The 128,925-nt window shown below is 44.6% G+C and overlaps 11 protein-coding genes, 1 long non-coding RNA gene and 1 other non-coding gene across 21 annotated transcripts; 6 read left to right on the top strand and 7 right to left on the bottom strand.

Moving 5' to 3' along the window:
- Window positions 1–3,008: 3,008 nt before the first annotated feature.
- LOC131137806 (uncharacterized) lies at window positions 3,009–20,447 on the bottom strand. 2 transcript variants are annotated; one of them, XR_013625238.1, is made up of 5 exons: window positions 18,257–20,447; window positions 18,102–18,175; window positions 5,909–6,247; window positions 4,375–4,433; window positions 3,009–4,261 (listed from the first exon to the last, which is right to left on the bottom strand). It is a non-coding gene; the product is annotated as an uncharacterized LOC131137806 (long non-coding RNA). The 2 variants fall into 2 exon arrangements; XR_009131978.2 differs by lacking the exons at window positions 3,009–4,261; window positions 4,375–4,433 and having other exon boundaries at window positions 4,954–6,247.
- Window positions 3,834–21,351, top strand: rtn4rl1a (reticulon 4 receptor-like 1a). The gene is made up of 3 exons (XM_058086124.2): window positions 3,834–4,099; window positions 18,278–18,732; window positions 18,929–21,351. The coding sequence occupies exons 1-3, from the start codon at window positions 4,087–4,089 to the stop codon at window positions 19,796–19,798; spliced, it is 1,338 nt and encodes a 445-aa protein (XP_057942107.2). The 5' UTR covers window positions 3,834–4,086; the 3' UTR covers window positions 19,799–21,351.
- An 8,153-nt stretch (window positions 21,352–29,504) lies between these two features.
- LOC131137802 (replication protein A 70 kDa DNA-binding subunit-like) lies at window positions 29,505–45,357 on the bottom strand. 3 transcript variants are annotated; one of them, XM_058086122.2, is made up of 18 exons: window positions 44,582–44,955; window positions 44,455–44,502; window positions 44,062–44,140; window positions 43,664–43,769; window positions 43,506–43,591; window positions 43,339–43,428; window positions 41,075–41,154; window positions 40,917–40,999; window positions 35,610–35,712; window positions 35,467–35,535; window positions 34,808–35,000; window positions 34,604–34,740; window positions 34,274–34,422; window positions 33,425–33,554; window positions 32,023–32,196; window positions 31,786–31,893; window positions 31,608–31,694; window positions 29,505–29,685 (listed from the first exon to the last, which is right to left on the bottom strand). In XM_058086122.2, exons 1-18 carry the CDS (start codon window positions 44,630–44,632, stop codon window positions 29,578–29,580), a joined length of 1,881 nt encoding a protein of 626 aa, XP_057942105.2. In that variant the 5' UTR covers window positions 44,633–44,955; the 3' UTR covers window positions 29,505–29,577. The 3 variants fall into 3 exon arrangements, with proteins under 3 accessions (XP_057942105.2, XP_057942104.2, XP_057942103.2); XM_058086121.2 differs by lacking the exon at window positions 44,582–44,955 and adding an exon at window positions 45,226–45,357 and having other exon boundaries at window positions 40,917–41,154; XM_058086120.2 differs by having other exon boundaries at window positions 40,917–41,154; window positions 44,582–44,951.
- Window positions 45,201–48,753, top strand: smyd4 (SET and MYND domain containing 4). The gene is made up of 10 exons (XM_058086119.2): window positions 45,201–45,610; window positions 45,789–45,933; window positions 46,011–46,100; window positions 46,263–47,133; window positions 47,212–47,421; window positions 47,492–47,670; window positions 47,944–48,085; window positions 48,157–48,273; window positions 48,364–48,487; window positions 48,547–48,753. The coding sequence occupies exons 1-10, from the start codon at window positions 45,477–45,479 to the stop codon at window positions 48,695–48,697; spliced, it is 2,163 nt and encodes a 720-aa protein (XP_057942102.2). The 5' UTR covers window positions 45,201–45,476; the 3' UTR covers window positions 48,698–48,753.
- Window positions 48,754–63,802: 15,049 nt separating this feature from the next.
- Window positions 63,803–66,391, top strand: tpbgl (trophoblast glycoprotein like). The gene has a single exon (XM_058086125.2). It carries the CDS (start codon window positions 63,981–63,983, stop codon window positions 64,998–65,000), a length of 1,020 nt encoding a protein of 339 aa, XP_057942108.2. The 5' UTR covers window positions 63,803–63,980; the 3' UTR covers window positions 65,001–66,391.
- Window positions 66,392–73,108: 6,717 nt separating this feature from the next.
- coa4 (cytochrome c oxidase assembly factor 4 homolog) lies at window positions 73,109–74,194 on the top strand. Its single transcript, XM_058086126.2, has 2 exons — window positions 73,109–73,271; window positions 73,682–74,194. The coding sequence occupies exon 2, from the start codon at window positions 73,683–73,685 to the stop codon at window positions 73,941–73,943; it is 261 nt and encodes an 86-aa protein (XP_057942109.2). The 5' UTR covers window positions 73,109–73,271; window position 73,682; the 3' UTR covers window positions 73,944–74,194.
- Window positions 74,195–74,269: 75 nt separating this feature from the next.
- On the bottom strand, window positions 74,270–75,385 carry LOC131138267 (olfactory receptor 1E16-like). Its single transcript, XM_058087062.2, has one exon. The coding sequence runs from the start codon at window positions 75,254–75,256 to the stop codon at window positions 74,270–74,272; it is 987 nt and encodes a 328-aa protein (XP_057943045.2). The 5' UTR covers window positions 75,257–75,385.
- Window positions 75,386–81,203: 5,818 nt separating this feature from the next.
- On the bottom strand, window positions 81,204–103,183 carry ubl3a (ubiquitin-like 3a). 3 transcript variants are annotated; one of them, XM_058087678.2, is made up of 6 exons: window positions 103,056–103,183; window positions 102,743–102,812; window positions 85,046–85,154; window positions 84,638–84,724; window positions 84,156–84,233; window positions 81,204–82,338 (listed from the first exon to the last, which is right to left on the bottom strand). In XM_058087678.2, the coding sequence occupies exons 2-6, from the start codon at window positions 102,746–102,748 to the stop codon at window positions 82,286–82,288; spliced, it is 333 nt and encodes a 110-aa protein (XP_057943661.2). In that variant the 5' UTR covers window positions 102,749–102,812; window positions 103,056–103,183; the 3' UTR covers window positions 81,204–82,285. The 3 variants fall into 3 exon arrangements, with proteins under 3 accessions (XP_057943661.2, XP_057943660.2, XP_057943659.2); XM_058087677.2 differs by lacking the exon at window positions 103,056–103,183 and having other exon boundaries at window positions 102,743–102,877; XM_058087676.2 differs by lacking the exons at window positions 102,743–102,812; window positions 103,056–103,183 and adding an exon at window positions 99,126–99,738.
- Window positions 103,184–104,397: 1,214 nt separating this feature from the next.
- hmgb1a (high mobility group box 1a) lies at window positions 104,398–107,770 on the bottom strand. Its single transcript, XM_058087468.2, has 5 exons — window positions 107,645–107,770; window positions 105,699–105,875; window positions 105,366–105,514; window positions 105,100–105,274; window positions 104,398–105,030 (listed from the first exon to the last, which is right to left on the bottom strand). The coding sequence occupies exons 2-5, from the start codon at window positions 105,843–105,845 to the stop codon at window positions 104,869–104,871; spliced, it is 633 nt and encodes a 210-aa protein (XP_057943451.1). The 5' UTR covers window positions 105,846–105,875; window positions 107,645–107,770; the 3' UTR covers window positions 104,398–104,868.
- Window positions 107,771–110,245: 2,475 nt separating this feature from the next.
- On the top strand, window positions 110,246–115,935 carry uspl1 (ubiquitin specific peptidase like 1). Of its 3 annotated transcripts, none has more exons than XM_078787761.1 (9): window positions 110,246–110,456; window positions 111,309–111,460; window positions 111,780–111,902; window positions 112,052–112,820; window positions 112,959–113,069; window positions 113,348–113,477; window positions 113,566–113,691; window positions 113,787–113,947; window positions 114,106–115,935. In XM_078787761.1, exons 1-9 carry the CDS (start codon window positions 110,420–110,422, stop codon window positions 115,590–115,592), a joined length of 3,096 nt encoding a protein of 1,031 aa, XP_078643887.1. In that variant the 5' UTR covers window positions 110,246–110,419; the 3' UTR covers window positions 115,593–115,935. The 3 variants fall into 3 exon arrangements, with proteins under 3 accessions (XP_078643887.1, XP_057943448.2, XP_057943447.2); XM_058087465.2 differs by having other exon boundaries at window positions 110,254–110,456; window positions 112,959–113,075; XM_058087464.2 differs by having other exon boundaries at window positions 110,295–110,456; window positions 111,283–111,460; window positions 112,959–113,075.
- A 359-nt stretch (window positions 115,936–116,294) lies between these two features.
- On the top strand, window positions 116,295–120,201 carry alox5ap (arachidonate 5-lipoxygenase-activating protein). Of its 2 annotated transcripts, none has more exons than XM_058087228.2 (6): window positions 116,295–116,527; window positions 117,590–117,673; window positions 117,743–117,824; window positions 118,815–118,885; window positions 119,807–119,888; window positions 119,951–120,201. In XM_058087228.2, the coding sequence occupies exons 2-6, from the start codon at window positions 117,604–117,606 to the stop codon at window positions 120,111–120,113; spliced, it is 468 nt and encodes a 155-aa protein (XP_057943211.2). In that variant the 5' UTR covers window positions 116,295–116,527; window positions 117,590–117,603; the 3' UTR covers window positions 120,114–120,201. The 2 variants fall into 2 exon arrangements, with proteins under 2 accessions (XP_057943211.2, XP_057943210.2); XM_058087227.2 differs by having other exon boundaries at window positions 117,574–117,673.
- On the bottom strand, window positions 116,998–117,069 carry trnae-uuc (transfer RNA glutamic acid (anticodon UUC)). Its single transcript has one exon. It is a non-coding gene; the product is annotated as a tRNA-Glu (tRNA).
- medag (mesenteric estrogen dependent adipogenesis) lies at window positions 120,153–123,616 on the bottom strand. The gene is made up of 5 exons (XM_058087226.2): window positions 123,296–123,616; window positions 123,100–123,203; window positions 121,612–121,730; window positions 121,360–121,527; window positions 120,153–120,417 (listed from the first exon to the last, which is right to left on the bottom strand). Exons 1-5 carry the CDS (start codon window positions 123,493–123,495, stop codon window positions 120,403–120,405), a joined length of 606 nt encoding a protein of 201 aa, XP_057943209.2. The 5' UTR covers window positions 123,496–123,616; the 3' UTR covers window positions 120,153–120,402.
- Between the last annotated feature and the right edge of the window lie 5,309 nt (window positions 123,617–128,925).

Genomic DNA, 128,925 nt, shown 5'->3' with positions numbered 1-128,925 from the left:
CCCACCCGTGTGAAGTGCTTTGGCTGTCTTCCACTGAAATGTGGTAAAAGTTTTACATTTACATCATAGACTACTTCTGTTTGAAGCCGAGCTAGCTTGATGACGCTTCTTGTGTGACACACACGGAAGTAAAGAACGTGAAAAAACAGAACGTTGATAAGCTGAGGCTAATGTCCAGTATGGTAAAGAGGAAATGCCACAACAAATGAGGGTCAAGTCATTAAAAAAACGGAGGGGGTAAAGAACTCTGAAAAAGTCGAGTCTATGGTGAAATGGCGTCTCCATATGTGTTTCCCCTGTCAGACACAAGGAGGCAGTAGTGCCCCTTGTTCTGATGCTTCTCCATTGTGAAGCCTGAGAGGAGTTTGACAAATGTCCTGTCTGCTCCTCATCCTCTACGGAGGTCAAACTGAACCAGAAGGTTGTGCTGATGACCCTCAAGGAAGAATCCATCAGTGGGCTTCCCGGAAGAAGATAACAGTGACCGCGTGTTTTTCCTTTTAACAAGACGCCAGTAGAGCTTTGTCAGCATTTTCTCCACAAACTTCAGCTTCAGGTCTCTCCTGGCCTGAGCCTGAACCAAGTCTCTAGATGGAGCTCTTGAACTTTGTCCACAGTTGCTGCAGTCTGCGGCAACACACACTCACAAAAGTAGTTCCAGAACGCGAGCATGAGAAGGCTTTACTTAGATGAATATTAGAAATGTTTCTTGAAATGTATTCTACAATTGAGAAGAAGGAACCCATCTTTCTTTAAGCTTTTGTGGATTAAGATAAAAAGATTCCAAAAGCCCTCACATGTATTAAATACTGGATCGTCTCCGAATGTTCTACTAACTGAATTTGCATCTTTTTATTGTCTATGCTAATAAAATAATATACTGGGGGGGAGGGGGGGCAGTCTACTAAGAAAGTTGTGTGGGCCAATGTTAACAAGAAGTTGCAGTAGTGAGCGAGGGGGGGCCTTAGTTGTCATGGTGATTTATTGTAAGTCCTTGGATTTTAATACAGGGGCGGGCCTTAAAACAAAACCTTTCCCACTGAGGAGACAGATGTTCACATGGAGTCCACTTGCATTGGGGCCAAATGGCGCAGCACGTCCTACAGGTGGCGCTGCGGTGCTGCTCAGCGTGTGTTGTGGGAAAGGTTGCGTCAGCCTGAACCCAGACGTTAACAAGCTAGCAGGGATAGGTCACTCTGGTGAATGATGGACAGGTGGTCCGGGGGCTGAGCGCCTGCGACCTCTGTAACCTTTTTAGCGACCTTTGACGACCTTCCCATTAGCGTCCACCTGCTTGGTGTTTGAGAAGGAAGCAAAACGTGTGTAGCTTGGGCAACCTTTTTGAGCGCAAAGGTCCGCTTCTCCGCCAGCAATATACAAAATGCTTGTCTGCGTCTTGCTGCTCGGGGTGGTGGGGGAGTCACATGACAAGCTTATTGAGCAACAAAACATTTCTTGTTTTATAAACACATACGTGAAGAACATCAAGCTTTTAATTTTTATTGTATGCGGTTGAAAAAGTTTTGGTACCACTTCAAACAAATGCAGCTTTTATCAGACTGGGTATTTTTAGCTCTGCAAAGTGGTCATCGCGCATTTCTGACAAGGAGCAGAAAGTCTGTCAGCTCCTTTTAAGCGATATCGTATCAACTAATGAGTGTGATGAGTTTAGAAGCTGCTAATAGCGCCGCTAATCTCTGCCCGCTTTCATCTACACACACGCACACACACACAGTTACTGTATCTAGTCGACTGAACAAGAAGTAAATATACTTTTCACCTTGTGTCAAAGTCACACAGAGGTCGCGTTGAGCGCTCACTTCCCGTCACATGACTGTACAGTGTCTCAATTTGGCGTACTTTTGCTCACATGGAGAAGTACAGTAAAAGGCAGTACACAGACATAACACTCAAAATGGTAACAGTGCAGCGGTGGACACTTACCACCTTCTGGGTTTCCGCTACACGATCAACGTCCATCACTAGGGTCACGGGGTATGCTGGAGCCTATCCCAGCTGTCTTGGGGCGAGAGGCGGGGTACACCCCGGACTGGTCGCCAGCCAATCACAAGGCACATATAGACAAACAACCACTGGCGTAAGGGGAGGGGCTAAATGGAGTTGTTGCAATTGACCATTAAAAAGAAGAAAAGAAATAGAAGAAGCGGATGAATACTGTGATGGTTATTTCTGGTAAGTGCACAGAGCGAGTATTGTAATTTGGGACAGCACAACACTGTCAGTTTTTTGTACTGCAGTACACAGTGTATGCAGTATACTCATTGAAGTGTACTGATAGTCGTATTTCATTTGAGACCAAGTCTTGGTCTTGGCTATTAATGTCAAAGTGAGACATCTGTAGCTTGTTGTGAATAGACTTCTATGAGTATGTTATGTCATGTTATACGTCTATCCATGCGGTGCACGTGTCTGTCATGGTGTCAGATGGCGAGCATAAGGAAAGAACCTCCTCAAAGGTGGCATCATCAGTCTCAGTGTGATTGACTGGTGAGGATGACGCTGATGAATACATGACACCTTCTGTCTGCACTGATCTCAGGTTCTCAGGCCTCCCCGACTCCCTGACACACTGATTTTCTCTTCCACCAAAGGAAGTAAACATTCATTTTACCTTATTACATCACTCAAGTTAGCTCAGCAGGTGTGAAAAAGATGTTTTTCTTCATTTGTGTCGCCGTTCCTGCTATGGCTCCTTCTGGAATAATAATGCTGCTGAAACATCATCAGCATCAACCCAAAACCCCAAAGATCATCATGACAAGAGGCCACGTTAGGCCCTGAAGAACAATCCAAAGTGTTTTACAAACATTTGCAGGGTTTCATTTAAATAAAAAATCTAAATTAAACCAATGAATAAATTCAAGATCATTGCAGATCATCAGACTAATTTAAATATTAGTCAATGACAACAGAACTGAACACAAAATGCAGTTTTTAAATGTTTTGCCAGAAATGATGATTCCAAGACCTTTGAGGAAATACTCTGTGGTCTGACGTGATCTGGCGAAAAAAGAAAGAGAACATCATACCAACAGTAAAATATGGTGGTGGTAGTGTGATGGTCTGGAGTTGTTTTGCTGCTTCAGGACCTGGAAGACTTGCTGTGATAAATGGAACCATGAATTCTGCCGTCTACCAAAAAATCCCGAAGGAGAATGTCTGTTGGTGACCTGAAGCTGAAACCAACTTGGGTTCTGCAGCAGGACAATGATCCAAAACACACCAGCAAGTCCACCTCTGAATGGCTGAAGAAAAACCAAATGAAGACTTTGGAGTGGCCTAGTCAAAGTCCTGACCTGAATCCTATTGAGATGCTGTGGCATGACCTTGAAAAGGTGCTTCAATGTGGCTGAATGACAACAATTCTGCAAAGATGAGTGGGACAAAATTCCTCCACAGCGCTGGAAGAGACTCATTGCAAGTTATCGCAAACGCTTGATTGCAGTTGTTGCTGCTAAGGGTGGCCCAACCGGGTATTAGCTTTAGGGGCAATCACTTTTTCACACAGGGTCATGTAAGTTTGGATTTTTTTCTCCCTTAATAATAAAAAGTTGCATTGAAAAACTGTATCGTGCGCCCAGTTGTGTTGGCATTGATGATCTGAAATATTTCAGTATGGCAAACATGCAATCAGGAAGGGGGCACACACATTTTCCCACCATTGTATCTATATGTATGTTAAGAAGGGAAACACGGTAGTTTTTACATGATGCACCTAAAGTGTCCAGTGGTTGAACATCAAAAAAGAGAGCGAGAGGAGGAGGGAGGAGTGAGCAAGAGGAGGAGGGAGGGCTGATGAAGAGAGAGAGCGTAGCAGCTGTGTGAGCTGTGTGTGTGTGAGAGTGTGTGTGTGAGTGTGTGTCGGACTCAGTAGAAGAAGACCGTTTGAGCCAAGCTGAGCGGCGACGTGACGGCATCGTGATGAAGATGAGGATGATGATCACGTGAAGTCACGCTGTCACAAAGAGTTCTACGGTGTTCCGCTTCTACTCGGGAACCACAAACATCCAATCATCACTTTTACCGGGATGCTGCTTCCGCACCGACGCTTCTAGACGGGCCAACATGTTCAGACGCGGTGAGTCCAACTCCACCGGTTCTGTTCTGTTCTCCGTGTGTGAGGGAGTTGTCATGGTTCCCTTTTTTAAAGTGAGCGATGAAATATTCATGAGCCGGTGTAAGAAAAAAAGCAAACAAAGTCTTAAAATAGGAAGCGATGCCGCATTGCTGCGGTTTGGACCTGAAGAACCACAGAGATGGAAAGGAAGGTCAAAGGTTAGCATGGTGGCCGTGTTTTACCTGTCAGCAACAGAACTAATCTAGACTGGACTCATAGGGGCTGCAGGGACCAACCAGAGAATCAGAACCGGGTCCAGTCTTTAGGTCCACACTCCAGACTTCCTTTGTTGTTCCTAAGAGGACAATCACAAAGTAGCGTAATTTTTATTATTTTTATTACTGAGATCCAATACATGAGAATTAGGCTATAGCTACTGTAAGAGAGATACATCATGATACGTATCTCTGTACATTAAGAAAGAAAAACACATTGATAGAAAAATATAATAGTTAATAGTTAGAATAGTTACAATTAATCAAAAGTTCAACTTTTAGTAAGCTGATATTATTGTGATACTGATTACGTGATGCAGCCTGCACCGGAATATGACAATATCTAAGGAAGTTAACAAGGACGTTAAACTATAGGATGTTAAAAATAGACTTTTTTCACCAGGTAAAATGCTCAACGGAAACAAAAAGCATTATTAGTCAGATTTATTATTACAAATATGTACGTATCTGTTCCTGGTTTTCAGGAAGCTCTCAAATTGACAGAAAATTCAAATATGACAATACAGTGATTCTGTGATACTGCTTGTACAGGAGTCGGGCAAAAAACATGCATGTGATGAAAGAAAAACACGAACACGAACTGAAACGGATGCTAACTGAATCAATTTTTACCGTAACAAATAATGTCCATCCAATTAACCCATTCCATAAAGCCAAGAATGTTTTTGTACTTTTACAATGATACAGTAGTTTTATATGCATAGAAATACATATAAATGATGAATGAAAGGAACGAATGAACACTTAAGGTTACTGTGGCAGCAAGATCAACACAGACACCACCTTCTTGTTTTGCCGTGAGTTCTTTCATTCAGTCGTGTTTCTCACCTCAACAGCCCAAAATGGAGCTAAAGAAAGTTGCAAGGTGGTGTCTCGCTGCCACGTGGTGTCTTTGAGGACAGTGATGTCTTCAATGGTCATTTATCCCTTTCATTCGCAATGCATATGCATCTGGAATTGTTTCTCTATGTAAAACTATAAAAACGTGTTTTGTGTGAACATTGTTTAAGAGTCAACCGCTGATGACATCGTAGATGTGCAACACAGCTGACTTTCGGTTACGGTTGCCATTTTGTTAGCAAGCTAATGAGGTCGTTTGTGCGCCATATTGTATGCTAACCGGAAAATGTATGCAAACCGAGGCAACATTTTTGACTTTAACCGAAAAAACGCTAACAAACGGCGGACACTAAGCAAGGTTCTACTGTAATTTAATACAAAATACACTTTTTTGTAGTGAAATTAAATATCAGGTATTTGTTATCCCTGTATGTTTAATGTTTAAACGTCTAAATTGGTGGAAATCTTATGTTTGACGGCATATTTACACCATTACCAGTTTCATGTTGCTTTTACTCATACTTCCTTTTTTCCAGGTTGTTAGTACTTGCGTATTAAGACAAGGTAAAACCGCTAACCAAATTCAAAAATAGGCAATAACTCATTGGTTGTTGTACTTCATGTTTGTGTATTACCACACCACCACACCACCACACCATATGTAATATGTTTGTGTATGTTTTGTCCCACTCACATGACGTTGGTACCCACTTCCTTCCCGGTAATTCCCAGTTCAGTTTCGACCCATGTAAACAAAATCAAACCACAAGTAGGAAATACTTGAAACAGTCCTTCTAGAACCGTCCAAGGTGCCGCAAAGTCCAACAACACGTCCGCACACATCGTCATCGCTTAGCTCACCCGGCGGGTCGAGTCGGGTCAAAGGCGGGCGGCACCAAATGGACCTGACAAGAAGTGATTAGTGCTGTCACTTCAGGAGGAGGAAGAAGAGGAGGAAGAGTAGTGGCCGGAGGGATCTTTCATCTTAATCCTCCTCATGGTTCTGATGCTTAGCCGCCCCGTGGTTCTGGTTCTGTTTGGACGACACAAGCAGGAGGACAAAAAGTGTTTGTTGTTGCTGGCGTCAGGCGGCTTGGCTCGGGACCAGCCGGGTTTGGACGGCTGCCTCAGTTTTGTCTTCTCGGGGTTTTATCTCGCTCAGCGCCAACACTCCTCAGCCTTTTGTGGACTTTTTCTTTGGATTTTTAAAAACCATCAGCAGCCTTCAATGCTTTGTGTCCTCACAGAAGCCAGTCCAAAGTCCGGTGTGGCCAAGAACACAACCTGAACAGAACTCAGACGACATGAGCTGACGTGAAAGCAAGTGTTAGCAGTCTTTTAATTAATCAGGTCTTAATTTAGCCGTGAACGCTGAGGCTAAAAATAGACTCTGACTCACGGCAGGAAGTGATCCAAATTATGAAAATGATGAAGTACGCCACGTTAGAGGAAGTCATGTTTGTTTGCTGTGTCTCATTGCGAAAAGGGTCTTCAAATGGTGGCACGGGGGCCATTCTGGATATTGTAAAAAATAAAATAGATGATGAATGAGATATATTATTAGATGTGACATCCCCTGTATGTTAGCATAGCATACATTGGGTTGGTGTTAGCATCTTTACAAAATGTATCATTGGAGCACACACCGTGTGTGTGTCTTACATAATCAGAACGACATCCTTTTACTGGGTCCAGTCGAGTTTTGAAGAAAATCTGCAGAAAGTTTTCAACATGAAAGGCAAAGTTAGGTAACGGGTGTTTGATATAAATCATAGCAACAAACATGGATATTATTTGAGAATGCAGCCGAGTGTGGGGAGGCTTTGGCCTAATTCTTGACGACAAGCGTTAGCGTACAGAAAGATGACATTAATCTTCTTAAAGTGTCAACACGCATCATCAACACGCGTGTACTGGAACTGGAGACGACCGCAGCTTGTGACTCAGCCAGACTTCGGCTCAGCGAGCTGCTCGTTAACAAGGTCATGTTGTGTACTTGGCTGTGTAGACGTCGTCATGGATTTAGTACGTATGTGGCAGCAACCAGCAGAGGGTGCCGTTAAAGTCCGGCCCTGCTAGTCTGCCGCCTAAAGGGGCTGCTGTAAAAATCCCAGCAAGTAAAATATGGACGTTTGGTGGTATTTGTATTACTAAATAATGCATTTGCAACACAACAGAACGGTGTCGGGTTCTCCAGGTTGGTCCAGTTAGCCCAATGTTTGCCCTTTGATGACATAACCAACAAGAGAATACTTCTCAATAAGTATACTACGTACATACGACGCAAATACTGACAGTGCAGTGCCACCCCAGCATCAGGGTACTGACGTTGCGATGTAGCGGCGAACCCAACTTTATCGGAGTTGATAATGTCGGCTTTGAACATACAGCCATATGTGTCGGATCCTGAATCCGATCCGGAAGTACAGACCGGACAGTCCCAGGTTTTTCAGGAAAAGAGGTTACTTCAAGACATCTCTTAATGCTAAGTAGTTTTAGCAATTTAGTGTTTTTTATAGCATCAGTAACGTCTAATGTGTTTTGCGGGACTACCAGTGTTTAAAAAACTGATTGGCTATTAGCAACCCCGACACGAATGAATTGTGACTCTTTCAAACGACCACATGTTGTAAAGTAGTCGGACGTCCGCAAGTTTGTGGGCTAGTCCAGCTGCACACTGGCTCATGTTCACAGTGTGAAATTCCATTTGCTGGTCGGGAATCAGGAACTCCAACCCCTTGTGCCTGATGGTGGCGTCTTTGGGAATTGTAAACAAATGTGGCTTTCCCGTACGAGCCACTACTACCAGTGTAAACACAGAAGCAGAGCTCGGGGGAGGGCAGAGACCTGGCTGCCAACCACGCCTATATAAGGACATCCGCTCCTCTGTGACATCACAAAGGGGCAGTTTTACCACGCCTCCTGAAACCGAGCGTTGTGAGCCATTCCATACTTCTTTCAGGGCTCATTTCCAAATGCGTAAACCTCATTATCTGAAACTTTGGCATCATTTAACACGAGAATACAACATTCTAACTACATTTATAGGTCAGAAAAGTAGAAAAAGCATAATAAGTCCCCTAAGATTTAATTGTGTAAAAAAACATGACTTTTTAAACAATAACAATGTTGTTAGCCAGCATGCTAACTATGTCAGAACAAGGATTTCTGTCCTAAGACGCTTTTGACTTTAATGAAGGACCTGAGGGTTGGCAAAAGTTGCATGAAAAGCTCCTTCATAGTTCAGCTAACTTGCAGTGTGAGGTCACGTGGCGTGGTGGAAGACAAAGAACGTTTTCAAAGGACATTTGTGAGGAGGAGTCGAACACCTTCGCCCACTGACACGCTGAATGATGATGTTCCAAACACATTCAACCTTCCATCCTCCTCGTCCTCCGTGAAATGCAACCCCCACCTGCCCGCCATCTTTCCATCTGCCTCCTCACGTTGTCCTCACCTCGCCCCCACCCAACTCCACACCTTCCATGGAGTCACATGTCATCCCGACGATGCAACGAGGATTGTTGAATGTGTTGTAACGTCATTATGACTTCTCATTGTACTTAATGAGACACAGAGAGCAGCCGGCACTCAACTTCCTCGCTAATTACGTCTCACATCAACATCTACTCGTCATCTACTCAACATCTCCTCAACACACAGGCTAACATCTTGTCCTGAAATGACACTGAGAGGAAAGTGCAAATCGGAAATTGAAAGTTGCAGCTTGGTTGCACATGACCGCCCGTGTTCATCACATCAAAGCTCATACACACACACACACACACACACACACACACACACACACACACACACACTATAACAGCCCGCATGCAATGTAAACACATATTTGGCTTTTGCTAACATAAACAAGTCTTGCAAGATGCTGAGCAAGCTGCCCCAATAGTTTGACCCACCCTTGTAGTTCGAAAAATAACATAATACAGGTATGTAAATTATGATAATATAAACTACAAAATACGAATAAAAATGAAATGAAAAATGAAAAAAAATGAAAAAATCCTTTCTAAGTTGCAAATTGAAAAGTGTGGAAAAAGTTGTACTTCAATGAGATTTGATCACGTTCATGATAAAATCTGCAACTTGATCAGACAAAAAGTCAAACTCTCTGCGTTCGTGGTTCTTGAACGCAGTTGGTTCGTACACATGAAAAACAGTGATTATTGCAAGCGATAAAAAGATATCTGAATACAACACAATTAAATACATGTATTTAATTACATACAGACTTGTGTCTCCGTTGGAATAGGTGTGTATGCTATGTCAGTTGGTTCTTCTGTTGCAGGCATGTGTTTGGCCAGCTATGTGGGGCGGGTTGAGCATGACCTGTGAACCAGGAAGTGCGGGAATCAATGTGTGTGTGCTGTGCTCTGGTGGTAAAAGTGTGAAAAATAAAGTTGACTGGAAGCAGCCGTTCGCCGTGTTCTTTTTTGGTATTGAAATCCTTAAGCAAAGATTGATTTAAGCTGCTCGACATTGTTGCCCACTTTTAATGCAGTTCGGCGCAGGATCGGATATATCGACAGTTCGGTTATATCGATATTTTTTCCGACTCCCGACAATATCGATATAACGAGACTTTACTGTAAATGAATGACATGAATCCAAAAGAAGCCATTTTGGATGTGTTGAAATGCACCCTATAGTGGTTTCTACTGTTGAGCTTGAGGAGAACTCATCAAAGGATTATGACTGGATGACTGCTGCTGATATGATTTAGGATTGTTGTCTACTGAGTGGCATTCTACCTTGTTGCCTGGGACACTCGCAGTGAGAAGGGTTAATGCGATGCTGCAAAATGAGAGTGCTCACACACACACACACACACACACACACACACAGAGTGGTGGTGGTGGTAGGTGTGAGTGATCCTCCAACGTGAGAAGCAAAAAAATACCCTCCAGCAGCAAGTTTTCTTGAACGTACCGCATGGTCTAGATCGACGTCTCTTTGTGAGGTAGCACGCCGGGTCGACCTTCACTCCCTCCACTTGGCCCCGCCCCATCAGCTCCCAGGTGATCCAGCTGCTAATTAGCACTACTTGGGAGCTCCTCAACACGGGACACACCTCCACTTTGTTTACATACCCATCGTGACCTCGTTCGAGGTCAACAACAACCTTTTTTGTCCACAAAGACCCGTTGAGCCAATCGGAAGAAAGTACTAAGTGGAAAACAACAATGGCGAACGAGAGGAAACCAAACATGGAGAAGACTTACCCCTCAATATGTCTCTGTGTCTAATATTCTGACCACCTCAAACACACACACGCTCACACACAGATGCTTGAATGCAGTTAGCTTAGCTTAAAGCGCTCACATCATTTGCATGTTTAAATGAAATAGAATGTGTGACTTTCAAATGAAGAGCTGGAGGCTAAAATCAATACAGTGGAGGTTGTGTGTGAGTGTGTGTGTTGCCATGGCAACTGTGCTTTGGAGGAAAGTTCCAGAAAGTCTGTGCAACAAAGTGTTCCGTGATGCGTTCGTGGGCCACATTTGAGGGTTCCACGTGAGGAGGGTGTTGTGATGAAGAAGCAGGAGCCTCCCGAGACTTGTTAGCTAACATGTTAGCTTAGCAACATGCAACGCCTCATTAGACTCGATAAAGGTACTTGGGTTTGAACCCCACGAGGAAAGATCCCGTGACTCAGCATGAGGACCTCATCGTCTCCTCCGGGAGCCGCTAGACAACCCTCACACAACCACGGAGGCCACCTCGTTGTCCATGAAGCTACAAAGTGGAGCACATGATGTTGTTATACAAGCGCTTTGTTTTGCGTCCTTGAAGAGACGCGCTCGCCAGTGCTTATTGTTTGCCGTCGCGCTGCATCTCACAATAAAGCGTCACGGAGTAAAGAAGCGTGAAATGTATTCCCCACGCAAATTGTCTGTATGATTTATAATGATATTATTGCTATTAATGTGGCTGGCTCCTGCTCAGCGCTTGAAAACGTCTGCACGTGTTGGCGTGCATCTTAGCGTCACTTACTGTCTGCTCGCTGGTGAGCGACATCAAGCGACGTGACGTTTGCTTTTTTTCTTCTTACATTCTTAAATCCCTCAGCTCGCACTCCCACATGGCCGCCACAACAAAACAAGACGCAAATGTTTCCAACCAGTAGGCCGACATTCATAGATTAGGGAACAACGGCACTGCCTGTTGTTCACTGCGTGACAGGGAATGCATCACGCAGTGTTGTTTACGCCGTCTGCAGTGTGACAATGAATGCATCATACACTGTCATTTACAGTGTTTTCTGTATGGCAGTGAAGGCTCACACAGCGTTGTTTACAGTGTGTGTAGTGTGACATTGAATGCAACACACGACAATGTTGTTTAGTATTTGTAGTATGCCATACTGTGAATCCTTCACACTCTTGTTTAGTGTTTGGTGTGTATGGTGTTGTTTACAGAGTGGCAGTGAAGGCTTCACAAAATGTCCTTTATACTGTCGGCAGTGTGACAATGAATGCGTCACACGCTGTGTGGCAGTGAAGGCATCACACAATGCTGTTTACTGTGTGTGTCGTGTGACAGTGAATGCAACACACACGACAATGTTGTTGTAGTATTTGTAGTATGACAGCGAAGGCATCACACAATATTATTTAGAATGTGTGTAGTGTGACAGCGAATGCAACACACACCAATGTTGTTTAGTATTTGTAGTATGAGTGAATGCTTCACACTGTTGTGTAGTGTTGGTGTGTGACAGTGAAGGCAACATAGTGTGTTTTTATAGTGTTGTTTACACTGTTTGCTGCGTGGCTGTGAAGGCACCACACAGTGTCATTTTCACTGTTTGCAGTGTGACAATGAATGCATCACACACTGTCATTTACAGTGTTTGCTGTGAAGGCAGTGAAGGCATCAGACAATATTGTTTACTGTGTGTGTAGTGTGATAGTGAATGCAACACACGACAATGTTGTTTAGTATTTATAATATGACAATGAATGCTTCACACTGTTGTTTACTGTTTGGTGTGTGACAGTGAAGGCAGCATGGTGTGTCTTTTACGCTGTCTGCAGTGTGACAATGAATGCATCACACACTGTCATTTGCAGTTTTTGCTGTGTGGTAGTGAAGGCATCACACAATATTGTTTACAGTGCGTGTAGTGTGACATTGAATGCAACACACGACAATGTTGTTGTAGTATTTGTTGTATGACAGAAGGGGAAGGTAGCATGGTGTGTCTTTACAGCGTTGTTTACACCGTTTGCTGTGTGGTAGTGAACGCATCACACCGTGTCGTTTACACAGTTTGCAGTGTGACAATGAATGCATCACACACTGTCATTTACAGTGTTTGCTGTGTGGTAGTGAACGCATCACACCGTGTCGTTTACACAGTTTGCAGTGTGACAATGAATGCATCACACACTGTCATTTACAGTGTTTGCTGTGTGCCAGTGAACGCATCACACCGTGTCGTTTACACCGTTTGCAGTGTGACAATGAATGCATCACACACTGTCATTTACAGTGTTTGCTGTGTGCCAGTGAACGCATCACACCGTGTCGTTTACACCGTTTGCAGTGTGACAATGAATGCATCACACACTGTCATTTACAGTGTTTGCTGTGTGGCAGTGAAGGCATCACACAATAATGTTAACAGGTTGCGGTATTGTGACAGTTAATGCAACACAGGCTGTTGTTTAAAGTGTGACAGTGAATGCATCACGCGACAGTGTTGTTTAGTATTTGTTGAATAAGTGAATACCTCACACTGTTGTTTACAGGGTTTGCTGTGTGACAGTGAAGGCAGCACAGAGTGTGACAGAAAAGGAACCCCGGTGTGTTGTTTACAGTCCAACTGTGAGTGCATCACGCAGTGTTGTTTACCGTGTGACTGTGAATGCACCACCCTGATGTTTACAGTTTTTGCAATGTGACAGCGAAGGCAACACAGTGTGTTTACCGAGTGATCATCAAGGCAGCGTTTCAGCAGCACAGTGAACGCAGCAGGTCGTTTGTTTGCTGAAAGGCTGAGACGTTTTAAAAAGGAAGTAGATTATTATGATCATTTCTAGCTATTCCAGCAACCAATGAGAGCTTGGATTCAAGGTAGTTGGCCCTCAAATGTTAATTCTTGGTCTTAGCAAGACATTTTGGACATTTGCATCCATGCTTCCACCTTTGTGAAAACACTTTGGGGTACTTTTCTGTCCCCTGTGCACAAAGCATGGTCCATAAAGGCATGCTTGGAATTTGGCGTGGAGGAACACGAGCTGTTTACATGACAGACAGTTTGTCATCACATCATCACATACGGAGTGATATTTAACTCAGTTTGGGCGGTGACGCGAGGGTCAGCGCTGCAGTGGAGACCTAATTACCTCAGCTGTCAGTCAACAAGCAGCCACACACACACACACACACACACACTTCCACTTGAGTAGCCAATGAAGGTAGCAGCAGAACAGCTGAGTGGACTTTTAATGTGCTGAGATGTTTGTGTGCTTCTAAGTTCGAAGTACGCCAGTGAACGCAGCACACACAGTGTTTGTCGTGTGTCATTGAAGGCCGCGTGGAGTGCCTGTGAGGGAGTCCAGCATTGAGCTGAGCAGGGCGGGGGGGCTCAAAGATGAGTGGCGAGCACATGAGTGCTTGACACTCTCCCGCACCACCATGAGCCCAGCAAAGCGACGCGGCGGGAGGCGTGTGCCGCAACACAGCAGGAAGTCTAAACAAGATGGCGTCGCAGCAGTGTGCATCCTGGCAGCAAAGGCGGCTTTAATGATGACGAGCGTTACTTATGAAAGAGACAACCTGGCAGCTTAACCACGACACTGTGACACTCGCGTAGACGGACTTTTTTTGCATCCAGAATGCAAAGCAGGCTCAGGCGAAGAAGACCATGGAGAAAAGAAGTTTAGTCATTAATTATTGATTTCCTGTGAGTGCTGTCTGCCTCCATCTTTACTCTCTGACTTGCACTCAGCTGTCGCTAGGCAGAAAACACACACTTGGAAAGTACACGAAGCTAGACTACATTTCATCACATTTAAATGGGTCTTTGGTTCTGTGCTCCATGTTGAGCGTATAAATAAAGTTTCATTCATTTCATTCTATTCTATTTTGACATGAGAAATTCATTTTACACCTATTTTGGTCCATCCATCCATTTTCTTCCACTTATCCGGGTTTGGGTCACGGGGGCAGCAGTTTCAGTAAGGAAGTCCAGACTTCCTGGTCTCCAACCACCCCTTCTAGGTCCACCAAGAGGACACTAAAGCGTTCCCTGGCCAGCAGTGAGCTATAATCCCTCCAGTGTGTCCTTGGTCTGCCCTGGACCCTCCTCCTGGCTGGGCATACCCGGAACACCTCGCCAGGGAGGCATCCAGCCACCTCAACCGGCTGCTCTCCATGTAGAGAACCAGTGGCTCTACTCTGAACTCCTACCGCATGATCGAGTTCCTCAGCTCTATTAGGGTGAGTCCAGCCATCCAAAACTCATTTGGGCCGCTTGTATTGGCCATCTTGTTCTTAGTTGACCAAAGCTCATGACCACAAGCCTTCTGGCTCAGCTGTCCCATACTGCGACTGCATCACCTCAGATGCTGCGTCAAACCGCCTGCCAATCTCACGCTCCAGCCTTCCCTCAGTTGTGAACCCTGAACTTCTCAACCTGGGGAAAAGACCTCACTCCCAACCAATCCACCCTTTTCCGACCGAGAACCATGGCCTCAGATTCCAAAAGATTCCAGTAAACACTGAACGTCACAATCGGAGGCCATCAGGACCACATCATCTACAATTAGGAGAGGCACTCAAACTGGAGCCCCTCAATGCCAAAATGACTGACAGACTCTGAAAGGGACACGGTCAAATGTTCTTTCTAAGTCCACCAAGCACATGTGGACGAACTGGGAAAACGTAAATGCACCCTTGCAAGTCTGTAGATCTGGTCCAGTACTGACCATGATGAAACCCATAATGCACCTCCTGAAGCTGAGGTTCAACTAATGGTCGTACCCTTCTCTCCAGCATTCCGGAATGGACTTTCCCTGTCAGGCTGAGGAGTGTGATGTCCCTGTAGTTGGAACACATCCTCTTGAAAAGGAGGACCACCACTCTGGTCTGCCAGAGCCTTGAGGTATTCAGGGCGAAACTTGTCCACCCCCACAGCTTTGCCACTGACCATTTCTTTGACTACCTCAGATACCTCAGATACCTCAGATACCTCAGATACCTCAGTTACGGTGATGGACATGTCCATCAGACTCTGTCACATGTCAGACCCTGCTTCCTCTACAGAAGGTATGTCGGAGGGATGCTGGAAACGGTATCGACCAAGCACTGCTTCCCCTTTCTGACACGTCGGATGCTTTGCCAGAACCTCTGTGAAGCTGACCAAAAATCCTGCTCATGGCCTCATCTAACTCCTCCCACAGCTGCGTTTTAGTGTCAACCACCACCTGCCAGTACCTGTCACAATCCATCCAGAAGATTGGCTTGAGCAATATGGCCGAGTTGAACACTCGATCAGGACGATCAGGAGACTCTGCCAAACATTCCCAGCACACCCTCACTATACGTTTGGGCCTGCCAGGTTGGTCTGGCATCGAACCCAAATTATCAGGTGGTGATCAGTTGACAGCTCAGCCCCTCCTCGCTCGTGTGTCCAAAACATTTATTTGTTTCTACTTTTGTTCTCGTGCTACAAGTGTGTGTGTGTGTGTGTGTGTGTGTGTGTTATAAACACTTCGTCAAATGTTTGTTTTCTTTAATCTAGCTGACTTCAAAGGACCACATGAGGAGGCTGGAGGCTTCTGGCATATGGAGACTAATTGAAGCACGCACACACATTTACACACACACACACACACACACACACACAGATTGAGGTGAATGTTGTGTTAGTGTGAGCGAGAAGGAAAAGTGGGTTGATGGAGGGTGTAAATTGGTGGAGGAGGGCCTGGCATGCACTTTACCGCTGCGCAATGACATACTTCAGCACCAAACAATAGCAAGAGTGTGTGTGTGTGTGTGTGTGTGTGTGTGTACTTGTGGACCTGCTCCAATGGTTAGCAAAGTGAAGCACAAACACACAAACATATTTATCAAGAGTTTTGGTGACAACTAAAAAAGTATGGATTGTTGGGGTGGTGAACAATGACAAACGGCACTGCTGGTTGCCTCCAAACCAGCAGGGGGCAGCATAAATAGGCGCTCCTTTATACAAACTAGTATTTGTGCAGCATTGGCGTGCACAAAGGCCTCAGGTGATGGGGGCACCGCCCCCCATGCTTCGTCTAGCTAACATTTCATGGACAACAAAGAAGACGAAGATCTTTGGATGAAAAAAAAAAATCAAGGAAAGCATCTCACCTGGAGTTTAACATCTTTGGCAGGCTTTACTACACTGGAAGCCAAGACGGCAACGTCACAGCATGTCATGGAGTCATGCCCCCTAGTGGCATCACTAGCCCCTAGCCCCTAGCCCCTAGCCCCTAGCCCCTAGCCCCTAGCCCCTAGCCCCTAGTGCTATGATCTTCCAGTGACGCTGTCATGGAGAAACCTGGAATGCTTCCCAACAATGGAAGCCCCCCCCACACCCCCACCCCAATCTCGAATCAAAAACGGTACGGTGGTGTTGTGTTACAGCTGTTGCTGTAAGCTGCATGACCAGTGTGTGTGTGTGTGTGTGTGTGTGTGTGTGTGTGTGTGTGTGTGTGTGTGTGTGTGTGTGTGTGTGTGTGAAGCTGTGTGTGTGAGTGTAATTCCAAGTAGATGAGTGTTAAGATAAGCCCCTCCCTTCAAATGACCCCATGACTGCATACACCCGAACTAGCATGCACATAGACTACCATAGCGACCAATATACTATATATACTATACTATACTATACTATACTATACTATACTATACTATACTATACTATACTATACTATACTATACTATATTTTTCTGACCCAGGAATGTCGTTACAATGTTGTATTCTCGTGTTAAATGATGCCAAAGCGTCAGATAATAATAATCCCTGATGGGATTTGGATGGCTCTGTTCGGTGGTTATGGACATTGACACAGTCCTATGTATCTGGAAGTCCTCGGGAGCGCTTGGGGAGTGTGACCAATCCCAGTGGAGTCGGCCTACCCAGAGGAAGATCGGGGATGGACTGTTTGGGTCGGAAGCAGGAAGTACATGTCTTTCTGTGCGGGTTATTGTGTGTATCTGCTCTATAGGAGTCCTGTTGTTGGTTGGAACTGCGTTGCCATGGTGACAATACTGCTGACCAGTGTGTGTGTGTTCACGCACACTTGTTTGATGATTTGGCCACGCCCCCTCACAGCCACCTCTAGCGTTGACAGTGTTTGCATATGACGGCAAAATTAGTGTCAGGCATGCTGCACACAAGCTCTAGTAATTACACACACACACACACACACACACACACACACACACACACTGTTGTTTTCTCACCCACTTCACCATTTTTCATGTTTTTAGAGCCCTCTCTTGCCTCCTCCGTGCCAGGATGACTGACAGGTGACGCTTGTCTATGTATGTGTGTATCATCCTGTTGGCATTTCAAAGTAAAATCATCATCTCAGGGCTTTTAATTTGTAATGAGATAAGAAAATCCAGCCTACTTGTAAAAATATTAAACTTGTGTTTCTGAATTAGCGTTTCGACATGTTGGTCACATGACTGACATGTACTAGCAGAGTGCACAGTAACAACACCGTGACACAACACAGCGACACATTAGAGCACACAATGTCATACCGGCGCTGTGTGACCTTTGAGAACACACAACACATTGCCTGACATCTGTGCATCACATCTGGACCGTCACATGCGATCGCCCACACACACACCCACTCACACCCACACACACCCACACTGACCTCTATTTTGTGTGTTTGTCTCATGGAGGAAGGTTAAATGTGGTCTCTTGTAAACAACATCGATTTCCCAACACCTTCAGAGGAGAAACAAAGCACTTAACATTCACTGCAATGTGTGTGTGTGTGTGTGTGTGTGTGTGATAGAAGATACTGACCAGCCTGCTGTCCTTCCTCAGGTTCTGCAGGGCTGGAGCTTCTGCTGGTGCTGTGCGGTCTGGACGTGTCACTGCCGTGCCCCCGCCACTGCATTTGCTACACGTCGCCCACCACCGTGTCCTGCCAGGCACACAACTTCCACGCCGTGCCCGAGGGCATCCCAGCCCAGAGTGAACGCGTCTTCCTGCAGAACAACAAGATCCAGCGGCTGCTCCGCGGACACTTCTCGCCCAGCACGGCCATGCTGTGGCTCTACTCCAACAACATCTCCTACATTCAGCCGTCCACCTTCCACGGATTCCGCCGTCTGGAGGAGCTGGACCTCGGAGACAACCGCCACCTGAGGGCCATCGCTGCCGACACCTTCCAGGGCCTGGGCCGCCTCCAAGCCCTGCACCTGTACCACTGCGGCCTGCTCAGCCTGCCCCCCGCCATCTTTGCAGGCCTCCACAACCTGCAGTACCTCTACCTGCAGGTACACATGCACCTCAAACACTTGCTCGCTTACTCCTTACTCCTGTCCTCCTACACCTCCTGGTGTCCTGGTAACCTTAGCTTAGGTTTGCATATTAATGGTTGGAAATCGATTTTAACCTGCCAGGTCACCATTTGTTGATATTGTAACTGACCACCTTCCCGACTGATCAGAGTCTATTTCTGGTTCCTCGCAGGACAACCAGTTGGAGTTCCTGGAGGACGACCTGTTCATCGACCTCCTGAACCTCAGCCATCTCTTCCTACACGGTAACAAACTGTGGAGCCTCCACCAGAACACCTTCCGGGGTCTGGGTGCTTTGGACCGCCTGCTCCTGCACCAAAACCGCATCCAGTGGGTGGACCAGCAGGCCTTCCATGACCTACGGCGCCTCACCACCTTGTACCTGTTCAACAACTCACTGACGGAGCTGCCTGGGGCGAGCCTGGCTCTTCTGCCGGCCCTGGAGTACCTTCGCCTTAACGACAACCCGTGGCAATGCGACTGCCGGGCCTTGTCACTTTTGGACTGGCTGCGGAGCTTCCGAGGCTCCACCTCCTCAGTGGCGTGCGTGTCACCTCCAGAAATGGTGGGTAGAGACCTGAAGTTGCTGAGGAAAGAGGAGCTTCCCGCGTGCTCGCTGGGGGAGGGTGACGCCCCTGCCGGGGAGATGGAGCACGGCGAGTCATTGAACCATCTCAATCGTCAGCGGAGTCGCCACAACCACCACCAACAACCTTACCTGCTTCACGGTGACCAACACCACCTGCCCTCGCCCTCCCCCCTGCCGCGACCACCCAAGGGTGGACGCAGGAACTGCACCCGACGGGGGCGCAAGGCCAAAGGGGGGCAGAATGAGGTGCAGGTACTTCGCGAGGGGAAGGACAAAGACTCTCTGGGGGGGAAACATGACGTGTCTACGGCCACCAGGAGGAAGAACAAGTGCATGCCAAGGACTTCAGTGGGGCCGCCCAGTGGGGTCCAGAGAGCCACTAATACTGCCGTGACTCATACTTCACGGACTCTTTTATGTTTAGCATTAGCATCACTGCTAACGCTGCACTGACATAGGGCATGGGACACTTGGACTCCAAGGTGACTGTTTGGACCTTTTATGGAGCCAAAAGGTACTGAAGTGTCAGGGGTACCATCAAAAACCTTTGAGGGACCACCCCAGCGACAAGACCTGGAAATCTAAATAAGCTGTATGACGAATATTCACGAGTACAGCTGCAATATTCCAGTCGTGGTCCAAATGTCTCAGTCTATCTTGATGATGTCCAAACCTGACATCACAGTTGAGAGCCAATGAGAAACCACTAAAGCCATGTGAGCAGAAAGATGCAACACAGCAAGAGTGCCTAACTCTTTATGAGTCTTTGGAGGGGATCTTCATCCTGTCTCCATTATCAGCATAAGAAGCTCCAAGGAGAACCTGAAGCCTGAGGACACCGGGCTCCAAACTTGAAGCAATGAAGATTTGCCAAAAGCCCAATCAAAGCACCGCTTGGTCCATAGGTCCAGGTCTACGGTCTCGGTTGTGGGCAATCGGCTGTCCACCAAAGAAGGACCTGATGAAGCATCAGCACCAACAATAGTGAAGAACCTGGATCCTGACGAGGCTGTATTAGAAGAAAGCACATCATGCAGTCTTTGTGACTCTTATCAACACGACAACAACAAACCCAACCAAGCTGCTTCACAGCCTTCCTGAACCCCCCGATCCTCCTAAAAAGAGTCCAGTCTAATCCAACATGGGCCATGCAGGGCTTTGACATTCCTCCACTGGGGGGCAGCAGAGCAGGCTAGCTTAACGAGCCAAATGCTAAGAGACGCCGCCAAAGCTAGCCTCAGCTACAGTCATGCTAACGAAAGCACAACAGACGACGACTTTGACATTTTTGTGTCCATCTTCATAAATGTTGGCGTCAAGGTCACTCTGACCTCTAGTGGTGACCTCTGAAGTGTCTAACCCGAACCCTGTCAGGAGCAAAAAAAACTAAATAGTGACTTTTGTTGTTTGCCCCGTGTTTTATGAAATGTTTATTTTCAAACAATTCTTTGGATGATTTATTACACCGGTCACATCCTTCTATCCTAGGGGTGAGCAAACTGTGGCCCGCGGGTCACATCGGGTCTACTGCAGGTACTTACTGCACCGTGTGAGAATATGAATAAAATGTCCAAGCACAACAACCATGCCAAAACTCCACCCATATTTTCCCTCCGCAAGGCATGCTGGGTAACTTGTGCAATTGATGTAAGAAATGTTGAGCAGGTGAGCCAACAATCATGTTGATGTTGCGGCTTGGCTACCCAGCATGCCCTGTGGGCACTTGTAAACATTTTAAGTTACGTGTAATGTTTAGCCCCCACATAGTAGTACTTGATTTACTGTGCATGAGTTGTTTTGTTGCACCGTGAGAAAGTATGGTTTTTCTATACCACCTATATATATAGACGCTCCTTAGGCAAACGTGGCCCGCCAGTCAAACAGTTTGCCCACCCCTGTTCTATACTTTCCTTTTTTACTTCCTGCCTCATCTCCTCTGGTGGTGTGTGTCTGCAGAACAACACACAGGTTGTTTATAAAGAACATTAAAGTGTCCTCAAATGGCTCATTGTGTCCTGCTGTGTGTGTGTGTGTGTGTGTGTGTGTGTGTACCAAATGAGACCTGAGGCGGGATGATAAGCCAAAGAGAGAAAATAACAAATAAAAAAAAAAAAAAAAAAGAAAGGAGGTACACAGGAGAAAAACACGGCCATGTTCTACCAGGAAGTATTTTGGCCTCTTTGGTGTCCTACTTTCACTTTCACATGAAATATGCAGCACAGACATAGACGTGTCACGGCGTGTTAGCGGTGAGGGAGGTGTCAGGTCAAAGAGGTAGCCTGAATGTTAGCATCCTGCGTACAGTGTGTGTGTGCATGGGAGTGTGTGTTGATGCTTGGTGACAGGGAAGTGAAGCAGAGCCAACTAGCAAACGGAGGGCATCCATGTTGGAATTAGAGCTTCATCTTCATTCATTAGGAGTTTCTTTTGGTGGAACAAAAACACCCCTAAAAAAAAACTTAACTGAGTTGACGTCCCCCCCCCCCCCCCCATCCCTCCAAGGGGAAAAATAAAGAACGCGTAGCATCTCTCCACTAATGGAGTCCAATGTATTATTTGTAAGCGCAGCGCTGCTCTGAGTGCATTAAAAGTCTCTTGCAGCTGTCATCCTTTTCGATTATTTAGTAGCTGACGCTTTGTGACCTGGCTCACCTCATCGGGACGCCATCTTGGATCCAAAGAACATCACATCCAAAACACCTGATACTTAAGCGTTATGCTTTAAATGTGTGTGAGGCATATTTATCCTTTAGCTTGTTCGATTCCATCGCCAATTAAAGAGAGAAGGTTCTGGAGCGAGGGTGGACGCGCCTCGTGCCTGAAGACAGCTGGGATAGGCTCCAGCATAACTGTAATGCTAGTGAGGCCAAGCTGTATTAGAAACTGGATAGCTGAATTGAATCGAATAACTTCCATAATAAGGGATCTTTATTGCAAATGTTTATGTGAAAATCGTAGGAAAACGTCAACGTCATGCAAGCAGGAGGAGCTGGAGGAGGAAACAGACAATTTTATGGGTGTATCAATTACTCGCAGTTGGTCTTAAATGTATCCCTGCAAAACGCCGTCTGTACTGTATCTGAGGATCTTTGGAGTATGCTCTTGTCATATCGAAGATCAGCATTTTTGCAGCAGATTCCTAAAAACTGCAGAGTGCTCGAGAACAGCAGGGGTTTAGGGCCACATAGTCCGCTTGGCCATCTCTGTGTGGAGTTTGCATGTTCTCCCCGTGCATGCGTGGGTTTTCTCCTCCACATTCCAAAAACATGCTAGGTTAATTAGCGACTCCAAATTGTCCATAGGTATGAATGTGAGTGTGAATGGTTGTTTGTCTATATGTGCCCTGTGATTGGCCGGCGACCAGTCCGCCTCTCGCCTGAAGACAGCGGGGATAAGCGTGAAGATAAGCAGCATATAAAATGGATGAATGAATGTAAAAATGACGCTTGGGATACGCCTGGCCTAGAGTCTCTATGTGGCCTGAAAAACAAATACTGCAAATGTTGATCCAAAATCGGCATATCCAAAAACCAAAAACATGTCAATGTCAATCTAACAGGTTTGGAAGAGTGAGGAGTGAGCCATCCATTAATAATAGACATTTTACCGGGTGTCTCAATTATCCCGAGATTTTCGCCATTCGCTGGTAGGCGTGGAATATAATTTTAGCAAAAAGCAGAGATTTAGTCATCGTGGTATCCTATAGAGAAAATACTGCAAAAGACAAATTGATGCAAATCTGCCTCAGCATCTCCAGGACGGTTTAGTAGTAGCGGTTAAGCATTTCCACTGCATGTATGTGATCGGTATTGGTATCGGTATTAGACACGTGAGCCACTATAGCGGGGCTGTTAAATGATGTAGCGTAAATCAAAGGGCTATTAAAAGTGTTGACCACAAGGGGTTGGGGTGAAATTGTTAGTCTTGCAGCTTCAGACAAGCTCATTCCACACAAGCAGATTCAGGACCTCATTAAAGAAACACTTTAAGAGGCAACAAGGACAGCATTCCTAATAATCACCATCTCATTTAACAGATTTGATCAGACACTCGCTGTACTTGTGTGTGTATGTGAAGGAGAAAATGGAGCAGTCCTCAGGAGGGGTGTGGAATATTCCGGTTAATGCTTTCAATTAAAGTCGTCTTGTTAATGAAAGTGATGCCGCGTGAGGCGGGAAAGCGGGCCGGAGCAAGAACAACGACTTGAGTGTGGGCATCGTGGATGACGACGCCAAGAGACGACAAAGCGTCTTTTGAAAAGCTCCTCTCATCTTTCCTGTCTGAGCACATCCCGTAGCATCCTTGCTTGACTCCATGAGGTTGATGCTGTGGTACTCAAGGACCAAGCATGGCTGCGTCTCAGCTCCTCGCTTGTGTCCTAACATCACTGTGTGACGAAATACAAGATGGAACTTTCCCCAAAGACAAGTGTTTCAAGATGGCGTCCCCTCACGAAGGATGAAAAAGTCAGGAATGATGTGCGAAGACGGCGCCTTGACAGGATGTTCATTTTTGGCCCGCCTTCTTGTCCCTCTCCATCCTTGTGTCTTACTTTAGTCTCCTTAGCAACTGTCTCCACATGTCAGCCCCTCCCTCCCTGGCTGCCACAAGCTCATCATTCACATTCTCCTCCTCATCCACAAACCTCCTCCTTCGCTAAGCATCCTTGCCACCTGCCAATCAAACTCCAGCAGGGCGCTTCCTGATGTTCCCTACACTTTCTAGTTGTTGTGTACTCCAGTGCCGTGTCCCAGCTGGTGCACTTGCGTACTGACACCATCCAATGGTGAGTGATGGACACTTAGCACGCTCAATAGTCGCCATCTTGGCCAAATAACTGAAGGGGGGGTGGGGCGGGGGCTAAAAAAAAAAGTGTTGCACCTTGAAGCTGGGCGACGCGCAAGTTTGAAAAAGTCAGAACTTTTAATCGCATCTCTGGCCATAGTTAACACCGGATTAATCACATTTAATTGCAGACGATATTATCAATAATGTGTAGGGATGTAAAGGTCTTTGTGGTAAATTATTTGATACGCAACTACGATGTAACAGGATGTCACTTTTGGAAATATGGGCCGTTATTTGATTGAAAAGATAATATACAGCTAGAAATCCCACAGTTTTTGCATGTTTAATGTGAGCGGCGCTTTGCCCCACTTTATTTGACAGTACTTGAACGCACTTTCTAACTTTGTCCCACACCACACAGTACTACTACAACCACGATACTGTATTCCAAATGCTGATACTATGTGGGAATGCACAAAGGTAAGATTTGATGACCTTATTGAGTGCTAATGTGCATATTTGTTAGGTAAACAACCTCTCTGAAAAGTAAAGTCCAGGCATGTAATGGTGGATGGTGGCTTCTAAAATGATATCCCCCAGTTTTTGAATGATAAAAAAGTGTTTTCTGAATGTAAAACTATAATGGCTATACTATAAAATATGTTAATACTAATATAACGTGTTAATATTTTGGGGGTTTTGGAACACAAGAATTTGATTTACATTATTTCTAACGGGAAAAATTGATTGCGTTTTTGTATCCTTGTTAAAACATATGGCTCATATTTAATATTTGACTTCTCCTTGTAGTCCTCTATGAACCGAAGATGAATTTGCAGCACTCCATAAGCAAACCGGACACATGGCAGTGGTGCACAAAGATTGATTGGTCTACAATCAGAATGGCCAACACAATGGGTGTGTTCTCCCTTAGCCAATCAGGACGGCTGTGGCTCTATACTCTTGTGTCCTACTGAGAGTTGAGGGGTAGTGGTGTGTGATACCGCTAGATTTGATATCGATCCGATACCAAGTAAATACGGGGCCAGTACCGCCGATATTTATACCGAAACCGATACTTTTTAAAGATTTGAATGAATTCTGACAAATTCTTTCTTCAAGTAGCATGGATTTTCATGGGCAGGAAACCAACTGAAGTCTTAAGTATCACTCTTACATCTGTATCAATCAATAGTGATACCAACATTACCATCGATATGACATCGCCCACTCTTGCATGAATGTATAAGACCCCCTAGTGGTAGTAGTAAATACAATAGCAGACAAAACAGCACTGCTATATCGCTGTAATACACCACAACGATGCAGAACACATTCATGCAGCTGTTTAGAAAGAAATATGCAAAATTGCATTTAAAAAAACATGAACCTCGATATAGCGAGGGAACACAGTATTCCATTTCAGGCACCGCAAAGGCCACCGTGCGGCCATCTTGGACAGCCTCAGAGGTCAGAACAACAATAATAAAGGCTTGTGGTTTGTTTTTCTCATCTCTGTAGCCAGCATGGGATACTGACAAAGGCTCAACTGTTCTTCAAATATACACTACACACACACACACGCCCACGTGCACATCAGCAGTGTTATGTAATGCTGCTGGGCAACACATCGCATGAAATGACTGTGACTTCAGCGCCAAAGTAGAAATGAGATAAGCGCCACTGACACTCCATAATGGATCAAACTTCCAAATCCTAACAAAGCGACAATCAGCTGCTTCCCTCTCTACTCCTTGCTCCAGCTACAGTACTGCACGATAGGAGAAAGTTGGAAATGCCAGACCTCTGACCACAACTGTTCATTCCGAACAAGGAACAAAATTGTGCGTGTGTGAGACACACATCCACGTGCACAAACAAAAACAAACCATGTCGGCCATGTTTGTTGTTTGGCAGGTTGGCCTCATAAACTCCAATTGGAACATTTCCTACTATCCAAGAGTACTTATACGGACACAACAGAGCCAGGAAGTTATAAAGACTGAAGACAGAAAACAAAAGGAGGATGGCGTGCGATAGATGACTCACAACGTGTGATCACGCGCTCTCGTATGTGCCACCGCGCCACAAAAGGCCGATGTTGGAATGATGTAACAGCTCGACGAAGGAAAAAGAACATTTTGACACTTTGTTTTTTCCATCCCTCTCCACGCTCGCACCTCCTCTCCTTCCACCTCCTTTTGAGCGGTGCTGCTGGAAGAGCGCCACCTTGCTGCCAGTGGGAGTGCGAGGTTTTGTTAAGGCTGAGTCACGTGGAAAAACAACACTTTTCTGTCTTGAAAATTCTCTAGGTGTAGCTTGTTGCTGACCTTTGACTCCAGCTCAAGTTAAGACAAAGACGAAGGCAGTTGCTGTTTGTTTAATTTTTACAAATATTCAGCTGTCCTGTAAATTTTCTCATTGTAATTATGACTTTACTCCTGTAGAATTTGGACAATATTGTCATAACATAACTTTTTCCACAACCTAATTCATTGGATGTTGTTTCTAATATGGCCGCACGACAGACGAGTGGTTAGCATGCTGGCCACACAGTCATCTCCAGTTGAGTCTGCATCTCAAAACCATGCGTGTTAGGTTAATTGGCCACTCCAAATTGTCCATAGGTATGAATGTGAGTGTGAATGGTTGTTTGTCTATATGTGCCCTGTGATTGGCTGGCCACCAGTCCAGGGTGTACACCGCCTCTCGCCCCAAAAACAGCTGGGATAGGCTCCAGCATACCCCCTTGACCCTATTGAGGATAAGCGGCTGAGAAAGTGGATGGATGATTCTATCCCAGCTAACACATAACCAAAACGTTAGTTGGTTATGTCTCTTCTCGGCTTAGTGCACAAGCCCTGCTTACTGTCTTGAGTGCACTCAGCGAGTGCACTGAGTTGGATCAGGGCGCCTGCAAGCGTCATTTTTAGTGGACAAGGAACATCTACAAAGGCGTTGGGAGGCCAAAGTCACCACCCATCCTGTGTGACGTGTTGTCATGGCAACAGGCACTTGACCGTGTGAGTGAGAGCAGGTCACGCAGGTGGAAAATCACACATATAAAAAGTCTTTTGTTGCGTTAGTTGTTTGTCTACACATGAATGCTAAGAAGCAGATTAGTACATTCACTGAACTGGACGTGTTAGTATGTGGACATGCTGTTCCAATAATCCTCCAGACCAACACATGAATGCAAAAGAAAGAATAGATATGCACATATTCTACATGCTAATGCGAGCCTCCAGTGTGCACCGCTGTGCAAACATGTAACGCTTCTAATGGTCATCAAGATAATGAGTAGTTAGCGTGTTCATTCACTGCCTTACATGACCACATGCTGATGATGTGGCATCGAGGCTCAACATTCTGTGATGCCTGATGTAATACTCCAGTGTGCACCTCGCTGGAACCCCTGAGCCCACCTGGGAAAGTTGCGAGCCAACAGCAGCATGCAACATCAACATGGACACCCGCAGGACCGCCGCTCCGACTGGGAGAGGATCTTGCAGTCCTCCGTCAAGGCTGTCGGTGCGTACACACGCGCACGCACACACGCACACACACAGAATGCTGGCCTTGGTGTTTGCACACAGAGCAGAGATAATCCCAGCATGCGCTCACGACCCGAGGCCAAATGTTCTTCTAGCCGAGGAGGAGTGAAGGCCACAGTGGAGGTTTTGTCCTCAAAATGAAAAACATCAATAACGAGCTCAGACATCACGATGTGCAGGACACGACGGTACGGTTTTGATGCATGTGATTCAAGTCCAGACTGCTAATTTATCAGTGTCCAATCACACATTGTTTTTTTTAAACACGTTTCCCCTCACCAGTGGAACCACATAAAAACATCTATTAGCATGCTGCCGTGCATGACAAAGCAACAGGTGGTGCTAACTGGGGAGACCATTTCAGCCAATCAGAGGCCTCAAGAAAGTGTAAAAGACAACAGTGTAAAAGTGTTTGACCCCTTCCTGATTTCTTACTTGTTCAAATGTTTCAGATCATCAGATAAATGCCACACAGGGCCATGTAGGTTTGGATTTTCCAAAACCTATTTAAATTAGTTTGATGATTTGAAAACAGGGATGCACGGTAAAGAGTGGTTAGAACGTAGGCCACACAGCTAGTTCGATTCCCCGTCAGGCATTCCCCCTTGCGTGCGTGGGTTTTCTCCGGGTACTCCGGTTTCCTCCCACATTCCAAAAACATCAATTCATTCATTTTCTACCGCTTTTTCCTCACGAGGGTCGCGGGGGTGCTGGAGCCTATCCCAGCTGTCTTCAGGCGAGAGGCGGGGTACAGCCAATCACAGGGCACATATAGACAAACAACCATTCACACTCACATTCATACCTATGGACAATTTGGAGTCACCAATTAACCTAGCATGTTTTTGGAATGTGGGAGGAAACCGGAGTACCCGGAGAAAACCCACATGTGCACGGGGAGAACATGCAAACTCCACACAGAGATGGCCGAGGGTGGGAATTGATCCCTGGTCTCCTAGCTGTGAGGTCTGCGCGCTAACCACTCGACTGCCGTGCCGCCCATTCCAAAAACATGCTAGGTTAATTAGCCACTCCAAATTGTCCATAGGTATGAATGTGAGTGTGAATGGTTGTTTGTCTATATGTGCCCTGTGATTGGCTGGCGACCAGTCCAGGGTGTACCCCGCCTCTCACCCGAAGACAGCTGGGATAGGCTCCAGCACGCTGGCGACATAAGCGGTAGAAAATGGATTTGAAAACATTTAAGTATGACAAAAAATAAGAGCAGGACGGGAGCATCCTTTCACACCATTGGAGTACAGTACAGTTAACCTGTACTGTAACATGAACGAGGGTCAAAGCATGTCAGTGTGGATGTGTCACCTGGATGAAGAGATCAGCTGTCAAAGCTCAGTGCAAGCAGGTGGTACTGGTGCTGGATGTCCTGTCAACATAAATTAGAGCTGTGCCTCCTCCTCGCTGGGAACACACGTGGCGTCCTTGTTCCATCATGTTAATCGACTTCATGTTCCTGTCAAAGGGGTTAGTGGAAATACAACAGCAAGCTCAAAAATAGCAACAAAAGTACACAAGTGTCTGAAGGACTGCTTTAATCCTTTTTTTCTGGTTTATATTAACACTCCTGGTTTATATTAACACTCAAAATCCCCAGCCCCCCCCCCCCCCGGACTGAGCCCTTAGAAAAGCCTCTACAAATAACATTAAAACACGCGCATATCCCACGCATACATATTCCTTCTCTTTTCAAATGAACACAGAGAAAGTGAGTCATTCCTCATCATCAAAAGCTAAATCTAAAATCTAAAAGTTTAAAGATGTCAAGAATAAAATGGTGATGTCTTGATGTTGATGTTCTGGGGGAAATATGGACCAGCCAAAATAAAAGCGTAGTGTAGTTCTGATGTGGGATGTTTGGATGGAGCGCTGTGCTCAGGTCCTCCGGGACAGCGTGCGGATGTTGGCAAGCAGCCTCCTGCTGTACTGCTTGTGGTCCACCGGATGGACCTCCAGAACCGTCACCTTCACTCGACTTTCATCCTGAAGAGTGACAGCCGAAGACAGTGAGTCCAGTCTGACACTCGGGCAGCTAGCAAAATACTAGACGCAGCTATCAGCTGGATATTCCAGCCTTTTGTCACATGAGTGTCGATGAAACACAAAGCCGTGTTCATTAAATCAGCGTTCTGCCGCAGAAAATGAGCATCTTGCATGCGTCATGTTCCCGAGGAGCCATCCCGGGGTCAGGACTCAAGCGCGCTCTCGGCCTTTCCGCTCAGACGGCGAGAATCAGCCGCTGGTAGCTAATTAGCATGCAAATAATGGGCAGGCTAATTAGGCTGAGACAGACACAAGCTAAATGCTCAATAATTAAGATTTTTGTTTTGCTATTGCACATACATGACCAGTCTGTCGTCATGACGATGCTAATTGGAATATCTTAGCATAATATGTCCCTGCAGCAGAAACCAATAGGTGATGCAGAGCACCAAGTAGGAGCACAATACAGTCATCGCTCGTTCATCACGGTCAATTGGTGCTAGACCCGACCGTGATAAGCGAAGTTCCACGAAGTAGGATTCGATATTAATACATTGAACAGTTAGGGCATAGAACACATATTTATGTATTTCTAAATACAATGTTTACAGTTATTAGATCCCTGGAGACAACAAATAACAACCCCTGTAGTCAGAGGCTCCGTGATCAGTGCAGGTACACAAGAGGCAGCCATGGCTTTGGCCATTAGCAAGCTAGCGAGCTAACTAGCCTCCAATTTATGGTATTCTAAACTTAAATGGTTTACAAAGGAGTGGGAGGAAGAACAAAGAAGCCAAAAACCTACCACTTCCACACAGAATGGGAGGATAACTTCTTTTCATTGTATCATGTCAGACTCAATTTCCAATGTTATGTCTCAATAGTGGAACATTACTGACGCCGAGTAGCCTATCAATATTTTTTGACTAATCATATGCCATGATCAATCACAAACGGAGGCAATTTATTATTTTTTTAACAACTGCAAAAAAAGAGTGATGGAGCGATAATTGAACCGTGTTATTATGAATGACGACTGTACACCATCATAGTCATAATCGCAATATTAACACAGGCTAATGTGGCGGCCATAACCCACAACAAGCTAAAACTCACCTCTGAATACCCAAAGTCACTTCCTGTCCACCGCCCACTCTGCTCTCCTACTAGCACCAAAATACATTTACTGTGACGCACATGTGACACCTTATTTTCTCTGACAAGTGTAAAAGTGAGGACTTTATAATGAATCCTGTATTTTTTTGTTGTTGCCCTGGTGGAGCCTACTTCTCTACTTTTGTGGAAAAAGACACAAGACCTCATATAGCAGATTGGTTAAGAGAGATGTTGTCAAGGATAATGTACATACTGAAAGCAGGTAAAACATGTTTTGGACATCATTTGTTGAATATGTTAAAGGGGACCTATTATGCTCATTTTTTCCACCTTTTGTATTGAGTCGTGGTCTCCTAATGAGCAGCTCCACACAATAACCCACACAGAAAACTTTAGATTTTCCAGAATCGGCAGCTGTATTTCCTTAGTCTGTTTTGTTTCATTCCACCCACGGCCCGCCTCCGGGCACACCCACTCAAAGTGCTTCCTAACTATGAACCATATAAGAAAGTCCACCCCTCTATGACATCACAAAGGGGCAGTTTTACCACGCCTTTTGAAACCGAGCGTTTTTAGCCATCCCAAACTTCTTTCAGAGCTCAATTCCAAATGCACAAACCTCATTACCTGAAACTTTGGCATGGTTTAACACAAAAATACAACATTCTAACTACATTTATAGGTCAGAAAAGTTAAAAAGCCTAATGGGTCCCCTTTTCCACCCTGTTCACGGTTGGCTGTGGAATAAATTAATGGTGATAAACGAGGGATTACCACATTGATTATGAGTGGCTGGCATGACTCACATTGTACGTCTCCAGTTTGATTCGGTTCTTAAAGACGTGTGTTGTGTGGTTGACTTTCTGGAACACTTGATTGAAAGCATCCTCATCCTAAAAACAACACAAAATATAACAGAACAGTTAAAAGGTGAATAGACTACTTTAAACACAATGTGTGTGTGTGTGTGTGTGTGTGTCTCACTGTGTCTTTCATATGTCCCAGAGCTTCAGCGCTGTGACCGACCAAGGCTTCAGCTGTCTCCTGGAAGCACGTCACCCACTGGTTTTCCCCAAAGTCTGCTAAGTTGACCTGAACACATCACATGACCGCCCTTTAACTGCAAGTTGACAATGGAACCGCACTTTGACCCTGGAACAGATTATTTCCATTCTTTTCTATGAATTGTTTCCAGCATTGTATGTTCAGCTTCGTACTCACATTGAGAATAAATCTGTATTTAAAGTTGGGGAAGTCCTGGTTACACTTCTCACAGTAGTACCGGCCGTTCTGGTCCACGACCTTCTTGTTGCAGGAGGTGGTGGGACAGGCCTGGTACAGACAGTTCTCTTTGCGCATGTACAGAACCGTGGCCACGCAGCTGAAGTAGTCCGCCTGTAGTCCAGTCAGAACACAAACTTGTTCTACAATAAAGCTCAGCGACAGAAGAAATAATGAAATAAAAATTTGGATGAAATGTTGCCAAAAAAGCGTGCCCAGCTGCTAGCAGCTAATGCTTCTCTCACATAAACACACACACACGCGATAAGCATGCAAGGTCATATGCAAACTGGAGTCTCATCTGTTAAACCTCCCTTGCGTGTGAACGCGAGTGTGCATGGTGGGCAGGGAATGTCATTAAACCTCAATTAGCGACACAACCAGTCGACCAATCAGCCCCTAACAAGTCAACAAATAATAATTCGGCAGAGGGAGACCAGTTGTCTCTTCCCACTGGTTTCCCATGAATATTAATGCCAGCCTCACACGCGGCAGATGAACTGTCTCAAGCCAGCACATGTACACGCACATGTACACACACATGTACACACACATGTACACACACATTCAGTATTTTCATTATACAGTCCCACTAAATAGTATGCAGGGGAAGTTCCTTTCACTAGAACAAGGGTGTCCAAAGTGCAGTCCGGGGGCCATTTTTGACCAACATTGGATTGCCTTCAGCAAGTACAAATGACCATCCCCACAGCCTTCAGTTTTTCTGTTTGCTGAAGAAAGGTTCCCCTGCTCTACAGTAACAAAAGCTGAATCATGAACCTGGATCAGTACCACTGTCTACAGCTAACATGGACCTCCAGCACATGTTGGCCTAAGATGGCTGCAGCTGTCTTGGTGACCTCCGCAGTTCCTGTCTGTCAAACTCTATGTGACACTTCCCCCCCGTCAGCGACCATTGAGTCACTGCCTCGTAACGAGACAAGATGCCCCCCCCCCCCACCCGCAAAACACTTAGTAAGGAACTTTTTCTTAATTAGGAGACTTTACCCGTTAGCAAGAACCCTCTGCCTCCATCAAGCAGTCCAGCGACATGTTTCCGCCTGCCTCATCACATTTTTCAGACAACTAGCACTTTAGGGGACGGGGTGGGGGGGGTGGGGTGGCTGTTACAGCTGGTGGGAGGGGGCCATATTGCAAGATGACAACTTAAAACTACAGGGTTCTTTCCTGAGAAGCATGTGAGCGGGACCACAGGTCGCTTTAAAACTATGAAAGCGTCAGGAGATACTTAATTGGCACCTTTGACACCGGATACCACAAGCATCTTGGAGCAGGTGTGTGTGTGTGTGTGTGTGTGTGTGTGTGTGTGTGTGCACCTCACCTTCTCAGTGTGCCCCAGTTGTTCCGTCTTGATGTCGCTGAGGGACTTCCAGTTGGTCCTGACATCATCACCCATGAACTTGGGGACTGTCAAGGACTGACTTTGAAGGGAGTGACCCATCTGGTTGTACCTGTGCGTGCAGAGAACACGTAGCACCTTTATTTACATCATTACAAGGGTACACCATAATGCATGTACATCGCTTTTAATAAAACTGCTTAGCTTTTGTGTAAACATTGACTCGTGATGTACTTCCACTTTCATTCTTTGATGGAGAAACAATGTGGAGAGCATCATTGCAAAGCAATCCCACAAAGCTCTGCCTCTTTACAGGAGCTACTGATGAGGTTATTAAAAATGCTGTAGTGACACACACCTAAGGAAAAGGTGTGATCCAGTGATGCTGTGTGTATGTGGACCATGGTGCCCCCAAATAAACAATGAACTATTCTGAATTCACCACATGCGTACTTGGGAGCAGCCTTGATGAAGGCGTGAGTCATACTTTCAGATCCATGCACCAGGGAGGCTAATAAGCTCCATGTAGATGTGTCCCATCTGGCTGTGCAAACACACACACACACACACACACATTCTTCCAAGCCAGCATCCACAAATATCAGCCTTCCATCCTGTTGATGATCCCACAGGGACAGAGAAGAAGGAGGAGGAGGAGGAGGAGGCATGTACGCCACCAACATTCTGACAAGTGCGCATCGGGGCTGCTGTGTGCGCGCACGTGCACGCACATGCAGATATGCACAGTGTGAGGCGGCCATCTTTGGACTATTAAACTGCATCTTCTTTGGCAAGATGATTCAAAGGATGCTGGCGTTGGTGCACGCTCACCAGGCTCTCAATTTAAAGGCCTCCGGGAGATCAGGGTTGACCATGAGTGTGGAGCTAAAGAGTGCTGAGAGCGAGCGGCCGCCAAAGTCCGTCAAGCGCGCTCCTTTGATGGCCACCACGGGGTGAGGGGACGTGTCAAAATTCTGAGCCTGAAGACAGAAGAAGAATGCAATGGAGGATAAACCACACAATTATCTGGTTTGCTGCGAGCTGTCCTTAATATTTAGACCCTTGCATGTCACTAATGATGGAAGCCGAAATTTTAACAACAGCTCCCAGAATGATATCGCACACCTGCCAACACAACTAAAGCAATATGGCGGCCATTACCTCATCTCCCCACAGTGTGAGCGCAACCATCTTTCCACTGGAGTCAGTCAGCATGAGCACCCTCTTTTGGACCTGCTTGCCGGCCTTGGTGTTGATGACGGACACGTCCCCCACCTCCTCGCACACGCCTATCACATCTACAGGCGACACACGTGTCAATAGCCAACAATTAGCACACTCGTTAGAAAACAGAGCGCTCCTCACCAACGAAGGTGTCTGTTTCGATGTCCGCCAGCTGTGAGATGGCCACAAAGTCGTAGTGCATGGTGGGCACACCCCGGCTGTCCTGGCAGGGCACGATGTGAGAGTTGGAGTTGAGTGTCAACTCGTACTTGTTGTTCAGGGAGTTGAACTGTTTGTTGGCCACCTTCAGAGTGCCCTTGGAGATCAAGAAGACCTGTGCCATTGCATTGGAAAAGTACAGTACGTTATTTGTCACATGCCACAAACCTTGGATCCACCTTTGAAGGAAAACTTCACCTTTGTTTTGCAATTTTGCCCGTCATCCACAATCCTAATGTGAGACATAAGGACCGACCTTGCCTTTCCATCAGTAAGCGCCTCCTCTCACGCAACACATCAAGACCTATCGTGTGCATGTCCCGTGGCCTTGTTTACCGCGATGGCGTGCCAGTGTCACCGAGAAGTGACACTGTCAATGTCAGTGCAGTCAACTAAGCAATTATTGTTTGGCCTGAATCAGCAGAAACTGATCATGTAGACTGGGGGGGGGCATGTTCACCCCTCATCTGCTAAGCTAAAGATGTTGTTTTGTTCATGCTCGTCAGTGAAATCACCTCCCTTAAAAAAAAGCTCAATTTGCCAGCACAAACTGTCTCCGAGGCAGCTCACAATCTGCTCACCTTGTTTTGCTCCACCAGAGAGAAAAACTTGTCCACTTCCTTGTTGAAGGCCGTAATCTTGATTTCTCCCTGCATGACATTGAAGGCAACATGTGAAGGTGTGAAAATGCGCTGTGTGGGGTGAGAGTGCGTTTTCTACTCACACTCTCATCCACAGTCTCAAAGGAGAAGACCTTCCCCTCCCCTCTGGAGTTACTCCACTGGCGGATGTTGGACTTGCTGGTGACTCTGGCTCTGATGGTCCAACTGCAACACAAACAGTGGCATCACTACAGAGCATTCTATCACCTATAAAGTACATTTAATTATAATAATAACAACAATGGGGGTGGCACGGCGGTCGAGTGGTTAGCGCGCAGACCTCACAGTGAGGAGACCCGAGTGCGATTCCACCCTCGGCCATCTCTGTGTGGAGTTTGCATGTTCTCCCCGTGCATGCGTGGGTTTTCTCCGGTTTCCTCCCACATTCCAAAAACATGCTAGGTTAATTGGCCACTCCAAATTGTCCATAAGTATGAATGTGAGTGTGAATGGTTGTTTGTCTATATGAGCCCTGTGATTGGCTGGCCACCAGTCCAGGGTGTACCCCGTCTCTCGCCCAAAGACAGCTGGGATAGGCTCCAGCACCCCTGCGACCCTTGTGAGGAAAAGCGGTAGAAAATGAATGAATGAATAATAATAATAACAATGGTATTTGTGTTGCTAGCGGTTAGCATGTTAGCAGGTTCATATCTCCGTTTGGGCATCTGGAAGTTTGCATGTTCTCCCTGTGTGTTTCTCTCTCATTCCAAGGTTTCATCTGACATTCCAAAAATATGTATTGGAGATATTTACACTTTTGGGAAATCTGAATAAATAGTGATGTGCAGTCCCACTGATATCGTTTCCGATCCAATACGGATTCAGGTTGGCATCGGTGGTAAAGATACTTTGTGTAAATTCACCGTATGTGTGGTAAATTTTAAAAAGTATTCATATCATAGCATTAGGAATATAACATTTACTAATGAAAAAAGTACCGCATATTAAGCTAGTGGGGTGATTTACAATATAACCCCGTTACATAAAAACTAAAATTTATAAAACCATTAAAATAAATGACTATTAAGAACTACTTCAAGGATGAAAACTATATTTGCAATTCAGACGAGATGTATCGATCCATATTCTGATGCATGAAGAGCTGGTATCAGAAGTATCAATGTTTCAGTATCGATCCGCACATCATACAGTCAATACAGAGCGCTACGCTGTTTGTGTACATTTCCACTTCCGATCCAATCCCTGAACTTGGATACCGCCCAATAATTATAATAATAATATGCAACCATGCCAAAAGAATATCAGCAAATGTAGCTAGAAGAATATCAGTAAACATACTGGAGTTGTCAATGCCGTACGCACAAGCGCTCAACCTGGTGTGTTCATGGTTTCCAGACAGTGGAACAAAACATAACTCTATGGGGAGCTACACTGTCTGTTGTCATGGCTAGGTAAACTTTGTTTATGTAATTAAATCAAACTTAGTAACCGCCATTAACGCACTAGTTCTAAACAGCCCTAACATGAAAATATGCATTCATGAGGATTTACACAATATGTGTAGAATGTACCAAGTGTGTCAGAGAATGGCATTCCTGTAAAAAAAGATGTTAAAAACAGGTTTGTGTCAATGTGGGGTCGTCGCTGTGTGCCAGTCGACACAATGACTTAAAGGAAGACATTCTTTTTAGCTAATGAGCACCCCGACTGCTCACATCAGTCACCAAAGTGAATCACATCTGGGTAACAGAGCAAATCCCAAGGTATCACCATGAAGGACTTTCCTGTCTGTTTAAAGTTAGGCCAAGAAGAAGAAGGAGTTTCTTTTCAAAGACTCGACGAGGTATGCTGTAAATCTGCCAAATCCGGCTTGTATCACAAATGTGCAGCTGCTTCTGTTTTTAAACAACAGCCAGACGATTGACACCCACCTCCGTGACGGCGACGATAATTGCGCTCCGACAGATATTCATGCCCCAACGTCCCACGCAATTAAATCTGCCATCAGAAAAGCAGCAGCCGGACAGGAGCCAATTATCAGCTCTGCTTGCTGGTAACTAACAAACAGCTAGTGAAGTGAGGGCGCCGTGTCTGTCAGCAAGGGTTGGAGACGATTCTGTGGTCTGTCCAGGTAACCACGACCTCTGGCACGGACCGGTGGTCCCTACCACTAGAGCGCTGAAGTGGTCATGACAGTGGTCACTACCACTAGGGTGTGCTAATGACACACAACACTGCGCTGCATTGCTGCTTCTTCAGCAAATCAATCTCCTCCATCCAACCTTGTCTTCTGCATTTGTCTCACTCACACCAACTACCCTCATGTCCTCCTTGACTGCATCCATAAACGTCCTCTTTGGTCTTCCGCTACGCCTCCTACCTGGCAGCATCCTTCTACCAATATATTCACTATCTGTCCTCTGGACATGTCCCAACCATCTCAGTGTGGCCTAAAAGACTTTATCTCCAAGGCCTCTAACATGTAATGTCCCGCTGATGGATTCGTTCTGATCCTATCCATCCTGGTCACTCCCAATCAGAACCTCAGCATCCTCATCTTTGCTACCTCAAGTTTTGCTTCCTGTCTTTTCCTCAGTGGCACTGTCTCTAGACCAAACAACATGGCTGATCTCACCGCAGTTTTGTATACCTTTCCTTTCATTTTAGCTGGAACTCTTATTTCTAGGGAAAGAATTTTGTACTGTTTGTACTTGGATGGCAGTGGGTCATGAGTGGGCGTATCGCTGTCTCCTTGGGCAAGACACTTCACCCACCTTGCCTCAAGTGCTGCCCACACTGCCCACAATGTCGGAGAGGCCATTGGCAGCCATGTTTCCATTAGACTACCCCAGGGCAGCTGTGGCTCTATATGTAGTTTACCACCACCGATGTGTGACTGAGGAGTGAATGAGCTTCATTCTGAAGCGCTATATAAAATCTAATCTATGTATTGGTGGTATTTATAAACAATACATGGCCTGTTTTCATCATGCTGGATGGGGCAGACAGACAGCGGGTGCAGGAATAGCAGGGGACAGATGTTGAAGATGTTGAAGACATGTTGGGACAGTGGGAATGGGAAAACCACCACAATGTTGTTACTTTAGAGAGTTCGCATATCCCCAATGGGTGCATCAAGTGCCATAGGGGTTACATGAATAAAATTACAAGTGCACTTGAACACCTCACAGTGCGAGGAGACCGCAGCAGGAAAGACACAGAGCGCCAAGTTGTTCCTTGCTCTGTGTGCGTCATATCAACAACTAAGTCTGAATGATTACTTTGTGCATCTTAAAGATTCAATTTCATTTCACGGAGCGGCACTTGTAAATGACACAAACACACCCACACATGCACATGCAGCCCAAAGTAGGTCGTATTTACAAAGGCAACCACTTGTTGCCACAACAACAATAAGACAATGTTACAAAATATTTTACTTCTAAAAGACATCAATGTTAAACAAACCTTTGGACAGATACTGCTTTATTGTGATTGGTCAACTTTCCCCTTCTATTTGCTAAGAAATGAATATGAAGACTTGAACCATAGCCGTCCTGAGTGGACAAAAAAGGTGAAGCTTAAATTAGGTAAATTCAGATGAAATGGATTGAAAGGGAAGAATGTCAACATCATGTGGCATAACTAATCTATTTATCAGTGCTCAAACTTTATCCCAATGTCACCATGCAAAATATACATTTTGCACCCGGAATTGCTATCAAATAAATGAATTAACATAATAAGGTTTATGTTTGTGAAGTGTGCAGGCTTGGGGGCAGATGGCTTCATGTCAAATGTCTGCAGGGGTACGTGACTGTAAAAAGTTTGGGAACCAGTGCTGTTGATTACATGTCAAACTCAGGCCCGGGGGCCAAATCCGCCCCAGATGCAAGAGTCGAATCACTTTATTGAAACAGCTAGACCAATGTATGTAATGTGTGTCATATCTCAAATATTTGACATGAATAAATGTTTATTTAGCCCTACTATGTCCAACAACTGAATGACCTCATTGCCTTAGTAAGGCCAACCCAGTGATCGGATTACAGCATCCCAAATATAGACATCATGTCAGTGTAGCAGCGGTGTGTTCCAACTTTAGTTCCAAGACATTAGTTCCAAGATGAAGATGTCGTACTGAGGGTAATGTGACAAGCTTTTAAACTTCAATGGTGTAATATTTTAACCAGTTGCAAATAAATTCAGACAATGTATTCAATTTCCATCCATCCGTTTTCTATACCGCTTATCCACATTAGGGTTGGGGGGCGGTATGCTGGAGCCTATCCCAGCTGACACTGGGCGAGAGTACACCCTGAACTGGTTGCCAGCCAAAGGCAGGGCACATATAGACAAACAACCAGAAGGAAGCTTGTCCTTGACCTCCATAATCAGTAATAATGATGATATGGTGTACTATAGAGACCAGGGATTATGATCTTTTACACTACCCATCTATCCAACAGTCCGGAAAAGAGAGAAAACACTAGACGCTTCATAGAGCACAAGGACCAGTGTCTTCAGCGGCCCTAGTGGTAGGGACCACTGATCTGTGCCATTTCCAGAGACCGTGGTCCCTGGACAGAGCACAGGATCGTCTGCAACCCCCTCCCTCATCTGTTTGACTGGCTGTGTTTCCAATGAACACCCGATGGCCACGCCCTCCACGCAGTGAGTCATCGTCACTATCCGTTCTACTGCCTATTAAGTCCACTCAAGAGCTTGTCTCTCTCTGCTGGATTTAATAGCAACAGGACCACTCGGGCCTCATCAAATGATAAGCAAATTGATGGGGAAATACAGCAGTGAAATGGACGCCTGGGGGGAGGAAGGAAGAAATGGAGTGGGCCTCATCCCCAGCGAGAAAAATAACAAAATCCAAGCTAACTGGTGGCATCTGCCTTTCATTTCCATGCAAATTTAGCACACACAAATACAAAGATAATGTACACAAAGGCATGCACAAGCACAACCCACACCCACATTGTAACTAGCAGCATATGCAAGCACATGCACGTATACAAATACATGCGGTCTTGTTATCTCAAACCTTGGTTTGCGTACGCCCCAGTTAAGAGTGTTTTTTGGTTAACATTCAAAATTTACTCGAAAAATGTACGCCTCGGGTGTCCGGACAATATGGCACGCATCTTGCAAGAATCCACCAGTACACACACAGCATCCTTCTTAGCAGCTTGATAATACGTTTGTTACCTTTACACTCATGGAAGACAAGATTGTTGACACAATACGACAGCAAAATCAACACGGACACCACATTTGTGTTTTTGACGTGATTTCCGTCTTAAATTCAATCGCATTCTTCAACAAAAAGGCTCCATTTTAGGTTATTTTGTAGCTGTGGTCAAAAGAAAAGCAGAACACTCATGCACCCTGGAACTTACTTGCTCACATAGGGGTTGAGTTTCTCTATTGGCATCACATTCATCGGACTCTGGGAGAGCTTGGAAGACTTCATCGGGGACTCCTTCAGTGGGGATGGTGTCATGGGGCTTGTCTGCATGGGGGATCCTTTTATAGGTGATATCTTTGTAGGAGAAACCTGCATGGAAGCCGCCATCTCAGATGCCTTCACGGGGGACTGCTTCATAGGTGAGTTTCTCATGAGTACTTGTCCATGAGCTTTGGGGACAGGAAAAAGGGACAGCCGTTAAAGAATAAACACTTCAAGGAAAATGTAACTTTTATGTGTGAACCCATTCTTTCTCTTTTCTGTGCGTTCGAAAGATATCAAAACAGATAAAAAAGCATCTCATTACTGCATGTAATGACATACTAATTCTGCCTATAAAGCCTTCTGAGAGAGACTCCAAAAAGCGCCAACAATGCTCCATTTACATAATGTGACACATATACAACCAAGCTACTGCGACGTTGTCATTATTATTAACACTGTACACAGATCCAACTACGATACTACACATTAGCTAGCAACTAACGACCACACACACATCAGCGCCTCAGACCACTACCGAAAATATATATAAGCTATTTATATATACATATCGAATCTGACGCCACTGCTGCTATGTTTTTATTTTGGAGTTTGGTAAAGTTAATGTTTTTTGTGGCTCATTAACTTCACAACTTGACTTTGCAAAGTGGACATGTCTTCCATCTCTTGGCAGAGCGTGGTGGTGATGTAATCAACACAATAGCCAACAACCTTCTTATGTTTGGCAGCGGCCACCGGGCCCCCCCGCTTGGCTTCCCCGCTGTGAACGCACCTTCCCTCGCTGGTTTACCACCAGCAATGACTCATAGCAGGCATGATGAGAGGGATGCAGCACCTCTATTTGGCAGAGATGAGCGGCCATATTGGATGGAAGAAACCGATCACAACAGAGTCCACACACCCCCCCAACAACCAATTACCGGCGTAATGGAAAAATAACCAAAACGGGCCTGGTACTGGTTTAGTTCATATTGGACATGCCTAACAAAGTTATGAAAGTCTGACCTCAACATGTAAACAGCGACAGGAAATAAGTAATCTTCCCAACACATGCTGTGATGCATTAGTCCATTTCACGAGCAATTTAAAAAAAAACTTCCATTTTGAGCTTTTTTTTGACCTTCAGCATTGCTTGTGTCGCCTCATGGAAGCAGCTGTTAATACGAGTACTAGAAAGCGTTTTGGAGCGGCAGTAAAACACACCAGCAGCAGGTTTCATGCTGGAGGGCCACGCTCATGAGCGTTTCATCAACGCAACAATTAATGAGAGCAGCAGGCTGGCTGCGTCGCCACGGTAACACGGATCAAAGGCTTTAAGGAGGAAAAGGCTGATGAAGTACTTAATGCGGCGTCCCGTCTTTGCTGAGTCAAATGAGTCGACGTGTTCTATCTGCGACTACACTACACGGCCTTGCAATATTCATGAAGCCGTGAAGTGGAGGAGCTGCAACACCAGTCATAACACGTGAACGCAGACACACAATATGCACCCGGCGTGCTGTTTGGATGCTGTATCCAAATGAATGGGAGTGCCTACAAACAGTATGTCTACACAAACATGGAGCTAGACAGAAGAACAGCCGGTATGTTTATGTTTGTCAGTAAAGTTGATGAGTTAAAAGACTGAAAACTGAGAAACAACATATCTGGTCTAAGGTTACATACATGAGATCAAATTGAATATTAAGCTGCGAGGATGAAAATACTGAAAAGGCAAGTCAATCATGCTGCAGTGTTTTTTCGCAACGGATCCATGGCGCCCTCTGCAGGCCAGAGCGAGAACCGTCAAACTATCAAATAGGAAAGCTTTCCACATTGTGAAATTTACCAGGGGTGTCCAAAGCATGCAGCTCGTTTTTTTTTAATTGTCCCTCAGCATAGTCTATAATTAATTTCATAGATTACTAATCAGGGCCGGCTGTGGTGTCGAGTGGTTAGCACGCAGGCCTCACAGCTAGGAGACCCGAGTTCAATTCTACCCTCGGCCGTTCAATTCTACCCTCGGCCATCTTTGTGAGGAGTTTGCATGTTCTCCCCAAAAACATGCTAGGTTAATTGGTGACTCCAAACTGATCATAGGTATGAATATGAGTGTGAATGGTTGTTTGTCTATATGTGGCCTGTGATTGGCTGGCGATCAGTCCAGGGTGTACCCCGCCTCTTGCTCAAAGAAAGCTGGGATAGGCTCCAGCATACCCATTAATCAGATACATATTTGTTATTATGCTAAATTTGCTTTGTCATCTACAATACAAAGCAAAGGTGTTTTGCTGTGATATAGTTTAGCTAGCCTGACCTACATTAGATTGCTTTTAGTATCTTTAATGCACAAAACATCCCTGGTGACTTACTTGTCTTGCTGTTTCCAGGTGGTCCAGGTGTTTCGTCAGACACGGAGGCTTCTGCAACTGAGCTACTCATGTCGGACGCTGAGGTTTTATCTGACGGTTCAAACAAACAGTGTGAATATTATTGCTTTCCCAAAATGTCCTCTTGCTCACGAGGGAGTCCTTCACACCATTTAACTGCCTGGGATTCCCAATCTTCCCTCCAGTTTCCTCAGCAGTCTGCAACACTTCCAAGTCCAACAAGATCAGCACTCGCCTACGACACAACACACTGTTCATTCATGGCAAGCTGTCAGGTCAAGAACAAGTTGGTGGAAGGTGCACACACTTGTTGGATAAATACGTCTCTGTGATCTTCTTGAGCGTACACACGCAGCCTGGGGTCAGCTTCTGAGACTCCACCAGGTGGTTTAACTGGCTGACCATCAAGAAGCCTACACACACACAAACACACACACACAGTCAGGATCCCCGCTCCCCTCACCTGTCTTTCATTCCTTTGAAACCAACTCCCTAAAGGGTTCATCCTCATGTAATCATCTTTCATTCCTTTGAAACCAACTCCCTAAAGGATCCATTCTAATGTAATCATCATTCAGTTTTTTGATGGCAGCTTCTAAACGGTCTGCTCTGATGCGGAACCATCAGCAGATTTCAGAACCGACCACAAACACAAACAACTCACTTAATGATGCTTAACATTAATGCAAACTCTAGGACACTCACTAGACAGCATGTGCACACCATCACTCAGGTTCAGACGGTACTTGGGGGGTCCTTGGGCACTTGGGTACTCACGGAGGTTCTGGCAGGGGAGACAGGGAATGATTGCATCAATAAAAATCCTAAATTACAGGCGGTCTTCGTGTTATAATAATGTTACAGCGCATTCCCATACAACAATAAATAGAAGCAGCTATGTAGGTAGGATACATACATGGAATGATACATAGTCACACACATAGTCATTAGGCTACTTCATGTGTGTTCAGTGTGAGTGACTCGGCTGTTAGGTTGCGACTTACACTTACACCACAGTCATAGGAACATAACTCGAACATAGACCGAGGACTATCTGTACCACCAAGAAAGTAATGATTCTTTTAAGGGTTTACTCACCAAAACCTGCAATACTGGATCCTTAACATGAGAATCTTTGAACAGGGCCTGAAATAAAACAAATATGAGAGTTATTTGAAAAGCGTTTTTTAAAAATGAATCAACAGTCCACTCAAACTTGAAATACCAAGAGCAGAATCGAATCCTTGTCTCCCGGTGTGGCCAAAACGCATACCATTCATCCAACGTGCGTCAGGAAAATAATGCATTAATAGTTTAAATGAAATAACACGTAAACAGCGATTTGTAGCCAAATATAAGCAAGCATGTCTCAAAGTGGAAGTTTAAAAAGGTATATTTGAATTTTAATTCTTGTAACTTCTTGTAAACAGGAACTAACGTGGGGCATGCGCATGCGTGATAGTGTTCGGCGTAGCGACAAGGCAACCAAAACAATGGAGGACCAGGGTTCACATCTGTGTACGTTTACTGTATAAAACACGTTAACTAACCTACGTCAATTTATAAAGACGTATATATAGTGAACAAGCATATTTAATAGACAGACAAGCAGCTATAGTGCTTTTTTTAACGAATTGACATCGACTGCTGGTCTGGTATAGATATATTACAATATATATTATATATTATAACCTTTTGGCAGCTTTCTTTCAAGTGTGCGCGCCCTATATCCTTTTGACAACGTTGTCTATCTTATGAAACATTCTAAGGCAATTCATAATCTTTGTTGTATAAATGCAAGCTAACAGTAACTGGTAGCAGTCGCATCGCCAAGTCAAGATATAGTTCTTTGTTCGTGCTTATTCTTACCTCAATGGCCCCTTGTGTGAGTGTGACACGCATGTCTGTTGGTTAAACGAATGTTGTAAGAACTTAAAAGCTGCCTTTTAAATGCCCTGCTCGTCTAATGCAACACGGACCGGATATGACGTATAATCTTGTCAAAATAAGACGAACGTTTTAGCTAGCAATGGCGGCTGCAAACTGCTGTGACGGCAGCAGACTGGACTGACGATAACCCTCTAAACTTTGCACCTCCAAACTAAAGTTAGTTTTTCTGAATGGATCTTCCGTGTATGCCGTGGCAAGACCACGTTGCTCGTAAATGGGCCGCACTCGAACCTGCATTTAAAGAACATTTCAAGTCCATACGTGAAATAGAAGAGATTTTTTCCAGCGCCCAAAGTGTGACAACGTGAGTTGATGTTAATGCTAAGGTGGTCAGATTATTATTATAGATTACTATAGATTACTTATTTGTATGTCTCTATAAAATCTCACGTGAGCCACGCATAAGCTTTTTTTGTAGCATTGAACAAAGATGCACTGTGCAGTTGTAACATACAAATAAAGTTTGTCGTTTGTGATTGTAGACAGGATGACGTGTGCTGCCTACAAAGCATCTCTGCAAGACACCATGGACACAAAGATACAGGGGAGGCAGCCGGATGCAGGGAGAGAGGCAACATTAGCTTCAAATGCAGGAAGTACACAGATGCAGCCCTGCATTACTCACAGGTGACTTCCAGGCACTATGGTCTGCTATTGATGAAAGTGTATCAAACATAAAGTGCGTCTCTCTCCTGCCATGACAGGGCGTATGCTTCGCCCCCCAAGGTTCAGAGCAGCTGTCTCTGTGCTATGCCAACCGCTCGGCAGCACTCTACCACCTGCGGCACTATCAGGTAAAGTGTTGTCTCCCCCCCTTTATGACAGCTGACATGTCCAGCTCCATCGCTGCAATCACCAGAGGGTGATATTAATCCAAGTTCAACTGGTTAGCTACTAAATGGGCTAGCAAAACACTGCAAATTCACTCACATTCTGCTCCACTCTCATTGTTACAGGAAGCTCTTGATGACATTGTGGAAGCAAAGAGGAACAACTACCCTTCGCATCTTTTACAAAAGCTGGAGAAGCGCCACGCACAGTGCCTCACACACCTCTCTTCCTCAGACACCCACAGAGCTCCACACATAGCAGATAGCGGAACTCTAACATTAGGGCTTTGTCCCCAAGCTGCTGTTGACTTCAGCCCGAAGAAAGGTCGCCACCTGGTGGCTACAAAGAGAATATCAGCCGGGGAGGTGATCCTAAGAGAGAGGCCTTATAGTTGTGTCCTCATTCCAAGCATAAAGGGAGCTAAGGGGGACATGCTTGGGGCCGAGTACAGGTGCTGTCATAGGTGTTTGGTGCAAACATTAAATCCGGTGCCATGTGTGGGGTGCGCTTACAGCCGCTACTGTTCTGCTGGCTGTCAGAAGCTCGCCTGGGAGGAACACCACCGCTGGGAGTGTCCACTCGGGGAATATCTGATGGCGGTGGGCGTGATGTCACAGCTCGCTCTTAGAATAGCGCTGAAAGCTGGCGTGAAGACCATCCGTGTGGTCATGGAGTCCTCCCGAGAGAACGCACATCCCTCAGAATATTCCGCTCAGTCCTACATGAGCGTGTTCCAACTGTTGCACCACTTGAACCACCAGAGTCCCAGCATGCTTTTCTTATGCGCGGTGACCATAGCGGCGCTCTGTATGAAGCTCAGCAGGACAGGACCACCGCCTTCAGCGAAGGATCTCTGTGGACCACTGACGGAACAACCAGATCAGGATGCAGACCTGGATCTGAGCCCACAGTGGCAGCTGTTGGGAAGTGTGGCGTTCAGGCACCTGCTGCAATTACGCTGCAACAGCCAGGCTGTTCTCACGCTCCAAGACCAAGGTGAGGCTTGTTAAAGAGGATCATTCAAGTCATAGTCATTTGTGACACCACACCAAGGACTTCCTTTGTCCCTGGTAGGTCCGTCAGATGCTCTAGTGCAATCCAGCCAGGAAGCACGCATGGCCACAGCCATATTCCCAACACTGAGTCTCCTCAACCACTCCTGCCGTCCCAACACCAGCCTGGTGTTCAGCATCGGAGATGCCCTGACTAACGGCAGCGGCGTGGCTGTCGCCGTAAGAGCGTCCCAAAGTGTGTCTCCTGGACAAGAGATCACACACTGCTATGGTAGGAACAAATGTTTGCCGAGAACTGGAGCAGATTTAATACATGATGGAGGTGCTATTCTGGTCCTCAGGTCCTAGCAGCAGTAGAATGACTACCGGGGAGCGCAGGCGCCTCCTGCAGGAGCAGTACTTCTTCCTGTGCGAGTGTGAGGCCTGCACGCAGATGGAGGACCAGATAGAGGACATAAAAGGTCAATGTGGAGGTGGAACATCTGGACTGCTGTGTGCTGAATGCAAGGCTTCCCTTGTGGTGAGACCACCTGTCAATCACGTGACGAATGACCATTCACTTCGAGCAGTGGGTCTCATTTATTTACTGTCAAGCCTGCCCCCTCAACTGGAGTCTTATCTGCTATCTGTCTGCTGAGCTAGGAAGTACAGACCAAACGTTGGGGCCGATTTTTCAGTATGTGGCCCTCAGTGGAAATAGTCTGGACCCCCCATGGTTCAAACCCACAACCTTCTTGCCGTGAGGCAGAGCAGTGCTAACCACGAGATAACTGTGTTGTCAAACTATCCCCAGATGCAGGACTCAGGAAGACACTTTAAATGCTCACACCCGTCTTGCAGCTATCTGATGTCATCCTCTGAGGTGAGACAGAGGTCGCAGGAGGTCCAGCAGGACTTGGAGTTGGCCGTGGACCTCATGGAGAGACAGAGACCAGGTGAGCACCCATCTGAAATCTCATTTGATTCTCTCAGGAGTATCTTCATGTTCATCTCGCCTTCCCGTCAGGTGAGGCCCTGGTCCTGCTGGAAAGAACGCGGCGCCGGTCTGACCGGACGCTAGCAGAGACACACCCTCTACAGGGGGAGGTTGCGGACGCCATGGCCAGAGCGCACGCCACAATGGGTGGGGATTTGATGACGTCTTAATGGGGTCAAGAGGAAGAAGAGCACTTTAGTCGATGAATGAAGAACCCATCTCCGCTTGTTCCTGCAGGCCAGTGGAGATGTGCAGCTTCACACATGGAGCGTAGCACCACCGCCATCGGCTCCCAGTTTGGGGAGGACAGCGTTGAAATGGCTCGACAACTCTTCAAGTTAGCTCAGCTGCACTTCAATGGGTGAGTCGGCCTCGTAGAATGTTTTTGAAAATATCGTCATCATATCATCTCACTTGCAGTGGATTCAGAAGGTCCGCACTCGCCATCATTCCCAAAGCCAGACACCTCCTCTCCCTGCACTGTGGCCCCCAGGCCCCTGAAGTCCAGGAGCTCCAAGCTATGGAGGACTGTTTACACGAGTCATCTTCTGTGTTGGATTTCAACATTTGATCAGTGACAACTGTGTGTCCTTACTTTGTGTATAAAACAGAATAAATTGTTTCAAATTCTGTTTGTGCTCTCTGACCTCTTGGCATCACACTTCATCCATCAAGAAGTCCAATTTCATGCTCAGCCAGGAGGCTCCTGCAGCTTCCTTGCACCTGTCTGCTTGCGTTAAGCCCCACGCGGCCGCTTAATCAATGTGTAAGGCCCGGTAACGGTGCTGGTCGCCGTGCCGACGCAGCAGCAGCCCTCTGACCTTTAGGTGGCAGCAGTCGTCCTCCGACTGCAACGTGCAATTTCACGCTCGGTCGGCCGAGAGCATGACGACGCTGAAGAGGTCCTCCAGGATCAGTCACGTCACGGCTACGCATTTTCATCCATTTTCAGCGTGGAAGTCGTCATACCGGATGAAGATGAGGTGAAGGAGGGGGGGAAAGATGACATTTTGTGGATGTAGAGGACTGTTATTTCACAAACCAGCATCCTGACACAGACTGCAGAAGGAGCGAACTTGGAGAAATCACCTCCTACAGGAATGGCTTAGAAACTAATCAATGCTGCATCAGTGACTGGGTTTGTGTATGCTACAAAGTCAAGGCCTTGCTATCAAGTTGTTTTAATCAAAATCTTAAGAGCAGAATTTACATTTTGCACTGCTGGATCTTAAGGATGTTCTAAGTAGAGCTTCAAATTAGAAAAAGAAGAAATGGGAGTGAAAAATGTGGATTCAATGTGATTTTATGCCAGGTATTCACACTGTTATGATCTCTTGATGGCCAAGGCCAAAGAGCTCTCTATCTGAATGTGACACTGCTGCAGTCATTTGAAACTTCTTGAAAGATCCTCAGGGTTATGGAACAAAAAAGTCATGTATCACTAGCCCTAAGCAGGAGATCCGGTTGGCTGTCTGTCAAGACACGTGATGATCCTCGGCCCAAATGAAGGTTGCTACTGATGCTGAGTGCAGTCCAATAACCATCAGACGGCATCTGCGACAGAAGGCTTTTAAAAAGGAAAAACAAAGGCCTAATCTCATTCAACACCACAAAATTGCCTGTTTTGGACTTGACATGAGAACACCAAACATGGGACATTGAAAGGTGGAAGACCTTGACCTTGAAATTGAACCATGACTGTCCTGATGGCTTCTAATGTTACTGGCATGACAAGGAGATCCCACCCGAGATGATTTCCACATGGCACATCATGATCTGGGTTGCTTTTCCTTCAATGGAGCTTCAGGTTGTGCAGGGGCGTCAAACAGCAGATGGCTATGTGGCAGGGCATCCAGTCTGTCACTGGCTACAAAGCCACACCTTCACCCTGCCAGAATGACATCAGCTTCCTCAATGAGCTAAATAACTTCTTTGGAAGGTTCGAGGCTCTAAGCAACAACCCAGCGAGGAAGGCTACCCCCCACCCCGATGAAGAGGCAGTCAAGTTGGATGCCGCTGCAGTGTGGAGAGTCCTGAGGAAGGTCGACGTGCGGAAAGCTGCAGGCCCCGACTCCATTCCAGGACGGGTGATCAAGGAATGTGCAGACCAGCTGGCCCACGTGCTCACGGACATCTTCAACACCTCACTGGCCCAGGCTGTCGTCCCCCCATGTTTCAAGTCTGCCACAATAATAAGAAATCCTCCATCACAAGTCTAAACGACTTTCGTCCATTGCACTTACATCCACCATTATGAAATGCTTTGAGAGGGTGGTTAAGGACCATATCACCTCCAAACTCCCCCCATCACAAGAACCGTTCCAATTCGCATACCAGCCAAACCGCTCCACTGAGGACGCCATCTCCACTGCTCTCCACCCGAGCCTGGAGCATCTGGAGAAGAGAAACACTCACGTACGGATGCTGTTCCTGGACTTCAGCTCAGCATTCAACACGATCATCCCCCAGGACCTGGTACGCAAGTTGGAGCCGCTGGACCTCAAGACCTCCCTGTGCAACTGGCTGCTTGACTTCCTCACGAATAGAACCCAGTAAGTCAAACTGGGCAACAACACATCCAGTGTCATCTCCCTGAACACCGGTTCACCCCAGGGATGTGTTCTCAGACCCCTGTTGTTTACCATGATGACCCATGACTGTCGCCCCAGATGCCAGATGACTCCCAGACGCCTCCGTCTGGTCTGGGAGCTGCAAGGCCTCTGACTGGATGTTACTGCAGAGAGTGGTGAGGACAGCGGAGAAGATCATTGGGACCCCGCCCCCCCCCCCCCCCCCCCCCCCCCCCCCATTAAGGACATAGCAAACACCCGCTGTGTATCAAGAGCCCGTCGGATCTACTCTGACCCCACACACCCTCAGCATGGACTGTTTTCTCGCCTGGCGTCGGGGAGAAGGCTCTGCAGCATCCGCTGTAGAACAACCAGGTTTAGAGACAGCTACTTCCCCCTGGCCATCAGACTGCTCAATGCCAAATAAGCCCCTCTACCTGCCCACACGCATAACCAAAACTTGAAATTATTGTTATTTATTCTAATTTATTAAAATTATTTGTGCAATTTACTGTTTATGCTGTACATTGTTGTTCATATTTGATGTCATCTATTTATTCTCCACATTATTATTTATTATTTATTATTACACGGGAGCCAGGCAACGACATTTTGTTGGCAATTACACTGCTGTGTTATTGTGCAATGACAATAAAGAAAGTCTATGTCTATGTCTATGTTGCAAGGGGGCATCCTTCATGACTGAAAGCCCTCGTCTGTGTGGTAATGATATTTCAACAGGACAGTTCACAAAGCCTGCCTGGGATTTCTTCCAGGTTTAGGTTTAGCTTTAGGTTTAGCTTTAGGTTTAGTCATGTTTTTAGATAAACATTGATTGTGAACTGCTCCAGTTGATGTTATAGTGTGTTGATATTCAGTCGGGGGGTGCTGGAGCCTATCCTTGCTGTCTTCAGGCGAGAGGCGGGGTACACCCTGGACTGGTCGCCAGCCAATCATAAGGCACATACAGACAAACAACCATTCACACTCACATTCATACCTATGGACAATTTGGAGTGGCCAATTAACCTAGCATGTTTTTGGAATGTGGGAGGAAACCGGAGTCCCGGGAGAAAACCCACGCATGCACGGGGAGAACATGCAAACTCCACACAGAGATGGCCGAGGGTGGAATTGAACTCTAGTCTCCTTGCTGTGAGGCCTGCGTGCTAACCACTCGGCTGCCGTGCAGCCCAGGTTTGATATTGTCTGAACACTTTATGACCGAGTTGTTCTATTTATGCTCGTTACATTTGGCTGAGCACCAAATTTTACCAGCGATCACAAAGTTGCTAGCAGAAATGAAAGTCATCAGTGTGTCTTGCTTTATTAATAATGGTATTATAGACACTTGGCAGCAGAATTCAATATTTTATAAAGCGGCTGGATGATGCGGTGGGTAAGAATGCCAGCACTTGACACAGTTGACTGGGTTTGGGTGAATAGCAACGTATGGCAAAATATGCTATTAATTATAATCACTTCAAATATTTTTGAAAAAGTCCTCTGATGTGCATGAACCTATCAAAATTATATCATCTGAACAGTGCATGAAAAGCTTGAGCTTTATTTGTCCAAGTTTATGTCTCAAGTGTATCCAGGAAGCAGACGTGCACATCAGCGTCTGGAACAGAACTGCTGAGTCGGGACGAACTCGGTCTCCTCTGGCATCCCATCAACGATACACACACTGCTTGTCACCATGGCAATCAACTCTGACCTTCAACCAAAAGACTGTTTAAGTAGTGTCATCACTGACAACTAAGATTGATCACAATGATGCTCACACCGACGACAACCTTCAAAAGGACGAAAAACTAAGTAACATTCCTAAACTACAGAGCAACCTCTTCCAGAAGCTTCAGATTGATGCTGGGCCTCAACGTCCTGACATGACAGCGGAGGAGGTGATCCAATACAACCTGACACACTCCTCCATCATGATGATTAAACATGTTTGCCTTCTCCTGCTGCAGCTGAGAGAAAGCTCCGCGGTGCTCAGGAAAATAAAGCGACCAATGGTAATCCGACAAGCTTCATCTATAGTGGGGGAAATAAGTATTTGATCCCCTGCTGAGTTGTGGTAGGTTTATTAAAACACATGAATACATTTACAAATGAATTTGTACTTTATTGGGGAAAATAAGTACTAACTCTTTGGTCTTGCCCAATGGCGGTTGAGACTCTTGAATGGAAGAGAGTGTTTGTGTGACAGGTGTCTTTTAATCATCATGAGTTGAGAATAGGAGTATTTTCTTAAAGTGACATGACTCATTTGTGTGTTTCATTTCCACATAACCGGTCTGTGGATCAGAATTCTTGCTGCATGGTAAGGGGTCAAATATTCATTTCACTCAGTTGAATACAAATGTATTTAATTTGAATTATTCTCGCCAATTTGTCTAAAAAAATCAGGACTTTTATTTCTCTTAATGATAGTTATTATGTTTTTTCCACTTTTCTGACCTATGAATGTACTTAGAATGTTGTATTGACGTGTTAAACGATGCCAAAGTTTCAGATAATGAGGTTTGCGCATTTGTAAGTGAGCCCTGAAAGAAAAAACGCTGAGTTTCAGAGGGCGTTGCAAAGCTGCTCTTTTGTGATGTCATAGAGGGGCGGGCTTCCTTACGTGGCTGTATAGTTTCAACAAGCTCAGGCAGAAGTTATCGGAGTTGGTGATTCCCAGCAAGAGAAAAATATTTTCATCTGTCAACGGCATTTCACACGAGACCAAACTATTGCTGAGCCAGAGTCAGCGCGCTCTTGCACAGTGCACACCGATGTCGGGAACGTGTAATGACCACATTTCCATTACCGATGTTATGCCAAGATTGTCTGCACTCAGTAAACAGAGCCCTCATAATCCGCTTCTGAGCTCCACGGCACCAGCAGTGCCTCAGACAAAGTGTGTCCAACAATGAGTGCTCCTCCTCGGGCAGGCGAGGTTGGAAGATGCGCCCATAAGTCCGGCTTCTCCTGAGCTCCACCACACCAGCGGCGCCTAGTTACTACACTAAATTTGAAAGTGTTGTTCACAGTAGTCAGGAAGTACTATGGGAGTGTGACCAATCACTGTGGAGTGGGCGTGCCCAGAGGCGGGCGTGTGGAATGAATTAAAACACCGTTTGGCGGGAAGCACGAATCCAAGGAAATACAGCTGGAATAGGTGCAGATTCTGGAAGATTTTCTGCACGGGTTATTGTGTGGAGCTGCTCTATAGCAGTGTTGAGTCCATAACTGAATACAAAGGGTCGAAAAATGTGCATAATAGGTCCCCACATTACATCCATTCCTGATGAAAATTTGAAAGACCGGTTGAATAATTGTGATAATTTAGTTTTTACACTGGTGGATCTTACTGAGTCCTTTTTGTTAAACGCTTAATTTATTTTTTAGGGAATGGTTTTCAGGTTTTTTGAGGTATAATATTAAAGTTTTGATCACCTGATTAACAGCCTATTTTAGTTACATGTTTTTTTGCAATAAATTGCTTACTCAACCCCCCGTCCGAACCATGGCCCATGATGCATGATGGGTGCGATGTTAATGTGTCTCGTGTAAGAATAAAAGCGCCATCACTCTTCGCGGCCATCATGTCAGCATTGCTCACTACATCATAGTCAACAAAACAACTTTTTTTTTAGCAAGGCTTCACTAGGGCATGCTAAATTTGATACACGGAGGTGACGGTCAGCTGGGCCTCAGGGTGTGCACATGTGACTCAGCAGTTTTTTTATTATGACTTTACTGCATATTATTAGACAGGAGAGCTGATTTTAACCATGAGTATTGTGGCTTCGGATTCCACCTCAGGGGACAATAACACTGGTGGCACACTGCCAGCCAGCCCAAATCCACACATCCAAAAAATATCATAAGAAAAGGGCCCCAGGGGACATTTGTTTGTTTGTTCCATGTGCAGCATCAGCAGTCCTCTCTGCTGTGAAAACGTTTATTTCACCGTCAGTGACTCAACTTTGCCCCAGAAAAGCAGGCCTTCAGGGGTGTTGTTGACTATTTTAGACATTTTATTTTTGTTTTATCAGAGCACTTTGCATACTGTGAGAATTACCATGCAAGCTTCAGGCGGAGTACAGTTTTTCACATTTGAAAAATGACATATAAAACACTAAAGAGTAATGTACTAGTATAAGAAACACTACAACCATTCTGTTTACAGGGACAATGGCGAACCAGTGAATGTATAAATTATTACTTCATAAGATTGTCTGCCAGCTATTATACATATATTTATCTGTTGATTACAATGTACTAATAGTTTTATCTAAAATCCCTCATTTATCGCACTTAATTGGTTCTAGACCCAAACGTGATCGGTGAATTTCAGCAAAGTAGGATTCAATATTAATAAATTGAATATTTTTGTAGTTAGAGCATAGAAAACCAGTTTCGAAATACAATTTGTGCCATTATTAGAGCCCTGCAGATGTGAACTAACACCCCTATAGTCACCTTTATTCTTGGTTTACAACACATTGCTCAACTGTAATGCGCAAGCTTACGAGATCACTGCAGGGACACAAGAAATGTTGGTTGCTTTAAACGTAGCCTCCAATTTATTCCAAACTAAGAAAAAGGTTTTCAAAGGGAGCCCAAAATGTACCACTTCCATACGGAACAGGAGGAGCACTTTTTCCTCACTCTGTCATATCAGATATGATATGATATCATGTCTCATTTGTAACCTTACTGACGCCTAGTACTAATACTACTGATAAATAGGCCATAGTCAACCACGAAGCAGTCATTAATTCATTCATTAATTTTCAAAAAGCTGTGATAGCGTCAAGAAGCGATGTTTGAACCACGATGTAGTGAGGAAATACTGTATTGTACAATGTTTACTCCATGATTTAGTTGTTCTCTTTATTATTTATTGAAGATATTGTTTATTGCCATATAACCTGCAGTTATTTATTACTATACACCGATATGTTGATTTAAACCCGCTAAATTTCTTTTTATTCATTCATTCATTTTCTAACGCTCATCCTCACGAGGGTCACGGCGAGTGCTGGAGCCTATCCCAGCTGTCTTCGGGCGAGAAGCGGGGTACACCCTGGACTGGTGGCCAGCCAATCACAGGGCACATATAGACAAACAACCATTCACACTCACATTCATACCTATGGACAATTTGGAGTGGCTAATTAACCTAGCATGTTTTTGGAATGTGGGAGGAAACCGGAGTACCCGGAGAAAACCCACGCATGCACGGGGAGAACATGCAAACTCCACACAGAAATGGCCAAGGGTGGAATCGCACTCGGGTCCCCAACTGTGTTTACACTTGAACACCGTGCAGCCTAATTTCTTTTTACTTTACTTCAAAATTGAGTTGAATGACTTCAAATCAAACCCTTAAGCAGAGTTTAATTTTCAACTATTTGTAGTGTCACATTTGAAGTATCATGGCTGCCACTCTGTAAGTGTAATGTACATATGTGACCACCAGGGGCAGCAATGGCTTCATATGAACAGTGAAGTGTTTGCCCCACAAGAGCTATGAAAGCTGTGGCCCTCCAATAACTTATTTATTGGGAGGAACTGATGATGATGATGATGATGATTTTGAAGATCTGTCCGCTCCACCAGCAGAGAAGCTAATTTTAGCCACCCCCAGATAAAGATAATGACCTCCCCCTTCTTAATTTGCACCATGGCAATAAATGGAAGCTCGTCCACGTCTGCTAACCCTAATGGTTGAGTATTTTCAGCAGTGTGGATGGATGATGATGAAGATGGTATGAATGATGGTCTCCAGCATGCTTCCTGATGACGGAGCGTCCAACTTCATCACTCTTTAATGCGCAGAACTTTGCTTTTTCACATCCTCTCCCAGCAGAGAGAGCGCTGCCTTCAAGGACACTTCCTGTTCTTCCGGCCATGATGGAGGAGCCAAGATGCCTGCCGCTGATGTCATATTTAACGAGATTGTGTGTCCATCACCACAATGAGAACAACATTGACGCTTTGTCCCATAGAGTCCATCCAGGCCAAGGATGAATCCTGATTGCCACACGACTGATGGCTGACATGTCATGCTAGTAAGTTAGCACATTTGGGGGCTGTTTACACCAATAACTAATGGACACAGAAGCACAGAAGGGCGTAACAATACATTCCGATCACAAAGGGGACTTATAATCTTTTTTCCACTTTTCTGACTTATAAATGTAGTTAGAATGTTGTTTTCTTGTGTTAAACCATGCCAAAGTTTCAGATAATGAGGTATGGCTCAGAGGGTATTGCAAAACTGTTCCGTTGTGATGTCACAGGTGACCTGGCTTCCTTATGGACGCGGCTGTAGGCGCGATACACTCTCTGCCCTTGTGCGTCCACGAAGGTGGAGAGAACCACAGTGCCCACGATACGTATCTGCGCCACGATTGCAACAACCACATTTCCCCTTCTGAGCTGCGGCTTCTGAGCTCCACGGCACCAGCGGTGCCTCTGAGTGTGTCCGACAATGAGTTCTCCTTCTCTGGGGAGGCGAGGTTGGAGGAGCACCAGTGGTGCCCATTCTTTGAGTTCATACACGGTAAGTCAGGGGCGTCCAGCTAGTAACTCATGAGCTACCAGTAGGTCCTAAACACTTTTCATTTAGCTCTCCAAAGACTTTATTAATTTATTATCAACTCCTATACCCACTATATTAGAAAGTGGGCTTCGGAGTAGTCAGAATGTACTTTGGGAGTGTGCAAAATTCTCATAAATTGAGGACAAAAGTAAAAAAAAAATGAGATGACGTGTGTACTGTTACACCCCTATGTTAGGCTGACATAATATAAATATGCATTGTGATAGAACTCTATTGATTTTGACTGCCATGATGCTCAAAGCAGGTGAGGTGAAAGGTACAATCAGGTACACGTGCGCGTGTGCGTGTTTTCTTGAGAAGTCAAGGTGGGTCGCAGACCAGCGGAAAAAATAAATCATCTTATTCCAAAACATTTAATCTCCACTTTGCAACCTGATCTGGTCCCTTGTAGCGTCTAAAAGGACTCGCGGCCTTCTCGAGTCTCGGGCCACGTGTCACCGATACACTCGGACGGCCTTGCTGGCGTCGAGAGCGCCGCTGCCGGCCGACGTTCAGTAATTCAAGACACTAGGAGAGGACGCTGTGGGCCAAGTGGGCGTGGCAAGTGCTTGTTGTGAGTCGATGTGCACAAACACACACACACACGCGCCATGCGGCCCGCTAAAAATAAACAGGAAGTAAGCCGTTTGTGCGGCTCACTTCCTGATCAATCTGAAGCCATCTTTAGTGACCCAGAAAGCAGGTCACCTTACACCTCCAGGGAGGTGGGACCCTTACATAACTTGAAACACCATCAAAAACACGACATGAACACACACACACACACACATTGTTCTGATGCTAACTGATGCTCAAAAAAAAATCCCGGTTTTCCCATTTTCTGGGCCAAAAATCCCACATCCACAAATTCAAATTATCATAACATTCATGATAACAATTTTCCAGATTCCAAAAGTTCATACTTCCTCTGCCGCAAATGAATGGAACACAGTGAAGTATGGCATGGAGCTAAAAGTCCGCCATGATAGGGCGCCACAGAGGTGGGCGGGGCCAGACAGTGTATTGTCAGGCTCTGAAGCGACTATAAAATAAAGTTATACACTTTGATAAAATGAATGAATGTTATTTCGTGAGCGCAATGAATCTCTATCTAAATATATACATGAGTAAAAATGAGGGGTGCTCCGATCGATAATAATTTTATTGATAATAAAATATCTCAGCGCTTTATAAAGCTTTAGATTGGTGCGGCATTTGGGGGGTGAACACTTGGAAGAGTGTGGTGAGTTTGAGGCTCGCAATGTGATCATCCATCAGGCAGCGGTTATAAGGCCCAGGTCCCAACCCGCTGTACTTGTGAGTGTGGGCGAAATTTGGGGATAAGGATTTGGGAGCATGCAGACACGATGTCGCACTTTTAGTGCAGGAGGAACTTTCCTTGTGTGCTGGGCTATTCAGACGATGGCCAACCCCACCCAAAACCAAAATCATCAAAGAGCATATTGTATATAAATACCGTACAATTCGTCCTTCATTTTGTTTTGCAGGCACCACACCTGTTTTTTCTATGTAACGTTCTAATACAAGCCAGGTTTTGTCTGCAGAATATTCAGCAGGCCATTATAAATGGGACACAAATAACCCCCAGGACGCCATTTGGACACCACTGGTATAACCAGTACTTAATGTGAGGACATTTGATGCGTTAACTTGCTTCCTATTACAAATGATAAAGATATTTATGAATGATAATAATCAGTCATACGTTATACGGTACATCGTAATCATTTATCATAAACACAAGAACATATCAGTAAAAGATCATTAAAGAGCATCGCGTCTTTGGCATCTTCAGAACCTTCTGGTCTGCCGAGCACGTTGTGATGACTACGTAAAATAAAATTAAAAAAAGAAGATGACATTATGAAGCATCAGTGTGATGAAAGGCTTCATAAACATCCCTCATCCCAACGTGCCAGATAGAAATTTAACTTTTTATGACCTTGGAAATATTTTGGCACAGGGGGAGCAAGATGGGAAATGGAATATTAGATGACACGTCATTATGTGCTCATTATTAAAAGACACCGTAAGAACAGGACAATCGGATCATGCGTTAAATGTGTACTTCCTATTATTTGTATCCGATCCTGTTGCCACTTGCCCCTTCCTTGTCAAAATCACTGCAAATATGAGACTATTTCATGTTTTTAAACATACTGAATTCATTATTACCACATTTATTTGAAGCCTGTGAATCAATACTCATACTGGCTTCGGATGACCAATTTGCCCCATTTTATTTTACCATTACCGTCATTTTGACGGGGTCACAATTTGAATATGGTGGTCACCCCACAATATACATTTCTGAGCACCGGGGGAAACTCTTTGAAATTTGGCTTCAGGGGGTCCACAAAATGACCCTACATTTTGTATTTTATTCTGTTTGGGAACAAATCTAACTCAACGGACATGACGTCTTTTTAATACAACTACAGTCTGGGTATATAGGCAAAAAATACATTTATTTACAATTATGTATGTCACCATGACAAAAACATAGATATTAATGTTCAATTAGGGAATTCCACCCTCGGCCATCTCATACGTGGCATGCGTGGGTTTTCTCCGGGTACTCTGGTTTCCTCCCACATTCCAAAAACATGCTAGGTTAATTAGCGACTCCAAATTGTCCATAGGTATGAATGTGAGTGTGAATGGTTGTTTGTCTATATGTGCCCTGTGATTGGCTGGCCACCAGTCCAGGGCGTACCCCGCCTCTCGCCCGACAGCTGGGATAGGCTCCAGCACCCCCGCGATAAGGATAAGAAGGCTAAGATGTAGAAAATGAATGAATGCTTCAATTTGTAAATAATTGAATATAAATACTTTTTCACATGCTTAATTGTTTAATTTGTTATTTATTTGAATGTTTTTTAAAACAGTGAATGTGAGCGTCCTCATGTTGACATTCTGACTATGCTAAGCTACCCCGTTTGACTAAGTGACATGTTTAGTTCTGCCACTTGCGTCGTTCTGTCCACAGCTCGCTCCATTACAACCCTAAATGACTAATTAATGGTCGGCGGACAGGTGACACCATCTCCTCTAGATCCATTTCTAACCCCCCGAACCACCCCCGTCCCCTCTCCCGCATCTTTCATCCTCCACCCTCCCCCTTCGGTCCCTACGAGGCTGTGACAGAACTCCACCGCCTCGTCCCTTCATGTCTTATTCATGCAAAAGCATTAAGGAGAAGCTCCGTGGGTGGACACAGGGATGGACGGACAGGCGGACGGGGCAAATGGAACGAGTGGGCGGGCAGCATCTTTATGGACAGAAAGGAGACAAGTGAAGAAGTAGAAGAGAGAGAGGGTGAAAGTTTGTCAGGAAGACATAAGAGAGTTGTGTTGTGTTTTTGCTGCAGAGATTACACTTAGATTAGTGTGCAATTATTGTCTGACAACAATGGCTCCTATTTCTTTGCACTGGCTCATTTATCTGTGTGTGTATGTGTGTGTGTGTGTGTATACTCTGTAAACACGTGCACACACACACGCACACACACAAAGAATCTCTGCAGGCATGGGATTGTGGTGGGTGGGTTGTAGAAGAAAATCATATTGATATGAAATAATACCCGGTGGAATATGTTTGGGCAGGAGACTTCTCTGAGTCACAACTCTTCAAACTTCATGAACGTCTCATGTCAGAGCAAGAACCCACCGCATCCTCCTTAAACTCTCTGGCATTATTCAGTCAGTGATGAAGTTGTGAACAATTACATTTTGAGCAAGATTGCACAAAGATGAGGTTTGAAGATGCTTGAGGTCAAGGGTCAAAGGTCAAATGAGTCCATACACCTCAAAGTTCAGGGGTCATTGTGCTCCATTGACTTTGAATGCTCATATCAGTGGTCAAAGAATATATGGGTGCATATGTGGAGCTTTAATGCTGCTTTAGGTGTGGTTTTGCGTTCAAATGGAGGCACGTAGTGTGTTTGTGTGTGTGTGTGTGCATGCGTACTAGAAGGTTCCATGTGCCCTGTGTGGACACAGGGACAAGCAAGGAGTGTAGAGGGACATAAATCTAGATTAGCAAGCAGAGGGAGCTGCAGGGACAAGAGTGCAGAGTAAGATAAGGCGTGATGGAGATGGTCTTGCTGGCTGCTGGCGTTTCTGATAAGCTCCATAAAGCTTCGCCGTGACAGCTCCTCGTTTTGGGAAGTCCAAACACACAAGGACGACCTCTCAGGACCTCCAGATTTAGTACCGCCCACCCCCTATATAACCACAGCCTAGTGGACGCCGTTGTTGCAGAGGAGTGCAACTTGACTCTGAGCCACCTAATTGATTTACTTCAAGCGTGTGCGTGTGGTATCAGCCACCGTGACCTTGGCGGAGTCGCTGATACCGTCCTCACGTGCGTGGACATGTCCCGCGGCTCGCTGCGTTAAGTCGGCATCACTGCCTTTCATTACACAACCCGTCTGAAGCGTCACATTTGGGAGGATGAACGTCTCCCCTCGCTCTTTTGGATGTTATTCTTCATCCTGCATCACTCTCATACAGCCTCTCTATGCCTTGTGGTATGATGCCCAAAACGCGGCCTGCAGCTCGCCTCTTACTAGCCCTCGGCCTGTTGTACACAGAAAATCAATTCATTCTTAAGGAGATATGTTACATGTCACACTAACGTGCTTTAGGCACAAAGCTAAGATATGGATGTTTTGTTCTGATAGCTTTGCATATATTTACGTACATTGGATGTTTTTTTTTAGCATCTTTAATGTACAAAATATATCAAAGCATTATACCTTATGGCATTATACTGTAGTTTCTACATTATAGTGTTCCTTATAATATGTACCTTATAACATTATAGCATAGTAATCCTTACAGTATCAGACCTTATGGCATTCTAGCTTACTATAGCATCATACCTAATAGCAATGTAGCATTATAGTGTTGTAGTTATACCAATTTGCTCATGTACCACTAGGGGTACACATACGTACGTCTAGTTCAGGGGTGGGCAGACTATATATTTTACACGTAACAGTCCCCCTGGAAGTATTGTATCTGTAAAAGTGTGTGTGTCGTGTCCCTGTTTTTCAGGAGCACTTTGTAAACAGCAGAGCATCAAATAATGAAATTGATAAAACAGCTACTGAAACCATCAAAAGGTTGGCTCAAGCCATGATGCCAGATTGTATATTAGGTTTAAATGAAATACTTTGGAAAGAACGGGCTGGCCGTATTCAAACACTTGGTGGGCCGGATGTGGCCCCCAGGCCATAGTTTGCTCACCCCTGCTCTAGTTAGAAATCACTAGTGGTTGGCTGGCAACCAGTCCAGAGTGTACCCCGCCTCTCACCCGTGAGAAAAAAGCGGTAGAAAATGAATGAATGAATGAATGAATGTATTTCTGGCCACTGAATGAGCTGTCCATGGTTCTGAATCTGCTCTCTCCTATATCCATGTGTAAATGTGGCTTGTTGTGTGTTACGAACCAGAAGAGCCTGATCATTTTCTTATTGTACATATGCTTCACAGACGGGGCTTCACGGCGAACGAGTGGTTAGCGCGCAGGCCACACAGCTAGGAACCCGAATTCAATTCCACCCTCGGCCATGTCTGTGTGGAGTTTGCATGTTCTCCCCGTGCATGCGTGGGTTTTCTCCGGGTACTCCGGTTTCCTCCCACATTCCAAAAACATGCTAGGTTAATTGGTGACTCCAAATTGTCCATAGATATGAATGTGAGTGTGAATGGTTGTTTGTCTATAAGTGTCCTGTGATTGGTTGGCAACCAGTCAGTAGCAAACCAGTAGGCTCCAGCACCCCCCGCAACCCTCGCAAGGATAAGCAGTAGAAAATGAATGAATGAATGAATGAATGTTTCACAGACAGATCGAAGGCAAGGAGTTTCCCAAGGGAGGAAAGTGTCTCACTCACCCACTCAAGTGTTGTGTTTACTAAAACTCCTCTTTTGTTTGCTGACTCCACACAGAGGACGACGACAGCGGGTGCTTGTCTTTGGAAGAGGAGGCCACTCATATGCCGCTGAAATCCACTGGTGCACGGGGACAGTCGCAACGTGCTAAAGATGAAAATACAAACATGTTTTAGCGGATGGATAAAAACGTCCATCATTAATACAGTACCACTTTAATATCCAACACCACAGGAAATTATGGAAATAGAAATGATCCGTTCCAGGGTCAAACTGTGGCTTATATTCACATTCGTATGTGTCATAAAAGTGTGCAAAAGTGATGCGGTTTTCACAGCATAACATGAAAGAGTGTTTTGACACTTGCTGAACTGAGCTCTTGAGGAGAATATTGTGGTATTTTCTGAAGGTTCCAAGTCCAGATTCACTGCCCATAACACCAGAACAAATCATCACAAATGTTAATATATTAAAAAGATGGAAGTGTGACTTCATGAAGGGGCTTTTTTTGGGTCAAGCTCTGTACAGTACTTTCTCTCTCTGGGTCATGTGACATGGGAGCCACTCCGGGGGCGTGGCAGCGGACCAGACAGGCAGCGAAAGTCAGTCTCACTTCACTCAGGTCCAGGGCACGTGAAGACGTCATGAGCGTGCCGTTCTGGACCGGTAGCGGACCGTCGCGGAGCCGTACGGGCTAGTGCGGGCCGGCGCGTGCACGTGAGAGGCGACGAGTACTGCACACACACCCAAAGGCGAGAGAAGATGTGGACGCGCGCGAGTGCGTGGCGTTCTTGGGCAGCCGTTTTGGCGGGCTTGGCGTGTGTCCGCGCGGAGGACGCGTGCCCGCCGGCGTGCGCGTGCGACCGAGAGTCCGGCACGGTCAGCTGCCGTGGCGGCGGGGTCCCGGGAGTGCCGGGAGACGTCCCGGCGTGGACGTCCACGCTGATCGTGCACGGGAGAAACGTGACAACTTTGCAGCGTGGTGCGTTCGCGGCCAATGGCACAGAGCTGGACATGGGGACTCTGTCCCTGGCTTCAAACATGATCCAGGTAATTGAAGCGGGCGCCTTCTTGGGACTTCCGCGTGTGCACGTGCTGGATTTGAGCCACAACCGCGTAGCGCTGATCTCAGATGATGCATTCAATGGACTTGTGGAACTTCGCATGCTGTGCCTCAATGAGTCCATCCTGCCCGAGGCCACCATGCAGCTCTCGGCCGCACTCGCCTCTAAAAGTCTTCACAACCTTCACCGCCTGGAGCTGGCGGGCAACCGGCTGCGGTCCGTCCCACTGGCAAGTTTGGACGCATCCAGCCTGCACCAGTTAGTACTGGTCAACAACTCCATCGAGACCATCAACAGGGACAATGTCACCAGCCTGGGCCAGCACAGGCGCACCAGGGTCTACTTGTCACAGAACCCCTTCAGGTGCACGTGTGACCTGGAGGCGTTCTACTACTGGCTGAGGAACTCGTCCCAGTGTCCCGACGCGGCGCTGCTACGTTGCAGTGAGCCCGAAGCCAAGAGAGGACTCCCTCTGGAGAAACTGCGCGGGGAAGACGTGGACTGCGTGAACGAGAACCTGGAGGCGGTCTCCTACGTGTTCCTGGGCATTGTCCTGGCTCTGATCGGGCTGGTGTTCCTCATGGTGCTTTACCTGAACCGAGGCGGCATTAAGCGCTGGCTCAACAACATCCGAGAGGCGTGTAGGGACCAGATGGAGGTCTACCACTACCGCTACGAGCAGGACTCGGACCCACGGCTGGCCAATGTGGCCGTTTAACCCTGTGACACAGCCAAAGACAATACCTGTTCATCATCTTTTCCATCTCAGCAGCTCAATAGCTCTACTTACTACTTAATACTGTATGAAGATATTTTACATGTACTCATTTGAATAGCTTAAGACGTGACAACATATAAAGTGTCAGAAGGACGAAGAATGGTAAGTTTTAAATGAATGAACACGCATGTTAATGTTATTTGTAGGATTAGAGGTCACTCTAGTATTTGTAAATATACTACTGACATTATTAAAGTGTCTCGTACAGGCTTCTTTTTCGAAAGGTAGAACTGATTTGATCTCTTTAGTTAACCAGAAATAACTAAAGGTATCATTTCTTCCAATCTTCTTGGGTTTAGTGTGAGTATAAATAGGAGTTACATACATTCTATTCTTATTATAATTATTATTCATGTAGCAGACAGAGGAAGGACATGTACTGTAGATGCAAATCAATTTGTCAGCAGTGTTAAAAGTTGCCACCAATGGCATAAAAAGTGCGTCATGCTGTTGTTGGATGCCATAACATGGCCAGGACGTCAACTGATCATCAGGATGTCTCAAGAGGACAAAACAGCTTTGGCTGGATGTCTATATTCATACATACAGTACACTTCAATTGGAGACCATGTTTTTTCCACTCCAGATTAGGGTGTCACTAGATACTCAGTTCACAAGACAAGACGATACGCGAGATTGGGGCCAATGAAAACGAGATGCGATTTTAACATTACTTTTAAGAATAGTACAATTAAAAAATTATATGACAACATATGGCAATCTAGGCTGCACGGTGGATGAGTGATTACCACGCAGGCCTCACAGCTAGGAGACCCGAGTTCAATTCCACCCTCGCCCATCTCTGTAGAATTTGCATGTTCTCCTTGTGCATGCGTGGGTTTTCTCCAAAAACATGCTAGGTTAATTGGCGACTCCAAATTGTCCATAGGTATGAATGTGAGTGTGAATGGTTGTTTGTCTATATGTGGCCTGTGATTGGCTGGCCACCAGTCCAGGGTGTACCCCGCCTCTCGCTCAAAGACTGCTGGGATAGGCTCCAGCACGCCCGCCAACCTCGTGAGGATAAGCGGTAAAAAAAGAATGAATATGGCAATCCACTCATTTAATTTGGACTACGTTATACTCTTCTGCGTTCTGTGTATAAGCTGGCGGCCCCGCCTCCACCCACTGAGAAAAAGTGACTGTATGACTGATAAAAGGGCTCATTCCTTTCATGCGGTTCTATGGAACAAACACACCAACGTGCTGTAACCAATGCACAGAGTGAACCCTGCACGCATGCCCAAGACAATATACTGTCTATTGTGTGTGATTAATTCATTTATCATCATCCCGGGCCTAGTGCCCACGAACGAGAAATCTTGTCATGTTTTCATCTTGGGACACCCCTTGTCTTTAAAAAAAAACTTCCGCCAGCAATAGTTTTAAAGGAAAGCAGGAAAACACAGTGGCTGTGTCTAATCTGGCACATTTGTGTACTTACACTTCAGCGCATAAGTACACTGCAAAATGCGGAGATGGACTATCTTGAGTGGTTGCAATGCAGCATTAAAAAGCAGTCATCAACATCAATTGATTTGGGATAGCACGACACTGCCAAAGTTTGCACACTCGGAAACCAAGTACATGGAAGTCTTCAATTAAGACTTCTGAGTGCATACGTGTGTTCACACTGTGAGGAATGTCAAAATGCAGTGCACTCATGTCAGTGTCAGTACCTGGATGTCACGCTCAAAGAGTGAGTGCACACTGCTGGACGCTTAATTATCTTGTAGCCAAAGGGCATGGGGCATTTCCGGTAAGTATGCAGCTTGTCAACAGTCAGGTGTAAAGTATACTTTCTGAAGTGTACTGATGAAGTACTTTATATGAGACACAGCCTAAGCAAAAGACTAGACCATTGTAGCCAATCAGAAGTCTGAGGAAAGTCACTAATGAAAAAGACACAATAACAACAATGCTGAATGGAGGAAAAGACAAATTAAATGTGTCAAATTTAAGTTTTGGACAAAAAAAAAAGATATTTTTCATGTTGCAAATAGAGCACAAGTTCATGTTGGCCTCTTACTGATAAGAGCTTCTTATCAGTAGAGTAGGAACCACCAGCCAGAGACCTCTGCACATCTGGAAAAGGTTTCTAACATCTGCTTTTTAAGACTTGGACTATAGTGCCGACCCAGGAAGTGTTTTATTCCCTCTCCGTGCAACATCTTCATCATCAGAATATAGAATAAAGAATGTTCAAATGTAAATGTGTGTTTGTGCGTCATGGACTCAGTAAAGATGAAGAAGCTTGTGGATGTTTGCGTTGCATGTTCACCCCAGCTTCCTCTCCTCAAATATTAGTCATGCAGATCCCCCATTAACCCCCCACACCCCACCTCTCCATGCTCCTCGCTGCAGGTAAATGATTTTATTCAGCTGAGTGACTTCCTAAGCACGCTGCCTCTAAGCTGGAAAGGAAAAAAAAAGAACGATTAAGAAGAAAAAGTTTCATTAACGTCTTCAGCCCGGCCTCCAAAGGTCCCGTGCAAAGTGATGAGTCATCGTTTGCTACATGTGTGAGAAGCCGAGAGGAGGGTTGTTAAGGGCATCATGTCTGGAACTAAATCAGGGGTACTCACAAATTTAAAAAAATAAAGTGTTTATTACACACACTTAACCTTATCCAATGCATTCCCTTCAACCCTCCTGTTTTCATCAGGTAACTCCAGTATCTTTCCATCCCTTTTAATAGTTCCTATCATGGAAAAACAAACAACCTACATCTGATCTTATGAATCGGCTGGTTGCCAGAATAGAAAGATCATAATAAAAAGGCTCGACTTGAGTGGATGAATTGTCACAAAAAGGCAAAAAACAGGACAAAGCCAAAGGTAAATGGTAAACCACGGGAGCAAAAACGGCAAAACAATAGCAAAAGCTAATTCGGAGAACCCACAAGCTGGAAGCAACAGTCCACCAGATGGCAACGCCCATCAGGTGCACTGCAACACAGAGCAGACAGGTGGCAGCAGAGCCGCTCAAACAAAACAAACTTGAACCCGTGAACCCGTTTATGTCAAACTGTCTGACTCATATTGACATTAGCTGTTGTCAACATAACCAAATCCAATCCTTGTGACTTTGTACTGAGTCCCATTTATCGGATCGTAAAAGTAAGGGTAAAACCTCCGATGTTGCTAGTCCGATACGAGCAATCGATTCCAGACTGTGGCACAGCACATCTATCCATCAGTGGCCGGATAAAGGCCATGTGATCACAACAACAATGTACTGACGTGTTAACAGAGTAGTAAGGAGCAGAAGCGATGTCGGCCGTGTGCACTTTTTGTGAAAGGCCACAAACAAAGCAGAAAACTTGTCATGCGCAGGTTTCCTGTGGTGGCACAGAATGGAGGAAACTTGTCATGCATAGGAACCTCCCACAGGACTAGCATTGATAGAAAAGAGAATGTCTTGGTTTAAAAGCTTCATTGAGCGCCTGGAACCTCGCTAGATTATGCCTACCACTATCCACTACACCAGGGGTCGGGAACCTTTTTGGCGAAGAGAGCCATGAAGGCCAGATATTTTAAAATGTGTATCTGTGAGAGCCATATACATTTTTTTTAAACATTGAATGCAATAAAATGTGTGCATTTTTATGTAAGACCAACAGTTTTAGATAATGGGCTCTAATTACGTAGACCAGGCACACTACCCCACGCCAATGGGGTGTGGCCAGCACACTTTCGTGAGCAGCGCAGTGTCTAATAATAAATCAAATACTTGTTGCCGTTAATACAACTTCTGCTGCTGCATAATTTTGCACCATACTCAGTATATTTCATTCTTTTGGCCATCTTTGCCAGAAGGCTTGGTTCTGCAGCTTTAGCTAGGTGACTATTTGACTAAAGGAGAAAAGTTTATATTTACATGTTGACATCTCAATGACCGAGGTAGACTACCGCATTACCCAGTAATAATCGAGTTTTGGTGTTTGACCTGGAAAATATCAGGAAAGATGGATATGGTCGGCCGTATTGTAGTAGAAAATAAATGGACGAATTAAAATGCATAAAAAAGTTGTTGATTTTTAATATTATTTTTAACAGTCATTTCTGTGACGTTTACTTTAAAATGTTAGCAAAAATAAATTTTTATTGTGGTAAGAAATGCTTGAGAGCCAGATACAGTCATCAAAAGAGCCCTACCTGGCTCCCGAGCCATAGGTTCCCTACCTCTGACATACAGTATACATACATATGCAGTATACATTATGCCATTTTTAGTAATAAGAAAGCGGTGGACCAGGACTTGGATGAGTGGAGCGACTGAGACGAGTTAATAACGCGAATCACATAGTATGTATGAATGCAACATTGAGGATTTTGGTTGCCGCAACGATATAAGTGTGGTTAGCACCAACTTGTTTAAGATGTTACTCGAAGGTCCGGTTCTTACATACAGTAGCTTTAAGTCATCATGGTGAATAGTGGCTATTTTGGACTATTTTGTCAGTGATCCGTGCTTGCATTGCTCAGCAGTGTCATTAATTCCCCACCATGGGAAACCAAACGCACCGCCAAGGTCGCAACCTCTGCAGTCGAAGATGCCGTGTGTTTTCATGGCCGTTACAAGACGAAATGGAGAATTAAAAAAAAGAAAAGAAAAGAAAGAAAACACTTCTGACTGATCGATTGGCCTCGGATCACAACATGGCTGCAATCCATACTCTCATTAAAGTGATGATGATGATGCTCTGACCTTCATCGCTCGGCAGAGGGCAAGCATTAATGAAGACGTCGTTTGGGCATTTCACACTTCAAACCGGAGCGCAGCTGCTGGACGCGGTAGACCTGCCAGGTCCTCAAAAGGTGACATTGATGCTCAACTTGTAAAAGCTTTTATTTCTTTTATTGGGGGAGGGGGTGTCACTTGCAATTGATTTAATGACTTTGGGTCTGATGGGGAACAAGCAGGAAGTCATAAGAGCGAAGAGAGACTTTTATTGCTGACAAGACTGATGTGCTGCTCATTAACTTGCTTTTAGGAGACGTCAGCACCAAATTCAACTTTACATGGAGGCGGAATAACGACACTTTACTTTACATTTGACTAAAGCACAGGTATCTAGAATGGGGCCTTTTTCAGGCCACAGCTCATTTTTTATGGGCCTGCGGCATACTTTAAAAATAAAATACATTGATTATTAATGAGACATTTTATTCGATATTACACTCATTTGCTTTGCAGACACTCACACTGCTTTGACACAAAGCTAAGATGTTTTGTTCAGATAGTTTAGCACACACGACCGGTCAAAACAATCCAGTTTCTCTGGAGGAAGAAATAAGTAATAAGGTCTGTCTCTCTTCCATTGTTCATTTCCTTTTTTTGTAGCAACTAATGACTTTAGTACAATGCTGCTCAACTGATGTTGAGGAGGATATAGTACTATAGTGTGTCTAATTTTATTCAGGCAGAGGAGGTCGTACGTACTCCAGAACTTGGGGAACACCGATAGGAAGTACGTGCACCAACTGCCAAGGCTTGATCAACCTCCACCCATCCATCCATCCATCTCCTATACTGCTTATCCTCACGAGGGTCACAGAGGGTGCTGGAGCCTATCCCAGCCCTCTTCGGGTGAGAGGCGGGGTACACCCTGGACTGGTGGCCAGCCAATCACAGGGCACATATAGACAAACAACCATTCACACTCACATTCATACCTATGGACAATTTTGATCCACCTCCATTTCTGCGGAAAAGCTTGAAATTGTTGACCCGTTTTGTGGTCCCTGAAATAGGACTTTTTGTGTAATTCTGAGATCCATATTATTTTTCATTTTTGTTTTTAACCTCTGGCACTTCACCACTTACCTTTGTACCATTTCAAGCCGTTGGACTTGAACGGCTTGAATTTCAATAAACAACTGGAAAATTCGGAGTGTTGTAAAACCTTTGACCGGTCATTGACCTACATTACATTGGTTTTAGCATATTAGCACTAAACGTATCAAAGTGGCTATTCTAGTTTCCTGTATGAAGATATTTGGACAAACCTGACTCACTTAAAGTCACCAACAAGCATCTTCAAGACCTTAAAGGGGTTAAAGGGTGGATTTTTGACATGAAGTTGTATGGCATCCATTGGCAGTGTAGTGCATCAATGGTGACTTACTCCCCACTTAGTCCTGTGAGCACAGTTGGGTTGGATTTCGGTGTATTTCCCAGATGTTTGCCAGAATGATACTGAAATTGTTAGGTTAATTGGCGTCTCTAAATTGTCCATAGGTATGAATGTGAGTGTGAATGGTTGTTTGTGTAAGGTATATGTGCCTGAAGTCAGCTGGGATAGGCTCCAGCATGCACACGCCCCATGGATGGATGGATGGATAGATATACTAAAACACAAAAATCTACGTTTCTATAAGTAAATGCATTGAGAATGCAGTTCTAGAAGTCATGTCATCATTATTGGGCCCAATTAGAAGGAAATGCTCCCTCAAATCAATGGAATTAGCCTCCACTGTGTGTATGTGCACGTGACATGCATCTCAAAGTGCACCAACAAAACTGGCATCTCAGCAGTTTAGATAGCCGGCAGTCAGACAACATTTTTGTGGTTCTGATCCGCTTGTCAGAGAACTGCTGTGTCACTTCTATCCCCCCCACCCCCCACCACATAAAATAATGTTACCTAGTAGCACCCTCTCTCCTCCACTGAGTAACACATCAGGATGACGAGCCATCACATGATCCAGCCAAGTTTAACAGCTGCTTTAACAGTACAGACACTTTGAGGACATCACCCCCCCCCCCTATCATTTTAAGACTGTCTGCTGCCCCCAGGTGGCCAGTGAAATACAACACAGCACCTACGGTATAAGAGTAACAGTAGAAGGTAACCTGTGCAAATAGCAGCCATCTACTCTTAAAATGTACATCCTGTCTCGACTCAAACTGTTCAGTTCTTCATCATGACCCGCATGCAGAGCCATCATCAATACTGTTACAGTGCAGGGTCGTCATGAGGGGCGGAGGCTATCCTACATGACATTGAGCAGGAGGCAGAGTCACCCATATTAACTTAAATTAATTCCTCTTTAGTCTAGTAGAGGCCTATTCATCATGGTCCCTCCTGGAAATTACTGTCTTATGATAAAAGGGATTAATAAGACAAAAGGAGCCCCTCTGAGAGGTTCTGGTGAGGGGCACCGTCACGATGAGGTCACCTGCAAACTAAAGTCAAACAGTCAGAATTCTGGCATACCTGCTGCTTGTGTGACAGCCAAGCGTGTTAAAAATGGGACTTCAAATATGGCCTGCACGATTAATAAAGCTGTCATGGTGGACACACATTGACCCTGGAACAGATTATTTATAATTGACTGTTTCCTACAGGGAAATAATATCTCAGTTCCACTGTGATAGTACTCAAGGAGATTAATTAGGTTAAAGTGTGAATAATAGCTTTGTTTGTTGTAGACAAGGTCACCCAAGTAGACGTTACACCTTACACCGTTAAAGCAACACAAAACAACCATTGTGTGCATTTTTATTTAGCATTTGGGTGTTGATTTTAAGGTGTTTATGATTTAATTTGGATCATTTTGCTGTTGCATTTGCTTTGTGGCGTCGAGCAGCTATGTGTTTTTAGTTTTGGAGGATTTTGTTTGCAGCGTTTGTGGACGACGTCGCCCACCTCACTAGTCTTTGCAGTAACGCCAAGCTTGGCTGATTACTGCTTTTTTATAAATATCCCTGAAATATAACCTAAATATCTGTATTTGTCTACATTTACTACAGTTGTGGTGACTTAATGATTGTAAAAGCTAGGGTGAATTTAAACAGAAAGATGTTTGCTTCTTCAGACACACGACCTAGCTTGTACTCCTGCATTGCATTGCATTACCTTTTCTTGCGTCAAAGATAATCACATGAATCGTCATTTAATTATGTTAAAATGCATTACAAACATGTTGAGTACAGATACACATAAAACTGAATTATTACTCATAATTACGATATGAGGTTGTATGGCGTGATTGTATTTACCTGTGTGGTTTGTCGGTTAGGGCAGTATGCTTAGACGGAACTATTTATCTCCGACACCACAGTCCGACGCTTAAATGTGTCCCCTCTAGCCGGAAAAGCAGCTGCTCTCCTTCGAGTCCGTTTTTTAAGTTATTACTTATAAAAGTGTGACTTTTCCTCAACGACTGGACACACGGAGTCCATTTAAGACAACCAGGTCAACAGGTATGATAACAATAAATTGTTGAGTTGTGAACCAGTTAGCTAACATACAGTACATCATGAGGTCATACTCAAAGAAACGTCAATTATTTCAATAACTCTGACGTTGCAATTGCCTACAGAAGTAGTGACGGTATATATTTATCATACACATTAGTTACCATAATTATTAATTACTACAAGTTTCGCTAGACAAAATCCACCAGTGGTGTCCAAACATTTTCCCATTATTGCTGTTTAATTTTATTCCTACAGCGTGCAGTGAGCTAATAAAAAAAAAACAAGCCTCCCAGAGTCCGTAGCTTGGACACCCCTGTGGTCTACTCAATGAAAAACAATTCAAAGCGGCAAACATACCGCACATTTCCATGATCATGACCACCATATCACATTGGTGTTGTTCCTCTGCGCAGAATGACATCACCGTCTCCTCACAACCGCAGCAGGAGGAGCGACGACAAGGATGAGGACGACCCGGTGGAGCTTATGATTTCTCGCACGGGCTGCGCCGAGCTGCATTACGCCGTACAGGAGTGCATGGCCGAGCGTCAGGACTGGCGGGCATGTCAGAGCCACGTGCGCGCCTTCAAAGCGTGCATGCTGGACCACCAGAAGACACGCATGGAAGAACTGAGGAAACGACGGATGCCGACTGCAGAAACCACACCCAGCTGAGCACACCAACAACTTTGGAGGTGTGTGTGGCGAAGGTTAAGCATACGTACTGTACTTATTATGTGAAGTTTATCGCTGCCAGCGTACCTATTACGTCCCTGAAATGGTCAATCAAGCGGAGCACTGACCAAAGTAGCACAGTTGACAACGAAATGTCTACTTTTATACAGTATGTGTAATATTTGGTGAAACATCACCATGACAAAGGAAATAAACAACAACATTGGAGAAGTATGACAGATCATTTCTACTACCGTTACGTAATATTGAAAGAGGTAGAGGCCAGACCTTCCCCAATGGCTATCATGACGCCGTACTCGTATTTGTCAGCTAACGTGCGCTGGCCTGCCACCGGCCATCTTGGCCTTGTGCCGGCTGGCGAGCAGTTTCTTGAGAGACTCCTTGATCTCCTGCGTCTGCAGCGTGTAGATGATGGGGTTCAACATGGGCGGGAAGACGGAGGTGAGCGACAGGTTGATGATCCTGGCGTTGGGGTGGATGTTCTCCATGAGCGTGAAGGTGATGAGCAGCGGGATGAAGTAGATGGCCACCAGCGACAGGTGGGCCACGCAGGTCTTGAAGGCTTTGAGGCGCTCCTGCACGGCCGCCACCTTGGCCAGCGTGCAGCCGATGGCCACGTAGCTGAGCAGGATGAAGGCCAGCGGGATCCAGAAGATGATGATGGGGTAGAGGCAGCTGACCACGTAGTTGGGGAAGTGGCTGTTGCATGCCAGCCTGTAGATCTGGCCGTGGTCGCAGAAGTAGCTGTTGATGACCAGCGACCGGCAGAAGGACAGCCTCGTCAGCAGGCCCACCGCCACCAGCACCAGCAGCACCGCCAGCAGCCAGAAAACGGCGATGAGCGAGAACATGAAGCGGTGGCTCATCCTCACCTGATAGTGCAGCGGGAAGATGATGGCCAGCAGGCGGTCGTAGGACAGCGCCAGTAGGTTGAAGGACTGCATGGACAGACACGTGTAGCAGAAGAAGAGGAACACCAGGCAGTTCCCGTACGCGATGCGCCGCCGCCCCAGCAGGAAGATATCCAGCAGCTTGGGCACAAGCGCTGAGCTGCCCAACAGGTCCACCAAAGCCAGGTTGAAGACGGCTACGTACTTGGGCGTCCTCAGCTTGCGGTCCAGGCAAATGACAGCCATGACGGCGCCGTTGCCCAGCACGGACAGGAGATAGAGCAGGAAGAGGAAGACGTAGTACAGTTTGATGTGGCGTACGCCTGACAGCCCGCTGATGATGAAGTACTCGGGGCGCACCATGGACACGTTCTTGTCTGTTGCGGGATTGAACAAGTTCATGGTCCCACAAGATGCTCGTCTTCTGTGAGGACCACCAATAAGAGGGGACGCCCATGCCACTCCCCCTTGTGCCTCCTCCTCCTTAACTACACCCACTTGGCCGACAAACACGTTTACACCAACCGAGCGTAATCATGGAAACACAAACATGACCTCACAGCTTAATGTTCAAAAGTTTAAACCCACAGCCTTACAAGTCCAAATCGTGGAAAAAATGTGGATTGCTTGTGATTTTCTGTCAGGTTTTCACACTGTCAGGATCTCTTGAGGGCAAAGGCAAAAAAGCTTTTTGTCTTTGAACGCGGTCGGATTGTTGAGCTGCCTGTGTAAGGCTTCTCACGGCGTGCCATTGCCGCTGAGGTTGGACGCAGGAAAACCAAGATCATTTGAAACTTCCACAAACATCCTGAGGGTTATGGAACAAAAAACTGTACCGGCCCTGAGTCAGAGGATCCCATTGGCCGTCTTTCAAGACATCCTCGGCCCAAATGATGGTTGTCTGACCTCATCAGACGGCATTCAAAGGCTTTGTCTCCTTCAACGCCTCTAAATTGTGTGTTTGGAATTTGTACCAAACATGGGACATTGGAAGCGAAACGGAGAGGGTTCTTGGCGCGGTGAGAATGTCTCCAAGGATGCACTGGTTCGGGGCGGTCAAAGGTATAAAGGTGTGTTCAAGTCAAAGACCACGGCAGGTTGTCCTCTGTTTGGTGGATGTATTAAGGCTTTATGCTGTGGTGCTGTAACAACATACAACAACATACAATACAAATCAATGATAAGTAAAGTAACATAACTCATATTACATCAACATAACGATGCGCCAAAGGCTCATACAGAAATCAACAAGGAAACCCTTAGATGCATAAGTGGGTCAAAAATGACCCGGTCGGGTTGTTTTCTTGAAATATCTTTATAATGAAAATTGTTTATCATTTCATATTCCTGGTATTCCTCAAAAAACATCTCTTTGATATCATGCCGTTCACATTTTTAACTTACCTTTTATACATTTTAAGAATTTTTTGGTTTTGTGTTAACCTTCCATAAGTGGGTCAAAAATGACCCGGTCAGGTTGTTATCTAATGAAATTTGTCATCATTTTATATTCCTCAAAAAACATCTTTTTGATATCATACCGTTCACATTTTTAATGTAACACACAATAGATCCTCACATTTTCTATTGTTGGATGGGGTCATTTTCTTTTTCAAAGATGTAAAAAAGTGAAAAATGAAGATGTTTCTAACATGAAATCATCCTAAATATAATACTAAATATCATACAAGTGATTATTCCTAACCAAAATGGCAAAATTGGCATAAAAAGGCATCGATTCTAGTATGGGTGATTTTTGACCCACTTATGGAAGAGTGTAGGGTCCAGTCACTCGTGCATCTGAGGGTTATTAGAACAATAGTTGGTCATACAGTTAGCTTGAACGCTAATATTAGCACCAATGCTTAGCGAAAAGGGTGCGCAAACAACTGCACAGCTCCCACAATGGAACCAAAACCTCACCTCTATGATTCACGTACAGCATCAACCCGGGGAAATGGTGGATGGGGATCAAGAAAGCGTCAGAGAAGTCATAAATAGCTCAACGGATGCAACGGCGCATTGTGGTGTGTTTCCTGACCGCCGAACACAGTAGGACAAAACAACACCAAAAGCTGAATATCATCAGTGACTTCTAACTGGAACTTTGACGGTCCTGATGGCTTCCAACGTTACTGGCATGACAAGGACACAGTGGAGGGGGCGCCATCGTGATCCTTCAATGGAACAATGGAGCTTCAGGTTGTGCAGGGGCGTCAAACAGCAGATGGCTATGTGGGGATGTTATGATCGTTTCCTCTAGCTATCCTTCTACCTTCTGGTGGAGCTATGTAGCAATGAAAATGTCTAGACTCTAGACTCTAGACCAGGGGTCTCAAACTCGCGGCCCGCGGGCCAAATGCGGCCCGTGAGATGCTAGTTTGAGGCCCCCACCTTGATACCAAAGTTTAATGTTGAAATGACAGCTTAAAGCTGTGTGCACACCGGACACAATTGACATGATTTTGCCCCGCCCATACTGTTACCCTACCCTGTTACCCCGCCCTGTTTTGCTTTGGATTAGCAATGCTAAAGGCTTATGACGCTGGGTACAAATAAATGCAGGAAATGATTTGGAATAAAAGGGAAAATACACGTGAAGATAAAGCATCTCATCAAACATGTTGTTAAAGTTACCACGCTGCTCCCAGATGGAACTGAGTACCATGCTAATGACCCAACTTGCTAATTGGGTCCAATTATTACGTTTCATTAATGTTCATGTTAAAGGTTCAATAACTGTTAATACTGTACTTTTCAATCTGAAAAAAAATCATTTCTCTACCAACTGTATGTGGTTTCTTACCTTTTTCTTATTTGCTGTTTAATTATTATTTTACTTATTTATTACTGATTGATTGATTTATTGTCTTTATTCTTAATTTGTTTATTTACTTATTTCTTATTTTGTGTATAGAAAAATAAAAATGAAGATATTTGAGAACAGTGGAATGTTTTATCAGATATTTTGGTGTGGAAAACCGGAACCAAAGTACTGAAAAAGTGTAGGGTATAGCAGAAGCAAAAGCATTGAAGATAGTTTTTTTATTGATTTTTTTTTCCAGTTTTTAATAAATGCGTTTTGGTTTTTTTTTTTTGAAAACCGGATGCGGCCCGGCTTCACCCAGAACCTAGCTCCGGTGGCCCCCAGGTAAATTGAGTTTGAGACCCCTGCTCCAGACTCTCTTGCCATATTTGTGGGCGAATGATTGACGGGGGAATTGACCTCCGGTGGCGGGGAAACAACCATGTACGACAGGCGGCAAGACCCTCGTCTGTGTAGTTCAAAGGTTGTCTTCCAGAGGAACAACCTCAGCCTAATCTAAACCCAATTGGGGGCGGATGGCAAGGGAAGTTTACCAAAACGGACATCACTTCCAGACATTGGATGTCCTCCGTGAAGCCATCTTCACCAAACTCGCCTCCTGGAAACACACAACCAGCATGCCCAAACCAATTTTTCAGGTGATCAACACGAATGCCACAGCTACGGGGTAAGCTAAGGTTCGCTAATGAATTAGCTATGAGATGCGCCCTGGGAAGGACAACGTGTCTCTGAGGACTATTAAAGCTGCTGGGACAAAGACACTTATTTGCTACTAATTCATCACCTGACGACTATACACTAAATAATAACTCGGTATTCATATCAACTCTTTGATAAAGTACACAAATATGTAGTCATCAAGCAGAATCAACATTCATTCATGAATATTAAGATGACCGATCACACATTTTACAAGCATACGTGTTGTTTTTACTCTTCTAAACAATATTGGATCCCAATATTGGATCTTCTAAACAATATTGGATCCCAATGTATCGTCTTCATGTCAGACGGAGACACAAAAGTTTACGTACATGAACTTTGTTTGGGTGTCAAAGTAGCAAAGTAGTAAAACAAACATGTTGACGGGAGACGCCTCTCTACTGTGTCTACTTCGCTCTCCAGAGACAAGACTTGTTTTCCACTTCAATTCCCTTAAGTCTTCCATTTGTTGGCACCGAGCTGACTAATTGATCCTCTGGTGATACACACACACACACACACACACACACTATTGTTTGTTTTGTCACTTTAACGTTGGCTCGGCACACTTGAGTGTACAACTTTTCATGATCGATGTCGTTGTAAGTATCGTTTCTTAACTTTGAACCCATTTTAAGTGCATTGTCTTGCTAGCCTTTTGTAGCATTAGGGGCATTCAAACACGTATAAGTCAAAATCACATCTAAATATTCAAGTTGCGCTTCTCGATCTGTTGGGAAAATAAAAAAGAAACTTCTTAAGACATCAGGTGATTGAATAGCTTATGAAAAACAAGCTAAGGTTTCACTCAGCAAGCAAAGATGGATTCCACTTTCCATGATATGTTTTCTCCTGGTGGAATCCTTCCCCGTGCTCATCGCTTACTTCTCCACAGTTCAATAGATGGGAATACAAGAAGTGGATCTTCAGTGACATATTGCAGCTTTGTAGGACTTCAGGAGGTTTGACACCAGCTGCTTATAATTATATGGCTTGTAGTTTCCAAGAGGACTGCACGGTGATAAGTGGTTAGCGCGCAGGCTGAACAGCCGGGTTCAATTCCCCTCTCGGCCATCTCTGTGTGGAGTTTGCATGTTCTCCCCGTGCATGTGTGGGTTTTCTCCGGGTACTCCGGTTTCCTCCCACATTCCAAAAACATGCTAGGTTAATTAGCCACTCCAAATTGTCCATAGGTATGAATGTGAGTGTGAATGGTTGTTTGTCTATATGTGCCCTGTGATTGGCTGGTACCCCACCTGTCTCCCAAAGACAGCTGGGATAGGTTCCAGCATATCCGTGATATAAGCAGCATAGAAAATGGATAGATGGAAAATTTTAGAATGAGAATAACGTCCAATTATTATGGGATTAAGTTATAATATTGCCAGAAAAAATATGTTGAAATATTTGTACATAAAAAAACAACAACATTGTAAAAAGGAGCAGTAATTAATCAGAATAAAGTCTAAATATTAGGAGAATGAAGTGGGAATAAGCCAAAAATAATTACAAGATGACATATTTGTACATCAAAACTACAGAAATTCTGAAAAAAAGAGCAGCCATTTTATTTTAAAAAGTTAAAATATTAATTCATTCATTTTCTATACGAGAATAAAATCATAATAATGAGACTGAGAAAGATGCACAATGCTTATTGAAAAAAACTTTTTCAAAAGTCATAATATTCTAAGAAACTAAACAGAACAAAGTTGCAATCTTTTGGAAAACTAGGTTGAGAAAAGTTAAAATATTGCCAGAATAAAGTAAAACTATTACGGGAATAAGAGGAAAAAGTTAAAAGTTATGATTTTAGAACAATAAAGTAAGACTGCAACAATACGTGTATCAGTACCAAACCCTTCCATACAGGGGTCGCTGTCGGGTCACTGTGCTCGTAACCATCCACTCCATGGTGCGATTCATAGCATATCATGCTAATTTAGCAAGCTAATTTAGCAGAGCTACAAACATGGTCTGTGTTTTAATATGGTACACCATAGAAATTCATATGTTTATACAGCCGAACATGTTTTAGTTTGTCCTCACTCCATTCATATGGATAATGTACAAAATTTAGCATGAATTCTTACATCAGCTTATTTGATATCTCTAACAAGATGCATTTGTAATGTTCGAACCGAACTGTGTATTTTGTGTATCATTGCAATTTACAAATGTGATTTTTAAAGTAGGTTTTACAAGAATAAAATATTAGTCATACAGTCATAATATAAGCAAACACACACAAGAACGTTGAAATATTTGTACAACGGCAAAAATTACAACTTTTCGACAGGTCCTGTGGTTGCTGTTGCAGATTCTCACCAGAAGATGGCAGCAGTGTTTGATAGAAACCCCTAGCCGTCTGCTGGTAGCGATCGCATTGCTGTGACCGGGTTTCGCCGCAAGATGGCAGCACGAGCAAAAAAGGTGAGCAGCTTGGTGACAAATTGGAACTTAAAACATGTCTTGACATGTTGCAGTGTTGCCATATAACGTGTACATGAGGGCTATTCAGACACTCTTATTATTCTATTACTCTATTATTACGCTATTTTGTTTTTAATGACTTCATCCCAGCCAAGTGGAGAGTAAAGCATCACTTTGTCGGCCATTAAAACCACATATACAGTATGTCGTCCGTTTGTTCCTAAATGTTCGACACCACACGCTTCTGTAAGAGAAATGTCGCAACACATTTCTTCTGAAAGGAGTTGGACTTTCCGTCGTGTTGAAATGTGCCCGTTGCGGTCACATGATATTTTCCCGGCAGACCGCCGTCAAGTCACGCCATTGTTAGCAAAACGACGCAACGCGCACTTGAACAAGCTTTATTTAGTTTACAGGTGGGGGCGGGGAAGGGATGGGATTCTTTAGTGCTATTTACACTTGGCTTCAAATGTTGTTTGTGTTTGTACAGATGTGATTGCAGTACACAATCATGGCGGATTAAGAGTCACATAGCATTAAGAGCACACGGAAGTCAATCAGCTAATCACGCTACATGCATACAGTCCACACACACACACACACACACATACATACAGTATATATACATATATAGACATACTTACAGTACCAGTCAAACGTTTACACACACTCCGTCATGCTGTTGAATGACAAGGTATGCACTCCAAACCTTTGCCTGGTAATGTACATACACACACATTCTGTACATACATACAAATACATACAAATACATAGAAATACACACAGTGGCTAGCAAGATCTAGAAGCTTCCACATCATGTCCGATACACTGGATGTCGCTTCCCTGGGGGGGAAATATGAAATGAAACTTTTTGATGCATGTCAGACAATATGCAGAAGGAGCACATGCTTGTATTGAGGAGGACGCCATCATCATCATCATCATCATCATCATCATTAGAAAATAGGACTGAAAGAATGAAGACAGGAAGGAACACGGAAGGCCCATTTTCATATCCAACACTGAGAGCGTCTCTTCTACCTCAGGAGGGGAGGGGCGGGGGGGGCATCGAACAACTGTCACAAACGCTGCAGGCTTGTCACTTTGTAAGTGTGTTGGCATCTAATCAGTGGTTAGAAGTGTGAGCTCAAAGAATGAAAACAAAGGCATCGTTGCTATGACAACAGGCTAACAGCCAGTTACAATGTGATAATTGGCTACAGCGCCAGTGTGTGTGTGTGTGTGTGTGTGTGTGTGTGTGTGTGTGTGTGTTAGAAGGCTTAAAGTGTTGAGAAAAGAAGAAGAAATGCAGTTTATGTGTGTGGGTGTGTGTGTTGTGCGCAGTGAGGACAGCGCCCAGGACAGGTGGACGACGAGCTCACTGTCTGCCAAACATGAATGGCCAGGAGGGACCGTGTGGGCGGGCCTTGACAGCAGGGGGGAGGGGGGCGGGGCCAGAAGGTGTTTATTCACAGAATGACACAGCAGTTACTCTCTCCCGTCTTCTCTCTGTTCCTCTGACCTGAAGACACAAACATAAAATACATTGTTTTGAAACATACATCACTAATCCTATGTTCTATAAATACATAAATCACCAATATGATGCTTTTATGGACACGCACAGCTAATACTACGGTCTAGAGATGCCTTTTAATGGACATTCACCACTAATATGACGCCTTTTATGAACATGAATTGCTAATACCATGTTCTATACATACATAAATCACTAATATGACACCTTTTATGAACACAAATTGCCAATACTATGTTCTAAACATACATAAATCGCTAATATGACACCTTTTATGACCATGAATTGCCAATACTATGTTCTATACATACATAAATCACTAATGACACCTTTTATGACCATAAATTGCTAATACATACATACATCTATACATACATAAATCACTAATATGACAGCTTTTATGACCATGAATTGCTAATACGATGTTCTATACATACATAAATCACTAAAATGATACCTTTTATGACCATAAATTGCTAATACAATGTTTTATACATACATAAATCACTAATATGAAACCTTTTATGAACATGAATTGCCAATACTATGTTCTATACATACATAAATCACTAATATGATGCCTTAAATGGACACACATCACTAACATGACACCTTTAATGAACACAAATTGCCAATACTATGTTCTAAACATACATAAATCACTAATATGATACCTTTTATGACCACAAATTGCTAATACTATGGTCTAAACATACATAAATCACTAACATGACACCTTTGACAAACATAAATTGCTAATACCATGTTCTATAGATACATAAATCACTAATATGACACTTTTGATGACAATACATTGCTAATACTATGGTCTAAACATACATAAATCACTAATATGATACATTTTATGACCATAAATTGCTAACACTATGTTCTATACATACATAAATCACTAATATGATACATTTTATGACCACAAATTGCTAATACTATGGTCTAAACATACATAAATCACTAACATGACACCTTTAACAAACATAAATTGCTAATACCATGTTCTATACATACATAAATCACTAATATGACACTTTTGATGACCATACATTGCTAATACTATGTTCTATACATACATAAATCACTAATATGATACATTTTATGACCATAACTTGCTAAAACTATGTTCTATACATACATAAATCACTAATATGATGTCTTAAATGGACACACATCACCAATATGACACCTTTTATGAACAGAAATCACCACCATCATGTTCTATAAATAGATAAATTACTAATATGACGCCTTCTATGAACATAAACCACTAATACTTTGGTAGGGAGGGAACCTGATCCTTTTGATGACGGCATCTTTGTTCCCGCTGACATTTGAAAGTAAAACTTCATACAGTAGATGTCACAGTGTTAAAAATAAGGTTCAAACTATCATTCTCATGTGTTTTAATCCAACCATTCATTCATTCATTCATTTTCTAGCGCTTATCCTCACGGGCGTGCTGGAGCCTATCCCAGCTGTCTTCCACCAGTCCAGGGTGTACCCTGCCAACCATGCATATTCTACCATAATATGGGGTTATTAATGCTATTGTATTATTATGGTAGTATTGATGTATGTATGAACATAATTGTAAAATATGATGCCTTTTATGGATGTGATGCCCTACATATGACTAATATGATCTATTACGTGTGTGTAAACCATCAGGATGGTGGAGGAGGGTTGCTAATAAGAAACATGATTTCCCCCCTGGTGTTTGGACACTGGAGTGTACACCTCTGCAGTGTGGGAACAAGATGGCGGCAGGCAGCGGCGGCGTGCATTACCTTGAGAGTTGGGCTCGGGCAGCGTCTCTCTGGCGACTAAGTGCATGACGGTGGTCTTCCCCAGAGGCAGCTTGAGTGCTGCAAGAGAGTGAAAATACGTCATCAAGTGTTTCCAAGGAGAGAGCATCACGGCTGTCTTGGTCGTTAGCATCGTCCTTCCTCTGAAAAAGACCACCATGAGGCGTTTAGGATGGAAGAGTGGAGGCCGGTTGGGCACCACCTCTGACCTCTTTAAGCACTAAAAGGCAGAAAGGAAGTGTGTGAATACCCCCCCCCCACACACACACACACTCCCAACCCTGTCCCGACTCGCTCCCTCCACGTCTCCTGCCTTCTTTTTCCTCCACTTCCTGTGCCTGTCAAAGGCAGCCTGTGCTGAGCACTAAGCTTCTTCTGTTCTGCTGCTGCTCAGGAAAACATGAAACAGCCAAAGAACTTTCCGTGTGTGTGTGTGTGTGTGTGTGTGTGGGTGTGTCAGTCACCTCCTAGCGTCACGTTGCCGTGCAGGAAGCGTCCCTGGTAGATGAGCCTCAGGATGTTGGGACTGCTGACCTGCTCCTCCTCCCAGTCTAGAACATCACACATGATTGGACTCTTGAATATGTCAACTACATCAATAGCATCTTATGGATATACTGTATATACAAAGTATTTCACCCCCAGGTGGGTGCTATATGTAGACATATGTATGGACAAAAGTGTTGGGACACATGTTTTAATCAATGGATGGATGAATCAGAGGTTGGACATTTTTGACTCAAACACAAAAATCTGTGTATCCTCCCACACAGAGACTCGGAGTGGCCATCCATTGTGTGTGTGTGTGTGTGCGTGTGTGACGTGAGTGCAAAAAGCAGCACACATTCAAGTGAATGGCGGCCATCACTCACCCATTGGCCAGTTGTCATAAACGTGCTTGGCGATGTCTGTCGCCGAGTCGTTGGGAGAAAAAAGGAATTCTTTCGTCTTCCCGCTGACCAGGATCAGCCGCAGGTTAATCTGTGAGAGACAAACATCACATCAGTACGTCACGTCGTCTCAGGAAGTCGTGTTAGGAATCGGAAACGGGAAGCCGGGCCTTCAGGAGCCATTGACTACCATCTGTGCGTGCGTGTGTGTCTTCCTCTCGTCACCTCCATGTCTAAATGTTGTCATCATCAAAGTCACACAATGAGCCCGCCATCGCACCACAAACAGCTGCTTCCTGCATTGTACTGGACGTGACCCCTCTGCTATATTTCCTTCATATATTCAAGGATGCGGCACGGCGGTGAGTGGTTAGCACGCAGCCCTCACAGCTAGGAGACCCAAGTTCAATTCCACCATCTCTGTGTGGAGTTTGCATGTTCTCCCCGTGCATGCGTGGGTTTTCTCCGGGTACTCCGGTTTCCTCCCACATTCCAAAAACATGCTAGGTTAATTGGCCACTCCAAATTGTCCATAGGGATGAATGTGAGTGTGAATGGTTGTTTGTCTATATGTACCCTGTGACTGGCTGGCGACCAGTCCAGGGTGTACCCCGCCTCTCGCCCAAAGACAGCTGGGATAGGAAAAGCGGTAGAAAATGAATGAATGAATATTCAAGGGTATTGAAAGGCACACAACAGCGCCCCCGCTGGTTGCAGCTTAGCAGTGCACACCTCATGACATGATATTAGGAGCTCACGGGAGAATCGACCGCATTAATTATAAAAAAAAAGGGTGTGAGCGAGCATGCCGCGTTATGATTGGATGGGTTATTTTCAGTCTACTTCTGGGACCCCCCCTCCTCCAATTAAGAAGGGCGGAGAAAGGCCATTTGAAGTTTCAGTATATACAGTAACTGTGCACAAAATCATCACATTGAATCATGATCTCAATTCTTAGCGAGGAAATGGGAATTCTGGTTCCCATGGCAACAGCCAGTAATGCCTTAGTGGGGACTTCAGGTGATACCCTCCTGTCACATCAGGTTGCCTATCTGCGCCATCCGTGGACCGCCACCTCATCCTCTTGACTCGCCCTTATCTTCTTCCCTCCCTTTTACCTGTCAATCAAAGGGAGTGAGGCAAAGCACAGGCTGCAAATGAGAAGCATGGAGATAGTCTGCTACAAGCAAGCAGCATGTATTAGGATCTGGCCTGGATGCAAGATAAATGGGATTCACATGTTCCAACAACAAATAAGGGCTGCTCCGTCCCCCCATGCTATCTCCATGTAGAGAAGCTGCAGGCATCTCGCTTCCACCCCACACCACTGGCAGGAAGCGAGCACAGCAGCCTCGTGCATTCATGCATGAACACAAACACACACAACCCGGACATGTGTGTGTCTGCAGGCCGGCGGCTGTGGACTGCTTACTCACGCATGCTAACATGCGCGCTGATGATGATGATGTCATGGCAGCTCAGGGCGCTGATGCAACATGCAGAGAACGTCTTTATGCGGACATGTGAAAACCATCAGATGCCACCAGTACACACAAGCACAACAGCGTGCCGACAACAACTCGCTGGACCAAACAGCAGCAGAAGTTACGTCATTAAGTGGACAGGTGGGGGGGGGGTAACGGTACATGCATTAGGAATCTGATTCTCCAGTACGTCACATTGGATGCAGTACAGACGCATGCCGAGTTCCCGCCAAGTGCACATTGAGTCGTATTAGTTATAGAGTTAGAGTCGGTCATGGCTAGCAATAGTGCCCAGGAACATTGTCGCTACCTCTAGGTAGTGGCGTGAGGTGCTGCGTCACTACACCAGAAAAATAATTCTTCGTGTTCGCTGTTCAAATAACAATGTCACAGTGTTTTTTTGGAACGCTTTTTTTAGGGCTTTATAGTCGGAACAGGTGCGTCCCGTTACCTACAGCGTTAGCTCCCACATGCTAGCTGTTTGTCACAGAAAAAGGAAGGATATGGGGTCATGTTTCACGTAAGAATTGTGGATTTCCAAAAAAGTGACATTTTCTTTTAAAATCTTTGCGGTTTGAACATCAATCCCTTACTCCATTGCATTTTTTGGAAATTAATAAATGATCGCTGTTTCGTGGCCTATTATTAGTAAAACAAATGTTGAAAGACAAGTTATATGTAGCATTCTGGTCAGTCTGCATCAGTAATGTTACACTGAGAGATGTCATCACCTTAGTCGTCATGGCATCTAGTCATGACAGTAGTCATAGCCATGGCATGGCAACATGACAGTGAAGAAACTTCTCCTCCCAATCCGTGTGGAAGTGGTACAATTTGGCTTCTTTCTTTGTCTTTAGAACAAATAAATTGGAGGCAACTAGTTAGCTCAGTACCTTGCTATATGCTACGAACAGTGATCCGGCATTGGTAATGTTACACTGAGAGATGACATCACCTTTGTCGTCATGGCATCTAGGCATGGCAGTAGTCATAGCCATGGCATGTCCAACATGAGAGTGAAGAAACTTTTCCTCCCATTCTGTGTGGAAGTGGTACAATTTGGCTTCTTTCTTTGTCTTTAGAACAAATAAATTGGAGGGAACTCGTTAGCTCAGTACCTTGCTATATGCTACAAACGGTGATCCCGTTGCCGGCACAGTTGTGTGGTAGTATAAACAAATAATAGCAGTGTGAAGGTGTCTATAAGGGTGCTATTTCATGTCTAATAATGGCAATAATCATATTATATAGGTATATATAGGTTCTCAATACACTAACTACATCCCATTCATTAATATTGAATCCTACTTCGTGGAAATTCAGTTATGGCAGTCTAGTCTGGAACCACTTAACCGAGGGATGAACTAAATATACGAGGGGTGACTAAACATACCAAAACGTTATTGCGGTGTACAGTTTTAAGTCGTATATAATCATTCTGAGGGTGTCACACAAGTGTAAAAAGAAGTGAATCAATGCAGATGAGTTAGCGTATGGTGACGCTGGAGTCTTCTTTGAGTGCGAGTCCATGTCACTGCACCGCTTTGTTTGGTGGGGTTGTTGCATTCACAATTCACTGTTGCTCAATGAGTTGTTGATGGCTTATGAATAAAAGAAGATGCTGCGCTTTGCTTTTCTTGCAGTCGCAGCCCAGAATGAACGCCGAACAAGCGCAAAAGCAGCTCGCATGAGTGGCTAACGTTCCTAACCAAAACAACTCAGCACTGAGAGCGCAGCGATGGAGGAGAGTCAGTAAGACTACGAGTACTGTCACATTTATGTCAACCTTGTCATCGTCGTCAGCTAACAGAATACATAATGAGCGTCCCTCACACACACCCACACACATTTATACAAACAGAGGTTATGTAATAGCTGCAGACTGATAGGAGAAACACGTCCTGGGGCACTTTTTCAGTTGCAGCCTCACCGTCTCTTTCTGAGCTTCACGCACCGTTGCTCTATTCACGCCGTGCGATTAGATGCTCATCTACTTGGGCCTTCAAATAATCTGCTTCTACAAAAATAATAATGTCCACTTGTGCAGTGAGATAAACTATTATTGTACACTATTGCACAGTCCAACCACATTGATAATAATATGTGCAAAGACATGGAAAATAACAATAAGAGCTTTGCTGCCATGAATTAACCTTTTAAAAATGGCCAGACCAGCAAGGGCTGCTTTTGTAACTGTTATATGACGCAAGGATCAATAAAACATGCTACATGTCCACAGAACCAGAAGAACATTAGCTAAAGTCCTGGGGATCAGACAGATATTATGATGTGAGAACCTTACCAATCATTTAAAAGAACGATGCTGTAGCATGAACAACTCAAGCGCTCCTTTTCTCCAACGTGTGACATGCTGTAAACACAGACTGTAAACAATCATGGCATCGATTGTGTGGGACCTTGCACGTTAGCAGCACCAAACGTTCTGCAAAACCAACAAAAACCAAAACGCCAGCAGCACCACAAGGGTGCCCCAAAAGCGCCTGCGCCACAAAGGTGCTGCTCCCATCACTGCACCCTCCATCACATCACCCCCCCCCCAATCAGTCAACAAATGGCTCCAGGCCACAATTTGTACTATTTTGTTTTATGCATTTTCTATGTTGTGATATTTGGTTAAGGACAAATCTACAGGTACAGTTTGTCAGATTCAACTATGTTTGAATCATTCTGACCTGCAGGTGTGCACAAATGAAGATACATTGTAAAATAAGCAGGAAGTGATCTGAACCAGCTTGACACACAATTAGGGATGTCCGTTAATTATCGGCCCGAGATCAGCAAAAAATGCGATATCGGTTGGTATTGGTATCGGATGCCCGATCATGCAAACCGATATTTGAGTGTTCATTCCACCACAGGAGATATCTCATGTTACAAATATCAATATCGGCTCATATCGGTAACGGAAATTGAGTGGCATATCGGTTTTCAGCAAAAAAGGCAATATCGGACATTCATTCATTCATTTTCTACCGCTTTTCCTCATGAGGGTCGCGGGGGTGCTGGAGCCTATCCCAGCTGTCTTTGGGCGAGAGGCGGGGTACACCCTAGACTAGTGGCCAGCCAATCACAGGGCACATATAGACAAACAACCATTCACACTCACATTCATACCTATGGACAAAGTCGCCAATTAACCTAGCATGTTTTTGGAATGTGGGAGGAAACTGGAGTACCCGGAGAAAACCCACGCTTGCACGGGGAGAACATACAAACTCCACACAGAGATGGCCGAGGGTGGAATTGAACCCTGGTCTCCAAGCTGTGAGGTCTGCGCGCTAAGCACCCCACCGCCGTGCCCTAACTTTATTACCATTACACTTTCCAGCGTTTCGCATACATTTATTTATTTGTGGCAGCTCGCCACAATTCATTTTGGACCACCACAGAATAATTTTCTTTTATTTATTATTTTACATTTGGCGCTAGCTTGAAGAACGTGGTGACAAATGGTGACAACCAAGAAATAAAAAACACGGCACATAACAGCTAAGTGAACACACAACCATTCTATGAGGGTAACACTGACAAAGCGCAAACTTCATTTTAACTGTTATTTTGCCCATAAGGCATGCTGGGTACTCAGCGGCAACTACAGGATACCACACTACAATGGACACACTTTCTAGAGGTGAAGAGTGAAGGGTTAATTCAATGCAAGGTCAGTAAAGAGCGATACACAAAGTTTTGATACAATTATACAAAGCAGGACACAACTCAGCAGTAAAACACAATTGTTGCTTTTACTGTTGCTGGAGCGAGAACACATTGACAGATATGCAGGTGCACAATGACAGATGCACACAAAGGTCACATGGTGTGACGTGCTCTGTGATTCCTGAGGAACAAACATACAGCTGACGTTCCTGCAGACTAGCGTCACCAAGCAAAAGTTCCGTTGGCGTGAAACGGAAAGATAATATTGATCTTTGCTCCTCGCAAGGCCTCCTCTTACACCGCTGGCCTCGGATCAATTCCAAGTGAATTTCCTGTAATCTCTTGTTTCGGCACAAAGCGAGCGTGGAGGGGCCGTCTTCCTGCTGGACTCTATTAAGCATTAACGGGAGGATCTAGCCTGGGAGAGTGTGCACCTTAGACCTTTATCAGTTCGCCTCTCAGGGCCGCCCTGATGACTTCCTGTGGCCCAAGGAGCTAATGACTTCCTTTTACGACTGCTGTGGTTCATGTCAGCGTTCTTTGCACAGAGTGAGACAGCTCATACTTTTATACTACATGCTTGAAGAAAACATCAAGCACTCCACAGTCATCAGTACTTGGGATACACACAAAAACACCCAAAAAAGGGAAAACGAGTGGAAAAAGTGAAATTCAGCACAACCTGTAGCTCAGAGCTAAACAGCTAACTTAGCTAACAACTAAGTGTCACAAAATAAAGTCATGATTGTGATCGAGAAAGCAACGTGTCAACATGTGAGCAGTCAGAGTGCAGCACAAGAAACATGCTAACTTCACCAGCCCGGGGAACCTAACTCCATTCACTTCATGTATCGGTCACGTCTCAATGGATGCAGGCAGGCTAACGCCGCTTATCAAATGGCCGGCTATGCAGCCAAAGGGGGTGAACAGGAAGAAAATGGGTAAATATCCAATTATAACTTCTGGTAGAACTAAGCACACAGTGTACACAGTGTACTTACTGAAGTGTACTAAGGGTAATGTTCACAAACATATACAATTTACGCATTGACAATGATTCTGGACAACATTCCCCTTTCTTCCTGGTTACAGGAGCCAGTTTAGGCATAAAGAATGGAATACTTCCGTCAGTACACGTTAATAAGTATACAGTAAACCCTTGTTTCTGGCAGTTTATTGGTTCTGTGATAAGAGAATTTCTGTGAAGCAGGATTACTTATTTCCAAATGGAATATTTCCATAGTTAGCATGTAGAAAAACTTATTAGAGATTACATTATTAGAGCAGTCTAGACCTGAAATAACACCCCTATAGTTCCCTTTACTCTTGTACTACACAATATAATAGACCTAAGAAGAAGTTTTGTGCGTGCTGCAATAAATGTGTTCCCAGGGGAGCTGAATGGCAGGCGGACATGAAGTGACATCAGGGATTCAGAGTTGAGTTTCAGCATGCCGTGAGTTAAGGCCACAACAGTAGCCCGTGTTTTTATTAGGAATTATTGTGCCTGTTGTGAGGTAAAAATACATTAAATTAGCTTCAATATGCATATTTTTTAACTAATAGTTGAATGTTGAACCACAACACAGCATGATTTATTCATATATTTTTTTAAACCCCTGATAGAAATTGGTACCACAAAATGGCGAGGGACGACCGCACGGTGTACGCCGTTTACTTTAATTTTGACAGCGTACTGTTATCCAAATCCACGACTGCACGGTACACTGCAAGTACAGAAGTGCACCAGCTGAGACACAGCATCAACTGATTGCATCAACACAGTGTAAATATTGACATGGACGCTATGACAATTCTCCCCGTCTGTCCTTCCTGTCAGGGGCTGATCCCACCATCCTGACGCAACCTGACGGCTCGGCGCCCTCGCTCTTCATCACTTCCTCCTCCTTGAATCATCAAACAGCGTGAGTGTTGATGCAGGTATCCTTCACGCGGCCAACACAGTCTGACATTTTGGCTCATGAACAACTGAGTTGACATCAGGACAGTAACGTGAAGGGCAACTGTGACATGCATTAAATTCTTTCCTTGCAGATTTTGTCTACGGGCCCAGCATCTGCTTTTCCACGAAAGGAGGAGGTGGGGGGATGAGCAGTGCGCGAATATTTACTGACAGCATCTGAAACAGTTTAGACCTGAGAAGCTTCCATCCCTCCCCTTGTCGGAGCGCAGCTAGGCGAGGCTCCACATGTCCTCATCTCTACTGGGACCATCAGGCTCCACAACATTCTCGCACTGAGACCTTTAACAGCTGGATCTTTAAATCTTGAGATAATAAGACAAGCATGGAGGACATTTTCTTTTTGGAAGTAAGCATGCTCCATCCACCCATCAAGACGCCACACTATGTGTAGCTCAGTCCCTGTAGGTACAACAGGCCCAACAGTAGGGTCCCAGCGTGTGTTGAACAATAGTAACAGGATAAAGATGCGTGAAGGTGCAGCTCCTCCTCCGTGTGTGATGTATAATTAGTGCGGAGAGGTGTCGTGTCCACTTGGACACTGGTAGCGGTGCTGAGACAACACTTGAAGGACATGAAATGGCTTCGGAACGCTCCAATCGATTCCCCTCTAGTGGGCCTGCACGTGTCTAGACGGTGTCCTTCAGGACCACACACACACACACACACAATCTTCCATCACAGTGTGAATTCCTGCTCCACACCAATTAGAAGCTCCTCCCCCTTGTGCCCTCACAGGAGGCCTTTCCCTGCCTTCCTCATCTTCTTTTCAAGGAAGTGTCTGCAGAGAAGTGACGGCCTGCAGGCAGGATTAGCTCAGCTGACCTTTTAGTCTGTTTCCTGCTTTTTGGGGGCCAAAATACACTCAGCTGCCAATTTATTAGGTACACCTACACAACCTAATACAGCATAATCCCATATAAGACCTTGGATGTCAATCAAGCCTTCATCATGTGTAATTGAACATGATATAAATACATTAAAAGTACATTAAATATGTATAGTACATGAGAGGTCCATTACTTATAATGTAAATATAATACATTAAAAGTACATTAAATATAATGCATATTATACATTAGAGGTAATTTAAATAAAAATATAATGTACGTATGGTACATTACATCACAAGCACAGTGGAAACAGTTTCCTCACACGTTCTAAAAAAAATATGTATTGTAAATATAGGTATGAATGTGTGTAATAATTGATTTCATTATCATGACAGATATGAGTCCAACTGTGCTCTTAGTGTACTTTTATCACAAACCGTCCTTGTTGCAGCCTACTAGCTTGCTAATGCGTGGAAACAGGAACCGGAAGTCAGCTCCGTCGCCCGTCTATAAGTCGCCCGTCTTGCTAATTAACATGGTTGCACCATCACTTTCAGTTTTCTGCATGTAGGGGTTAGCATTGAATATGAGGTAAACGTGGCACATTACACACAAACACAGCATATAACGTAACGAAGGTACATTAGTAGTATACACTCAATAAAACATGATCTATTTGAAATAAAAGAATGATGACATAGTGAAAAGTGTCAGGTTGAATATATGCTGAGATCTTGAGTCCAGACCAAACTAATACTGTGGAATGTTTTTATACATCTGATGTTTATGTACTTACTGTATGCCTACGCATGTAAAAATGGTGACATCACATACGGACAACTACAAGAGTCAACACAAACTGAAGTCCGCATTAATTGCTGAAGAGTTTTCAGGTAGTTTCCAGTAGTCCTCTGGCACCACACGTTGGGTCCAGTAGGACATTTAAAGGACAAACACGTGAGGAAGATGAGTGGGGAGGAAGCGCAGCCCCAAGACAGCAGTCACGTTCCTTTTTCTTTTCTCCTTCACACAAAAGGAGGATGCTGCTCATGTGATGACGTGTGTGCGTGGGAGACATTGTGTCCACATGTAAGTGTGTCTGGAGGACACGCACGCCTGCGCGTACACACTGCAGGCAAGTGAAAATGTCCTCTGTGCTGGAATTTACCAGATGGCATAAGACAGAATGGGAGAAGTACACATGTACGCATGCATACACCCAGTAGCAAAGATGCTGGGTGATTAGAATATTCACTACCAGTCAAAAGGTTTAGACACACCTCATTTATGCAGTAGTGGTGAGAAAGTATGTCCAAATATTTGAGTGCTACTGTAAATGTAAGTACAATCATCCATTGTGAACATCCTTTGCTGCCAATGTTGTTTCGGTCGCCATCCATCCATCCATCCATCCATCCATCTATTCTCTATGCCGCTTATCCTCACTAGGGGGTATATTCATTCATTCATTCATTTTCTACCGCTTATCCTCACGAGGTTCGCGGTGGTGCTGGAGCCTATCCCAGCTGACTTTGGGTGAGATGCGGGGTACACTCTGGACTGGTGGCCAGCCAATCACAGGGCACATATAGGCAAACAACCATTCACACTCGGACAATTTGGAGTCGCCAAATAACCTAGCATGTTTTTGGAATGCGGGAGGAAACGGGAGTACCCGGAGAAAACCCACGCACAGGAACATGTAAACTCCACGCAGTAATGTCCAAGCAGAGATTCTAACGAGATTCTATTTTTTCTCCTTTTAAATCTTACAAATCACTACTTTTTACAGTTATTTTACCACTACAGAGTGTGAGCTTGTGGTAGTGAATAAAATACAAAAAAAAAATACACTTTTATTCCATTCATTGACGCTCTACATCACTGGACAATGTAACCTTTCTAACGAGAGGTTGCAACAAAATCCTCAAGAAACTCTACTGCCTGTGCTTGTGGTTAAGGAAGAGATAGTCTGCGATGCGATTCCAATCACTTTATTACGTTCACACAAAGAGACATTGTGTTTTGTGTGTGTGTTGAGAATGTCTCTCACCTTGCTAAGTGAGATGAGGTGACAAACAAACAAGAACAAATGTGCCTCTTCTTTATTTCACTCAGAACTTGCATGACATCAGCAGGCATCCCAAAATGCTGGCTTACATTAACAAGCCCTAAAACGCAACTTGGTATAAACACACACGCACAGCCGCAATAGCATGCTATGCTAACCCAGCCACCTCAACAACCTGGTTCATTTAGAAACTGACCCACCAACAACTTCAACTTCAAAAGCACCACATATAAATGGAGCCACAGAGATCTGTGACGACACAAGAGAGCTGGCACTGACACAAACTGGCACTAAGAAGAACAGACCTAGCTGATGCTAATAACACCCCCACCTGTAATGGCTTGGAAAGACCCACACAGAGCTGGTTCTGGCCCTGCAAAGTGACAGCAGGAGAACTGGTAGGAACAGCAGGAAGTCATTACTCATGGACATCACATATACATACACACACATGCGCATGTCCACAAAGAGTTATGTAATCAATGGATGATGAGAATCTTTCTATGGGAGCATGCTCATCAATACCGCTGAATGATCACACACGCACAACTAATCTTTGCCTCATCATCATCATCAAAACACCTCCACATTCACAACTGTACAGTATATGAACTCCTGGGCCGGGCTGAGATGATGTCATGCTCACGTTGGAGACGCACGAACACAAACACGCACACACAGAGCTCCACCCAGTGTGTGCTGTCATAGTTCTATTGGGTTCATTTCACTTTTCCCTGTCCAAACATGTGTCACTTACATACTGGATCTGCTGGAGATGAAGTGTCGCTGAGCCCCTCCCGTTCCCATTCTCACATGCCTTACATTTGACCTTCACTGGAGGTCACGTGTGTCCTGAGGGGGCATGTTAGCCATGTAGCTAACCAAGATAGATGGTTATCTCCTAGATAGAAGAGATACTACGGTGCACACACAGGCATCCAGTTTTTGGATTCAAGGGGCCCGCAGTTGCCATGGCAACCACTTTGACCCCATGTGGGGTCTGCCAGAGGTCCTTCTGGAACACATTCTTCATCCTCCAGAAGCAGGTGTAATTCTTCTACTCCTACTACTCGCACCCAAATTATTTCACCCACAACTTTTTGGCATGAACATGACATGAACTCTTCCTCCTCCTTCTCCTCCTCCTCCTCCTCCTCATCCACACAGCTTCTCCAAGTGTTGTTCCATCCATATCTCGGGTCAACCACACACAGGAGAAAATGATAAGTAATCTAAGACATGACATTAGATTACCATCACACTGCATGGAGTTAGCCATGGCCTGTCTGACATGATATAGTGAAAACTAGTTCTCCTCCCATTCAGTGTGGAAGTGGTAAGCTGCTTTGTCCATCTTCCCTCAGTTTTAAACCTTTTCTTAACTGTTGAATACAGTACATAAATTGGTGGCTAGTTAGCTCACTGGCTTGCTAATGGTCGTCTCTTGCGTCCCTGCAGTGATCCCAGAGCCCGCACATAACAGGCGAGCAATGTGGTGTAAACAAAGAATAACATGAGTGTAAAGGTGACTACAGGGGTGTTATTTCAGGTTTACGGGTCATACAGGTTTTCTATGCTCTAAGTACAAAAATATTGCACTTAGTATTAATATTGAATAATACTTTCTTAACCACGACAAACAAGGGATGACTGTATGTAAAAAAATTAAATAAAGGGTAGGGGTCTCTTTGATACATACTTTACATTAAATATGCTAAAAGCAATCCAATATAGGCCAATATATGCTAAGCTAGATGAACAAAACTTTTCTGTATTATCTAGTAATTTATCTAATCAATAATCTATTTAAGCTGCATGCCAATAAAAAAAAATGATTTGGGTTTACATTTTTTTTGCATCAGATTACAATTGAGTGCATACATAATCAGTTTACAGTTCCACATGTCCAAAAGGAGTAGGAAGAAGCAAAGCTTATTAAATCCTACCCCTCCAAATATCACAGTCCAAATATATGTACACACTTAATATTAAATTGGTGTCATTTCTACAATATGTTGAAAGCTAATGGCGAGTAGATGCTACATTGAGCTGATGACATAACATGGACTTTCTATGAATGTCGTAAAGGATTCATGTGGCATTTAAGTAAATAAGACGGCACACTGCTCTCGTGATTATAGCCATAATCCATGCTATTTTTAGGCACTTTAGACACTGGACCTGTGTGTGTGTGTGTGTGTGTGTGTGCATATGTGCATGTGCATAGTAGCCGGCTCGCCGCTTAGCTTCCTCTCCACGTTATCCCAACACCCCAGTCTGCATAATGGGCCTGCTGTTCCAATGATCAGCTCAACTTGCAGGAACACAGGCGCAGCTGGGACTGACTCCACGACAGAGAGTTCTAGAAGGGTTTTAGAGGGCTTCTGAGGGTTCTGAGAGTCGGTCTCTGTGACAAAAGCCGCCACACTTCAGAACTCTCCAGTCCATCTCCTTCATCTGAGTGGTCCAGTCAGCGTAAATGCTAGTATAACTAGGTACGCGAGTAAGGACAGGACAATCAATTCAAGTGCACCCCATCTACCTGCGCCCCCTTTAGTAACCCTACCACTGTGCATAGTATCCCAATGGAAGGGGACCAAAAAGCACTCATTTGTGTACAATGAAAATATGAAACAATATGATAGCTAAGTACATTGTATGGTAATCTTGATGCACCGCCGGGTCACAGTGTGAGACATAAAGGGGCTGCTGTGCACTCAAACGCCTCCTACCAGCTGTGCTTCTGCAGCGTCAGGGGTTAACTAAATGTCACACACACGCACACACACTGGTTACAGACATTATAGATAAGCACATCAGATAAGAATGTGTTCCTCAATGTGGGCAGAATCAAAAACAGTACTGGTTTAGCTAGTTTTAGGGCCAAGACACACAATACACGGCATTCCTGCACTTGAACGCACCACAAGCACAAACACTCACAAAAGGCCAGTTGTCACAGTTGCAACAACAAAACTACTTCCTACTGTTGAGCATCAAACAGGGGAAGCATACAGGGGCATTATGATATTAATTTTGTTATAAATGCTACATTGCAGTTTTGTGGTCTTTTCACGTATTTTTATTGTTTTTTTTAATAAATTTGTATTATTTAGAATAAAAAATGAACCATGGGCCACTTAGACCCCCTGCCCAAGGATGCTAAATGACTATAGGACACCAGAAGCTGGGTGTCAGGGGGTTGCAACATCCGGCCTGGCGGCATATTGTAAAAATAAAGTGAGTATTAATGACATTTAGCAACAATTTGCTTTGTTGGCTATAACACAAAACTATAATGTCTTCTTCTGCATATATTGCCCTACATTTTAGCATCTTTAATGTACAAAATGTATCAAAATGGCCCCATTGTGGGGAAAAAGTCTGGACACCCCTGGTGTATGTGAATGCTGCAGCACATTTTAATGATCACAACCTATCATAGCAATCCTCAGTCACTCCCATAATGGCTGTAAGCAGTATCATGACCGAACCAAAACTAATCATAACACAACCATGCGATGACATCATTGATTTAATGGTAGTTAACGAATCACAGCCTATCATAGCAATCCCCAGATTCCATGCAAAGACGCTCCCTGGTGGCTGTGAGCAGCACAGTAAGCCAACCACACACACAACAAGACTTTATGGCCTCACCTTTGATTTGTGTGGCATTAAAAGTTAATCATCATCCACAGACATTTCAAGTGTCACGCTATGGCATCAATATATTTAATAACTCACTCTGTAATAACTGACTCTGCTGGAATTCAGTCAAGCCAAGAGCTGATTAATGTTTCTCAGTGTTGGCGTGTTATTTCGTGGAAAGAATCTTACTTCCAAGAAGGAATTTCTGTGTGAGATGACGTTGGGATGTGCACACTAAGTGACTAGTAAGTCAATAATAAGATGTGGAGTCCCACGTAGAAATGGCCATATTCACTTATAGCTGCATGTCTTTAGTAATGTAGTCCGTACATGATGAGTTGGAATAAAGACATTTAAAGCTCACCATATCTGCAGGGGTGCAGGACGTCATCTTGCAGGTTGTCCACACAACAACACAAATGTTCTCTTTACTGTCCTCTTGTCAAATCTCCCAAAGCTGATATAAGGGAAGCTAATTATGTCTTTCCTTGTTTGAAACTAAAAAAAAACAAAAAAACGTCAGAAGTTGCAGGTCCACCACACCGAGGCAACCAGACGCGGTCCACCTCGTCGCTACTGGGCCAACATGTCCGCCGATAGTCCGCACTAACTGCAAGGTTCTGTTGGTTCTGGAGAGAGGACCGTCGACCCGAGGGCCCGCAGAAACCCCCCGAGCATGAATAAGGTTCTTCCGAGGAGGACAAGAAGGAGACTACGCCATGCGGAACAAGAACAAGAAGCACATCCGGACTCTTCGCTCGTCGCCTTCGAGCAGTCCAGGCCAGGAGAATGTCAATATCCGACCGTAAAGTCCTTTCACGTCCTTTGAAACTGTGTCAAAAGCAGTAAAAGGCGAAAAGGGGGCTCTCCAGGTTACTACGTCAAGCTGGCTCGACCGTCATGGACCTTTACGAACCTTCAGCTGTCATCCACTGTCGCCATGGACCGACAAGATAGCAGCACGGCCGAATTCGCTGTATCCGTTTCTTGCTTTTCAAAATAAGACTCACACTACACTGACGCTTCCTGTAAAATAACTTAAAACAATAAAATGCTGTGCTTACCCAACAAGTATGGCAACTTAGTTTGCTGTATATTTCTTTACATATTTCAAAAGCAGGTATTGTATGAAGCCAATACAGTCACCAAATGGCTGACCAATAAAAGTGAATTGGAAAATATAATACAGTAAAGTCTCGTTATATCGATATCGGTTATATCGAAGTACTGCTTATTACGATACTATTTTCATTTCCCGGCAAATTTCTAGTCTTTTATGATATAATTAGTTCCGTTACGATACCCGGTTATTATGATAATCCGGTTACTACGATGCCCTTTTCATCTCCCGCCAGCCAATTTGGTCTGCTTATATCGATACAAAAGCAGCTTAAATCAATCTTTGCTTAAGGATTTCAATACCAAAAAAGAACACGGCGAACGGCTGCTTCCAGTCAACTTTATTTTTCACACTTCCACCACCAGAGCACAGCACACACACCGATTCCCGCACTTCCTGGTTCACAGGTCATGCTCAACCCAACACATGCCTGCAACAGAAGAACCAACTGACATAGCATACACACCTATTCCAACGAAGACACAAGCGTACAAATACATGTATTTAATTGTGTTGTATTCAGATATCTTTTTATCGCTTGCAATAATCACTGTTTTTCATATGTACATGCTGGTGTTCGTGGTTTTCTATAGAATCTATACACACGAGAGAAACCACGAACGCAGTTGGTTCTTCTGTTGCAGGCATGTGATTGGCCAGCTATGTGGGGCGGGTTGAGCATGACCTGTGAACCAGGAAGTGCGGGAATCAGCGTGTGTGCTGTGCTCTGGTGGTAAAAGTGTGAAAAATAAAGTTGACTGGAAGCAGCCGTTCGTCGTGTTCTTTTTTGGTATTGAAATCCTTAAGCAAAGATTGATTTAAGCTGCTCGACATTGTTCTATACTATAGAACAATGTTGAGTGCATTATTGCCCACTTTTAATGCAGTTCGGCACAGGATCGGATATATCGACAGTCCGGTTATATCGATATTATATCGACAATATCGATATAACGAGACTTTACTGTAATAACTTTTAATCGTGCTCGCGGACCAACCACAGCGGCATAATTACTTCAATCATCATTGTTACGTGTAAGCCAACTCGGTGACGTCACTCTAAATGAGCCAATGAAATCGTTTGTTTACTCGCCGAGAAGTGAATGAGAGAACCATAGCTTGCTGAAAATCTTTTATAAAGTTGAAAACAGCGAATTTGCGCTAATGTTCCAATAGCACTAACGTGACTGTGTCTATGTGTCTTCCTTGAAAATCTAATTATTGACACACTTATGTTAAGAAATGTCTTGTCTCCCATTGCTTTATTTTGAAGTCCAGGCTGCTCCACATCCTGGTTGCCTTATTGTATGGTAGTTTGACTGGTTCCCTTAACGAAGATGGCGGCAATTCACATTCAGAGGAGTGTGGAGTGGAGGAGTAGGGCTGGTGAGGAAAGACACTTTGTTTATCATCAGGCACGTGACGCAGAGAGGGCGTGGTCAAGTCATGCATCAATCACTTCAAGAATGCACTTCGCACTAAAAGATTGAAGTCCGAAAGAATGTCCACCAATTGAGACACACAGTGTGTGTTTTACAGACAACTGCTAGAAACTTTCCAAAACTGTCTTCAGCATTTGTCTAGTGATTTTTAGCGAACGAGACATCTTTGTGGATTTATAGTGGGCCACCGAAGAAGAGGTGATGGAGAAAAACAAGAAAAACAAAAACAAACAAGTAGAGAATGTCTGCTGTTTCTAATATTATGACCACCTTATTCGGCCACAATACATCCCAGACGTCTCTCAGAAGATGGAGACCAAACACAACCATTTTCTGATCAAATAATCTCCATTAATGGATAATGACTGCATTGACCTGCTTTGCTGGCTCAGCTAAAATCACACACTGACCTTCATTCACTGACAACAAAAACACACACACTCCACCGTGTGTATGAGAGTAGATTATGAACTTAATCCAGTGGCTCTTGGGAGGCAAAAAAAACACTTTTAGCGCATCCAGTAAAAACGGGATTGACAGGTTTGGTCAACAGATGCGTTATATACTGTCTATTAGCACTACATACATGATATTACATATTAGCACTCAATAGATGACATTGTGTTCCTGGGAGTACTTTCCTTTACAGAACTGCTTTGTGAATAGTTGTTTTTGTCTTTGTTTTGTCTTTGATTTTATAGCTTACTGCGTGAATGTGGTTAGTGATCTGTGTAGCCGTTTCCATTATGATTTTTGGTACGATTTCACCCAAGTTACACATCCACATTAACTCTCACGTGACTATCACTTCCTGTTTGATTGACGTGCACGTGACAGACCCACTTCAGGAGTACCAATGACTGTACCATTTGCAAAATAACCACTGTTGGGTGAAGAGGGAGAGAACCTGGCATAGAGTACTGTTATGTTATTGTTTGTTTTTTTAATGATGATGTGTGGCCTAAAACTTCCGGCCTTAGGATTGGACACAAGTCCAGCCCGGGTGCTGTTTGTGCCGCTATCTTGCTAGTTGTTCCTCTGTCCCCATGTAAAGTTGAGATGTTTTTCTCTTTCACGATACTTCATGACTTAGTTACTCTTTTTAGCATATAATGTAGTAAACAAAAGGTGATAAATATCATATAACTTCACATTTTTATGTATTTAGTTTGGACAATATGTGACAATATGTGATTACAGCGATAGACAGTGACAGTGGCGCCCTCTAACGGGCGATAAAAGATAACAATACTGTACTTTTGAACGCGAAGCAATGTTTTCGAACAATAATCATCAGGTGGATCAACTATAACATTGCTGAAATAGTCATTTCTATAGCATTGTCACTAATCCCAGCTCAACCAAGAAAGGCGGAATTATCACCAGAGATAATAACATGTGATCTTTGCTGGAACCAACCTTCATGTTTTCCCACTTTTGAGTGTTTTTCTTGTTTCGCTCGGAGTCGTCGGACGTGTCAGCAGCGGAGCTGACAGAACAAACACAACAGCAAGCAGAAAACAGATGAATAAATCCAAGATCGACTCAACAGGAATGACAATATCATGACGTTGGAGGTGCTTCACACAAAGTCCACTCTGTCTTCCGCTCACATGTCATTCGCTCTCTTGACAGGAGATTTCAATACATTTTGACCTATAGCCAGCTAGCTAATGTTAAGTATCTTAACGTCTTCGACGGAGAGGACTAATCCCTGAGGACCTCCACTCACCTGTCACAAAATTAGGTACACGCTCTGTGTGGTGCATGAGCTTTTTTGCTAATTGTTTCAATCAATTTGATGATCGGCGGGTCATTAACGAATGGATATCTGATTTAATCCTAATCCTCGGGGCATTGTCTCATCGTGTCAAATTTAAAACACAAAATATGAGCACAATCCTCTTGTGTACACATCCATACAGCCTACAAGGGCACGGCCCTCTTGCGCTGCAACACCGCCATCTAGTGGACAATTAAGCTCATACAGGATCCCTTCAGGTAGGCCCAGCTGTTCGGGGTCAGCATGTCTGTTTACCACTTAAATACTAGTCACAATTTGGTCATTTGTAAAGATATAAGATAGATAGACGGACAGATAGATAGATGGACTGTATCTTTTTTTGTCACCATTGCTGCAGTTTTCCTAACTATCCACTAGATGTCGCCCATAGACCACTGATGCAACCCAAGCTTGCACCACCAGGATTACAAGGACCAGGAGACACACACACACACACACACACACTCAGTGGCTGAGAGGTGCACTGCAGAGAGTGCAGCTGTCACATGTAGGCTCATCACTGCTTGTCCTAAATTTAGATTTTTGTGTATGGTAGCATAGTGAGCTTCTCTTATACCGTAGCAGGTCAGAGGTCAGCTGTTTCACCCCACACCTGTGTGTGAGGCCTATCATGCCATCTATACATGCCGTGTGTGTGTGTGCAGTAATGTGTGCGTACGTTCTTATGTCACAAAGCACATAATCCCTCTTATATAAAAGAGTTTCTCAACAAAGATGGTGGCCAGTATGTTTGACCATGCATGTGTTCTGTCCAGCCAATATCACAAATTGTCTTTACACACATAATAATCCTCACTTTTGATTGACACTGGCGCTGGACGCCCACGTTTTAGACGGGCTTCCAAATAATCTTTCCACTGCCTGATTATATCTTCAGTTGTGGTCAGCAGGCCTCCATGTGCTCACTGCATCCTCATCCTCTTTCTGAGGCGTAGGATGGTTTGCTTCAAAGGCGATTCACTCAACTCCAACCACCTGTGTCAACTTCTTGCTGTTTCAGGAGTCCCACAAGCCATCCATCCCCGCCATGACTGGCACCAACCACAGCTCTGATGAGGCAATCTGGCACATTCTGACTCAATATCATGGTGCGCCATCCCCGCTCGAAATGACTCGGGGTTGAATTTGAATTAGCTATGAAACAAAGCATTGATGTGGATGTTTGCATAATGTATATTGCTTTTAACACCTTCAATGTACAAAATGTATGCCATAATTAGTGGTAGTTTATAAGAAAAACAAACATTATTAAAAGTAATCAATAACAGAGTTATTAAAAAAATGTTTATTGACATCAGAAGCAATTTAATTTTTAACAATAAACAAGGCTTTTTTTTCTTCTTTTGCTATTACAGTGGTACATAAAGATCAGTAAAACTGTGATACGTCAATTGTGATAACATGAAAATGAAAAACACAGAAAAAAAACAAGAAAACACTCAGATCTAAACGTTATTTTTTTTATGTGCTGTGCACGTCTAGCTAGGCTAAATACTGTAAGCCCCGCCCCCTTTAGGCTGACCCAGGCAGGATGGGAAGTAGCGCTGGAGAAAGAAGACACAGACACCAAACGTGTGTAGTGTTAACTATACAAAAAGGAGAAAAAAAAAACTGTACAGCATAAAAACAACTGATATACACAGCCTTTTTCTTTTTTTGTCACCCCTCTGGTACTAATGGATTTCTTTCAGTAAGTGAAGTGTGTACAAGGGGCTTAAATGCTTTACAAACAATGACACCTCTACTCGTCATCATCCTCGTCGTCATCCTCCTCTTCCTCCTCCTCGTCCTCATCATCATCTTCATCGTCGTCATCATCCTTCTTCTCCGCCTTAGCCGCTGCTTTGGCCGGAGCGCCGCCGCCGCCACCCACCTTGCCCTTGGCGCGATACGCGGCCACATCCTGCGGGCACCAATGAGTGAGAACGCGGGTCCTTCTGGCCCCCGGAGCGTCTGGCGTGCGCTTGCTTACCTTCTCGTACTTCTCCTTCAGCTTGGCCGCCTTCTTCTCGTAGGGCTGCTTGTCCTCGGAGGCGGTGCCGTTCCACATCTCGCCCAGCTTCTTGGCCACGTCCCCGATAGTCAGGCCGGGACACTCGCTCTTCACCTTGGGGCGGAACTCGGAGCAGAAGATGAAGAAGGCTGATCTGGATTTTAGAAAGAAAAAAGTTTGAAAGGGTTTCTTTACGGTTTTAGGGTGGTGGTGAGGTCTTTTAGGGAGCGGACGTGTGGACTTACGGGGGCCTCTTGGGGGCATTGGGGTCCTTGAACTTCTTCTTCTTGCCGCCCCTGCCAGCAGGGGTGTAGTTCATCATCTCCCGCTCGTAGCGTGCCTTGTCCTGCTTGGCCAAGTCCTCAAACTTCCCCTTCTCCTTGGCAGACATGGTCTGGAAGCAGAACGGTATGTGAGAGCTTTTCCGTGACAAATGGCCTGTAAAAACTGTTAAACGTGTTGATGTTACTGTAGTACTTAGTAGTAGTACTAGCACTATAGGCGTGACGACTCTCCTGGGCCATTGCTTTCAAACAGTCTTGGTCTTTAGACTCCTGGCCTAAACTTTACAGACATACCTTCCATCTCTCAGAGCACTTCTTGGAGAACTCGGCGAAGTTGACCGACGCGTCGGGATGCTTCTTCTTGTGCTCCTCCCGGCAGGTCTGCACAAAAAAGGCATAGGAGGACATCTTGCCCCTGGGCTTGGTGGGATCTTTCCTCATCCTGGCGGAAAACACCTACAGCAACAAAATCTGGAGGAGGATGTTGCAAATTGGTGGATTAAGAAATTTAAAAAAGATATTAAATATTACATATATTGATACGACAAGACTAACAGTTTGTTGACTGTGATCAATCAAGCTGAATGTAAGTTTGAAAATCGAGTGAAAGTTGTGTTTTGCAAAAGTATTGATTAATTAGTGTGTATTTTTTCTATCCATCCGATGTTGACGCGATGCATCTTAAAATGAGGGCAGAGAACAAAAGCGGCGTCCCCCATGTGAATATAAACACAAGTTGTCCACTTTGTGATGTAAGACGCTCGCCTGTCACCGCTCAACTTCTTTACGTTGACGTATCTAAGATTTTTTTTTAAAGCATGAAAATGAACAAAAATGCACCCAGGCGGCGGTTTTGCCAGGCGATGCACTTTGTGACACAAAAAAGACAAATCACACATAAAATGTATTTATTACAAAGCAACACTTTAAACCGTTCGCCTACACCAGCAGCCACTCCTTTCTGTTTGTCCTAAGTGTGAGGAAAAAACGTCATATTGTGTGTTTTTCAAAAAAATCTAATCAAAAGAATTCATTTTTTATTGTTAAATGTTGTTTAAAAGCAGCGCTAAGTTGTGTAGTGCTCCGTCGTAGTAATGGCGCTCGGGAGGCTCTCGTTGAGGAAAAGGAGGTCACAACGACGGCAATATTTCTTCTTCCATTTTGTGAGAATGGCCTCCTGATGAAAGAAAGTCCCCCTCAAATGTCTCCTTCCGCCGTGCGCCGAGCTCGGCGACGCGGACAAAACCCCCGTCGAGCCGCCCAAATGACGACCGCCACCAGCCGGGTGTCTGCATAGCCTTGTCCGCCTCGTATAGCAATGCATTGGGTCTGTGAGCGCGGGGAGCTAGTGCTCGTCTATGGCTCCTAATGGCCGCTCGTCTTCATGCTAGCAGAGAATATGGCTTCTTCTCTTTGTGTCAGCCATTCGCTGCACGGTAGAGGGCAGCGCGACCGCTCCGCGTTTGGATGCCGACTGAAAGACTCCACGGCGTCGCAAAGAGCCCAGCGAGGCACCGTTGGAATCGCGAGAATCCAGTCTACCTTTTGCCGCTGTCGGACGGCACAGTTGCGGGCTCGGCGAGCGAAAAAAGCCGCTTGGAAAAAGTTGAAGCCAACTGCGCCTTCCCCATTGCCTCCACTGTTGTTTCCTATGCCAGTACAGTCAGCCATTACAGTAAAGCGCAGCTCGCCAGGCTTCTCCCCCCTCTCTGCCCAAAAGGCCAAACGAGTGTACAAACACGCGTCCTGGTGTCTGTTTGACGCCGTCTGTCTTTTTCTCCACTTTGCGGAGATTTTCATGTTGTTTTGCCCGCGCCGCCGTGACATGACAGCTGTGTAATGCACTGCAATGGCAGCCTCGTTTCTTCATTGTCGCTAACCGTCTTGTACGTCAAGAGATTTCGGCGATTTTTTTACGCGATACCACACAGTCATTAGACTCCATTTTGTACACACCACACCATGGGATTATTCGAAATTTTTCGCTTTTGTCAAATCGGCGTTTTGTCGTCGAATGTTCGCGAATCTAATATTTATTTCGTGATTATTACACAGCGTCTGTTGCCACTCTCGCCGATGGACGAGCAACATTGGCCGGCTGTTTTGTTGTTTTTTAAAAATGTTTACGACAAGAAAAACCGCGTCAAACTATCAAAGGCTCCCGAGTTGTTAGAAATAAGGGATTGTTCCGGTCGTCCTGGTGGTTGTGGACAGTAGAAATTTTGCGGGCTTGTACTCACCAGAAGACCGAGGCTGGCTCTCAATGCTTGCAATGGCTGGCTGTGTGAGGCGATACGCAGTGTCTTCACTCCCAGCTTCTCCAGCATTACTCTCCACGGTGCTCGCTCGCCATTGGTCGGCGCCCGGCCAAGCCACCCTGTCATTGGCTGAGGTCTTTTCATTGTCCTAATAGAAGACGAGCTGCCATAGGTGGACTGTGCTGCGACGTCACTGAGCTTTCCGGGGGCGCGTCAATACAAAAATATTGGAGTGAGCATGCTGGAGCTGCTAGTACTCCTGCTAGACTGCTGCTATAGTGCACACACCGTCTTTGCCGTGGCAGTCAGTAACCCTCTTCGACTGACTGGGTGCAAACCTGTCCCAAGACTATCAAACGCCGAGCCAGCGACCTTCGATGGAGTCTCCCTCACGACACCAAAGTGGCTCCATTGTGCTTTCTGACCCCCTCATTCATTTGCTCATTAGCAAATGAACACTCTGAAAGTGAGCAAGTGTCCCACCTGGAAGAGACACGACATGATCGCGACCCCCCAGGTGGTGCCTTTTTGAGAACTGAGGACTGACTTAAGGTAAAAACATTCAAACTATAATCTGTACAGTATATGTATACTCTAGCATCTGTTTACTGAATCTTTTGTCATCTATGTTATGTTCATCAGCGTATGGGCATCACACCCTTATTTTGGATATTAGATTCTATATGTCAAATGTAAATGTGTAATGTCCATACCAGGTCAATATGCTGCACATCTATGCAGCACACGTCTATTCAAGCATCTATATGTCAACCTGTACATTAAGTCACTGTGCACTTGCTGTTTATTGCACTTAGATGCCAAATTACTTCTAGTTACCTTGTACTTGTACTTGTGCATGTGCGATGACAATACATTTGAATTTAATTTAAACATATGGGTAAAGTCTTACACTCATTGTATGTATGTATGTATGTATGTATGTATGTATGTATGTATGTATGTATGTATGTATGTATATACAATGAAATGCATTGTGGCCAAACATATTGTGTAGCGTGATTACACGACTGCAGTTTAGGTGCAATAAAAATACATCAACTGCATTTATTTATGCGTAGGCCAGTGGTTTATGCAGAAAGAGTGGTCACAATATTAGAAACGCATCTCAGTCTGGTACAGTGGAGTTGTGGTGGTGTCTTTGTAAAGGCAGATGTTTTATACAGGATCTTATGAGATGGCTACCAGCTGGCTTGTAGCACACTTTTGTGTCATACTTCAGTACATCAGCATGCTAATATAATATTTAATATACTGTATATACCCATGTTATGTCTGTATTATGATCACCCACTCTAACCTTCTGACCCGGTTTGTATAGTTGTACTTACACACACACAGCAAGTAGGGGTGTCCAAACTTTTTCCACAGAAGGCCACATATATAAAAATTGAAGGATGCGGCCACTTTGGTACATTTTGTGCATTAAACATGCTAAAAACAATCCAATGTAGGTCAATATACCAAGCTACTGTATCTGGATGTTTACTAATATATCTTATTATAATGATTTCAATTTCTAAAAGGAGCTGCGGGCCATAAATAGAGCCCAAACCGTATTTTAGACACCCTTGCAGCAAATTGTGCATGTAGAACTCTTGTATGGTTTCTTGTTAGAATGTGGTGACGTGCAATGACAGTTCAGGCAAGAGCTAAAATAGTGGAAAAACATGAAGACAAATCTTGTGATCATAGAGCTACACACAATGAAGAGATGTCCAATAAATATGCTCGAGTTTGGCGTCTCATGTGAAAACAAAGACACACAGCAGACGCCTTTCTCTTCTTCCTGAATCAAGAGTGGAAAAGGATGACGCGGATCCAAAGCATCTGGGGCCAAATGTCTGCTTGTGATGGTGCTGCCTGTCTGCCTGCTCCTCGTGCATCAGGAGGTGCCACGGCAGGAAGCTCAAGTCTGCTCGTGAGGCGAGGAGGCGGCCGGTTTATGCATTCTAATGAGTGCTCCCTGGGAAAGATATGCTAATTCATTTTGTCATCAAGAGGAAAAATAGAGGACAGGAGAGCAGCTCATTCAGGAGGGGCTACTGTGCACGGGGGAGGGCACATGCAAGAGGCAAGATTGGATGGTGCAATAAGACAGACGTGTATGCCAATGTCTAGGTGTGTGTGTGGGTGTGTATGTGTGTGTGTGCTGGATGGAGTGGGATGTGTAGGTTTCACCCCACATCCAGCTTGTTATTAAACCCCATTATCGCTGGCACAGTCATTGTATTGTTATGCAAACATGTTTTCCATGTACTCTTACTCGTAAACTGCTTTACAACTATGTGAGGTCTTTTGTTACATCAGTGTAAATATAGTGTGCATATTTTGCAGCCATTTAAGATACATTAAATAGACTGTTGTAATTGTTTCATGTGACAAAACACTAGCATATTTGAATATTAAAACACGAGAAAAACATTAGGACAGTTGAGTATCAAGAAACACACCTTGTTGTAACACGTCCTGTCATGATGGTGATTAGTGCCATTGCTAGCGACGTCAACCAACAGTCCTGCAGTTCATTCTAACCACCAGTGGGGGAAGCACCAATTCCGGGCGGAACCATTTTGTAGGCAGTCGGGGGAAGATTTATGGTGCTGCACACGCGCCGGCAACTTTGGACGGATCCGCAACGTTGTCAAGACGAAATGTCTTGGCGATTGTGATTGTAGTCAATCACAGGTAGGATTGCTAGTTTTTAAACAGTTGTGCGTGCATGGATTTGGTGGGTTTATGCCACAAAGACAACTTCGCATCAAGACTGACTCTGATATGTATTCTTTTTCGTTCATTTAGAAAGGTTTCTACTCCATGTGGAATGCTAGCATGCTAACAGACACCACCACGCTACTATCTTTGTGTTGTTGACTCTCCAGTTAAAAATTTTAAACATTATTGTGTTTTCACCGAATATATAATTACGAGTCCGCGTTTATAGTTTATTGTACGAGTTGAAGCAATTAGCTAGTATATCATTTAGTCACAATTGTGATGTGGTTGCTAAATCACCGTGATAGATGCCCATTAACTGTGGAACGCCAACAGAGGTCATTATGGATGCTTGATTCATCACATTCATCTTTAATGTCGCATTTTTTTCACCCAAATTGAGTTTTGGCTGGGTTAGCTAAGATGGTGCTATCACATGATTTGGCTTAGGACTCATTCATGGATTCTTCATGTGATAGTAATAGTACAGTTGTATGGTAGCCGACCGGGGGTAATCAACACAGAAATGATCCAAAACATACTTCAACCCACACATACAACTGCACAAAGGAACAAAACAGACAGTTGTCCAGCTACAAGGGCTCTAGACTTGAAGGATGGCCAGCTTTAAAGGCATGGTACATTTTTCTTTGATATCTTTGGAAAAAACACCTGACTGGAAGAAAAAGTTTGCTCAAGATACTAGAAAATATGTCCCTCGGGTCTGGTGCCTCTGGAACCCCGGCAAATGTTTCACTAAGATTTTTCAAGACACCATGTTTGTTTACATTGTTGTTGTTTTGTTTAGAGTGATTACTCATGTAGAAATGGCAACAGAGTCACACACACTGCACCTAATAACTGTGTACCTAATCATTTGGTTTCAGTATCCCTGATGTGGTCACTCTCTCAGGTACCTCGGAGGAGAACCAGGTTGTTATGGTGATATTGGTCGAATGGCAGCGGGCAGACCACTGGAGAAGCGTCAGGATTCCAATGACTGGTGACTCAGAAGACGCCAGTTTGGGGGCTCTGGCCTCTCCACTGGTGGGGTATTTGGGAAAAGTCAGTTGCTCTCCTCACTCGCTGTTGTCACTTGCGCAAAGCTGAAATTGTGTTTGAAAGTCACTGTGACAAAACAGTGCCACTCAAAATTCTATATAAAAAAACACAAGGAAATCTTTGGTAAAAGGCGAAAATTTTGGTTATCTCTTGAACAAACTCTATTGGCTGTGTTGACAAGAACACATGGTTACTGTTGCTACGCACTGGTTGGTACCTGTGGGCAGCACTCTTACGATCCCAATATTGTTTTCAGTGCTAGTTATAATAATTACCTAATGAAGTGATGTCTTATATTATGCTGTGTTTTTTTCTTGGGAAGGTTCAAGAGAGAGCGGCATCTCTTGACAGTTGTCCATGGTGCGCGTCCAAAGGCCAGACCTCAATTCTGCACTCATACCGCATCAACCTGCATGAGTCCATCACACTGTGCACCAACCCTCAGGTCAGTCTCCATTCCTCAATGGGAAAATTCACTCAACTGAATAAGTTTGTTTTGCCCCAATAACAAAACAGCTCTCCACTATTACACATGATTCTTATTACCATAATTGCATTAACACAACGGACTGATGGATTTATATTCCCAAACAGTGCCTCTTCCCCCTGGTCAGTCGCCCCCTGGAGGATGTTTTGGCCAGCTTGGTTCCAGCACAGTCAGCAGTTGAGAGCAGGAGGAGGAAGGCCTCTGCCCTGGAGGAAGACGAAGAAGAAGAAGAGGAGGAGGTCAGAGCCAAGTGTCTGCGCTCCAATGACCTCCCTGGTACTGATCTGCCAAGTGTGACAGACATCAACAATGCCGAGAGCAGCGCTCCAAACGGGACTGCTAACAGCCATCATGAGGCAGCTGTGACACATAGCGAACACATAGCGGTCCCACCCGGACCGAAGTCTGGGCCGCACGACGGTGGTGCTCCAGATCAGGCAGCACTTTGTGATGCTGGTTCAGAGAAATCTGATTGTACTACAGCCACGAGGGGAGCCCTGCAGGGCCCATCAGATGAAGAACCACCCCTTCCCCTTTCTGACATGACGACGCTGGCTGTAGAAACGGACACGACAAACATGGACACCCACAGTTTGACCACTCCGCAGAACTACCCGACAGCAGAGACGGATCAGGGAGCAAGGTTGGGAGCAGATGGAGAGGCAATGGACCTGGTGTCCATCCCTGAGCACCTCTTCTGGAGGAACAGTCACAACTTGTGCTGGCTGGATGTCCTGCTGGTGATTCTGGTGCACTGTCGCAGCCTGAGGAGGTGTAAGGCTCAACAGGAGCCTCAGCAAGCGGCCATCTGGCAGCTGATGAGCGGCTACGACGAAGCGTGCGCTGCCCTCCGTGCTTGCCAGCAGACAGGAAGTAGTGAGTGTAATGTGATAGCATTGCAAGCTGGTGGTTTTTACTTGACTGTACTTCATATAAGCATAATATAATCCAATGTATATATTTTGAGTGCTTCATAAAGGTATCCCAGAGTTTAACATAAAGCTATTTGTGTAGGTGGCAGCACCACGGCGCCACGTGATGCACTACAACACGCCAACGACCACCTGCAGAGCCTCAGAACATCAGTCTTTGAATTGCTGCAGCCTCTGCTGCGCTGCAAACTCGGTGAGGGTATGCAAACGTTCCAATATGTGGGAATAATTTTGCAGTGAGGTTCATGGCTGGTGAGGCACCGACTCGAACTTAGGTCTGCTTTAAGGCTGTATTTGATTTGGGAATGTTAAACAATCGTTTAAAATGAAAACACATTTGACAGTTTTGAATCTGTCATGATACCTCACCTGCCTCACCTGGCTGCACATCAGTGGTGTAGGTAGGGAGTACCCCCCCCCCCCCCCCCACCCGCCAGCGCTCTAGCCTCTGCCTCTCTTTGCCCTCCTCAGGTCAAAGGGAGAGTCCCGTCTTTGCCATGCCGCTGTTGCTAGCAAGGGACTCATGGGCGGAGTCTCTTTTCCAGACCACCTTCTACTGGGAGTTTGAGTGTGCCGATTGCCACACGGTCACCAGAGAAAAGTAAATGCACTTGCTCGTTATTCCCCATGGTGTGATACACGCGGTATGCAGTCAATGTTTATATCAAGCATTTCCACTTTTTCCCCAGAGTCACAAAAACACTCGCCACTTTCACCAACATCCTGCCTGACTGGCACCCACTCCGCGCTGTTCACTTGGCGCCGTGCAATGTGTGCCATGCGAAGAATCGGAGGCGGCGCATGACACTGGAGAGGTGAGAGTCAAACCTTCATGTTTCTGAGGGTGGTCCGGCAGGATGTGTCGGTCTACGTTGCTATTTTATTTATTTATTTATTTGTCCTCCTCCAGTGTGGCTCCGGTGTTGGCGCTGCACTTTGTTGAGGGTCTTCCCCACAGTGACGTGGCCATGCTGGCCTTCACCTTCAAGGGGTGCAGGTACACGGTCTCAACGGTGGTCCAGTACGACCACAGCGCCCAGCACTTTGTCTCATGGACGTGCAGGCAGGATGGTAGGTTCTGCCGTTCCTGTCCTTTTCTGTAATATGAAGGATAGATGTCCTTAATAGATCATAGCACTTCCCATGTGGCCTATTTAGGTCATTTGTGTTTGCATGTTGTGCTGTATTAACCATCACCACATGATGTTCATCCTGGCTGCTGCTTTTAGGATCCTGGATGGAGTTTGATGACTTGAAACATCCCCACAGCGTGGTCCACCCGCAGCTCTCTGTTCCTGCTCAGGAGATCCACATGGTCTTCTGGGAGGCGGAGGAAGACTCCGGGCCTCGTGTGTGTTCTCCTTCCTGCACGTTGCCACAGTCCTCCCCAACTAGGAGCATGCTGGACTGCAGTGCGAACAGTCAGGCGTCGGATCAGTTGGGCTTCGTGTCTACGCTTGTTAATGACAGCATCATCTCCATGGACACGACAATGGCGGCAGCGGCTGTGGACGCCTTTGAGGGTTTGTCCAGTGATGACATCATCACACTCACACTCACAGAGATCAACGAGGATTCAGTGATGGATCCTGCCGTTATGGACTTGAATGATGTTCCCGACGACGCGCCAGATAGCTCCTCCCTCTTACCTGCTGCAGCGCCTCACAGCGTGGCTGTGGAGAGCCCACCCTACCCCAGCTCTGCCGAGTCCAGTGATGACACGACGAAAGATCCCGACTTTGAGCCAACTAGCAAGACAACTCAGAGGAGAAGCAAAATAGTCATCAAACAACAACAAGCTAAAAAGTCATCCCAAACGAAAGCACAGCTTCCTGCTTCTCTGCCCTCGCAGGAAGTGGACACTACCCTTGAGGAGGACACTCAAAGTGAACAGAGGACGTCACCCGTCTCCTCCACTGACACCACGCGGCCACCTTTGAACCAGGAAGATCGCTGGTCCTACCTGCTCAGCAGATATCATGTCAGTCAAACTAACAAGCTCCGCCCTACTGGACCCTCTAACCCTGTCAATCAAATCAAGCCTGCCCCTCCCAAACCAATGAAGAAACCTCAGGTTCCTGCACCAGTCTTCCAGAAACCTCAGCTGCACACGGAGGGCAGGGATGACCTCCCGCTGAAGGCTGCGGAGAGGTTTGGAGCGTTTGGCATGCAGAGCCAAGCTCCACCACAATCTCCCGCACTTCCTTGCAACTCCTCGCTAGCTGCGTTGGCGACGAAGACCCGCCCTGATGTTTCGCTATTGAAGAAACATGGCAGCCCCTTAAAGCTTCTCACGGGCCTCAGCGACACAGAGGCCCTGCGCTACAAGCTCCTCAAGAAGCTGAAGGCCAAGAAGAAAAAGCTGGCCAAGCTCAACCAGCTGCTGGGTCAACAGGGCGCCGCCCAGCTCCACCCCGACAGCACCCACCTGGGCTCACCTGTCACAGTCACCTCCAGCACTTACGACGGCTCCACCTGCGACAGCATCCTCTCCGACCTCCTCTCGCCCGCCCCCACACCCAGCGACCTGTCTCCCGACAGCTCAGGCTTCCTCGACATGCTCACCAGCCGCCAAGATGGTGCCGGCAAGGCCGCCACGCAGATCCTCGACGTGGCGCCTAATGCGGAAAACTTCCTGGACGAGTTTCTGACGACATCTGGAGCTGAGCAAGCGATGGAGACGGAGGCACTTAGCGCCCTGGAGCTTTTCTTTTAAGGTGGTACCGAGCAACGTCATCCTCCTTTGCTCATTGGACTTCTTTGTTTATAAATTGAGCGTCATCTGTGTTTGACACGCGCTGTATTTATTTTGAATTTGGTTCAAATGTAAGTTGGGACTGTTATCATAGCCATGCAATAACTCCAAATTTGCCAAGGACTTCCCTTTTGTGTGTGTGTGCGTGCATGCGCTACGGACATGACATGTACGTGAATCCCAACATCGTGAGTGACAGCCTTTTTAATGGAAAATGTACAAATTTCCACTTTAAATTTGTAATTGTGAAAATTACAGCCATTTTCTGTACAGCAGTTTAAACATTGCTAACACATGCTAACCAGCGGTGCACAAGGTCCCTGTCAATTTGTGTTGCCTCCGTATTTATTTGGACTAAGTTCTAAGTAAAGTACTTATAGAGTCTTCTAGATCCTCAACTAAATGTAAATGAATTAAAGATGGTTTTATGTCATTGGAAGCAGTTGTGTATGAGATCAAATGAAATGATATACCGGAAGTGGATTTTTGTTGAAGTTGAATTAAATTAAGTTCGTTTTGACTTCTACAAAAACAGGCAGGGATTCACATGTTTCTGTGTTGTTGGATTTTTTGATTTCATGTTCCCAGCTGCGACTCGGTTCCCATCGTTCATGTTAATGAGCCGTTCAAAATAAACCGGTTCGTTCGTGAACGTCACAGCACTACTGAGCAGGCATACTAGCATATGGTGTGTATGCCTACATAGTAACACCAAGTGCAATACCATCAAACGTCTACATAAACATCTAAACGGCTCCTGTTGCTTTGTGCAAAAAGCAACCGAAGCCTCGTTTAGAGCTACGCACGCAATTCTTGCTAAAACTCTCTTTGAAGATGAGAAATAAGGAACCGATGTAATCTCCACTATGTGGTGTTCAACTGGGACAACTTCAATGGTAAGAAGTGTAATAGAAGTGTAAAATGGAACTTTTCATGATGTTAAACGTGCTTCAGATTTACTGTCAACTTCAAAGTATGATCAGATTCAATTTCAGAAAGATTCATCATTCGTGATTTGTGAGAAAATAATAGTGGCCAGTGAAAATGGAACGTGATTTCCTAGGCGTGTAGTAAAAGTGACCATTTAAAATGTTAAATTTAGGAATAGAAGGTTGTATATTGATATTTATCTCTTTTATTGAATCCATGTTGATATTTATTGTTTGGAATCATTAACGTGACGAGTGTCTTTATATATCACAAATGAATATCATTAGCATAATAATATTTACCAAATCGCCTATTTCAGAAGTGTGTGGCAAACTGGTAGCCCATCGTATTAATCAGTAGCTCTCTGTTTCTAAAAGTTCGGTGACCTGCGAGATCATTCGACTTTCTCATTAAACGCTACCTGGGCTAAAAGTAGTTCCCATACCGGGAGTCGAACCCGGGCCGCCTGGGTGAAAACCAGGAATCCTAACCGCTAGACCATATGGGACACACGTCATACGTCTTCACATCCTATGTATATATAGTTGCCACTCAATTAGAACAAAGGTTAAGGGTTATGTTCAATGTCGTTTAACGCAGTAGAAACCACTGTGACGTTTTTTGTATTTGTGCTCATCTGGTGACATATTGAAGAAATGTCATTAAGCATCAATGTAAAATCAAGCTGTAGTACCACTTAGTGACGCAGAGTGGTGCTGTTTGTATTCGGTCGCTTGTCAAAGCTCGTTGTATGAACAAAAGTAATGGGACACAGCTTAATTAATCACAGGTTTGCACTCAGTGGATCCTTATTGTCCCTGGACGTGAATGCCTCATCTTGTCAGGTTGTACAAGAAGTTTCCTACTAGTGGTAGGTGTCCCAGTATGTACTTTGTGTGTCCAGCTGCCATGCAAACACAGTGAAAAGTGTGGAGGCCACTTTGCAGCCTCATTTGCATAAAGAGGAAGGGATGGAGGCTACATGTCATCACAGAGTGTCTTTGTCTCTCAGCTTCTTCTCCTTCCAGCCGCTCTCCTCATCATGGATGTCATTGTGGTGGAGAACATCTACCTGCTGGTTCTGGTCACTCTAATCAGCGTGCTGCAGAATGGTGAGCAGGATGTTGTAAAATGTTGCTTCAAATGTGGAACAATGATACATTTTTCCTCTTCTTTTCAAGCTTTTTTTGCTCTGAAGGTGGAGAAGGAATGCAAGTTTCACGACACGAACACCCCAGCCTTTGAGCGAGTGTCCTGTGCAAGGTAAGAGCCGCTTTCCATTCTAGAACATCCACATTTGTCAAACTAGAAATTGAAGACTTTTTATTTGGATATGATGTAATATCTGACATACTTCCTGTTTCTTAAGTAGAATAGGTTTTAGTCACTTCCTGTCAGAGCAATCAGAAGATGTCACAAAACTGTGATGCAAACTTTTGGATTCAAGGCTTTTTCACATTAAAAAATGCAATCAATAATCCATAAGAAGCCATAGTAAAAAGCATCTTTAAAAACAAAAACATCTAAAAAAAAATACTATTAATTCATGTCGAAGATGTTTCATATTATGGGACATTGTTCATGGAAAATACATGAAATATTTCAAAACAATTGATGCAAATAACATAGCGGAACCTTGGTTAACATCCACCCTGGTTAGCCACATTTTAAATAGATGCAACCCTTTTACAAATGTTTAATTAGCTTTCACGCATCTAATCAATATATCACATACGGGATGTCCACAGGTAACTTACAAGCACACCGTGCACTATTGTACAGCGGTTGTGCCTCGGCGGAGGAGGTCTGCTCTGTGCTCACTTCTTCTTTCACTTTGCGTCCTCGTATGTAATTGATTAGTAATTTATTGCTGCTGTGGTGTTACTGTGTCATGACGCATGTGTTGTATAATTACTGTAACTTTAATCACACCCGAGCGAAGCATCGCCTATTACTGCTTGTCATGTGATTTGATCAACGAATTGCTACACAACAAGGACAACGTGTTATTATTATGAAATGAAATTGAAATTCTGAAATAGCGCTGAAAGATGATATGAGTGCGGTAAGATGGACAACTTGGTTTCATTGAAGTGCTTGAATTCCACACGAGGGAACCAAAACGTCTTCTTGTAGAAAGTCAAGGAAATAGGAAGTTGACACTATGTGGGCCCCCGTGCCACAGCTTGGTGACCCCCCCATACCTGCACACAATGTGCTCATGTGACTTCATGCTGTTTGGTCTCTTGGCAGCCGTAACTGCATGGACGCCTACGCCACCTTCCTGGCAGTCATGTGGTGTGCCGGCCTGTGTCTCAGTCAAGGTAATCATTGACACGCACACACCCACGTGCACATGCACATGCACGTGTGCTCAGGTTTATGGCGGTGTTGTGTGCAATACAAGTATGCAAACACATGCCTCAGTGTAGACTTTGCTTACCTTGTTTGACTTTGTTGGCTGGCTGTTTTTACTCTCATGAAGTGTCCGGGTGGGGGGCTGCTTCCTGTCTTTTGTCCTCAGTGGCACTGTCTCTAGACCAAACAACATGGCTGGTCTCGCCACACTTTTGTATACCTTTCCTTTCATTTCAGCTGGAACTCTTCTATCACACATCCACCCGTTCCATCCTGCCTTCACACGCTTCTTCACCTCCTTTGTTCTGCACTGTTGACTCCAAGTACTTCAAATTCTCCACCTTCTGTATCTCTTCTCCCTGTAACCTCACTCTTCCGCTTGGGTCCCTCTCATTCACACACATATATATATATATCTGAACAAAACATCGAAGCTTTGTATTTTGGGGGAATTTATGGGCTGCACGGTGGTGGGGGGGTTAGCATGTAGCCCCGCCTCTAGTCCAAAGACAGTTGGAATAGGCTCCAGCATACCCGCCAACATAGCGAGGATAAGCGGTATAGAAAATGGATGGATGGATGGAATTTACTATATGCTGAGGGCCAATAACAAATGAGCTATGATCTAAAAATGGCCCCCGGGCCACACTTTGGACACATATAATGTAGCGTGTTGAGTATTGTTGGATGGTTTTTTTATGTTAAAACCCTCAAAAAGGCGATTATGTTGCCATAATGTGAATAATTTTTTTTTTTTTAACTTTTTGTCCCCAAAGTGTATTTATTTCTGGACTGATTTGTGTTGAATGAATAATAAAAAAAAAAAAAAAAGAGTACATATAGAAACAGTCATGGATCTTGCTGATGTAGAACATCATTCTTTGCAGCTCCTGCTGCCTTTGCTGGCCTGATCTACCTGGTGGTCCGCCACAAGTATTTTGTGGGCTACATGGGGCAAAGCTCCCAGAGGTAAGTGTGTGTATATTGTGTGTTTATTGTGGTGTCATGTGACTCTACATTGTCCCGTGCAGCACTCCAGGCTACCTGTTTGGCAAACGTATCCTGTGCTTCCTGGTGTTAATGTGCACGGTGGGGATCTTCAACTACGTGCTGGTGTGCTGCTGCGGCAGCAACTACAAGGACTACTTGGAGACAATCACCAAGGCGGCTTCTGCTCTCCTGCTCATCCCCTAAAAGTCTTAAAGACACACCACACTACAAAAGGACCACTTTTGTATTTCCCTTTTATTGCAGTATCACAGCGAATAAAGTACATCATATACAAATACTACATTTTTTTTGGGTTGCTGCTACAAAAGTAACAAGCTTTCAGCTCCTTCTTAGGTTTTCCTCTTTCATCTTGCTTCATGAGAACATCCTCCTGACGCCTCTGTCCACCTGGAGGGTACTGGCGTCTTCTGATGGAGGTCGTCTCTGTGTAAAAATTGGACGGCCAAATTGGGCGGGTGTGCGCCACCCCATCTCAGGTCAGTCTCAACTGTGGAGAAATCAAGAGGAGACGTACAGTAAGATCCTGAGAGATGCTCACTAAGACCGCATGAATACTAATCATTCAGCATGGCTTTTTTTTTTAGCATTCACTTGCAACCACAATGAGTGTCTCTCAGCATTTATCCAACGGCTACACGTTGTGTGCATTTCAGTATTTTTATTCGTTTTATTCTCACTCACTCATCACCGAGCACCACGGTTTTGGGTTGCATACTCGCATTATGTTCTCAGTATTTATGCAATAAGACGAATTTAAATTATTTTGGCCACTCACTAGCATTCAGTGTGCACGCTTGTCTCCCAGCATTTGCTTTTATTATTTACACCCAATAGCATTTGGAAACCAGCATGTTTGATTGATGCACCATAACATTCCAATCAGAATCTGATATGCTCATCTTTCAGCATTTACAATAAGAATTTTGTAGTTGCTCCTGAGCATTAGCATGATGCTAGTCTCTCAACATTGATACAAAAAGGTCTTTGTTTGCAGCATTACATGAGATGTATCTATTTCTTTCATGTGAATGGCCATGTCTCAGCATTACACCCAGTGGCATATGTGTGAATACTCTTATCAGCACTGCCACGTATTTTGACATATTTTGGCGTAGCGTTACAGTCAATGCTTATAGTTCAGCTTTAGTGTTTGTTTTTGAATGCTTATCATTCAGCATTCACACAAGCACTAGAGTAACAGTACTGGCACAGTGCGTGTTTGATCAAAGCAAACGATGGACTCTTAGCATTTTAACGCACAATCAAGTATCAGAATGAAGATCAAACCCTAGTGTGAGTGCTCATCTCACAGCATTCAAAAAGAAGTTTGTCTGACGCAAAGCAGCAGCACAATCTTAATGCTCATTGTGTGAATGCTGAGAGATGACCAATAATAAGAAAATAAGTCATTCATGTGAGCCATCCTAACCTTAAACCTCCTCTTGCTAAGTCCAAACCAGTACGGGAAGTCAAAGAGGGCGTCAGAGTGGTACTTCAGCGTGAAAGAGGCATCGGCCCACTGGGGTCTGATGCCCGTTTTGTTATCTTTGGGTAAGTTGCGGGCCGCCCACTTGTTCAACGTGTCTTTCAGGTCAATCTGTCATCAGGAGAGTTGAAAGTCAGCTTTACAAAAAACACAAACATCCAGCTTGGTAAAGAGCTGAAGAAGGGTCAGACGTACTTCCACCTGGTAACTTTCGCCCGCCACGGATGAGATGGCCCAGTCCAGACACCTTTCCAGCTGCCACCGGACCAGCGGGTTGGAACCATCCATTGACACCACGTAGTGCTTCTTGATGTCTGCAGGGAATCAAACCCATTTCGGTTACATCTATACAGCTGTGCCTCGCTATATCGCAGTTTGAATATCGCTCTCTAGTCCTAGCAGTATTCTTTTCACTAGGTACGACTAATGTTGTTATGAGACATGACATTGGACCAGATTACCTTTCACACTGCATGGAGACTAGCGACAATGGAAAAAAGGTTCTCCTCTCATTTTGTGTGGAAGTGGCACGTTTTTGCCATTCTTGATTCATTCATTCATTCATTCATTTTCTACTGCTTTTCCTCACGAGGGTCGCGGGGGGTGTTGGAGCCTATCCCAGCTGTCTTTGGGCGAGAGGCGGAGTACACCCTGGACTGGTGGCCAGCCAATCACAGGGCACATATAGACAAACAACCATTCACACTCACATTCATACCTATGGACAATTTGGAGTCACCAATTAACCTAGCATGTTTTTGGAATGTGGGAGGAAACCGGAGTACCCGCAGAAAACCCACGCAAGCACGGGGAGAACATGCAAACTCCACACAGAGATGCCCAGGGGTGGAATTGAACCCTGGTCTCCTAGCTGTGAGGTCTGCGCGCTAACCACTCGCCCGCCGTCCATTCTTGATTGTTAATTGCAAATGCTACCTGGTTAGTTAGCTCACTAGCTCGCTTGCTGCGGCCGTCTATTGATGCAATTTGATGCAAACCAGTGCATCCATCCATCTATTTTCTATGCCGCTTACAGATAAATTAATAAAGATCAGTCTCTCTGGTATTTCAAAATCGGGGGTTTGGAGGGAATACATTTCACAAAATAATTGAGAAGCATTGATGTAAACAAACAATAATTGGAGTGTAAAAAAGACTATTTCCTGCCTTAAATATGATAATATTCATTTTCTACCGCTTTTCCTCACGAGGGTCGCAGGGGGTGCTGGAGCCTAGCCCAGCTGTCTTCAGGCAAGAGGCGGGGTACACCCTGGACTGGTGGCCAGCCAATCACAGGGCACAACTATGATAATATACTGTTTAATAATATTGAACCATACTTCAATATTCACTTATGGCGGTTGGGTCTGGAACCAATTAACTGTGATAAAGGAGGGATGACTGGATCAGCCTTCAAGCACGTTTAAGCACGTTTAAGCACGTTTAAGCACGTTTAAGCACGTTTAAGCACGTTTAAGCACGTCTACACTTAAGTTACTGAGCTTAATAAATGGATTTTACTTGGGAGTAGCTTCATCTCTATGCCTTATTGTGCCTGTACAAAAAAAATACGTACATGCATACAAACATACCTTACCTTCACATACCTACACTACCACTAAAGTAAGCAATGACAGCAGGTGGAGCTATCAATATGATTATTATGAATGAGTAAGAACATACTTGTGGAGTTTGGCAGGCGAGTGGACACCAGCAGGTAAATGGTTTTGGACACAAGACTCTTCCGGAAGCTGCTGTACTCCCACAAGTTTGTCAATCGAACGCTTCTGTTGGGATGTAAAGACAATTTCAGCAATGTCTCGGTTTTTTGTTGTTGTTTTTTTTGTTCCATCATCGGAAAACCCAATGCGTGTCTCACCTTCCCAGCGAGCCCTGGAACACGACGTTGCCCGCCAAAGAGTCACAAGGGTCGGCGAGAAGCAGGCCGGACTCAGGGTCAATGTGGACTCGCTTGGTCGACTTCTGGGTAGACACCGAGACGCCGCTCGGGGGTTTTCGGAGGAACTCATCCAGCTCCGTCACCGTCATCCTGCAGAGGGATAGCTTTATTGGCTCCATTGTGTCACTTCTTGTTGTCAAGTCTGGTCTGCGTTCAAGGCGCCCGGACTTTATAGCGCATACCCACAGCAAAGTTGGACGTGTTGCTACCGTAGCAACTTCCGGTCTTATGACAAAATAAACGCACGTTTCAAAACGATTAGTTGATACAACGCGACAAACACGAGAAATTGTGGTGTAAACTACAATTCACTGAAGCAACATGTACGTTTTTACGCATCTCGGTGTACACAAACGCATGGCAGCACAATACAATCCATTTTTAGTTAGCGTTTCAAGCCTCGAAAGGAGAGACTTCCGGTTATTGCTTGCTCTCAAGTGGGTCGCTGCTGTGCAAACACTCCACTAATGAGCGGAATAAAAACGCTTCCAGGATTAGTCACATCCCACCTTATTACGGTATGTTGTTTTTAAGCCTATACAGTTTGACCCAGTTTAAACTTGAAACCAGTTCAAATATGACAAAATAGGACGATCAATCCTTCGTATATTTTGTAGTTATTAATTTGTCCAGTAAGACTCGAAGAGAAATCTATTATGTTCTAGAAACATTGTCCAGACGGAACACATTTACTGTGACACACGTGCACGAGTTTTATTTCTGTTTCAAAGCGTTTATTTTCTCCAAATACATATACTATATTGGATAATACGAAAGCAAAGGTGACTATATGTGTTTTTTAAATGTCAAGATGGCTGTAATTATATTAAAAAATGGAAAATATTCTATTTATAAAGAAGGAACCCTACTTCGTGGTACAACGTCGAGTGTGGAACCAAACCGTGATAAACAATTTTTGATCCGTGCTTTAAATGAACTGAAATGATAAGGCATCTTTGAGTAAACCTCCAGTAGTATTTGGTATCTCATTGCTGGTCTGACTATTGATTGACAGTTGAAAAACAGTATGTTCACCCTATGGGAAACACTAGCTCTCAGTATTGATACACTATGATATATATTGTGTATCATTACCTCTGTAACACTGTCAATAGACTAATATGTTCGGTATCTATCCATCCATCCATCCATCCATCCATCCATGGATGATAAATGCAGGGAAGCACAGGAGCCAAAGCTCAATCCCTTCAGCCAAACTTAAACAATGAGTGACCTGAAGGCCCTCCTCCTCTCCCCTCTCACATTTCAAGAGAATCTGATTGATTGACGCGTATTTGCTCAGAGTGTTTCCCCCCACCCCCATAAATCACATAAAGATCTTTTTTTATTGCCCCCTCTATCTATTTGATAAAAGCACACTTTGCCCTCATAACAACAATGCTTTTGTACTTTCCAACACGCTGAAGGGGATTTTACTCAGCTCCACTATGTGTGTGTGTGTGTGTGTTTTAGTCCATGTTTGGCTTGTGTGGTCAGACAACTGTTGACTCACTCGCTCCCAATGACTCTGCAAGGCTGGCAACTCTATAACTCGCAGATGTTGGCGGGTGATTTTCCAGTCTAAGAGACACAAAACAAGAGTTCTTTGCATTGCAGCTTCACATGCATGACAGTTCAACTACTTCCTTTATGTTTTTTTCATCAAAATCAAGGCTTGGGAACCTTTTTGGCTAAGAGAGCCGCATATACTAAAATATATGTATTTCCGTGAGAGCCATATCATATTTTTTTTTTACACATAATCCAACTACATGTATGCATTTTGAAGCTTTTTAAAATAATGTTATACTAAATCTAATCAACAATAGCAATACAATACTTGTTACTATGAATGCAGGTTCTCTTAGTGCATGGTGTTGCACAGTAAGGCAAGTTTATTTATAGAGCACAAGTCATACACAAGGTCATTCAGGCTTTAGTAGTCATCATCTTCGTCTAAAGGATTTGCTCTGCAGACTAGCTAGCTAACTATTTACAAAACTGCAGTGAGACCAGCCATGTTGTTGTTGACCATGTGGTCTAGAGACGGTGCCACTGAGGAAAAGGCAGGAAGCAGAACTGGAGGTAGCAGAGATGAGGATGCTGAGGTTCTCATTGGGAGTGACCAGGATGGATAGGATCGGGAATGAGTACATCAGAGGGACATGTTAGAGGCCTTGGAGATAAAGGCCAGACTGACATGGTTCGGACATGTCCAGATGAGAGTTATTTTTAACACGAATGTTTTCCTTTAAAATGTCAGCAGAAGAAAGAGCCATGTTTGTCTCCCGAGCCATAGGTTCCCTACCCTTGATCTAAATGTTGCATAGATAACCCTCTGACGTCAGTGTTGGTGCACATCATGTGAACAAACACAACAGTGGACGTGTGTTTAATGTTTGCATTTCACCTTTGCACAGAACAAGCAGACTGGCGTAGCCCATAGGTACACACCACTCCTGCTTTATTGCTGTACATACTGTATGTACACGGAGCACAACACAATGTCAAAAACACACGCATTCACCACAAGAAAGCATCGTGCAAATGTATTTACATTTTGTCGAACTATTGCACAGAACAAATTTGTCTGTTTGCCCTGTGACTGCAAAATAACACACCATGGAGCCAAAGAAAGTTGATAAGCCAGCAATTTGATATAGAAGGTTTAGAAAGGCTAAAGTTACCTCCCCTCCTCCCTCACCGCTGCCACCAAAAAGCGTCTTCAATAAAGTGATGATAAATGTTCATTGTTTTGTGCATATCAAATTATTTATAGTTATTCTGTTTTTTGTTGCAGCAGTGTAGAGCATTTTTATTGTCAGCGAGAACAAGCTCAAACAAACGAACAAAGCTCAAATGTCCAAAATGTCTCATAATCTTCTGTCCACATCTTCTGTCCTTTGTGTTACTTGGTAACAGGTTCTTGCTTCTGAGGGGGGAGGAGATATTGTGGATCTTCGCGTCTGCATCATCATCCCCCATGAGGCCTTCTGGGAGGATCCTTAAGGTCCCCTGAGCCCCGTGGTGTGGCTCGTCTTCAGGTTTGACGTCACCTTCATGTTTCGACTCCATTAAGCTTTTATTATCGTTTTCATTTTCACCGAGCACGATTGTCACAAGAATCCAAAGTCCTGTTTGTGAGGCACAAGGTAGTCAACAGCCACCATGCTGACGTCTTCTTTCTACGTCCAAATTGCATCTTCAATTTATACTACCGTAACTTTGACCTTGGAAGAAAAAAGCCTGCTCCTCTTTGCGGTGTCTTTTATGGTGGGAGGAGGGAAAGAGTGAACAGGAGACAGACGGTGTAAATACAGCCCTGCATATTCCATCCAAATTGTCCATAGGTATGAATGTGAGTGTGAATGGTTGTTTGTCTATATGTGCCCTGTGATTGGCTGGCCACCAGTCCAGGGTGTACCCCGCCTCTCGTCGGAAGACAGCTGGGATAGGCTCCAGCACCCCCGTGACCCTCGTGAGGATGTCAAACTAGACGAGTCACCTCTGAACAGAGGAGGCGCTATTGTCTGTTGACCACAATGGATGTCTTCAACATAGAAGAAAAGTCCATCTGGAAGTTGAAGTGGAGGTTTTTGGCTGTAGCAACAAGCTGGGATAGGCTCCAGCACCCCCGACCCTCGTGAGGATGTCAAACTAGACTAGTCACCTCTGAACAGAGGAGGCGCTATTGTCTGTTGACCACAATGGATGTCTTCAACATAGAAGAAAAGTCCATCTGGAAGTTGAAGTGGAGGTTTTTGCTGTAGCAACAAACATCTCTTTGACACGTGAACCTGGCACGTGTGGTCCACTTAAAGCCGAGGAGCTCTACAAATAAAAGCAGTCAAGCATTTTGGAGTACATCAGACACAATAGAGCATATTTAGCCGGATGGCAAATGAGTCCACTTGGATGAAAGCCAAAAATAATATTGGGAGGGTCAACAACATGTGTCACTCAAGTCGGTCAAGTGGGTGTGGAAACTAAATCCTATGCACCTTCTCTTTGAATGTATTTGCTCACGTGCACTGCCTGACTTGTGCTACTTTTTTGGGAAACAAAGGTAGACCTCCGTCACACTTAAATGTTTCACATCATCAAACAAATTCATATATTAGTCAATGCCAACACAACTGAACTCAAAAAGCAGTTTTTAAATGAAACTTTTTATTGTGAAGGAAAAAATCCAAAGCTACACTGTCCTTGCCCCCTAAAGCTAATAACTGATTGGGCCACCCTTAGCAGCAACAACTGCAATCAAGCATTTGCGATAACTTGCAATGAGTCTCTTCCCGGAATTTTGTCCCACTCATCTTTGCAGAATTGTTGTCATTCAGCCACATTGAAGCACCTTTTTAAGGTCATGCCACAGCATCTCAATAGGATTCAGGTCAGGACTTTGACTAGGCCACTCCAAAGTCTTCATTTGGTTTTTCTTCAGCCATTCAGAGGTGGACTTGCTGGTGTGTTTTGGATCATTGTCCTGCTGCAGAACCCACGTTGGTTTCAGCTTCAGGTCACCAACAGACATTCTCCTTTTTTTGGTAGACGGCAGAATTCATGGTTCCATTTATCACAGCAAGTCTTCCAGGTCCTGAAGCAGCAAAACAACCCCAGACCATCACGCTACCACCACCATATTTTACTCTATGGTGTTCTTTTTCTGAAATGCAGCGTTACTTTTACGCCAGATGTAATGGGATACACGCTTTCCAGGAAGGTCTTGGGAATCTTCAAGATGTTTTGTGTCAAAATTATGACGTTCTGATGATGCTCAGCAGTGGTTTTGGTCTTGGAAGTCTTGTGTCTTGTGACCTCTTAGATAAGTTGACGCTGCGCTCTTGGGGTCATTTTGGTTGGCCGGCCACTACTGGGAAGGTTCACCACGTTTTTGCCATTTGTGGATAATAGCTCTCACTGTGGTTGGCTGGAGTCCCAAAGCTTTAGATGGCTTTATAACCTTTTTTTCCAGACTGAAAGAGCTCAAGTAATCTCAGGTTATGTTTTAACAGGGGGGGTCAATCACTTTTTTCACCCAGCGCCATGGAGGTTTGGATTTTTTTCTCCTTTAAGAATAAAAAGCTTCATTTAAAAACTGCATTTTGTGGTCAGTTGTGTTGTCATTGACTGGTATTTAAATCTGAAACAATTAAGTGTGACAAATGTGCAAAAAAATAAGAAATCAGGAACACCTTCTCACACCACTGTAGGCTCAACTATCTGAAGTAAACATCATGCTTAGTGACAAATCAAATGAGTGTAACATTTGATACGTATGTTATTCATAATTAAGTTATTTGATCATTAATTCATGCCTGGGCCAGTAAAAAATGAGCTGCAGACCAAAAATGGCCCCTGGGTTACACCTTGGAAAGAACATATCCAAGACAACTTTTTTTTAAATGCTAGTAATATTTAATAATAATTATTACCGTATTGTGTCTAGTATTGTGTCTTATCCGCTAGTGACTTTCTTTAGCCTTCTGATTGGCTCCATTGGCTTACAGTGGGTGGTTATACCGCCATCTGTTGCTTTGGCATGCACA

Source organism: Doryrhamphus excisus, linkage group LG21 (genome assembly GCF_037039965.1).
Source record: "Doryrhamphus excisus strain RoL-2023G ecotype Guam linkage group LG21, RoL_Dexc_Guam_v1.1, whole genome shotgun sequence".
Lineage (NCBI taxonomy): Eukaryota > Metazoa > Chordata > Actinopteri > Syngnathiformes > Syngnathidae > Doryrhamphus > Doryrhamphus excisus.
This window is presented reverse-complemented; position numbering and strand designations above follow the sequence as displayed.

Bases quoted from the DNA above. Each gene is read 5' to 3' on its own strand.
- rtn4rl1a (XM_058086124.2), top strand. The intron at 18,733-18,928 runs GTACACATGCAC...GGTTCCTCGCAG, and splicing joins TGCAGTACCTCTACCTGCAG to GACAACCAGTTGGAGTTCCT.
- LOC131137802 (XM_058086120.2), bottom strand. From the start codon at position 44,632: ATGGTATGCGTTTTGGCCACACCGGGAGACAAGGATTCGATTCTGCTC. The intron at 43,592-43,663 runs GTGTGTGCACCT...GTTGTGTCGTAG, and splicing joins GAGACGTATTTATCCAACAA to GCGAGTGCTGATCTTGTTGG. The intron at 33,555-34,273 runs GTGAGCGTGCAC...CTGCACGCACAG, and splicing joins GCCTTTAAATTGAGAGCCTG to GTACAACCAGATGGGTCACT.
- smyd4 (XM_058086119.2), top strand. From the start codon at position 45,477: ATGGATCTTCCGTGTATGCCGTGGCAAGACCACGTTGCTCGTAAATGG. The intron at 46,101-46,262 runs GTAAAGTGTTGT...TCATTGTTACAG, and splicing joins ACCACCTGCGGCACTATCAG to GAAGCTCTTGATGACATTGT. The intron at 48,488-48,546 runs GTGAGTCGGCCT...TCTCACTTGCAG, and splicing joins GCTCAGCTGCACTTCAATGG to TGGATTCAGAAGGTCCGCAC.
- tpbgl (XM_058086125.2), top strand. From the start codon at position 63,981: ATGTGGACGCGCGCGAGTGCGTGGCGTTCTTGGGCAGCCGTTTTGGCG.
- coa4 (XM_058086126.2), top strand. From the start codon at position 73,683: ATGACATCACCGTCTCCTCACAACCGCAGCAGGAGGAGCGACGACAAG.
- LOC131138267 (XM_058087062.2), bottom strand. From the start codon at position 75,256: ATGAACTTGTTCAATCCCGCAACAGACAAGAACGTGTCCATGGTGCGC.
- ubl3a (XM_058087676.2), bottom strand. From the start codon at position 99,152: ATGACGTCCTGCACCCCTGCAGATATG. The intron at 85,155-99,125 runs GTGAGCTTTAAA...TGTCTCTCACAG, and splicing joins CCTGCACCCCTGCAGATATG to ATTAACCTGCGGCTGATCCT. The intron at 82,339-84,155 runs GTAATGCACGCC...TTGTGTCTTCAG, and splicing joins GCCCGAGCCCAACTCTCAAG to GTCAGAGGAACAGAGAGAAG.
- hmgb1a (XM_058087468.2), bottom strand. From the start codon at position 105,845: ATGAGGAAAGATCCCACCAAGCCCAGGGGCAAGATGTCCTCCTATGCC. The intron at 105,515-105,698 runs GTATGTCTGTAA...TTCTGCTTCCAG, and splicing joins AGTGCTCTGAGAGATGGAAG to ACCATGTCTGCCAAGGAGAA. The intron at 105,031-105,099 runs GTAAGCAAGCGC...TGGTGCCCGCAG, and splicing joins TGAAGGAGAAGTACGAGAAG to GATGTGGCCGCGTATCGCGC.
- uspl1 (XM_058087465.2), top strand. From the start codon at position 110,420: ATGCCACAAAGACAACTTCGCATCAAGACTGACTCTG. The intron at 112,821-112,958 runs GTGAGTGTAATG...CTATTTGTGTAG, and splicing joins TTGCCAGCAGACAGGAAGTA to GTGGCAGCACCACGGCGCCA. The intron at 113,692-113,786 runs GTGAGAGTCAAA...GTCCTCCTCCAG, and splicing joins CGGCGCATGACACTGGAGAG to TGTGGCTCCGGTGTTGGCGC.
- alox5ap (XM_058087227.2), top strand. From the start codon at position 116,498: ATGTGGTGTTCAACTGGGACAACTTCAATG. The intron at 116,528-117,573 runs GTAAGAAGTGTA...TTTGTCTCTCAG, and splicing joins CAACTGGGACAACTTCAATG to CTTCTTCTCCTTCCAGCCGC. The intron at 117,674-117,742 runs GTGAGCAGGATG...CTTCTTTTCAAG, and splicing joins AATCAGCGTGCTGCAGAATG to CTTTTTTTGCTCTGAAGGTG.
- medag (XM_058087226.2), bottom strand. From the start codon at position 123,495: ATGGAGCCAATAAAGCTATCCCTCTGCAGGATGACGGTGACGGAGCTG. The intron at 123,204-123,295 runs GTGAGACACGCA...ACATCCCAACAG, and splicing joins TTCCAGGGCTCGCTGGGAAG to AAGCGTTCGATTGACAAACT. The intron at 121,731-123,099 runs GTATGTTCTTAC...GATTCCCTGCAG, and splicing joins TCGCCTGCCAAACTCCACAA to ACATCAAGAAGCACTACGTG.